The sequence below is a fragment of the Anguilla anguilla genome, chromosome 1 (assembly GCF_013347855.1).
Source record: "Anguilla anguilla isolate fAngAng1 chromosome 1, fAngAng1.pri, whole genome shotgun sequence".
Lineage (NCBI taxonomy): Eukaryota > Metazoa > Chordata > Actinopteri > Anguilliformes > Anguillidae > Anguilla > Anguilla anguilla.
In genome coordinates this window covers 72,355,225-72,494,101 of record NC_049201.1, presented here as the reverse complement: position 1 = coordinate 72,494,101, position 138,877 = coordinate 72,355,225, and the positions used below count along the sequence as shown (strand labels likewise).

The 138,877-nt window shown below is 47.7% G+C and overlaps 10 protein-coding genes across 25 annotated transcripts in view; 3 read left to right on the top strand and 7 right to left on the bottom strand.

The window, feature by feature from the left end:
- Nucleotides 1–1,825: 1,825 nt before the first annotated feature.
- tubb5 (tubulin, beta 5) lies at nucleotides 1,826–8,191 on the bottom strand. Its single transcript, XM_035392963.1, has 4 exons — nucleotides 8,012–8,191; nucleotides 5,291–5,399; nucleotides 4,866–4,976; nucleotides 1,826–4,573 (listed from the first exon to the last, which is right to left on the bottom strand). The coding sequence occupies exons 1-4, from the start codon at nucleotides 8,066–8,068 to the stop codon at nucleotides 3,516–3,518; spliced, it is 1,335 nt and encodes a 444-aa protein (XP_035248854.1). The 5' UTR covers nucleotides 8,069–8,191; the 3' UTR covers nucleotides 1,826–3,515.
- A 2,893-nt stretch (nucleotides 8,192–11,084) lies between these two features.
- flot1b (flotillin 1b) lies at nucleotides 11,085–23,348 on the top strand. 2 transcript variants are annotated; one of them, XM_035392975.1, is made up of 13 exons: nucleotides 11,085–11,209; nucleotides 12,445–12,506; nucleotides 12,898–12,973; nucleotides 13,134–13,224; nucleotides 13,828–13,971; nucleotides 14,090–14,209; nucleotides 14,386–14,481; nucleotides 19,062–19,214; nucleotides 19,835–20,016; nucleotides 20,395–20,440; nucleotides 20,731–20,868; nucleotides 21,543–21,707; nucleotides 22,103–23,348. In XM_035392975.1, the coding sequence occupies exons 2-13, from the start codon at nucleotides 12,464–12,466 to the stop codon at nucleotides 22,130–22,132; spliced, it is 1,284 nt and encodes a 427-aa protein (XP_035248866.1). In that variant the 5' UTR covers nucleotides 11,085–11,209; nucleotides 12,445–12,463; the 3' UTR covers nucleotides 22,133–23,348. The 2 variants fall into 2 exon arrangements, with proteins under 2 accessions (XP_035248866.1, XP_035248874.1); XM_035392983.1 differs by lacking the exon at nucleotides 11,085–11,209 and adding an exon at nucleotides 11,974–12,054.
- Nucleotides 23,349–26,796: 3,448 nt separating this feature from the next.
- Nucleotides 26,797–62,349, bottom strand: ddr1 (discoidin domain receptor tyrosine kinase 1). Of its 4 annotated transcripts, none has more exons than XM_035392772.1 (19): nucleotides 61,800–62,349; nucleotides 49,041–49,185; nucleotides 46,629–46,731; nucleotides 44,801–45,029; nucleotides 43,858–44,005; nucleotides 42,389–42,491; nucleotides 41,981–42,167; nucleotides 37,078–37,327; nucleotides 36,263–36,412; nucleotides 35,929–35,982; nucleotides 33,574–33,740; nucleotides 32,389–32,590; nucleotides 31,281–31,397; nucleotides 30,401–30,699; nucleotides 29,803–29,930; nucleotides 29,472–29,669; nucleotides 28,547–28,793; nucleotides 28,037–28,186; nucleotides 26,797–27,017 (listed from the first exon to the last, which is right to left on the bottom strand). In XM_035392772.1, exons 2-19 carry the CDS (start codon nucleotides 49,126–49,128, stop codon nucleotides 26,877–26,879), a joined length of 2,961 nt encoding a protein of 986 aa, XP_035248663.1. In that variant the 5' UTR covers nucleotides 49,129–49,185; nucleotides 61,800–62,349; the 3' UTR covers nucleotides 26,797–26,876. The 4 variants fall into 4 exon arrangements, with proteins under 4 accessions (XP_035248663.1, XP_035248653.1, XP_035248679.1 ...); XM_035392762.1 differs by lacking the exon at nucleotides 61,800–62,349 and adding an exon at nucleotides 60,514–60,942; XM_035392788.1 differs by lacking the exons at nucleotides 31,281–31,397; nucleotides 61,800–62,349 and adding an exon at nucleotides 60,514–60,942.
- Nucleotides 62,350–73,173: 10,824 nt separating this feature from the next.
- gnl1 (guanine nucleotide binding protein-like 1) lies at nucleotides 73,174–86,358 on the bottom strand. The gene is made up of 12 exons (XM_035392853.1): nucleotides 86,158–86,358; nucleotides 85,173–85,332; nucleotides 81,789–81,925; nucleotides 81,075–81,226; nucleotides 78,051–78,122; nucleotides 77,652–77,844; nucleotides 76,379–76,477; nucleotides 76,026–76,208; nucleotides 75,458–75,636; nucleotides 74,910–75,084; nucleotides 74,306–74,446; nucleotides 73,174–73,709 (listed from the first exon to the last, which is right to left on the bottom strand). The coding sequence occupies exons 1-12, from the start codon at nucleotides 86,228–86,230 to the stop codon at nucleotides 73,453–73,455; spliced, it is 1,821 nt and encodes a 606-aa protein (XP_035248744.1). The 5' UTR covers nucleotides 86,231–86,358; the 3' UTR covers nucleotides 73,174–73,452.
- A 3,898-nt stretch (nucleotides 86,359–90,256) lies between these two features.
- Nucleotides 90,257–105,910, bottom strand: znf384b (zinc finger protein 384 b). Of its 5 annotated transcripts, none has more exons than XM_035392800.1 (12): nucleotides 105,757–105,910; nucleotides 104,318–104,385; nucleotides 103,671–103,932; nucleotides 103,156–103,332; nucleotides 99,661–99,699; nucleotides 97,435–97,604; nucleotides 96,544–96,620; nucleotides 95,502–95,726; nucleotides 93,876–94,043; nucleotides 92,187–92,265; nucleotides 91,915–92,073; nucleotides 90,257–90,690 (listed from the first exon to the last, which is right to left on the bottom strand). In XM_035392800.1, the coding sequence occupies exons 2-12, from the start codon at nucleotides 104,381–104,383 to the stop codon at nucleotides 90,271–90,273; spliced, it is 1,842 nt and encodes a 613-aa protein (XP_035248691.1). In that variant the 5' UTR covers nucleotides 104,384–104,385; nucleotides 105,757–105,910; the 3' UTR covers nucleotides 90,257–90,270. The 5 variants fall into 5 exon arrangements, with proteins under 5 accessions (XP_035248691.1, XP_035248709.1, XP_035248700.1 ...); XM_035392818.1 differs by having other exon boundaries at nucleotides 103,210–103,332; XM_035392809.1 differs by lacking the exon at nucleotides 105,757–105,910 and adding an exon at nucleotides 104,629–104,776.
- Nucleotides 103,875–114,661, top strand: si:ch211-154o6.3 (uncharacterized protein LOC563854 homolog). Of its 5 annotated transcripts, none has more exons than XM_035392888.1 (13): nucleotides 103,875–104,003; nucleotides 107,967–108,082; nucleotides 108,649–108,815; nucleotides 109,191–109,314; nucleotides 110,000–110,121; nucleotides 110,773–110,859; nucleotides 111,216–111,305; nucleotides 111,557–111,645; nucleotides 111,750–111,981; nucleotides 112,451–112,573; nucleotides 112,696–112,861; nucleotides 113,388–113,473; nucleotides 114,353–114,661. In XM_035392888.1, the coding sequence occupies exons 2-13, from the start codon at nucleotides 108,069–108,071 to the stop codon at nucleotides 114,439–114,441; spliced, it is 1,389 nt and encodes a 462-aa protein (XP_035248779.1). In that variant the 5' UTR covers nucleotides 103,875–104,003; nucleotides 107,967–108,068; the 3' UTR covers nucleotides 114,442–114,661. The 5 variants fall into 5 exon arrangements, 4 of the variants coding, with proteins under 4 accessions (XP_035248779.1, XP_035248754.1, XP_035248763.1 ...); XR_004762509.1 differs by lacking the exon at nucleotides 103,875–104,003 and adding an exon at nucleotides 104,845–105,098 and having other exon boundaries at nucleotides 112,713–112,861; XM_035392863.1 differs by lacking the exon at nucleotides 103,875–104,003 and adding an exon at nucleotides 104,845–105,098.
- Nucleotides 114,662–114,792: 131 nt separating this feature from the next.
- pianp (PILR alpha associated neural protein) lies at nucleotides 114,793–118,947 on the top strand. Of its 3 annotated transcripts, none has more exons than XM_035393037.1 (6): nucleotides 114,793–115,110; nucleotides 115,556–115,609; nucleotides 115,760–116,169; nucleotides 116,388–116,466; nucleotides 117,408–117,551; nucleotides 118,295–118,947. In XM_035393037.1, the coding sequence occupies exons 2-6, from the start codon at nucleotides 115,599–115,601 to the stop codon at nucleotides 118,314–118,316; spliced, it is 666 nt and encodes a 221-aa protein (XP_035248928.1). In that variant the 5' UTR covers nucleotides 114,793–115,110; nucleotides 115,556–115,598; the 3' UTR covers nucleotides 118,317–118,947. The 3 variants fall into 3 exon arrangements, with proteins under 3 accessions (XP_035248928.1, XP_035248946.1, XP_035248938.1); XM_035393055.1 differs by lacking the exon at nucleotides 114,793–115,110 and adding an exon at nucleotides 115,167–115,289; XM_035393047.1 differs by lacking the exon at nucleotides 114,793–115,110 and adding an exon at nucleotides 115,297–115,382.
- Nucleotides 118,948–119,670: 723 nt separating this feature from the next.
- cops7a (COP9 constitutive photomorphogenic homolog subunit 7A) lies at nucleotides 119,671–126,588 on the bottom strand. Its single transcript, XM_035392994.1, has 8 exons — nucleotides 126,441–126,588; nucleotides 125,170–125,292; nucleotides 124,155–124,230; nucleotides 123,894–123,982; nucleotides 121,159–121,361; nucleotides 120,716–120,821; nucleotides 120,436–120,605; nucleotides 119,671–120,040 (listed from the first exon to the last, which is right to left on the bottom strand). The coding sequence occupies exons 2-8, from the start codon at nucleotides 125,290–125,292 to the stop codon at nucleotides 120,001–120,003; spliced, it is 807 nt and encodes a 268-aa protein (XP_035248885.1). The 5' UTR covers nucleotides 126,441–126,588; the 3' UTR covers nucleotides 119,671–120,000.
- A 1,613-nt stretch (nucleotides 126,589–128,201) lies between these two features.
- On the bottom strand, nucleotides 128,202–134,140 carry LOC118213823 (C-type lectin domain family 4 member E-like). The gene is made up of 6 exons (XM_035393008.1): nucleotides 133,569–134,140; nucleotides 132,610–132,705; nucleotides 130,780–130,932; nucleotides 130,411–130,562; nucleotides 129,587–129,708; nucleotides 128,202–129,270 (listed from the first exon to the last, which is right to left on the bottom strand). The coding sequence occupies exons 1-6, from the start codon at nucleotides 133,666–133,668 to the stop codon at nucleotides 129,108–129,110; spliced, it is 786 nt and encodes a 261-aa protein (XP_035248899.1). The 5' UTR covers nucleotides 133,669–134,140; the 3' UTR covers nucleotides 128,202–129,107.
- A 2,430-nt stretch (nucleotides 134,141–136,570) lies between these two features.
- LOC118213826 (CD209 antigen-like protein C) overlaps nucleotides 136,571–138,877 on the bottom strand; it is a 6,233-nt gene continuing 3,926 nt past the window's right edge. Inside the window, exons 5-7 of one of the 2 annotated variants that reach the window (XM_035393028.1) lie at nucleotides 138,365–138,486; nucleotides 137,861–138,048; nucleotides 136,571–136,876 (exon numbers count right to left, since the gene is read on the bottom strand). In XM_035393028.1, coding sequence (XP_035248919.1) covers nucleotides 137,886–138,048; nucleotides 138,365–138,486 — 285 coding nt within the window. In that variant the 3' untranslated portion in view covers nucleotides 136,571–136,876; nucleotides 137,861–137,885. Of the gene's footprint in view, nucleotides 138,049–138,364; nucleotides 138,487–138,877 lie in introns of both variants that reach the window. The other variant, XM_035393021.1, reaches the window with a different exon arrangement.

Genomic DNA, 138,877 nt, shown 5'->3' with positions numbered 1-138,877 from the left:
GAGAGATTTACGGAAAATAAGTAGGCTATGATATGGCTGACATTTAGCACCAGTGAGAGGGATGTTCATTTTACCTTGTATTATCAACTACATTGAAAAACATAAGGCGACAGAACACTGTAAAAAAGAATAATAATTTGGTTCTCTCTATTTTGTTCAGCTTTCAAGGTTCTGTGGATTACAGATTCTAAGCTCTGATGTCATGCCTTTTATGTTGGCACAGCAACCATGAATATGTTGTGTTAACTCAGATTGTACAGTACTGTTTACAAGTCCAGTAAAATATTTGTAGTTTTTGCCACACCTGATGCATTTTGTATAATATACAAATATTTCCAGGACCTACGACTCTTGATAGCTGAACAACACAAGAAGAGAATGAAACTTATTTATGGTTGCTGTGCCAAATTTAAAGACTTGTGACTGGAGCTTAGAATTTCTAATCCATAGAACATTGAACCTTGAAAGCTGAGCAAACTCAAAAGTGCTCTTCGGTTACTTAAGAATTTTTAATTGGGAACCAAAAACCTTTTTCAGTGAAGAATAAACCAGCACTTGTCTTTTGCATTATAATGACCTTGTGGTCTATGTTCCTTAATTAATATGCTAATCTTTCCTTTTTACATCATGAATTTTAATAAATAGTTCATAGTAAACTTAAAATAAGTAGTAAGCTTACACTCAAACAGAAGAACTTTCCATTACACTTTCCATACATGGGGACAGTATAATCACATACCAGCTTATTGTTCCCTACGTGAATCAAAATGATCGAATTATGTCACGTTGACTTTAACAGTTTCTGCTGACATGGAAGGCCAAAAGCATGCAGAGCACGCGACCGCTTTTTAATTGTGACGTGTAATCAGGAATCAGGAGGCTCTTGTTCACATTTTGTGTTACACGCGCCTCCCAAGAAAAAAACCGAGGTAAATAAAAACACTTTGTGTTATGTTCAATTGGATTACAGTAAATATTTTTAAATGGCGGGTCAAACTGTCACGGAGAGGAAGAACATGAGCACTGGGTGAGTACTGTATGTTTGGTCATAATGAAATTGTACCAGGGGTGGGTGTGGGGAGTTATGTGTACCCAGAGAGCACATCTGTGCAACATGTTGTGCTTTATTAAAAATGTCATTTATGTGTGTGTGCACACACATGTATTAAAAGCTAAAGAATACAGTGTAGTTATTAAGGTTTAATACCATATCAAGCAATAGTAATAGGAATGACACTAAAACTGATTTAACAATAATCTTTACATGTACATATTTTGCCCATCAATGCTCAAAGTTCAGTTAACAAATCAGCAATTAATTTTAATTATATATAATGCAGTTATTAATACTTTGTTATACATTTATTTTCATATTACCTTTTAAATATGTGCACGCACGCACACACGTACACATGGAATTCATAAACCTCATATAATTAACTTATATATCATAAATCACTTGGTTGTCATTTACTTAAGAAACATCAAAAACATGTATTTAAAAATGTATCTGCTTGTCCACAATAAATGCTAAAATGTTACGTTGATTAAAATGATTCATTAAAATAATTCATTTATAGAACAGTCGAGGAGTGTGCTTTCACTGATTTCTGGACTTCACCTCATCGCGTTCCCTCTGCCTGCGCTCGAGATCTTCTGCAATGCGAGGACTTACTTTCGAAAAACGGACCGCCTCCAGTAATGTCCCATCCAGTGTCGGTGCGCCATCTGCGACCAATCTGCAGCGCATAAGCACCCCAGCAGCGCAGAGGAGAGGACGCGGACAGCTTACGACAAACCGCGAACAAAATCACACCAGAGGATATTTCCGTTTTTATAAAAAGGCATTTTATTTTTCCCCAGAGGCCCTTTCCTGTTCAGTACGAAAGACGGTTTTCAGAAAGACAGGACAGGGAAAAAAAACAAACACAAATAGATGGAGAAAAAGTAGAGTTGAAGCTGCAGAACTTCAAACACAAATACGAGGAGAGAAAACATCCGAGCTTCCCCACATTTTTTGCTCAGTTATACGTAATATATAGCACGACTGCACTTGCAGTTGTTTTACTTCATTTCCGTTGATGAACGACCACATTTTCCTTCAATTTAATTTAACCAAAAATTATTCTGTGAATATAATTCACGTGAACCCTTAGTTGGAACATTCTTGTAACTGTTTAAGAAACCATTTTGATTTCTTAAAACATTCAGCCCCATACCCCTTTCCCAGGGGCATGGTGTGTACCCACCCTTGCCTCTCCGAGACGTTGGCTGGCGTTCGGTGGAGGTCTGCTTCAGGTAATACACACCACTCCAACCAAGTCGCCTTCTGGAAATTCTTCACAGTGTCTCACCCCAACCTATACTTATATGCATGTGGTCTTCAAAATGAATTTGATTACGTATCTTAAATTCTGCATTTCTAAACACTGTGCAGTGTGAATAGTTTAAAATGGCCTCCTCTCCGTGACTGTTTGGTCCCTCTCTCAGTGCAGCGTGCATTTATTGTACTGTGGGGAGCTGCAGGTCCACTTGAATGAATATTCTGCATTTACTCTCTCCATAAGAAATTCTGTGACCAGACATTCAATTGTTAGTCACTGAACTGATCTGGAAATGGAAGAGGCTCAGTTGAAATAAGTAATACAAATTTTAAAAAGTAAAGAAGTAAAATAAAATAAAAACACAGGGAAGATAAAAAAATAAATAGATAAACACCATGAAATGGATCAGACAGCTCTTATTCTTGGCACGTAAGACACCTTATCAGTCTCCAGCCCCTCCTCACACATCTTCCTCTGCTGACATTCACTCTCAATCCTTTCCTCCTTGACCTTACTTGTATTGTTCACTTGGGGTGTTCTGTGTCTTTGCGTTTCCTCGCTTTGTCCTCTCTGTTCAGGCAGACCTGACTTGACCATTCAAGAAACAGCAGTTTACCATCTTGGTTGTGCTGCAACATCACTGTGCTTATTATTGGTAGGCCAGCTTTGTTGCTATTGGTTGATTTTTTAAAACTGTTGTTTCTTTCTGTCTTTTTATTGGAAGGGACGAGGAATGAGGAGAGACCCAAAAACACAGATGCACGAAAGTAGATGTTTACTAGTTGTATTTGGTCATATTGAAGGTTTACGGTAAATTCCTTTCTTTTTCCTTCTCATCCACCATCCTTGCTTACATTCGTGTTATTTTTATTCTTTTTACTGCTGACACAATCCCACCATCTGCTCTTATTAGTTCATTTTTTTTTTGTTGCTGTTTTCTAATTTGACTCGCTTTGCAGCAGTTTCTAATCATCACTTGCTGGGTTGGGATTGGTGCCTCTCATCAATGTTTCGTGAATCCTGACAATGTCCTTCCATCCCTCCTCTGGTTGCTTGATCATTTAGGCCGCCATTGTTCTGTTCTCAAATTTCATTTTTGCTTAATTTTGCTTCACTATTTTCGGGCTTCGGTTTGCTTCAGTTTTGATCCCACCCTCCCCCCTCAAACCCCCCCCCATCTCTCGTTGCTTTTTACGCATCTTCTTCAGCCTCCTCCTCAAACTCTCCCTCTTCCTCGGCGGTGGCGTCCTGGTACTGCTGGTACTCGGACACCAGGTCGTTCATGTTGCTCTCGGCCTCGGTGAACTCCATCTCGTCCATGCCCTCGCCGGTGTACCAGTGCAGGAAGGCCTTGCGGCGGAACATGGCGGTGAACTGCTCTGAGATGCGCTTGAAGAGCTCCTGGATGGCCGTGCTGTTGCCGATGAAGGTGACGGCCATTTTGAGACCCCTGGGCGGGATGTCGCAGACGGCGGTCTTGACGTTGTTGGGGATCCACTCAACGAAGTAGCTGCTGTTCTTGTTCTGCACGTTCAACATCTGCTCATCAACCTCCTTCATGGACATTCTGCCGCGGAAGACCGCCGCCACCGTCAGGTAGCGCCCGTGGCGCGGGTCGCACGCCGCCATCATGTTCTTGGCATCGAACACTTGCTGGGTGAGCTCGGGCACCGTGAGGGCGCGGTACTGCTGGCTCCCCCTGCTGGTGAGTGGGGCGAAGCCGGGCATGAAGAAGTGCAGGCGGGGGAAGGGCACCATGTTGACGGCGAGCTTGCGCAGGTCGGCGTTGAGCTGCCCAGGGAAGCGCAGGCAGGTGGTGACGCCGCTCATGGTGGCGGACACCAGGTGGTTGAGGTCTCCGTAGGTGGGCGTGGTGAGCTTGAGCGTGCGGAAGCAGATGTCGTAAAGGGCCTCGTTGTCGATGCAGTAGGTCTCGTCCGTGTTCTCCACCAGCTGGTGGACGGACAGGGTGGCGTTGTAGGGCTCCACAACAGTGTCAGACACTTTGGGGGAGGGGACCACGCTGAAGGTGTTCATGATGCGGTCGGGGTACTCCTCCCGGATCTTGCTGATCAGCAGGGTGCCCATGCCGGAGCCGGTGCCCCCGCCCAGGGAGTGGGTGAGCTGGAAGCCCTGCAGGCAGTCGCAGCTCTCGGCCTCTTTGCGGACCACGTCCAGGACGGAATCGACCAGCTCGGCCCCTTCGGTGTAGTGGCCCTTTGCCCAGTTATTTCCAGCGCCACTCTGACCTGAGGGAGGGAAGGGGAGAAGCGGGGAGCAATGGGATGAGGAGACACATTAAACATGTCGATCAAAAACCAGAAAAAAGGTCCCTCAGCACGTTTAAGCCAGACCCCTTCTTCTCAAAAACATCCCAGCTGCATCTCTGCTGGCTCTGTCATATCTGTCGTATCCCATCCTGAATTGTTTCCCCAAACTGGCCTTCCCACATCATACCACGCAGCCTACACCCATCCAAACCACACCAACATCTTTCCACATTACTCCCCCCCCCCCCCCACATCCCCCACCACCACTCACCGAACACAAAGTTGTCTGGTCTGAAGATCTGTCCGAATGGCCCGGACCTGACAGAGTCCATGGTCCCGGGCTCCAGGTCCACCAGGATGGCTCTGGGCACGTATTTGCCTCCTCCATGAGAAACGGAGACAGAGGAAGACAAACACACCAGGTCAGTACTGCAGGGTACACGGCCCGCGCTATGTCACACCTCTCACACCCCCCTCACACCCCCCCAGGAAACATAAACCCAGAGCGAAAGGGGATACAACCAATCCGGTCGATGGTTTTTACCGGGATGGAGACGTGACAACCTATATGTCATTGAGGCCAATTTGTTACCTTGTGTTGCCTCATGATCTTTACCCACGTAATTCTACCACACTGTCATGTTCGGTGTCCTGTGGCAATAATGTGCTTCATTCCAACGAGTTGAAATGTGATACCTGTGGCTTCGTTATAGTAGACGCTGATTCTGTCCAGCTGCAGGTCGCTGTCTCCATGGTAGGTGCCTGTGGGGTCTATCCCGTGCTCATCGCTGATCACCTCCCAGAACTGAAACAAGAATGCGTGGGAAATCCAAATTGAGAAGCATTTTCTCAGAGCGAGAAAACGCAAACTACAACTCTGTATGTTTCACAACAAGAACAAAGTGATGTGACTGTCAACGGGTGTCAGTCGTGTTTTTAGAACGGATTAAAAACAGGCAGCAAAAACGGAAAAAAACATCGGTTCAGGAGTGACATAAAAGCGGAGACACGAGAGTGAGTTTTACGGAGCGTCATTCCTGATTTTGAATTTGCACAACTGAACACTGCGTTATCCACGCAGCACGTTTCATTGTGAGCTTGTATAAACGATGAGGGGGGGGGGGGGGAAACTGCATACAAAGAAGTCCCAGTTCTTCCCGGATGCATGTTCAAAAGTGAACTGTTCTTGCAGTCGGTGATATGACACTAAGCAAATTGTCTGGCATTTACAAAGGGGGAAAATGCAGGCCCATTTGAGGAATACCTATGTGGCTGTGGGCTAAATGCATTATGTGTGCATGAAGAAGCGCCCTTGTGTCGATACACAATCAGCCATTGTCTTGTCTTAAGTGTGCGAGAAAAACATTTTTGCATTAGTTGCCCCCAACGTTTTGTAGACTTTGTAATCATTGACACATGGTGGAATGGATGTTATTTCAAAATGCACAAGCATGTACCATGACAGTCTGGCCCTGAAAAGGATACCATCACACACCAGTGACTGGCAAATAACCACCCTGGACGGTAGTTCTTTGTGCCTGTAATTTTATGACTGGCAATATGTCAAGTTGAATCTGAAGCAAGTTTTAATTAGCCTACAGTTGTTCAGGAAATTTTCAACTACATGTAACAATGGACAGGGTGATTAGGCATTATCAAAGCAAGTCATGGCATACCATAAATTATGTTGCAATTAATAAGTTTGTGTACATTTGATAGCCGATTTTGAATCCATTCATTTTTGGTATCAGTTCTACTTTACATGCAAAAATGTGAATAATAAATGAAAATCTCCAATTTTGAATGGACTCATAAATTATTTATATTATCAAACGTACATTTTCGGGTTACAAACTCTAACCGTTTCGACCAGTCCCTGCCCCCAACCCCCCACCACCACCATATGTTATTTCTACATCTGTCATCTGTTGATCTTCTCCCTTTCTCCCTACCCTACACTCCCCCGAATAAATAGCTGCTCCATTCGTACAAGAATCTATCCTCTCCGTGCCTCAGCGTAGGCTACTACCCAACCCCCATCCCCGTTTTGTTACAGACCATCGATTAAGACGCTGGCTGTGCCATCGCTTCTTATTACATCAAAGATGACGGTGCCTTATAACCTGGGCTACAATCCTGTTGCTGTAAAGTAGTGCGTGCTCTTCTGCGTATCCCATTTCTTTATACACAAATGTAAGAGGATCCATCTACCCCGTTTCATGAATATTGTAGCCTATATTGTGAATGTACATTTTTGGTTGATTACAAAGATTCAATCTGTTTAATATTCGAACCATATCTTGAATTGTCCTAGTTTTCTTCGAGAAAGTCCGATATGTTAATACCCGTTTAATCCGCAAAAGCAAAACTAATGTATTCATCGAGAAATAAAAGAATGACTATGAAATGAGTAACATGAATCGCGAAACCTGATTTCATCACTATATACGTGGCTGAAGCGGATCCACGGCGTACGCTTTATTGAAAGGGGGAAAGGAGTCTTTCTTTGTCAATTACGCACGCCCCACCCTTCCCATGCCTCCTCCCCCTACCCCAACAGAACCCTCACTCAGCACTTCCATTGACCAGAATGAATCGATTTATTGATCCATTTTCATTTGCTCGTGCAAAAGACTTAAGTGGGAAAACTTTGAATACGTGACCGATAGATTTTCATCGGGTTTGAAGCATGCATGACACGTTGCGCACGCTAAAGCCATCTGGCAGAGTGGACACTTTTGTACAGCGGAGTCAGGGAGAGAGAGAGCGAGTGAAAGGGACTGAGATACGAGGAGGACAAATTAATGCCGACACTTTTATTCTACTATCATCAGCGTTAACACTGACTAAAAGGACAGAGAGGGGCGATGGTGATGCAGACCCACGCCCATTCCTGAAAATCAAGTCTAGGCAGAGGACCCGCTTTCCTCCCCAATAAACGAGATAACGGTCCTTAATTCTGAGCTCAATTACAAACCGGTTATATGTACGCAAAATACAATTCAAAAGAATAAAAAGCTTTTCGTTGCAGGCCTTGTCTTTGTGGGTAATATGAAGAAGGGAACCATGAAAATTACTTTTAACTCGTGCCCCGTTCATTTTTCAGACGATCCACAACCAATGGATGAAAAATGAAAGCCGTTTATTTAGTTTTGATTAGTAAATTCAAGAACAACGAGATGCGTGTCTTGATTTTATTTTATTTAACGATTTTTAAACTGGAAATATTAAAAATCATGGTTTCTTGGCTTCCTGTAAAGTAGGCATATAACATGAAAAGAAAACAGCTGAAATTTTAAACTGAAGCAAATCATTTTTCTTGTACATACACTTAATTAAGTGTTACTGTCAACCCACGTGCAATGCAATTAAACAATTTAACTATGACCGTTCTGATTGGTTCGAAATCATTCTTACCTTAGCACCGATTTGGTTACCACACTGGCCAGCCTGAATATGCACAATTTCCCTCATTCTCTCTGGTTGTGTGATACTCTATGTTAAAGAAAATTAAGGAATAACTGCGCCTCTGTATGAACTTCTGCCCCACAAAAAGCTCCAAGAATAAAAGCAGCTGCCGGACGCTTAGGTGGGACAAAGGCTTTATACGTAGGGACTGTGTCCAAAACGAGGCTGTGAATTATGATTGGTTGTTGTCGACAGAGAATCTAGGAGGTGGGCTGTCGATTGGTGCAGGAGCCAAGGCAAAGGGGTTTCTGAAACGAAAGGGTAAGGACCGGAAGTGGACAGGGAGTGCCGTCTGCTGAAGGACAGTGGAATTTGTAGTTTATTTCTGGTGACATAGAGCGCTGTTTTTTTGCACCATTCCACCCCTTCTTAATTTGCGCGTCTGTGCTGTCCGACCCTTATCAACTGTACAGATTACCTGCCGTCATAGCGCAATAAATGTACGAATATTAACAGCGCAACATTTTTCAAAAACACAGCCGTATGTCTAAAACAAGGTTAATTCATGTGATCTTCTATTTCTATTTGATCAATATTTTCTGGGTGGTGGTTCTTTTGAATTCTCAGAAAAGATGAGTCAGCGCGGCAGAATCGAGAGAAGGCAGTTATAAATAGACTATTTAGCCATTTGTTACGGTTAATAAAGGGGATAACTATCAGGGGATCAGTACAAACATTTTATTCTACCTGGCAACCCCTCTTGTCACCGGCTGACAGTGTGGTCCCCAGACTAAAGCTATTTTCTGTGTTACCTTATAATAATTATGTCTATTATGATTATTATTCTTGCTATTTTGCTTATTTATTTTTGTGTTGGTGTCATCTTGAAGATATAGGCATATATGTGTCTGTGTGTGTATGTGCACATGTTTGTATGTGTATGTGTACATTTATGTAGATCTGTGCAGTACCTCAGTACAGGCAACTAGAAATAAGTGGGTGGGGGATGCATGTATGGGTGGGTAGGCATAATTGTTTAAAAAACAAAAAAGTGGAAGATGGAATACATTTTCTTGCACTAACATTGAGTTTTGTATATGCTCTCTATTTATTTCAATAAAAATATTATTACGAAACAAGATAACCACCATCAACATACACATGTTCTGAATAACATAGCGTTATTTTACATTTCACATGTGACTTATCATGGAACCATACTTGGTAGACATCTATGAAGTTGTCCTTTTTCAGAAAGCATCATTTAATTTGCATTGCACATTTTGTTTGATCCAACATCTTTACAGAAAAGATAAAGCCCAGATGACTGCAGGCATAGGCCACTATTTTACATGTTCATTTCTTTATTTTGCAATGATCAATTTTGCTTAACTGAAGTCCATATTACCCATGTTATTTAGTCAGTAAAACACGCCTACTATATCTACACAGTAACCATTGAAAACACGAAACAGAAAGTTATCTTTCATTTTCAGCATGATCAAAGCATATGGCCTACAAATAAATATTATCAAAAACACAAGCTGGCTATACATTTGATGGGTTTTCATTACATTCAAGTAGCCTACAGAAACTATAGACAAGCCATTATTATTGAGAGATACAGGCCAATGGACATTGTTTATTGTCCATCTAAATATATGTTTCAGGTTGCTTTTATCAACTAATGACAGTGCTCCTATTTATGATGGTCATTTGGAGAAGCTTTGATTGGCAAGAGCATTAACAATCAACTGAAGGCATGGATGGAAATGTTTTTGTTTTATGTCTATGATTTAGCCTGTGTTTGGCTTTGTCTCATTATATCAGACCTATTTAACCTGATTCCACAAGGCTACACTGAAACGTTTCCGAGGCCGGTGGACTGTCGGGAATAATGAGCACTGCTGTCAGTTACAGTAGGCCCTACTGGCAATCGCGTACGGAGGTGCAAGGAAAAGCCAAGAAATATGGCTGCGGTAGAATATTTTGGCTGTTATTATAGTTATGGTGATGTCATTTTGGCGGTTAATACGGTTATGTACAGATTATTGTATTCCATTATTTCTTGCTTCTGTTATAATTGCACTGGAATTATAATATGATTGGTTACGGTCAGCGCCCTCCACCCTTGGGCTATATGGAAACACACACACACACACACACATACACACATGCACACACACATACACACACACACACGCACGCACGCACACACACACGCACACACACATACACACACACACACACCTCATGCATGCCCAAACACATGCACCCTTTTTTAATAAGCATCTCAGTGAACTTTGTCGAGCTCCTCGTATAGATACTATATATCTACATTCATAGAGATACCTAATAGAAGATAATTCAATAATATAGCAAGAAACTAGACTACAATTGGAAAAATGTAAAATTGACTGCTACTGCTAGCGATTCTGCTATACGTATTGTCCTACATTGTAAACTATTACATAAAATTACATAAAAAGAGGTAATATTTTTTTAAATTAAACTTATTAACTTAAACTGAACCCGTGTTCAGCAGTTGTCTACGATCATGAAAATGCACTTTTTTGTACGTCGCTTTGGATAAAAGCGTCTGCTAAATGAATGTAATGTAATGTAATGTAATATTAACACAATAATGGCTTGTTATCATTTGCTTTGTCATTGAATTCTTCACTATCATCCAGATGGTTAGTTTTAGTGGCCGTGTGTCCACCAATTAGAATCCTATTAATTCATCTCAGATTTTAATTTCATCAATTAAAAATTATTAACCTCTTTTCTGTTTGCAATATAGTACAGTATGAACATGAGAATTTTAATACTTTGTGGCATGCATAGCTATTTCTGACACAATGCGGTATATTAATATTATGATGATAAATAATCCATCTAAACATGAAAAGCACCCACTTAAAAAATGTGAACAGCTTGTTAAATTCTGGGATTAAAAAATGTGGTTAGAAGGAAAGCCATCGTACACAGGGGCCCCATGACCGAGTTTGGGAACCACTGACCAAAAGTACACTGGACTAGATCCACCTCTCCTCGCCGCCAGAGGGAGCCAGAGTGCTTAACGTGTTCTGTTGTGGGTGTGGGATGCGCTTTACAGACCCGAGCGGATTCAGGACCTTGCGAAACAGCTAACCACCAGTTAGCGGACAGGCGTCAACGTCTAATCACTCGTCCAGAGAAGGGTTGGTAAGTTGGCTCGTGACTGCTAGATATTTAGCCAGCTATATGAGAAAATTAATTTTAAAAAGTTCAGCTAGCCAGAAAATGTAACGTTATTGTTTTACCAAAACGTAAACCCTAAGGAATCGAAATATTGTGTAGTTTTATAGACTGTGCTAACTAACTACTTGTTACATTGCCGCGGAGCTATCTACATTATTCTTCACACCGAAGAAGCTTGATACCTTTTTCATTTCTAACGTTAAATTGGCTTTGGTAGTTCGCTACGAGCCAGGGGAGGTCACCGTCGTTGCTATTCCAGTTAAGCGCAGTCGAATTGGTAGCATGATCGTTACAACTGATCGTTACAGTTAGCTAGCAAATAGCAGCTAGTGAAGTGCGCGAAAGAAAATGTTAGCAGCTAGACCAGTTAGGTTACATAGCTGCTGTTATTTGCTAGCTATATACCAATAGCTTACAAATGATATCTACACTAACGTTAGGCTATGTATTCAAATTTCAATTCCATTCCCAAGTCACCGAGTTATGAAAAAAATTACATCGCTATGTGTAATAGCAACGAATATAGCATTCGTAAAGGAAGCTAGTCTAAGTATTCTGTTTTTGCAACTATTACTAGCGAAAACGAAAGTTGCAGTATGGTAGCAAGCGAAGCTAAGTCAGTGGCTAGTTAATAAGAAGGGTACGCGAAGTACGCCTTGGCCTAGTTGTCTGAGCGTTAACCGCAGAACAATCTCCGCTTCCCCACAATATGAAAGAGTGTATTTAATGTAGTGGGCTGATGTAAACAGGAAATTCGCTCTGAGATGTGGGGGAGGGGAAGGATTTATCGGAACGAGTGAAAAACGTAGGTAGGTCGCATGACCGACATATGACAAATCTAAATAGCTGCCGTTGTAAAATATGCTATTAAATTATCTGTACGGCTCTCTCGGTTAGCTATGCAAATGAACTAACAACGAAAATAAATGCAAAGTTCATCGTGCAGCAGTGGCCGTTTCCAGTTATCTTTACATATTCTGTTTGTATGAATTTTGCCACACAAAGCAATGTAATTATGGTGCTTCATATTTATCTTTTTAGCGTTATGAAAAAAGATGTGACGTCTACAGGACCATGTGTCATCAGGAAGAAAAAATAATAATTAACCGAATATCCACGTGATTCAGATTACATTGGCGTTTATTTTGTATGTTTCACATTGTACTAATTCACACTCACTTTCCTGTTTGCTCATGCAGTTCCTTGATCAGCCTCAGTATGTTTTACACTTGTGGCCCCAACGAGGCAATGGTGGTGTCCGGTATGTTACATTGTTATGTCATTGTGTTATTAATGCTCTGTGTGCATATTCATATTTAAACTATGTTAGATGTATGAATGCATGTTTAAGTACAAATAATGACTGGTTACTGGCTGTTAGGAAATTTCTCAATGCAGGATGTACAGATCTCTGCAGCAGCACTGATTGTGTAATGATTGGCATGCTCTGAGGAAACATTCCTCGGGGATTGCGATTGGCTGCTTTAGACTCTGCCCAGATCTGTGTAGAGCTGTTAATGATTGCTTCCCATTGGCCGTGCTGCTTGGTGAGGACAGACAGAGCTCGTGTGGGGTCAGCAGCAGCAGCAGCAGCAGCAGCAGCAGCAGTGTGTTGCCTAGCCTGTGTAACGGCCTGTCTGTGTCTCCGCCAGGCTTCTGCCGCTCACCCCCCGTGATGATCGCCGGAGGCCGGGTCTTCGTCCTCCCCTGTGTGCAGCAGATCCAGAGGTAGTCAGCTGACCTTTCTGCTGCCCGTGCCGTCCAATGACCACGCCCCTGCTCTGCTAGTACCTAATGAGTTCCGCCCCTCCCTTTCTGCTACTGTGTGAATTAAATTTGCTCTCTCTCTCTCTCTCTCTCTTTCTCTCTTTATCTCTCTCTGTCTCAGGATGACCCTGAACACCATGACACTGAACGTGAAGAGTGACAAAGTGTACACGCGTCACGGTGTTCCCATCTCTGTGACTGGCATCGCTCAGGTACTGGCCTTGGGAGTCCGTTACGTTTGCCTCCCACACGCTCTGTGCGTGCCGTGAGCGCCCTCTCCGTGCCTCTGACTTCACTGTTTCAATGGCCTTAGTCCGTTTCTACCCCAGTGTACTGTGCAGTACGTTAGTGTGTACTCTGTAGGGGATTAGTGTCCCTAGTCTACTGTGCTGTTCATTATTGTGTACCCCAGTGCACTGTGCAGTGGGTTAGTGTGTGGTTTATAGTGGATTAGTGTGTACCCTAGTCTACTGTGCTGTGGGTTGGTGTGTACCCCAGTGTACTTGTGTGTACTCTATAGGGGATTAGTTTGCACCCTAGTCTGCTATGCAGTGGGTTAGTGTGTACCCCAGTGTACTGTGCTGTGATGTTCGTGTGCGCTCTAAGGCACTGTCCAGAGGTTAGGGTACACTAGTGTGCTGTTTAGGGTGTATGCTAGTGTACTCTAAAGTGGATCAGTGTCCTAGTGCATTTTGCAGTAGGTCAGTGTGTACTCTGGCTACTGCACGGGGGTGAGTTTACACTAGTGTACTGCTTAAGTTGTATGTTAGTGTACTGTGCAGTGGGTGAGTGTGTGGCCCGTCTGTCCTCCGCAGGTGAAGATTCAGGGGCAGAATAAGGAGATGCTGGCCGCGGCCTGCCAGATGTTCATGGGCAAGACGGAGAGCGAGATCACCCATATCGCCCTGGAGACCCTGGAGGGCCACCAGAGGGCCATCATCGCTCACCTTACCGTCGAGGTGCAGTGGCGCCCCCTGCAGACGCAGATGCAGCTGCGCAGACGCAGTCTTCAGACGCTTCCAGCTGCAGTGGCCAGCTCTCACGCGCTGTCCCCCCCCTCTCTCTCTCCGGCTGCAGGAGATCTACCAGGACCGGAAGAAGTTCTCCGAGCAGGTCTTCAAGGTGGCCTCGTCTGACCTGGTCAACATGGGAATCAGCGTGGTCAGCTACACGCTGAAAGACGTTCACGATGACCAGGCATGCGTTCTTAATCTCTCCGTCTCAACGTGAATGTAATCCACGGGTTTGTGTGCGCATGTGTGCGTGTGGGTGTATGTGTGGAGAGGGTGTGGGTGTGTGTGCGTGTGCGCTCATGTGCGCGTGTGTGTATGTGGTCTCTCACTGTGCTCTCTCTCTCTCTCTCTCTCTCTCAGGACTACCTGCACTCTCTGGGAAAGGCCAGGACGGCCCAGGTGCAGCGGGACGCCAGGATTGGGGAGGCGCAGTACAAGAGGGACGCCGTCATCAGGGTGAGTCTGAGAACCGCCATCTTAAGTGTGCTAACGCTTTTCACACTGTGTGCTGCCTGGAGGAATGCCTGTGTTCAGCTGACTAAGGTTATTATTTTATCATTGGTGATTATGTAAGAATGGCATTCCTAGTCACCCTTTTTTGGGTCTTTTTTTAATTTCTTGGTTGTGCTTGGGGTTAGGTTATGAGTGTGGATGAAGTTGCTGAAGTACCTTCAGGAATGAAGAAAGCGTAGACCCTCCTTCCCTGTCTCCATCTTTCTCTGTGGATTTCTGTCTGACTGTAGCATCCTGTCAGTATTTATTACATTAACAAGCTCCCTGTACTCTCTTTCGCTCTAGTTGTCTTCTCTATTGTCTTTTGATCTGCTTCTCTCTCCCTCTATCACTCTCTGTCTCTCTCTCTCCCCCTCCCCCCTCTCTCCCCTGTTCTTCTCCATTAGCCTTACGTGAGGTTGCTTATCGTAATGTCAGGAACACTCTAATGTCCGCGTGGTCCTGCACACAAATGGGTAACCATGGCGACGAGCGCCGAATCTCTGAAGAAGACAGGAAGCTGTGTTTCCAGAGTTCATATTGATTAAATAATGTGCGTTTGTGTGGCTGCTATCTCTCTGGATGCCGCCTGCACAGTGTCTCTCTGTTCATCTTCCAGACAAAGGGCAGTTCTGCTGGGCACAATGAGCTGTGGTGGAGAAACATGAGGTTTTTTTTGGGGGGGGTTTTTTAAAGGAAGTGGTCTCTGCGCAGTGAACTTTTTCAGGTTCCTGTGTTTGTTGCAGTACAGAGCTGGCTGCTCTGATGATGAGTTTATGAGTGACTAGGCACTGCTTGCGGAAATCTGCGTTATTGTGTTTCTTTTTTATTTGTTGTTGAATGATTAACGTACATGTAGTTAGGGTATGAGTATAGGGCTTTGTTAGGAAAGGGCTTGAGTTGTTAGGTGTGTATGTCCCTGTGTGGGATGGGTTAGGGTTTGGGTACTGGGGTTTGTGAGTAGTTAGGTGTGTATGTCCCTGTGTGGGATGGGTTAGGGTTCGGGTATGGGGGTTTGTGAGTAGTTAGGTGTGTATGTCCCTGTGTGGGATGGGTTAGGGTTAGATTTAGCTTCCGGGTACAGGGGTTTGTGAGTAGTTAGGTGTATATGTCCCTGTGTGGGATGGGTTAGGGTTAGATTTAGGGTTCGGGTATGGGGGTTTGTGAGTGGTTAGGTGTGTATGTCCCTGTGTGGGATGGGTTAGGGTTAGATTTAGGGTTTGGGTATGGGGGTTTGTGAGTAGTTAGGTGTGTATGTCCCTGTGTGGGATGGGTTAGGGTTAGATTTAGCTTCCGGGTACAGGGGTTTGTGAGTAGTTAGGTGTGTATGTCCCTGTGTGGGATGGGTTAGGGTTAGATTTAGGGTTTGGGTACGGGGGTTTGTGAGTAGTTAGGTGTATATGTCCCTGTGTGGGATGGGTTAGGGTTAGATTTAGGGTTTGGGTACAGGGGTTTGTGAGTAGTTAGGTGTATATGTCCCTGTGTGGGATGGGTTAGGGTTAGATTTAGGGTTCGGGCATGGGGGTTTGTGAGTAGTTAGGTGTGTATGTCCCTGTGTGGGATGGGTTAGGGTTCGGGTATGGGGGTTTGTGAGTAGTTAGGTGTGTATGTCCCTGTGTGGGATGGGTTAGGGTTAGATTTAGCTTCCGGGTACAGGGGTTTGTGAGTAGTTAGGTGTATATGTCCCTGTGTGGGATGGGTTAGGGTTAGATTTAGGGTTAGGGTACAGGGGTTTGTGAGTAGTTAGGTGTGTATGTCCCTGTGTGGGATGGGTTAGGGTTAGATTTAGGGTTAGGGTACAGGGGTTTGTGAGTTGTTAGGTGTGTATGTCCCTGTGTGGGATGGGTTAGGGTTAGATTTAGGGTTAGGGTACAGGGGTTTGTGAGTAGTTAGGTGTGTATGTCCCTGTGTGGGATGGGTTAGGGTTAGATTTAGGGTTTGGGTACGGGGGTTTGTGAGTAGTTAGGTGTATATGTCCCTGTGTGGGATGGGTTAGGGTTAGATTTAGGGTTTGGGTACAGGGGTTTGTGAGTAGTTAGGTGTATATGTCCCTGTGTGGGATGGGTTAGGGTTAGATTTAGGGTTCGGGCATGGGGGTTTGTGAGTAGTTAGGTGTGTATGTCCCTGTGTGGGATGGGTTAGGGTTCGGGTATGGGGGTTTGTGAGTAGTTAGGTGTGTATGTCCCTGTGTGGGATGGGTTAGGGTTAGATTTAGGGTTTGGGTACGGGGGTTTGTGAGTAGTTAGGTGTATATGTCCCTGTGTGGGATGGGTTAGGGTTAGATTTAGGGTTAGGGTACAGGGGTTTGTGAGTAGTTAGGTGTGTATGTCCCTGTGTGGGATGGGTTAGGGTTAGATTTAGGGTTAGGGTACAGGGGTTTGTGAGTTGTTAGGTGTGTATGTCCCTGTGTGGGATGGGTTAGGGTTAGATTTAGGGTTAGGGTACAGGGGTTTGTGAGTTGTTAGGTGTGTATGTCCCTGTGTGGGATGGGTTAGGGTTAGATTTAGGGTTTGGGTACGGGGGTTTGTGAGTAGTTAGGTGTATATGTCCCTGTGTGGGATGGGTTAGGGTTAGATTTAGGGTTCGGGTACGGGGGTTTGTGAGTAGTTAGGTGTGTATGTCCCTGTGTGGGATGGGTTAGGGTTTGGGTACAGGGGTTTGTGAGTAGTTAGGTGTGTATGTCCCTGTGTGGGATGGGTTAGGGTTTGGGTACAGGGGTTTGTGAGTTGTTCGGTGTATATGTCCCTGTGTGGGATGGGTTAGGGTTAGATTTAGGGTTCGGGTATGGGGGTTTGTGAGTAGTTAGGTGTGCATGTCCCTGTGTGGGATGGGTTAGGGTTAGATTTAGGGTTTGGGTACGGGGGTTTGTGGGTTGTCAGGTGTGTATATGTCCCTGTTGGTGATGGTTCTCTGTGCATAGGTGGTCTACTGACTGCACGTGTAGTGCTTTTCTGGTGACTTTCAGTGATTCACACCCCGCCCACTTCTTCCACATTTCCGTAATGGCAGGCTCTGGCGTTTGGAAGCGTTATAAAAAGGGAATGTGCAGTTTCTAAAGGGTTAATGCGGCTGCCGTAACACCACGGGCGTGGCACTGGTAGCCTCCTGCACCAAACGCCATGGTTACGTGTGCAGTAAATGACTGAAGTGTATTGGCCTGTTTAACGCCTCCTGGGGTTCGAGCGCGATGCGCTTACGAAGGCTGTTCCTCGCGGTTTTGGCGAAACGGACTTCTGTGTCCGTGCGAAGCGGACGGGCGTGTGAACTTTTCCCAGGCTGTCCTCCCCGAGGGACAGTAATCCGCGTCAGCCAAGCTTCCCTTCTCCGTGCTGGGGTTGTGCTTTCCCGAGGATGGGGGGGGGGGGGGGGGGGACAATTCCGGTCCTGGAGTGCGGGTGTGTGTGTGTGTGTGTGTGTGTGTGTGTGTGTGTGTGGCTTTAACCCCTTTCCCTGCTAAATGAGCTAACTGGCTGTATAAACCAGCGCTGGCTCATTCGATTAGATCACAGTAAAGCCTTTCATATAGAGACACAAGAGCAGTCTTTGGCTGTCGTTCATGCACCTATCGAGAAACGTAGCCAAAATGTCATACGGCGTTAACGTTAGGGCTAATTCAGTCATTTGGGCCAGAAGTTTGGATGAAGGCCAGGAAGGGGGATACAGCCCTCATTGCCCACCTCTGCCATAGGAGCTACAGGCAGACGAAACTGCTGCTGTTTCATCATCAGATTGAAAGCGTGTCAGCACAGAGTTTTTCATGTGGAAGCCTGTCCCACGGGTTGGACGGTTTGTGATCTCCTTGCTTGATAAATAAGGCATGAGGGCATGAGGGCTTCACAGGGTGGGAGTGCTGATTCTCAGTCAGGTTTCCCCTGTTAGGATCCTAATGTGATAAATTATGTGATAAATCCATTATGTGATAAACTGCAGAACTGATCCTAGATCAGTTCTCCTGTTCTGAGGTGCAGGTGGACAGAGGCCCAGATTTTTTTTATCTGCTTCCCTCTTTTACTACCTCTCTCTTCTGACTATATAAAGTCTGCAAAAGCATGTGTTCACACTTGAGTATATGAATGCGCACACACACACACACACACACGCACAAACACACACGCACAAACACACAGACACACACACAGACGCATATACACACACACACACACACACACACAGACACACACACGCACACACACACACACACACACACACATACACACACACACACGCACACATATACACACACACACACGCACACAGACACACACACACACACACACACACACACACACAGACACACACAGACACACACACACACACACACACAGACACATATACACACACACACGCGCACGCACACACACACACACACACACACAGACACACACAGACACACAGACACATATACACACATACACACACACACACACACACACACACACACACACACACACACGGACAAACACACACAGAGACACATATACACACACACACGCACACACACACACACACGCCTGACTGCTGCTCTCTCTCCTCCCCCTGATCAGGAGGCCCAGGCCATGCAGGAGAAGGTCTCTGCGCAGTACGTGAACGAGATCGAGATGGCCAAAGCTCAGAGGGACTACGAGCTGAAGAAGTCCACCTACGACATCGAGGTCAACACCAAGAAGGCGGAGTCAGAGATGGCCTATCAGCTGCAGGTACTGCTGGAACATCCTTACAGTACTGCACAGCACTGCTGAGTGTCCATATATGCATGAGGTACTGTTACTCTCTCTGTGTGTCTATACGCTGTACCTGTTTTTTCTGTATGTGGGTAAGTTGTATTAAGTCTCCCTGTTATAACGTGTATAGCAGTCAAACAGTTCAAATCAATCTCTGCTGATGTAAGGTTTGCCTGTAATTGGAGTATCAACGTATTGTAGTATTGCGTGAGTGTGTGGAAACTGTGGCAGTGGGCGTATCCTGTGTGCGTGTGCACCCTGTGAACCCTCTCTCCCCCCCTCTCTCTCTCTCTTCCCCCCTCTCTCTCTCTCTCCCCCTCTCTCTCTCTCTCTCTCTCTCTCTCAATTCAATTCAATAAGCTTTATTGGCATGGTAAGGGTACACTTACATTGCCAAAGTATTCACTCACATGACAAACATAACAGACAGGCAATAACAATTTAGCTGCAATAAACAGAATAAATATAAAATCCAGACCACAGAAATAAAATTCTACACCTAGAAGATAACGCATACAAAATGTCAATGAACTATAATAACAATATAGCAATAACAATATAGCAGTAACAGTGAACTGTCTCTCTCTCGCCCCCAGGTGGCGAAGACGAAGCAGCGCATCGAGGAGGAGAAGATGCAGGTGCAGGTGGTGGAGCGCTCGCAGCAGATCATGCTGCAGGAGCAGGAGATCACGCGCCGGGAGAGGGAGCTGGAGGCCCGGGTCAAGAAGCCGGCCGAGGCCGAGAAGTACCGTCTGGAGAGGCTGGCCGAGGCCGAGCGGTGAGCCGCCAACCCGCCCCCAACCCGCCCCCGGCCCGCCCTCGACCCGCCCCCAACCCGCCCCCAACCCGCCGCCGCGTGGGCCAGCCGCGGCACGAGCCGCCAGTGCGGCCACGTAAACTAACCGCTGTGTGTGTGTCTCTCTCTCTCTCTCTCTCCATCTCTCTCTCCCCCTCTCCCCCTCTCTCTCTCTCTCTCTCTCTCTCTCCCTCTCTCTCTCCCCCTCTCCCCCTCTCTCTCTCTCTCTCTCTCTCTGTCTCTCTCTCTCTCTCTCTCTCTCCCCCTCTCCCCCTCTCTCTCTCTCTCTCCCCCCCTCTCTCTCTCTCTCTCTCTCTCTCTCTCTCTCTCTCTCTCTCTCTCTCTCTCTCGTCTCCACAGTCTGCAGCTCATCATGGAAGCAGAGGCTGAGGCCGAATCCATCAGAGTGAGTTACTCTCCCCTGTACCCTGCTCCCCCTCTACACTGACCACCCTCTCTTTGTGCATTGTAGTTTAATCTCATCATCGTCACTCCCTCTCTCTCTGTCTCGCCTTCTCTTTCTATCTGTCTTTCTCTCCTCTTTGTCTCCTTCTTACCTTCTCTGTCCCTCATAATTCTCGCTTTCTCTCACTCTCTTCCTCCCTCCCTCTTTGACTCTTTTACCTCCTTCCCCCTCTCTTCCTCCCCACCCATCCCTCCCTCCTTCTCTCACCCTCCTAATGTCCCCCCCCCCAGGTGAAGGGCGAGGCCGAGGCCTTTGCGGTGGAGGCTAAGGGGCGGGCGGATGCAGAGCAGATGTCTAAGAAGGCGGAGGCGTTCCATCAGTATAAGGACGGGGCCATGGTGGACATGCTGCTGGAGAAGCTGCCCCTGGTGAGGCCGGGCACCTGGGGGCTCTGGGGCGAGCGGAGCCAGCGCTGAGCATTATGGGAGGGAGAGTAGGCTCGCCTCCCCCCATGGAAAAGAGGGTGTGCTGCTTAAAGTCAAAGGTCATCGCATCACCAGGAAGTGGAGCAGGGTGACTATGGGATACGGGCTCTGTAGGACTAGTGACAGAGCCTTCTCTCTCTCTGCTGCCTCTCTGTGGAATGCTCTTCCAGTAAACATCAGGGAAGCAGAGAGTTGAAATTTTTAAATTCGTACTTAAGACCCACCTCTTCACTATAACTTCCCCTTAGCTCCACCAGTGCTTTGATTAGCATGCTAATGCTTTTACTTTATTCTGTACTCTCTCCGGTTTTACTGTCCTATGTGTCTGTTTTGCTTTCTGTACAGTTTTTTTTACCCTTTTCACTTTAAGTGCCCTTAGGCTTTGGAAAGGTGTTTTATAAATAAAATGCATTATTATTATTATTATTATTATTATTATTATTATTATCATCATCGTTATTATTAGTGTTACTGAGAGGGAGAGGAGTTGTGAACCTGAACGTGTTAATCACTGAGCGCAGCGCTGAAGAGGCGGGTTCCGTTAGGAGAGGAGGCCGTTGGCTGGCGGGCGCTCGATACCGTTATCTGACCCCGCAGTGCTGCCTCCCCTCCTCTAGATAGCGGAAGAGATCAGCAGGCCGCTCTGCGCCACTCAGAAGCTGACCATGGTGTCCAGCGGCGGCTCGGAGGTGGGCGCGGCCAAGCTGACCGGAGAGGTGCTGGAGATCATGACCCGGCTGCCCGCGGCCGTGGAGAAGCTCACCGGGGTCAACATCTCACAGGTCAGTGGGCTCCGCCCCCGCCGCTGAGGGGCTGCGTCGCTTCGATTCATCGCTGCGCCTCCTTTCAAATCGTTGTGACGCCGCGCTGTGTGATTACACAGCCACGTGCGAGTGGATCTAGCACTTTAACAGCGTAAGATACACGATTTAGAATGTTCTCAACTGAACATTCTGATGCTGATGTCACAATCACTTCTGGTGACTGGAAGCAGTGGAGTTCTAGAACACTGGCGTAGAATTTTGAAAAAACATTCCAAAAAAACCTACTCCTCAAAGGGTTAATAGCAGTATTAATAATTCTAACAATAGTATTAATGTTGTGTGGAGAAATATCTTATGAGCTGCTGCAGCTTGTTGTTTTGACTCTTGTTTCTTTTCTTCTTCTCCCTCTCCAGGTGACAGGTAGCTCAACCCGCATGGGCTGAGTAAGAGAAGGCTCCTCTGCGTAATCAGTCTGCAATCACCGGCCTCATGCCCGTTATCATTTCCTTAATGTAGTACACTTGTGATGTCATAGCAGCCACCTTCCACGACTCTGTCCGTCTTTCTGTGACCGCACCTCCTGTCAGTGTACGCGCTGGGACCACTCTTGGGGGGTGCTCTGCATCGTACTGTGTTTGGTTTTTGTGTGCCATTTTGAATTCTGCTTATTCACATATTCCTGCTTTTTTAAACCGTCCTGTTTGAAATATACGAGTAGCCACGTTGTGTTGTAGAACGCTGGTATATAGGCCAGCCATATCGGATCACTTATATACAGCCAAGCCTCAGTCTGTCATATCACTCAGTCTGCGCGCTCGCACACCTGGGCAGTTCCCTGCAGGTTCCGCAGGAACCTGGTTTCAGTTGCGGTCGTTTCATTCATAGTGAAATGCACGAATTAGAGCAAGAGAGATAACAAAAAAAACAGGGTAGCGAAGAGGTGGATTTGAAAGAAACTTGTTTTAGCCTGTTCTGGAAAGTAAAAAAAAAAAAAAAAAAAAAAGTGAAGTGAACTGGGGCCATGGGTGGAATCATATTCCCCATTTTGTTTCCATTTCCGACTTTCAGCCCAGCATTCCTGCAGCTCGTTTGCCTACTAAAACACCTGCAGGCACGCAGGGAAATTCAGTCCCAGTGGGACAGCGTCAGCTGTGAAAACAGCGGTGCATAATGGCGGTCTGTGAGGTGGGTGCGGGGCTCCGGGTTTTGGAAATTTCGAACCTCCTCCCTGAACGCATTTGTTGTCCTGAGGTTTCTGGGCAGGCCGTTCTGGGCCACACCGGTCCCTCAGGCTGAAGTGCAGCGGTGTGAGCGAGGGCCAGTGTAGAGCTGCAGCCAAACCTCCCCCCCTGACTTAACGCTTCAGTCCTGCGCTCAGTATGTCTCCAAGGGCAACGCTGATCACCTGACCAAAACTCGAGGCATTCCACGGATGACCCCACTGCTGATTTTCCCCCCTGTATCTGTGAGACTTCTGAATGAAACTAGGGTAGGTTGTGTTTTCGTCTGTTACGGCTGCTGTACAGTCAGATGAGGGAGAGGGCGGTGTCCTCTCGTCTTAGTGTTACACTGAGCCTGAGTTGCATTCTGGGACATTGCTGGTTTGGTGAGGGGACGGAAGGGCCGTTTTTAAAGTGAATCGAGCGCACACTTCCCTGTCCGCACGCGTCCCTGCACATTGCTGATCAAACTATTTTACGTGCGCTCAATGCATGCATTGTGTTTTTCTTGATTATTTTTCACGTTCTAGCAGCTAGTCTCATAAGTATCTCGTGCATGATATTTTATACAAACTAACATGGGAACAAAAAACGAAATGACAAAACCTCTTTACTTTAAATTCATTTTTTTTTTTTGCAAACCAATCTGGAGCTGAAAGTGCCTTCCTGTGCTGTTACGGAGAAATGTGTCAAATAGCTTTTAAATCCAGTTTCCAGAGCAAAAATGTTTTAATGGGAGTCATTTTACCTGGTTTACTACGCGTTTTAAATGTTTTATCTATGTTGTGATTTTGAACACCCTTTTTCAGCCAAATTAGATTTGTAAATGAGGTTATGTAATTACTGTAGGGAAGGATTTTAAATGTTTAAAATGTGAGAAGAGGTGGGCGGGGTTTGTGTTTAGAGAGGAGGTTGGTGGGGACAGTGGATAGGTGGGTGGGTGGGGTTTATGTTCAGAGAAGGTTGAGGACATTGGAAAGGAAGAGGTGGGCGGGGTTTGTGTTGAGAGAGGAGGTTGGTGGGGACAGTGGGAAGGTTTATGTTCAGAGAAGGTCGTGAGTGTTGCAAGCTTCATTGCTAGGAGCTGGTGTCGACAGGTCAGTCTCGTTCCCTTTGAACACGTTTAGTTGGGAAGGAATCCGTCTCTCACGCTGTGAATTGAATCCTTTAACACGCTCCCGCGTTCCGAGAACACGGAAGCCGGGGAACCTGGGAACTGGGGGGACTGCTCGCTGATTTCTCCTGCTGCCTTTAAGCGATGATCAGTTTGTGTTTATGGTGAGAGAGGCGGGACTTCCTGCCCGAGCCGTGGTACGTTATGATATGCATGTGTTAGAGCCAAGTGCCTTCCTTCTGCACCTCCCTTTGCCTGTCTTCCTGTATTACTGACCTGAATTTGCCTATGGATAGTTTACGTAGATCGCCTGTGCATATTTACCCTGTTCCCGTGTGTGTTGTTACTGTATGAATTGTTTACTGCTTCACATTTTGCCTGTCCCCAAGTACTCTTCATGGTTGGCAGAAGTGAAGACTACTGAAGAAAAGCCAATTCCACAAATATCACTGTTGTATAACATTGCAACACAAATTCCTGTGATGTCATTGTAACTGACTGGCCTGAGGGTGAGAATATGCAACTATGAAAAATGTGCACTAGGGGGCAGAGTGGATGGCATGTTGATTCCTGATGTAGTGCTTCTGTGTAAATGTGGCTTGCTTGCCTTGGATTGGCTGTTCCTATTGTAATGCTGGTCAGGCTGATTTATGTGCTGTTCCACTCTATTTAGGAACACGGCTGTTTCTTGTATTTAATGTAGTTCTGCCACACCTGAGTTCTTGAATGATTTGTAAGAAATGTTACTTGTATACCTATAAAACACTCCTTTTCACTTCTCAAATATTGTGTCCTGTTGTTTTTAACACGGTTGTGTGTGGGGACAGTTTCGTGAGAAACAGACTATACGTCAGGTGACATCATCGCATCACTTTATCTAAAAAGGTTACTTTATTAAAACATCTACAAAAATAATCAAAAAAACGAAATGAATCAGCAACAAGGCAGCAAGCGTTCTACAAAGGAACAAAAAAAGAAGACCCCAAATAACTGAAGACAATCCATATATTAGTGAACAATATTCTGTCGCTTTGAATATTTACACATCATTAGTTTTAAAAAACAAAGGATGACAACAGGAAGCATCTAATTATAAAAAATAAAGGTTTAGTTGAACTACAGTGTATCAAAAAAAAAAATAAAAGGTCAAAGAAGCACAGAACTCCGATCTCCGCCGATGTCGACAGGACCAGCGACCTGGTTCCCCAAAGGCGTGCGGTTGGTTGCCGCGGTTACAGTTACACCTGTAATCATCATTTGAGCTTATGAAAGGGTTCGGCCCGCCTTGGCCGGACAGCTCAGAGACGTGGCGGTTTGGTATTGCTGTGCCGTCGTTCCCGCGCGCTCCCAGGAGCGACGGAGTGAGACCGGTGAGAACTGTGACCGATAAAGTGCAGCTATAATCGTACGGATTCACACGCGGGGCGGCCTCTGAGCGTCCAGCCGGGCTGCGGGGCGCGAGGGGTTCGAGCATGCGTACCGAAACGCCAAAGCGCCCCGCTGTCGTCTGTGAAACAGGCGCTCCCCCCCGGCGAGGCCCTCCTCTTCTGCGCGTCCTCTGGGGCGGACTTCAGCTCGGGGCGGGGGGGGGTTAGCCGCCTGCCCCGTCCCCCCTTGTCAGACCGGCCCAAGCGCTTCTCTCGGGCAGCGCTCGGGTGCATTGTGGGTAAAAAAAAACGCACATTTTCTCTCCCTGGGTACGCGTGGGCAGCGCGCCCCCCCCCCCCCAGGTCACCGCTAACCGCCACCATCACAGGGGCAGCCACCGACAGGCCGGGCCACAGAGACACTGCAGAAAGGGCCGAACGGCCGTCAGTCTCTCCGTCACACAGAGAACATCAAACACACAGCTACAGTGAGAGCAGAACTACACCGCCACCGGCGTCCCCCCAACAGGACTATCACTTCCCCTCAGTAACAGCGCTACAGGTGAACCATCGTACAGTACATGACGCGACGCCACGTAAAAACAGCTCGTGAAACCGCGCTCGTCCGTGGAGTAAAGCACGCCGCACAGAGTACCGCCAAGAGATTCAGCTCGTTCTTTAAAAAAAAATAAAAAAATAAAAACACTTTTAAAGTATTTGAAGAGCCATTTATCATAGAAAAAGATATTTATTATCAGGTAAATGTTCACTTTCAAATGGGGCTATTCAAAAATATAACCGGAAATTTATGTAGATTTCCTATGAGTGTGTATTCCTATTAGTGTGTTACAATAGCCTACATGTACTTAGTTCAGTTTTTTTTTTCCTGAATTATCAGGTACTTTAATGTGGTAGTCAGACAGGCCATGTACAGTACATATTTACAGTGCAGCACTAAAGATTCACAGCCCTCTACGCGCTACTCAGATACTAGCTCAGCTGCAAACACCCGCCACCTGCTGTCTTGATTACAATCAAATGAAACGTTGGAAAAATAGGATTTCGGGAGGTGGGGGTTGGGGAGGCGGGGTCTGACTGTGAGCCGAGCCAGCGGTGCCTCAGCCCCGCCCTCCTGCCAACAAATACAAAATTTACAAGCTTCCCATTCTCTCATTTCCATCTGCCTACGCCTACGCCTACACCCACGCCTCCATCTTCAGCCCCGCGGTACACATTCACTCCGGCTGCTCCTATGAGTGGATTTACTCTCTCAAGCATCTCCCCAACTCTCCCTCTCTGTCTCTCTCCCTCCCTCCTTCCCTCTCTCTCACTCTCTCTCTCCCTCTCACACTCCCTCCCTCTCTCTCTCACTCTCTCTCGCTCCCTCTCCATCTCTCCCACTCTCTCCCTCTCTCTCTCTCCCTCTCTCCCTCCCTCTCTCTCTCTCTCTCTCAGGAGTGATGGGGGGGGAATCGCTCTCCTCTCTCTACACCATGTTCATGGCGTCCTCGGTGAGGAAGGAGTGGATGTGAGCGAAGGCGGGGCGGAGCTTGCAGTCCCGGTTCCAGCAGCTGAGCATCAGCTCGTACAGACCCTGGGGACACACGGCCGGCCGGGTCAGATACACCTGAGAGAGAGGGAGAGGGGGAGGGAGGGAGAGATAGGGAGGGAGGGAGAGGGGAGAGAGAAGAGAGAGGGAGGGAGAGAGGGAGAGAGAAGAGAGAGAGAGAGGGAGATAGGGAGGGAGGGAGGGAGAGAGAGAGAGAGGGAGTGAGAGCAGGGAGAGAGTGAGAGGGAGAGAAAGAGGGAGGGAGAGAGAGAGAAGGAGAGAGGAAGAGACAGAGAGAGAGAGGAGGGACAGGTTAGCAGGTTAGCACAATGCGCTACTTTAACACACTGCAGCACGCACACTTTAACAGGAGAAAGACAAAGGTCACAGAAGTACACGTTTCCAAAACATCTTTAAACACAAAAATGAAAAGACATTCTAAAAGCACATTCTATTGAGCCTTATTTAAATATCCCTCCCTCCAGGCAATAAAAAAAATGCAATCATATGAATCAACACTAAAATATGAAAATATACAGGTAATGAACAGGAAATGGAAAGCTAATAGAGTAACTTAAGGGAGTGTTTGGCCACCAGTTTTTTATTAAACTGGCCCCAGGATATACTTTCTGCCAGCCCATCTACAATGGCTCGCCTGTTTTGCCTCATGTTTCAAATTAACGGGCACACGTCAAGATCCAGGAATATGTGTTTGTGCACACTGCTGCCCCCTGCTGATGATGTCTTTCCATTCGCTCTTCCATGCTTGTTCACCTTAGCATAGTGAAAAGGCCAATTAAGCTACCCTTGGTCACTGAAGCGTCCTCCCCCAGTAGACCCCAGCAGACACCCTCCTCAAAGCTATAAAGTTATCCCGGTCTGTCCAGTATTTTTATGCATAGCCCGATGTATGCTGGGATGTTCTTTTCTTAACACACGAGCCACACTGGTGCAGTAACCCCCTGTTTTACACACTCCTGTCGTCCCTCATTCTCCCTGGTGTTGTATATATGGTGTTCCGTGTTCGCTGGCTGTGTGTGTGACCTCACGGTGACTGGCACACAGGACTGCGTGAGGTGGGCGGGGCGGGCGTCTACCTGCCGCCCGTGGTCCCTGAAGAACTCCCCCGCGTTGTCGATGACCTGCTCGTCGGTCAGCGTGGAGTACGGCTGCTCCTGGCACACGCTCAGCATCTCCCACAGGGTCACGCCGAACGCCCACACGTCGCTGGCCGTGGTGAACTTCCCCTGGAACGCGGGCACACGCCGGCCGTCCAATCAGAGGGAGCTAACTACAGCCCACTGTCTCTACTGAAGGGGCATCACAAAATCTCCAAGCCCACCACTCACTCAGGGAGCAAATACATTTTCCAGCGATACACTCCACATTCAAACTTTGCCACATGATTCAAAGGCTTGCTCACATTCATACTGAAATGTAGTTTACCTGCACGCGTCAGAACTCCTGCGTGTGCTCTCACGCAAGCAGTGTTTCGCCTGATTAGTGCGAATGTCTATGGGATGCGTTACATCAAGTTTTATATGTATGACGTGTGGAGAACAGCATACCCCCTTCTCCTTCCCTCTCTCTCCCTCCCTCTCTCTCACCATGAGTATACACTCCCAGGCCATCCAGCGAATGGGCAGCACCGCGCGGCCCTGGATCCTGTAGTAATCTCCAGCGTACAGGTTCCTGCTCATCCCGAAATCGGCGATCTTGATCTCCTGATCCCCGTCCCGCCCCCCGCCCACCAGGCAGTTCCGGGTGGCCAGGTCGCGGTGCACAAAGTTCAGGGAGGAGAGGAACTTCATCCCAGACGCGATCTGGCTGGCCATGGAGATAAGGGCGGGGTAACTGAGGGAGAGAGAGAGGGAGAGAGAGCGAACATTCAGGAGAAAGAAAAAACCAAGGCAAGAGTGAAGGGAAAGAGTGAGGGGTGATGAGAGAGAGGGAAGAAAGGGTATAGAGAGGGGAGGAATATAGAGGGAGGGAGGGGCATAGACAGAGGAAGGGTATAGCGAGAAAAAGAGAGAGTTAGAAGAATAAAGAGGGAAGGAAGACAATTTTTAAAAAATCGATTGATCAGAAAATTCCACACTACCATGTGCGTATGATGTATTGGCAGAAGAGGATTCTTAACTGAAAACCTTGAGACCTGAATACTATTGAGACTGCTGGACATTTAAGCAATTATTTTAGCCAGAATGTGGATAAATAATGCTTTGAACACAATAATGTGGGCAAGATTACAATACATTTAAACACTGTATATTTAATGATTGTTGTACAATTTATTCACGCACGCACACACAGGCAGTAACACATGCACACGTGCTCACACAGTCACAGTCACAGTCACACACACACACACACACACACAGTCACACACACACACTCAGTCACACACACACACACTCAGTCACACACACACACACACAGTCACACACACAGTCACTCAGTCACTCAGTCACACACACACACACACACACACACACACACACAGTCACACACACACACGCGCACAGTGGGCACCTGATGGTGGGGCTGCTGTGTGAGGGCCCGGCCTTGTCCAGCAGGACTCTCTGGGAGAGGTACTGGTTGAGGTCCCCGCTCTCCATGTACTCCGTCACCATGCACAGGGGGTCGCTGCTCACGCACACGCCCAGCAGCCGAATGATGTTGGGGTCCTTCAGGCGGGACAGGATCTTCACCTCCTTCAGGAAGTCATTTCTGACGGGACAGCCAGAGACCATGTGACCACGCGCAACTTCAGAACGAGGCCATGAATGCGGTGTCCCGCAGCCTCGCGTTCATCGTAAGGCTGCGGCTGAGACCGCAGGCGTGCAGCCGCGCGCAGACGTACCTGGCATTCTTTGAGGCATCGGGCCGCAGTATCTTCACGGCCACCAGCAGGGGGCGCCCCTTCCGCACGTTGAAGGGGAACTCCAGGTTGGGCAGGTCCTGGGGGTTCTCGATCTCGCACAAGTGCACCTTGTACAGAAGCAGCCGTACAGAACAGAAGAGACTGCACTGAACACAAGGGCCCCACACCACACACCCGCGATCCTGCAGCGCTTATAACGCAAACTCCAAGGACATTTTACAGGCCCCTATGGAAATTTATCAAGGAACACATTTATTAACACATTTATTGATCTTATAATGAACTTAAGTAAAAAATGAATGAGAATTTTTTATTGAAAATCCAGCACTCGCACAGTAAGTGGTTTATTGGTGGGTAATTCCGTGCTCTAGAGAATACTCGGGTAATGAGATTTAGAACTTTCTGGATGTCGTTTGTGCAGTTTTGGAAAACGCACGTAAACCCTACAAGATATAAAGCACCTAAAATAAAGTACTCCTGTGCAACATCCAAGCACTTTCACAACGCGGAATTCACCACGTTCAAAATCAAGCGGCTTTAGGCGAGAATGCTTGAAACTGTCCACTAGGCGGCGCACCTCTCCAAACTGCCCCTCGCCCAGCTTCTCCTTGAAGACGAGGAAGTGGCGGGGCAGCTCCGGGAGGGGGGGGCACTCTGCGGGGGCCGACAGGGCGGGGACGGCGTAGGTGTTGTTGCCGCTGACGCCCTGCAGGCTGATGATGTCGGCCTCGGCGTAGTGCGGCACGCTGGCGGGGCCCGACGCCAGCAGGAGGGGCGGGGGCACCGAGGGCAGCTGGGGGTAGGGCGGGGCCCCCGGGTAGGGGGGCGGCTCCTCCTGGGCGGGCGGGACCTTCTCGTCCAGGTCAAACCCACACGCTGGGGGTTAGGGGGGAGAGAAAGGGTTAATACCACATACACGCACACACGTGCATACACACACACATACACACACGCACACACGTACACAAACGCGCACGCACACACGCACACACGTGCATACACACACACACACACACGCGCGTACACAAACGCACACGCACGCACGCACACACACACACACACGTACGAACACGCACGCACATACACACACACATGTGCATACGCACGCACACACGTACACAAACGCACGCACGCACACACACACACACTCCACAAACACACACTCACACACAGAGCAGTATGCAGCACTGCAGCATGAAGCCATGTGAGGAGAAGAGAGAGAGAGAGAGAGAGCGAGGGATGGAGAGAAGGCAGAAGCGGTTACCATCACGCTGACAGTCGTGTCTAAAAACACATGCGGAGGCAGGGAGAGAGGGAAGGAGGGACGGCAGGAAGGAGTGGAGACTCAGTGAGACGCCGCAGTGCATGCTGGGGGAAATGGGCAGGCGTTACACACACACACAGGCCCTGCGCTGTGTGCAGCCCACACACACACACACACACACGCTAGCTCTTACCCTGCGGTGCTACATTGTGTGTCTTTTCCTGGGCACTGGTGCAGTTGTGCAGCCAGGTTGGGTCATGCCGCTGGTCAGACAGTAGCAGGTGATAGGCTGGGTTGTTTAACAGCAAGGCTGGGGAGGGGGACACATCACACAGTGCAGCACCACAACACACAACTGTTAACACGACGGGGGTGGTGGGGTGGGGGGGGGCACAGCACGGGCAATGTTAACACACAGCAGGCACTGAACACACAACAGCACAGGCACTTAACCTCAGTGGTGATGCTCGTCGTGGTTAAAGAGGCAGGCACACAACACAGGCAGCCATTACAGACACAACACAGCAGTGTCCTGTTCCTCATGCAAACTACCCCTCCTCTCTTCTCTCTCTCTCTCTCCCTCTTTCCCTTCGCTTACTTTATATCTCTCTGCCTCCTCCTTCCATCATCCTCTTTCAACCTCATCCCTCTTTCAATTCAATGCAATTCTGTCAGCTTTATTGGCACAACAAAATCAATACTTCCACTGTGAAAGCATTACGCTGTGAATGCCATAAAAAATAAAATAAGAGCAATGAATGATGTACCTACATATTATACCTGTCTCCTTCTCTCTTGTCCTCCCCCTCTCTCTGTCTCTTTCTCCTCCCTCCCTCTGTCGGTTTCTCCTCCCTGTCTCTCCCCCTCCTCCCTGTCTTTCCCTCTCCTCCCTCCCTCTTTCTCCTCCCCCTCTCTCCCTGTCTCTCCCTCTCCTCCCTCTCCTCCCTGTCTCTCCCCCTCCCTCCCTCCCTCTCCTCCCTGTGTCTCCCCCTCCCTCCCTCCCCCCCTCCCTCCCTCCCTCCCTCCCTCCCTCCCTCCCTCCCCCTCTCTCCCCCTCCTCCTCCTCCTCCTCGTACCCGTGCTGTCGCGGTCCTCGCGGGGGCGCAGCAGGGCGCTGGGCTCCTGGTACTCCCCCTCCCTCCCTCTCCTCCCTGTCTCTCCCCCTCCCTCCCTCCCTCTCCTCCCTGTCTCTCCTCCTCCTCCCTCTCCTCCCTGTCTCTCCCCCTCCCTCCCTCCCTCTCCTCCCTCCCTCTCCTCCCTCCCCTCCCCCTCCCCCTCTCTCCTCCTCCTCCTCCTCGTACCCGTGCTGTCGCGGTCCTCGCGGGGGCGCAGCAGGGCGCTGGGCTCCTGGTACTCCCCCTCGGCGTCCCGCTCCCGCTCCTCGGGGGAGGTGTGTATGCGCTGGTAGCGGCTGGAGTACGTGTGCGTGTTGTTGATCACCACGTTGTCGGAGGGGACCGACAGGTGGACGTGCATCTCGTCACTGGAGAGGCTGCCCTGGGCCTGGGACAGACAGACACACAGACACACAGACAGACGGACGGATGAGCAAACGGACATGACTGCATGCATGCTCACAGCGGGAGTGTTTACCCTAACAGAGCTCATGTGCTTATTAACAGGACACAACAGGACTTTAACACTGACAGTTACACACACACGCTGAGGGACTGAATACTCTATGACCTTTACACCTTTACACTTACAGAGCTCACACTGTCATTAAAGGGAAAGCCAGCAGGTGTTCACACTAACAGATTCAGAGACGCACCAAGCCTTTTTTACACCCACAGATCATTATTACTGTGCACACACCGCCTGGCCTATCACAGCAGGACGTTCAGGCGGACTTAATTAACACAGTGCACACGCAGCTTTGCAGGTCTCAACAGCAGAGAGCAACACAGGGAGGTAAGACAGACTAGGGCTGGGCGATATACCACAAGGATAATTATCGAATGCGAAACCGGTCATCGCCACTGTATTATGATGATTACCTTTCTTTTCGTATTTTTCTTTTTAATTATATCTGAAGCCGTAGTAAACAACCAAACTAATGAGGCTGTGCGAAATGCTTCCGGAAAAAATGTTATCTATCTCCGCTGTTATCTGTTGGGTGTAGATAAGACAGCCAACGAGCAGCAAGGTGGTACTGCTTCCATATGATCGTTTGATGTGCTTTTGTCAATTCCAAGAAAGCTCCAAGACCTTGCTGCTGATTGGCTGTCTTACAGCCTTTGAAGCGTGGTTGTTTACTACCATATAGGGTATAATTAAAAAGAAAAGGACTAAAAGAAAGGCAATACACCACACACTGGCAATGACCGTTACTCTATTCGATAATTATCATCGCAGTACACTGCTCAGGCCTAAAATAATACAGAACACGATAAGATAATACGCAACATTATCTGTTGTAGCCACCAGGGTGAGCACACAAACAGTTCCCACTTCTCGGTCTCTTCCTCTCCTCTCCTCTCCCTCACCTTGCCCAGAATTTTCTTCCAGTACTGCCTCCAAAGAATAACGGCGATGACAGCCAATAGCAAGAGGATGATGCCCACCAAGCAGCCAATCAGAATGGCTGTATTGCTGCTGTCGTCCTTGGCAACTGGTAACCCTGCTCTTGGGGTCATGGCTGCAAATTCCACACCTGGAAACCACACAAACATGGTCAGATAGAGCCCCTGCTGAGTCAGTGGATCAGTGAGTCACTCTGTGTGTCTGTGAGTCAGTGGATCAGTCAGTCACGCCATATCTCTGTCACTGAATTACTCTGTGATCAATTGATTCATATCGTGAGTCTGTGAGTCAGTGGATCAGTCTCACGGAGTCTGAGTCAATGAATCACTCAAGCCGCGTTTCCACCGCAGGAACTTTACCCCGGAACTAGGAACCTTTTGAGGAACTCAGTGCGTTTCCACCGCAGGAAGTAGGGTCTAAATTAAGTTCTGGGGACTTTATTTTACCCCCAAAAAAGTTCCTGCTCGGGGGGTAGTACTTTCCAAAAGTACCGGAACCTTTGGGGTGGGGCGCAAGCGCTGAAAATTTCTGATTGGTCGACTACTTGCAGTTGAAATCAAACTTGTATGTTATGCGGCGCAGTAGCCTACTTTTGGTTATAGCCTGCCAACGTCTTGGAATTATAACATGTGCTCTTCTGTTCTTTTCTTGCTTTAGTATTCATTTTATAAAATGCTAAGCATTCGTGCTGGGACATCATATTACTTACCAAAACATTCAAACGGTTTAATTTGGTTGCTGAATATTTTCTTCCAAATTTTCTTTGTTAGCCCGTTGTAATTGACTCAAAACGTTTGATACAGTTAAGTGAGGTATGCGGTAGTTCTGCGTAATTCACATTGGTGATACAGTAAAAGCAAACTGGAAATCACCTTCCGCACTTTTTGTCAGGGTAAAATAACAGGTTAATTCTAGTAATCGTCCCTTTTGCTTTTTCAGACTGCTGTAATTTTACTCTGCCATTCTTCAATTCCACAAAAAGACCAGGAAGACTATGGACTAATTTATGGTGCATGGTTCGCATCTGGAGGGCACACTTCGCTGCTCGGCTAGCAGTAACTTTGAAGGAAAGCAAACGGTGGCTGTACCACTGCTAATTTAAATTTTTACACAAATCCGAGTTTTCGTTCTCTTCTTGTCATTTTGCGATTAGCCTATATGGAATTGACGATGAGAAAGTAATCAATTCAACATCAAATTGTTTACAACGTGTGCATGTTTTCTGCTGTTGTTGCCAGTTATTTGTGGAATGTGAATGCATTCTGTCGCCTCGGATGTCAAGACATGAAAGTGAATGTTCGCATAAAAACATAATGAATGTGTTTGAGAGGATATATAAAACAGTTACAATCTGACTATTGGCCTGTTATATCCTATTTGTTGCATAACAACGGTCCAAGTTCAACTACCAACGACAGTTTTGCTTGACAACGGTAAAATATGCCCAAACAGCTGCGAGAATATTTCAATTTCAGGTGATTAAATCGAAAAAAATCAATAAATACAAAAGTAACCATATATAGTCATTGTTGGTAACCCGTTGTATATAAGTGGAATAAACCCCCCCGGGCTGTCCCGGTTATTAGAAAATAATGTAGGCTACTTCGGTGGTAGTATGGGGTTACAGAAGAAATTATAGGACAGATGGATCGACGACAACGTCGTTTTTTCATACGTCAGTGGGCTAATTTGCCTAATCTTCGCGGGACTTTAGACCGCGGTGGAAACGCAGACAACAATGGGCTGAAGGAACCTTTTAGTTCCTTGAAAAGTAGTTCCTGGGACTAAAAGTTCCGGGTACTTTTGGTGGAAACACGGCTTCAGTGTGTATTAGTGGATCCGTCAGTCATTCAGGGTGTCCGTGGGATGCCAGTGTATAAGTAGTGTCAGTAAGTCGACAGAGAAGACTGATAGCTAAGCAGATAGTGTGTATATCAAGTTTCTGACAGTGATTTAGCTGTCCATAAAACTTGAATGTCAGTTGTGTGAATTTTAAAAACTACCGGGCTTGCCAGAACATTCCAGAGACTAACCGCCCTTCAAATAAACCACACCGTTATATCTTCCATGCACTAAGAAAAACGAACATCATACTTCAGACAAAACAACCAGCCTAAAAACAAACCACATAACTGCCGTAACAGTACACCGGGTTACACTAGGTGGCGCTCTACCACACATTCGAACGTCATGCACCTGGAGCACGGGGTGGAGCAGTGCCATGCAGAGCTCGGCGAGCACGCTACGCTAATTTAACCTCATGCGGTTTAGGGAGCAGCGGCGGGCCACGCCCAGTCCTCGCTCGCCCCCTCTCTCACCTGACAGCGAGCTGTTGGCTGTGCTGTTGATCGCTGGGTAGGTAGTGGGGGGGTCTGGTGGAAGGAGGGAGGAGAGAAAAGAAAAGAGAGGGAGCGGAGGGCAGGGGGGAGGGGGAGAGGGGAGAGGGGAATGAGATGAGAGGATGAGAATGGAGGAGCGAGAGAGGATCGCAGAATGCGCGGATGACAGAAGAGGGGGATGATTAAAGAGAAGTCACAGAGAGGGAACACAATGCACGTCAAACGCTCTCCTGGAGGCGGGGGGGGGGAGGGGGGCACAGCTTTGTCATGCTCACAGAGCCCAGGGGGAGTGGGGGGGGTGGGGGAGACTCACCACTGTGGGCGCTGGTGTGTTTGGGAGAGGTGGCCGTGGGGGTGGGGGCAGGGGTGGTGGAGGCGTTGGTGGGCGGAGGCGAGGTGGTCGGGGGGGCGGGCGGCACCACGGGCGGCACCTCGCCCGTTTGAGGCGGCTCCTCGAACGGCTCTATGACCCCGAGAGAAAAAAAAGAAAAAGAAAAAAAAGAGAGCAGCAACGTTACTCCAAAATGGAGGACTAACACAATCAGACCCGCTTCCCTTACCAGCCGCCCGGCCGCCTCCATCAGTCACACGCTGCAGGTATTCACCACGACAGAAGCACACAGCGGCCCCCTTTACCACACACACAGGGCCACTGCTTACCCATAACCCCCCTCTGCGCGTACGCTGCTTACCCATAACACCCGTCTGCGCATACGCTGCTTACCCATAACACCCGTCTGCACGTACGCTGCTTACCCATAACCCCCCTCTGCGCATACGCTGCTTACCCATAACACCCGTCGGGTCAGATGACCACTCCCCGAGGGGAAAGAGCTGAGAGCAGCTCTCAGATCAGACCTGTGTTCATACAGGTATCAATAAACCCCACACTGCGCAGTCACACACACACACACACACACAGCCACGCACACACACACACACACACACAGCCACGCACACACACACACACACACACACACACAGACACACACACACACACACACACAGACACACACAGACACAGACACACACACAGACACACAGACACACACACACACACACACACAGACACACACAGACACAGACACACAGACACACACAGACACAGACACAGACACACACACACACCGGAGTAGAAGGAGATCTCGCTGATGAGCAGCCAGCGGTCGGCGAAGGCGAACTGGCAGCGCAGGATCTGGGCGGGGTGCCCCCCCAGGGGGAGGGAGACGGGGCGCGAGGAGGGGTCCTTCAGATCCGAGAGGGGCACCTGGAGAGTGAGGGGCGGGCTCGACCAGGGCGACAGCAGCCCCGCCTTGAACTGGCACACCACCTTACTGAAGACTCGCACGCCCTGGGAGTGCCTGTTATTACTGTGGACCTGAGAGAGAGAGAGAGAGACAATGAAAGAGGGTTACTATTACACAGACCCCCCCTCCCCCTCCATACACCCCCCTCTCTGTTTCCCTCTCACAGACACACAGAAGGAGACAGGGACTGAGAGAGCGGGGCACTGGACTGGTCCTTATCCTCTCCGCACACAAACACAAACCCACTTTGGCTTCAGTACTGCCCCACAACTGCCAGTTAGACTGAGTCAAACTAATCAAAGCCACACACTCACAACAGTGGGACAAACACAGCAGTCCCACAGCAAACAGAACAGCTATCAGGGCCCCAAACAAAGAGTGCTGTAACCGTGCCCTGCCCGAGACACAAAACAAAGCCGGATCCTGACCAATGACACACCCGGCGACCACGCCTCAGCCAATGAGAGAGGCGCAACACGGGAAAGTGAAGTTTCCCGAACGTGACATCCAGGCTGCCGTGAGACAGTAAAGGTAGGGGGAGTCAGAGACACACAGCTCACACCGCGAAACGTACTCAGAAACGAGGGCAATACGCTCCATTAAACTGACCGTATTTACGCACACGTTCCCCTCCATGACTAATGACGAAAGAGGAGCCAACAGACTCGCTCTGCGTGTGGGAGACCAAGCGGGAGATGACCCCCCACCCCCCCCACCAACTACCCCCCACCCCCTGCCCACAAGCACAGAGGGCAATAAACACAAACCAGAATGAAAGATTTATATGCCTTGCAGATATAAGAACCACGACCAAGGATTCATTAAGACGTTACTCAACCACTTCGCTGTTTGAGTTGTTATTTTCAGTGTTGACCGTTCATGTGCACTGGTTAAACTGTAATATACATTTGTTTTTGCCAACAGTTGCAATGTCAAACTGGCCAGTCCCTCGGTCACCTTCATATCAGGTAACCTGAGTTTGAGTATCCGTAAGACATTACAGTGATTTACTTCAAAAAGAGGGAACAAATTTAACAGATTTTAAAAACGAGCAAGAGAGATAATGGGACTGAGAGAAAGTGAGTAAACAAGGGGGGCAAGGACAAAGAGAGGGGGAGGACAGAGAAAAAGGAGAGAGAGGGAGAGAGATGGTGTGGGGGGGCAGAGAGCGAGGGAGAGGTTATTGCAGATCTGACAGAGAGAAAAATTACCTTTATTACTGGAACCCTGATGAGGGCTAGAGTGAATTTTGTGTGTGTGTGTGTGTGTGTGCGTGTGCGCGTGTGTATGCATGTTGTGTGGGGGGTTTCTGTATGCACGTTGTGTGTGCGTGTGTGTCTGTGTATGCATGTTATGTGTGTGTCTTTGTGTATGCATGTTGTGTGTGTTTGAGTGCATGTTTGTGTATGCATGTTATGTGTGTGTCTTTGTGTATGCATGTTGTGTGTTTGAGTGCATGTTTGTGTATGCATGTTGTGTGTGTGTCTTTGTGTATGCATGTTGTGTGTGTTTGAGTGCGTGTGTTTGTGTATGCATGTTGTGTGTGTTTGCGAATGTGTGTTTGTGTATGCATGTGGCGTGTGTTTGCGAATGTGTGTGTGTGTTTGTGTATGCATGTTGTGTGTGTTGAGTGCGTGTTTGTGTATGCATGTTGTGTGTGTTTGAGTGCGTGTGTTTGTGTATGCATGTTGTGTGTATGTGTGGGAGAGAGAGAGAGAGAAATGAAGGCAGAGAGAGCAGTTAAGTGGGCCTGGGAGAGGTAAGGAGAGGGGAAGGGTGGTAATAGCCACTGCAGATGGAGTGGAGTTAGTGATTAAACCCACCCTAACTGAAGGGTTTAAATCCGGGAGAAGCCGCACACGCTCAGTAAGCACCGCGCCGATACACGTTAACCCCTGAGACAGAGGGCTTCACCTGCCTGAGCTCAGTGAGGGAACAGGCCGAAATACCCCACATCCTCACTGAGGGCCACAGGCCTCCACAGGCCCCCTCAGAGCCGGGCCCTCACCTGCCTGAGCTCAGTGAGTGAACAGGCTGAAATACCCCACGTCCTCACTGAGAGCCACAGGCCTCCACAGGCCCCCACAGGCCCCCACAGGCCCCCTCAGGCCCCCTCAGAGCCGGGCCCTCACCTGCCTGAGCTCAGTGAGTGAACAGGCTGACATACCCCACGTCCTCACTGAGGGCCACAGGCCTCCACAGGCCTCCTCAGAGCCGGGCCCTCACCTGCCTGAGCTCAGTGAGTGAACAGGCTGACATACCCCACGTCCTCACTGAGAGCCACAGGCCTCCACAGAGCCGGGCCCTCACCTGCCTGAGCTCAGTGAGTGAACAGGCTGACATACCCCACGTCCTCACTGAGGGCCACAGGCCTCCACAGGCCTCCTCAGAGCCGGGCCCTCACCTGCCTGAGCTCAGTGAGTGAACAGGCCGAAATACCCCACATCCTCACTGAGAGCCACAGGCCTCCTCAGAGCCGGGCCCTGGCCTGGCGCGCGTTAGCGTGACGTCTGACGCGCTAGCCTCCCCAGACAACAACGCGCAACGGCTAACGCAACAGACGTGCGGCGCTGCGCCAGGCGCACGCCCGGAAAACACCTTCGAGAGTCAAACGGCTCTTCGGGTTAAGAAAGAAAAGCTTCTGGAGAAGAAAAGCAGGAGGTGGCCCAAGCTTGCATTCCAGCAATGCCAACAAAAATGCACTTTGGCCAACTTTTAACTTTCCCCTCTAAACACATCTGCACAAGAATAACAAAAAAAAAAACAGCACAACAACAGAGGAAACAATGTGACCGGGGAAGAGAACCTCCAACACAAAACGACCAAAAACACACAAACCCACCAGCGGGGGATGGAGCATGGCATCACACGAAAAAACAAACCGAACTGCCAAGCTACCAATTAGAAAGAAAACAAGCCCTGCCCCGTGCAATTTAGAGCCAGTTTACCCCCGTTAATCGGCATGGCGACGGCTGTCACGGGGGGGGGGGGCAGGAAGTAATTTTTCACGTCCGTGGTCAGGAGAGGACGAGCGGTCAGGGACGTAATTAAAACCTCTCTAAACGTTTCTCAAACGCACGCGCAGCGCAGAGGGGCGGTTTCCCTGAGGCCCCGCGCTGTCGCTGACGCTTCAGCCGCCTCGCTGTCCCGCCCAAACGAGGGGGTGCGCGCGCGTCCGCCAACACTCTGAGGAACGCGCGTGATGCTGTGCCTCCTCAGGCGTGTTTATCTCTGACCCCCCCAGACACAAGGCCACACGGACGGGTACGGCGCATACCCCCATTCCACACACGCAAACGCACACACACACACACACACGCACACACACACACACACACACACGCACACACACGCACACACAGGCACACACACACACACACACACACACACACACACGCACACACACGCACACACACGCACGCACGCAAACGCACACACACACACACACGCACGCACGCAAACGCACACACACACACACACACACACACACACAAACACACACCCGCAAACGCAAACGCACACACACACACGCCCAAACCTGCAGGCTCGCACGCACTAACATGCATCGCATACACGCGTGCACACGTCCCCCCAGACGCACACCCGTGCGTACTGCACACGCGAGCGTGCAGCGGTATCTGAGCGCTAGCACACTCACCTGCTGTTCGTACGCTAGTTCACCTTACGGGCGAATAAGTGCACTTCTGTTCACCGGTGAACAGACGCACTGAATTAAAACCCAAGCCGCCAACGCCCCCCCCCCCCCCCCCACAGGCTGGGGGGAGACCTGGACCCCAGCCCTCCGCACAGGCATTCCAGCTGCCTGCACGGCTTCACCACAAAAACAAAGACCTTTCCAATGCCCGCCACACCCCTACACACCTCCACACTGACCTACATACTGCCGCACACCACAGCAGCCCCCGGCTCACGTGTTCCTGTCTGTGTGTGTGTGCTGGCAGGCATGTGACCACAGCTCTCCCAAGCCTGACTAATGGGAGTCAAGTTTATACCTGCACCTGCCAGCAGCCCCCCCCCCCCCCCCCCCCCAACACTGAGAGACGCCGAGAAACGCACCGACACGCAGGTGAACTTAGCGATCGCAGCAAGACCGTGCAAAACACAGAGGGGAACGAGGAAAGGCACAGGACACACTGTGAAGCACAGGGGAACAGGGAATCACAGGGAAACAGTGTAACAGGGAAAGAGGGAAAGAGGGAATCACAGGGAAACAGTGTAACAGTGAAAAAGGGAATCACAGGGAATCACATAAAATATCTGGAATCACAGAGACACAGTGTAACAGGGAATCACAGGGAAATGCAGGGAATAAAAGGGAAACGGAATCACAGGAAAACAGTGTAACAGAAAAACAGGGAATCACAGTGTAACAGGGATGAGGGGAATCAGAGGGAAACACAGGGAATCACAGGAAAACAGAGTAACAGGGGAAAGGGAATCACAGGGAAACAGAGTAAAAGGGAAAAGGGAATCACAGGAAAACAATGTAACAGGGAAACAGGGAATCACAGGGAAACAGTATAACAGGGAAAAGGGAATCACAGGGAAACAGTATAATGGGGAAAAGGGCATCACAGGAAAACAGTGTGTAACAGGGATTCACAGGGAAAAAGGGAATCACAGGGAAACACATGGAATCACATGGAAACAAAGGGAATCTCAGGGAAACAGAACATATAGAAAAGCACAGCTTGCGCACTCACCTGCATGGTGTGGAAGGTGCGGGTCTTCTCGAAGTGGAACTCGATGTCCACGCTGCCCTGCCCCAGCGCCTCCCGGCTCCAGCCCAGGTAGTCGTACCCGGGCCACACCCGCAGCTCCTTGCTCTCGGTGAAGTCATCGCCTCCCAGGACCCCGTCGCACAGCTGTCCCAGACCCCCGAACTGCACCCTGCCGAACGCGGAACAGAGGGTCACCGCCCTTCCTCACACGCAAGCACACATCACTCACCCTAACGTCACAACACCAAGAACATCTTCCCCCCACGTGCTCTCTCCGCACAGTTCTACCCAAAAGCACAGAATAAATTAGCATTTAGCATTAACACAGTGTAAAACGGCCACAGAGGCGTGGCACGGCAGCCGAACGGGCACGGGAGGTGGGACAGGTACCCTGCTTCGGTGCTGCCATCGTAGGTGGAGTCGTTCAGGTAGATGGGGGCGCCGGACAGGTGCATGACGTGACCCACCGGGGCCGTGTAGGCCTTCAGCCCGTCTGAGAGCGAGAGAGAGAGAGAGAGAGAGAGAGAGAGACAGAGAGAGAGAGCGAGAGAGAGCGAGCGAGAGAGAGCGAGAGAGAGAGAGAGAGAGAGAGAGAGAGAGAGAGAGAGAGAGAGAGGGAGAGAGAGAGAGTGAGGGAGGGAGGGAGGGAGAGAGAGAGAGAGTGAGGGAGGGAGGGAGGGAGGGAGGGAGGGAGGGAGGGAGGGAGAGAGAGAGAGAGAGGGAGGGAGGGAGGGAGGGAGAGAGAGAGAGAGAGAGAGAGAGAGAGAGAGAGAGAGAGAGAGAGAGAGAGAGAGAGAGAGAGAGAGAGAGAGAGAGAGAGAGGGGGGGGGGGATGACGGGACGTCTTCTCCATTAGAAACGCGTGGGCACTGCCAAGTCCACGTGCATGTAAAGACTGCAGCTTGTGATTTGAGCGTTCCGGCTGACTTCTGAATCATACTCTTCCACATTAACAATGTCGAGGCCTGCTTGCATGCGCAGAATGCCCGGCGTGTTCAGTAATTCAAAAGTGTAAGAGATGTATAAAAAGCAGCTCAGCAGCTACACTGCCTGCTCCACACAGTCTGCGTCACTCGTGTTCATTCCTGCAGTCACAACACAGCGACCTGACCGTGCCCAGCCGAGTCTCTGGATTAGTAGCTTTCTTAATGAAACTTTACGCTTTAACAGGCAGGAAGGGCATCGCGCGTATCATTTATTTGGTAAGCTTGAAAGAAAGTAGCAGTTTTTTAACGGGGCCGTTCTAACAGTGTGAAACCCATTCAGCAGCGTTTTGATGCGTTCCGCGGCATCGGCGCAGACGGATCGCTAGGCTGAAGGCCTGAGCTGCGTCTCCACGCTGAAGAGCACCTGACCCCTCCCTCAGCCCCCTTATTTACGCTCACACGCCCAGCCCACAGTGCTTTGATCATCAAAGACGCACAGCACAGCGCGGTGCAGTACAGTACGAGCCGGACACCGCAGCCGCCTGACTCAGGGACAGGTGCATGCTGGGATACACCTGAGTGAAGGGGAAAGACACCCTCAGGGGAAACTGAGCCTTGGAGTGGCGCACTATCCACAGCTGTGTGTGTGTGTGTGTGTGTGCGTGTTCACAGGGAGTGAATCTCTCTCTCTCTCTCTCTCTTTCTCACACATACACACACGCTCACACACTCCACTCCCTCTCTCTCTCTCTATCTCTCTCTCTCTCTCTCTCTCACACACACACACACACACACATTCACTCGCTCACTCTCTCCCCTCTCTCCCTCCCTCTCTCGTCCTCCCTCCCTCTCTCTCTCTCACACACACACACACACACACACATTCACTCGCTCACTCTCTCCCCTCTCTCCCTCCCTCTCCCTCCCTCTCACCGTTCCACAGGCAGCCGTACAGCTCCACGCGGAGACAGACGCTCATGACCCGGTCGGCCAGCGGGTAGAAGCGGACCATGCGGGCCACGATGGGCGGGCCCAGGTCCTTCAGAACCACGTCGTACGTGTTCTCGTTCCCCGACACCACCTGCGTCGCACGGGAGGGACAGAGGTCACCTTTCGCACCGCAGTCCCGCTCGCCGAGCGCATTCCCCATGCACGCTGGGAATGAGGGCGGAGACACAGAGCATTGCACCAGAGAAAGACAGAGCAAAGACACAGAAGCTGCACATCAGCAGCAACAGAGTGGAGGACACAGACAGCGAGAGAGAGTTTGAAGGACAGACACAATGCGAGAACAGAGCAGACAGAAACCCCACCCTTAGCCCATTGAAGGAACGGGCCAATCAGCATGACTTGGAGAAGAGCAGAAGTAATGGGCTTAGCCCAGCTCATGGTGCCCTTTAAAAGCCTGAGAAGGACAGTGGAAATGCACAGGGGAGATGGAGCTCGGGCACACCCCTGGTCTAGAGTGACAAACGGCTAGTGCAAAACCAGCAGACGGAGAGATGGACAGGCAAGCAGATGGATGGACGGACGGACAGACAGACAGACAGACATACCGACAGATTGGCAGACAGACAGACAGACAGGCAGACAGGCAGTCAGACAGACATACGGACAGATTGGCAGGCAGACAGACAGACATATGGACAGAAAGACAGACAAACATACGGACAGATTGGCAGACAGACAGACAGACATACGGACAGATTGGCAGACAGACAGACAGGCAGGCAGGCAGACAGACAGACATACGGACAGATTGGCAGACAGACAGGCAGACGGACGGACAGACAGACAGACAGGCAGACAGACAGACATACGGACAGACAGACAGACAGGCAGACAGACAGATAGACAGACGGACATGCTGCGTTACCTCCTGGCCCCAGCGGTCTCTCCAGGTGAGCCACTGGCGTCCGTCGCGGGAATAATGGAGGCGGTAGCTGCGGGCGAACTCGCGGCCGTGCCCGTCGGCGTGGCGACCCTGCGTGCCCACCAGAGACAGGAAGTACAGCGAGCGCAGGTCGATCTGGAGGAACTCAGTGCCGTGGGGGAAGACCGAGCCCTTGGGGCACCACGCCCCATCACCCGCTCCGGTACTCAGCCTGAGAGAGAGAGAGAGAGAGAGAGAGAGAGAGAGAGAGAGAGAGAGAGAGAGAGAGAGAGAGAGAGAGAGAGAGAGAGAGAGAGAGAGAGAGAGAGAGAGAGAGAGAGAGAGAGAGAGAGAGAGAGAGAGAGAGAGAGAGAGTGAGAGAGAGAGAGAGAGAGAGAGAGAGAGGATGAGAGAGAGAGAGAGAGGGGGAGAGAGAGAGAGAGAGAGAGAGGGAGAGGATGAGAGAGAGAGAGAGAGAGAGAGAGAGAGAGAGAGAGGGAGAGGATGAGAGAGAGAGAGAGAGAGAGAGAGAGAGAGAGAGAGAGAGAGAGAGAGAGAGAGTGAGAGAGAGCGAGAGAGAGAGGGAGGATGAGAGAAAGTCTAAGAACAATGGGAGTTATGTAACTTGAGAACAGAAGCATGCTCCGTAACTCCTGAATCTAACAAACACAACACCACCTACTCACGCACAGCTCCACTCAGCTTAGCGTACGCATTCCCCCTATTGTTCTCCTCCCGAGTGGAAGTTCTGAATCATATTTTTAGGCTCTTTCAGTCGCTGCAACGTCCCCCCTCGGGTCAGGAGGGGGTAGACGCGTACTCTGAAAGGCATGTGGCCAGCGGCCGCGGTTTTATAGCGAACGGCGCTAGCAGGCTCCCTGCCAGCGGCGTCGCTAAGGCTAACCGCGCGCCGGCCGGCGGGGCTGCAGGGCAGCGTGGGAACGCACGCGTCCGCGTGACGGGCGGGGAGCACTTCCTGCCGATAAGCTGAGCTGGCGTTCGCCATCAGAGAGACTGCAGTCTGGACGCAGCACGCTGGACGAGCGTCTACGACAGCAGCTAGCGCCGGGGGGGCCGCGGACAAGGACCGCGGGGTGACATCATCAGGGTGACATCATCGGGGTGTCTCCCTGGCCCAGCGCGACCGACGCCGTGTCTGTGCCAGGAGTCTGGAGGCAGGGTGGCCCGCACCACCGCCCCCCACCCCCGCCCCCGCCAACCACCCCCCCCTCCCCCCCCTCCTCGTCCCATCCCCGCTCTCCCTCCATTCTCTGCTGTCACCGGGACGACCGCAATAGCAGCAGGCGTCTCTGTTCCCCCGTGACACCCGTCTCCTGCCAGGGCCCCCGCTGGCCCCTGCTGGCCCCCCCCCGGCCCCCCGCCAGGCCCCCGGCCTCTCGCTCCCCGGGGCCCCCGCGCAGACAGACAGGGCTGGGCTAATCAGCTCAGCACGGCCAAAACAAGGCACCGCCAACCGCCACTGCCAGCAGTACCGCCAACCGCCACCGCCCCTGCCAGCAGCCCCGCCGGCACGCTAACCTTCCGCTAACACCTGCCTGGGCTGCACAGCCGAGCCTCGTGAGTTTACCTAACCGTGTGGAAGGAGCACTAACGTCATTTCACTACTGCCACACGCTGACATTATTAACCCCGTACCGCGATCTAATTCATCTAACAGCGGCCTCTGTCCGATTACAGAGAGGCTTCACGGAGCGCTGGGGAGAGAGGAACCGAAGGGAGCTGCAGACACACTGACAGGTAGGCGGATGGACGGGCAGACGGACGGACGGATGCAGCGTGGGGGGGCGGGGGGGGGGAGGGGGGGCAGGACCTGCCGTGTTTGGCCTCGGTCGAGTCGGACCAGGCGCTGGAGGCGGTGATGGCCGAGTCCGGAATAGTGCCGTCTTCCATCCCCAGAGCGTAACGACACTGAGCTGGGGGGAGAGGGGGAGAGGGAGAGAGGAGAGAGGGAGAGAGGGAGAGGGGAGAGGGAGAACACATTAACACAGCGCAGACACAATGATTTCATCAACACAAACTCAGTGGCCGGTGTCCCGGAGTAACCTGAATCTCCACTCTCCTTCTGTCAGTATTGTTCCTGACGTTGCGTGAGAGAGACAAAAGAAAAGAGAACTGAAAATAAATCTGGCTCTCACCAAGGTTCTCTCTCTCTCGCCTTTTGGAAACGCGGCCAGAATCGCAACCTTTCCTTTCCAGAAACGAGATTTCTGCGCGTTTTATCAAGATTTGTTTTTGTTTTTAATGGTCAGCGATTCGTCAGAGAGGACACATTTACAGCTCAATAGGAGTCACCATCGTAAAAAAACGTATCTTCCTTATTGCTGTCTGCCCTTCATATTAAAGACCCATCTTCACTCTCACTCTCCTGCCTGCACAAGCCCAGCTCTACACTGCTCTCTGGAGGATGAGCAGTTCTGTCTATCCACACCTCGCGCCTTCCATTCCACACTCCGGGGGTTCGGGGGAAGGTTCGGGGGGGGGGGGGGGGGGGGGGGGGGGGGTGACGGGGAGGTGCCAGGACAGGGGAGGCCACTGCGCCTCGGCCAAATTCTCCCGGCAACACAGTGAGCAGGGGGGGAGGCGAGGATGAGTGGCACGATGATGATGAGGGGTCCCAGCAGATTCAGGCCCGGCTCAGATGTCGCGCATGAGATCAGACATTACCCAACGAGCGCATTAACGAGTCTTATCTCACGCTGGGCGGCCGGGGGGGGGGTGGGGGGGTGGGGTGGGGGTGAGGGGAGGGGGGGTCGCTCTCTCAGTTGCTGTCAGTGCGTCAGGGGGGAAGAATGTGTGGCTGGGAGACAAACCCTCTCCCCTCTCTCTCCTTCTCTCTGTCTCTCTATCCCTATCCCTCCTCTCTCTCTCTCTCTCTCTCTCATGGACAGGTGCCTGTTTCATTACATCATCACGCTGCTGCCAGCAAACCCCTCTCCCTGTCTCTGGAAGTGTTCCATATTTCCCTAAATCCTTTTCCCTGTCCTCCTCCTCCTCCCCCCCCTCCCTCTCTCTCCCTCTCTCTCTCTCTCTCTCACTCTCTTTCCCCCTCTATTTTGGAAAGTATGTGGTGCGTACAGTGTAGCCTGTGATCTGTGTACACAGAACAATTAATGATGAATCTGAGACCACGGCACTTGGGTTTCTTTGGTAGGTTTTGCCAACGGCAGCGTTAAGATGATGCGTTAAGTAATAAATCAGGGGTTTCCAAGTAATAAATCACGGTTTTTAAAGTTGTCTCTCTCTCTCTCTCTCTCTCTCTCTCTCTCTCTCTCACTCCCTCTAACTTTCTCTCTCTCTCTACCTCTCTCTAACCAAGGGAGATAGGCATCACCCCGAACCCGTCCTCCTCCCTGCTCTCAGTGAGTGCAGCCCTACGTAGCTGGCCGCGGCCCACAGCCCTGCCGCTCTGCCTGGTGTAATCAGGCCCTGCTGGCGCTCCGGATGGGGACAGTTTAAAGCTCTCCCCTGGTGCCGAGCTCAGTCCAGCCCGTCCCACGCCAGCGCGTGAAACACCTAGCCCTTAGCCCCAGCCCTCCCGGGATTGGCCATTTCACACACATTCTCCATTAAGAGGCCACGCCCCTCGGGATTACACGGTTATGACACCGATGCGCCATATTCTCCGAACCCCTGGAATCATATTGGCATAACGATCGCTGGCAGAAGCCCTGTTTTCGCACTGTGAAGAGGAGGTAGGGGAACTTAAGAGGGCACTTGGCCTGTGGTACTGGAACACTGAGGCTGGTTCGGATCAAACAAACACAAACCGACAGGACTGTTCTAGAATGTTTTTGTACATATTTCTGTTCAGCGAAAAGTTGGCAGTCACAGAACAGCTGTTGACAGCAACTGCGGGCTCCATTACGGCAAATGTTAAGACGAGACACACCTACTCAACAAACTCATGACTGGTGAAGTGAACAGTCATTTCATTTCTGTTATGTTCACTTAGCAACATTCAGTGTTTTTTTTTTCATATTTTGGGAAAACTCGAGAGCCTCCCCTCACAGTTCCCATCTGCTGGGCTCTAGGGCTGTGTGTGATACTGGGCATGCTCTAATGCCGATGCTAAGAGACTTGGCTGAAAGAGTCCATTTACCAGTGATGGGGCAAAAGAAGAGGGCTGTTCAGCAGATAAACGTGCCTTTCATTTATAATGACGTCAAACAAAATGTTTAAACGTTTTAAACGGGTTTCAAAAACCACCCCCGATCCCGCTCACCTGAGTTGAAGTGCCACTCATGGTCCTGTGCGGTTGCCCCGGCGATGAGGAGGGCAATGATCGGAAACAGGAGCTGCAGTATTGCCATGTCAGCACCAACACACCTGTTACCTGTCCGGTGACAGACTTCTCACTACAGACATACCTGCCGGAGGGGGAGGGGGAGGGGAGGGGGAGAAGGAAAAAGAGGGAGGAGTTAGGTGGTTAGCCGCCTCCGCGCACACGAGCCGTACGCCTGGAAAAGCCGTCAGTTAACACCGCGAGCAATGAGACAGCGAGGCGGGGACAGACACGCCAGCCAATAATCCAGACCCTGAAAGACCCCGCTGTCTCAGACACGATGAGTGAAGCGTAAAAATGAACACAGGCACCGTGTATAAACTCTTTCTCACACAGAGGGGGGGGGGGGGGTCTGGTGCAGGGGACCCACTGGAGCCGCACGGTAGAATAACACGGAGTAAGTGCTGGAAAAGAGCTGCACATTGTCCACACCAACGGCACTTGGCACTGGGAACAATAACCTTTGCACTCCGAAGTGGGCACAGTAGGCGGAGGAGTAGGAGTAGGAGGAGCAGGAGGAGCAGGAGGAGGAGGAGGAGGGGGAGGGGGGCCAAGTCTGTTTCCATGGCACCCTGGTTATAAAGAATGGGGTATAAAATGAGATAGAGAGAGAGAGGGAGAGAGAGAGGGAGAGCTGGACGGAGCTGTGCTGGAGCAGTGATCTGAGGCCCCCGGGCGAGGGCTGGAGACGACAGACAGACAAAGAAAGTGTCCCAGCAGCAGAGGGGCACGGGGGGGACGGGGGGGGGGGCGGCGCGGAGGTGACAGCTGGCGGGGCTGAGTGACAGCTCCTCGCTCTCCCCAGCGCTGCCCCTGCTGCACTGAACACACCCGACAGCTGACCTACAGCTGTACAGACACACAGCGCAGATACGGAGGGAGGGAGGGAGGGAGGGAGGGAGGGAGGGAGAGGAGGAGGTGGAGAGAGGGGCTGATGAAAGAGGGAGGAGAGAGGGGAACGGAGGGCACGAAAAGAGGGAATGGAACAAGACAGGTGACACGGGCAGCCTGAGCAGAGCGGTGCGGTGTATGCGGTAGTGTGCGGGAGTGTGTGTGTGTGAGAGAGAGCGTCTGTGTGCATGTGTGTGTGAGAGTGTGTCTTTGTGCATGTGTGTGTGAGAGAGTGTCTTTGTGCATGTGTGTGTGAGAGAGTGTCTGTGTGCATGTGGCGTGTGTTTATGTGTGTGTGTGTTTGTGTGGTGTCTGCACATTTGTGTGTATGGGGTGTGCACTTGTGTGCCCATGCGTGTGTGCGGTGTGTGGCCACGTGTGTGCGTATGGTGTGTGCATACATGTGTACATATGGTGTGTGGTGTGTGCGCAAGCGTGTGTGTGATGTGTGGGTGCACATGTGTATGTACAGTGTGTATGTGTGTGTGTGTGTGTGCGCGCGCATGCGTGTAGTGTGTGTGTGAGGTGTATGGTGTGTGTGTGTGTGTGAGGTGTATGGTGCATGTGTGTGTGTGTGTGTGAGGTGTGTGAGGTGTGTGGTGCGTGCAGTGTGTGTGTGAGGTGTGTGGTGCGTGTGGGTGCCTGTGTGTGTGTGGTTTGTGTGCACACAGCTGAGTGCTTCTGTCCGTGAGGCAGGGCAGTGTTTTCACACACAGCCAGTGCAGCTGTCCTGGAAGAGAGACAGGCGCTGGGAGACTGGCACACGGGGTACAAGTGTGTAACAGCACAGAACACCGGCCGCCTCTTCTGGGAAAACAACCACGGCTCCCAACCACAGAACAGCGCAGTGAGCCTAACGACCCTGCGCTGAAATATGAGGCTTTAATACAAACCGTATTAAAGCACTGCAGGGACACACAGAGCCAGAACTGGAACAAAGACCTAATGTAGACTGTCTACACTGACACCACCGGTTGAGTTACCATGGTGACCTTTCAAATCAAGTTCACAACTGACCCGAATCAATATCCATCACAATTCATTAACCGTTCAACGATGTCACGGCGGCTAAAACGTTTTTATTGAATAGAATACGAAAGGAAAGAGAAGAACGCGAGAAAGAATTACCTCTGTTTTTCATCATCTTCAGAGACAAAAAAACAACCGTGAGTAACTGCAAATATATTTAAACAAAAGTTGGAAGAGAGGCTTGGCTTCAAGCAGAGTCTCACGCAGAACGTGGAACGTCTCAAATCACCGCGGTTACGCACGCGGAAAAGCCGCCGCGTCTTATTTAACAGGAGGACGGCGCGCATCGTGGCTGACGTCTCCTCTGAAACAAGTCATCAGAATCATTCGCCGTTAAAAGCGGCCATTACTCCTCGGGGACAGCCGTGCTTTCATGGGCAACGGACGTCGCGTTTCGCCCCGAGCCAAACTACGTTACTCGTCTCCTTCACAGCGAGCGGCGCTGGCCGCCGAGCGGCGCTCAGAGGAGCCGTGCGCTAACCTAAACCTGGGAGGCGGCGCTCGCGCGAAGCCCCGGAACGCCTCGACGGCAAACAGTCACCGCCATCTTGGGGGAGGGGGGGGGGGGGTTTTCGGGAGGGTTTCAGTTTCCAGCAACTCGCTCTCGAAAAGTCTCCGGGTCCTCTTAAAAGGGTCGGTCGGCGCTTTCGAGCACTCCGGAGCCGCTTCCTGAGCTGGACAGGGCCCCGGCCCAGAACGAGAGCCTGAATCAGACCCTCCCCTCTCCTCCAGGATACTGACTCAGACCTCCAGTGCGCTCCGGGCCCAGTCCCCCTGCGCTGGCCGCAGCCTTCTGCACGTGTCCCCGGGCTCGGCCGCGCGCCTGGCAGTGCCAAAGAGCCGGTAATGCAGCGTGTCACTGCACCGACATCGTCAAGAGCGTCAGCCGCTTCCTTGGGATCTTACCCGTTGTGACGGGGGGGGGGGAGAGAATTAGATAATAGGTGGAAGAGTTAGTCAGTGTGCGAGAATGGGAAAAACAGTCTTTCCGGGAAGAGGTCAGTCTGAGTAAGAGGAGCGTGAGTCATTAAGACTTCCTCCCTCAATCCCAAATTCAAGTTCAAAAACATTTTAAGTGCCGCCATTTCCGGATGAAAGGACGCACAGGTTTATATTAGATATACCAGGACTTCAGAGGAAAATGATTAGGACAAAAAATACAACTTTCCAAAACTTTTTTACAGCTGAACTTCACTTTTACAAATCAAATGTGCTGTTTGGATCACCGTGTACGATTAGGTAGCCTTAAAAAAAAAAGGGTGCATTGGCAAATACCTCTGGACCCCATCTGTCCAATCAACTGCTCGCTTTGAAGACATGTTATGCTTTCAATACAATCAAAAATTAAAGGTGAAAAAGGTTAAATATATTTATACGAATGCCCACAATTAGCAGTCAAACTGGAACACGTACGTCCACCAAAGGCCCCCTGCATTAATCTGTGGCCTCTGAAGGAATGAAGTTTGCTGGGGCCTGCCGCAGCCAAGAACAGTGTAAAAATAACTTGTTCTGGGTGGTACGAGTGAGGTAACCTTCAGGATACAGGCTCACACAGTCCAGCTCCCATCAGCTCCGCCGTTCCTGAAGCTAAGGGGAGGTGTCTGAGAAAAACAGCGAGAGCGGCGCATCTCACAACACAGCCAACAGCCACTCGATTAGCAGGAACACGGAGAAACCTCCATCCACACGCTGCAGCTGTGCCGCTCCACGATAAATCACATTCAGCGGAACAAATTACACACTGGCACTGCAGAGACATTCACAAAGTAATAATGACGACTTTAAAAAAAAAAATTAAAAAAAAAAAGTTTTTTTTTAACAGTGATCATAATTTTTTAAAAATAAGAAACGGCAAAACAACAGTGATTATTCATAACTGGATAAAGCCACAGTATAAATACGCCCCTCTCAAAACCACACATTTCCGAGCGGGGGGACCCTGTGCCTCAGCCACAGACGGAACGAGGATGACAGAGCATTCCTCACGGGGCGGAGGCGAGGGGCGCGGGGGCAAATCCGGGAGAAGATTAACAGCAGCGGCCGGAAAGAGAGAAAAACACGTCGCGCCCACTAAAGAGGAAGAACGCAAGCGAAACAAAATGGAGGAGCGCCGCTCCTCCTCGCGTCGGGGTGGCACGCCGGAGCCGGAGACGGCGCCGGCTTACAGGAGCGTTCCACGGAGCGCAGCGTTTGGGGAGAACGGACGGAAGACGCCGTTTCCTGAGCTGAGAAACGGGCGGCGGGAGTCCCGTTCGAGTACGGCGAGCGCTCTCCCCCCGCCCCCGACAACTCCCGCAAATCATCGCTCCTTCCCTGGGCTCTGCGTCATCACGCCGCGTCGCCACGCATCACTTCCTCCCGGAAGAGCCACCACTCACAAGACCAAACGTCCAAACGGCACTCTCGCACGACGAACACAAAAAGGAGCGCAAGGGAGGCGGGCGCAGAAAAGAGCGCCTCCTACAGGCCGTCTTCCCCCGTTTCTTACGCGCGGGTCACGGGTGAAGACCGGAAAAGGGGGAACGCAGGAGCGTTGGGAGAAGGGCGTTTTGGGAGAACGCACCGGCGGTACCGCGCCCGTGGAGGGCGCAGGAACACGCCCCGTCCCCCGGGGCAGGATGGGAATTCTCCGCTCTCCCATGGCGTGCACGTCGCTCTTATTTCCCCCCTCTCAGGCTGTGGGATAGCTGCCCGTACTTGTTAAGGATCAGCCCCTGATCCGGGCCTCCCACAAAAAGCGCTCTCCTATTGTATGACTGCATGGCGGGGTACGACCGCAATCAAGCCTGTTTGGGGATGCAATTTCACCCTGCCCGAAACTCCAAATGAGAGTCTTTGTTTGGTCTCGTTGATTGTGATTGGCTCAGCCGCTTCGACGCTGGCAGGTGCCGACGGGGGCTCGGAGCGGCCGCTCGCCGGGCTTCAGAACACGCTCTGGGGTTAATTAGCCTACCGTGCTAGTGTGAGAGGGGAGAGAGAGGGGCGGGGGGGGGGGGCATGTGGCAGATCGGTGCTACTCTCACAAACACCAGCGAGAAAACGGTCAGCCGTTCGGCCGAGGTCTTCCCGCAAGAACCTGCCCTCCTCATCAGCACAGAGGGAGAGAGAGAGAGAGCGCTGGAGAGACTGACCGAGGTTTGGGCGTCAGAGAGAGAGGACTTGTTCACGAACAGAGAGACAGTGTAACCCAGAGACGGGGAAGAAAGTGAGAAACGGATCAGGTCTGGCTGAAATTTGTTCAGGCAGAAATCTTTTGCCTCAGTCAGCATTTTGACTGAGAAAGCAGAAACTTTCACTTTAGCGCGAGCGAGCGAAGAGACCTTCCAAATAGGGTGTATGACTAACCGCCCACAACGCCCGTTCGAACACGCACACTCACAGAGCCCATAAACCGCGCAGAACACGAGGCTGGTGTGGGCCTGCGCTCTGGGCTATCGCATGAGTCAGCCTCAACGAAACCCAACCTGACACCCAACACCCACCATCAGGGGACGGACTACAGGTCCGTTAGTACCTAAGGGCAGTACCTGATCCACAGACCCCTCCAACCCCTCCTCCTCCTCCTCCTCCTCCATTCCATAAAGCACAAAAAAACAAAAACCCTGCCGTTTAACGAGTACCACCCAAAGCCCTCTCTCTCCTGTTCCTGTTTCGCCCTGAGCCTTGGGAGGAAAGGGTGACGTCGCGCCCGAAATCTCACAAAACATGGATCCAGTTAAGACAGAATTCACTCAGAGTTTTTAAAAAAAAAAAGAAAGGAGGGAGAAGGGGAATTACGACCTTTGATGTCGGCGCTGTTTTTCTGAAATTCGCCGGAAGCCACAGGTAATTACTCGCGGGGGTACAACGTGTGCAGATGCAAGCTGCTGACGGTTCTGAACTCCAGGCGAGAGAAAAGGGGGGGGGGGGCATTGCTGTGTTTTCGCTCCAGCCTGCCTCGATTGTGTCAATGTTTTTCTCCCCCACCCACTATTGGGAAAGACTTAAGAGGAGAGATTACAGGCTCAAGTTTAGGCCCAAAGCCAGACCTGCCCTTTTCACGGTCAGCTGAACGGCACACACAGAAAAAATAGGCCTGAGCAGCACCTTGCACTCGCTTCAGTCTCACAAAGACCCAGAGAAGCCATATTGTGAGTATCCTCGTGAATTCAACAAACCAGGTACAGGTACTCTGTCCACAGTTCCACAGTCTTCCTCTGTAGTTTCCACTCCTGGCAGGTACAGAACCTGGCAGTTACCACGCAGCCAAAGAACCAAGCAGGAAGTAGGCTATGAGCTGCGCTCAAGGCTTTGAGTCTCCACAGTTGCGCATGTCCACATGACTCCAGAAAAGATTAAGTTTGTGCCGTACTGCTTGTAAATCACACCAACGATAGAACGCTCGATTCACTTTCTGCACACGTACGCCTGCATTTTTATGTTCCACTAAATTTTTGCTATTTTCCTTGCTAGACATTGTCTCGAGTTACTCATTTCGAGTATTAGACAGCGGGTCATTTGCTACTGCTACTACTAAGCACCAAGGCTAATTCTGTCCCATCATCTCCCTTGCTCTTAATACCATAATCATGATACTTCACCTCCGGTCACTCCCTTTTCCACGAAACAATTTACCGCCATTTTATCTATCAATAGAAATGAGTTTTCTGCAATTTGGGCTCTTCCGCACTGTTCACTGGGTTCACTATTACTCAAAGAACATACGACTGTCCGTATGAACAATAGATATGAGAGGAACTGCTGTGCAATGCATCTGTTGTTGTTGAAAATAAGCATTGTCCCCAGTTCCTTAAGGTTTTGTGTTGTAGGCAGCTAAACCACAATTCATATTTGAACTGATATGTTTGTGTCCTCAATACACTGCTATTCATAACAGTAATAACGTGGTACCACAGAGGCCTAAGCTACACATTGAAACACATTGTAAAAACTGTTTGCCTAGAAACAGGAATAGGCGGTTTCTGAAAGGTAAATACTTTCTGCAGGAACACAGCCATTATCAAACACAGCCATTACCAAACCATACATCTTACACCAAACTGCATGAAGGGTAATATTTACTGTGCTAACTGTCATAAAAGCTGTGATTTATGTTGACAGAATGAAACCCTGCAATATTGGTTCAAACCTCAGCCCAGTGCCTGACCACAAGCCCTCCAGCTCCACAATAGCCTACTCCACAGCAAAACACTTTAAAATGACCATCAAACCAACCGGGCCAAAAAAACACTGCTGAACCACCCTCTCATTGAACAAACATACAGGATAATTAGTATTAATGTGCAATTCACTCCATGGACCAGCTTATAAAGGACTTAACAGGCTAAATAATTTAGATTCCATCTTCTCTAACATTTTGCTTAAACTCTTCTCAGGAACCTTCAGGAAGCAGCCTCTGTATAACCAGCATTCCTTTGATCACTGAAGCCATCTTGGAGCAATACTGATCCACAAGTGTGCTAAAGGGTTTCACCAAGACCTCCTACTCCTAGGTTACTGGTGACACTGGGCCCGCGGTGTTGACCAAAGTCAATCAGTGAGTCAAGCGCATTAAATATAATAACGTGGCAGGGTATTAACTGCACAGTGTGTGGTCCAAGGGGGGAGTGGATACATCTTCAATTCCACCTTCATCATTCATAACAACATCAAAATTTTACTGCTTGTGTCCATGGCGACATTGTAGTATGACTCACGACATCGTAGTATCGTTCCTTGCAATTTAAAGGATAGTCTAATAGGGTTCTCAGACCAGTGTTCTTGACAGACAATTAATTCATGTTCAACCGTTTTTATTAGCCAGAATCATCCTTTTCATTGTCTATTCACTACAGTAATTTATCAGAGCCACTAGAGGAAGCTCTTGATAAGTCCTTATGCTTTTTTTTGGCATGCTCTCCCTGTTTACCTCAAGCACTGTGAATACTTGTCCTTTTTTAATCATTTGCAATTAAAACAAAACTGTGTAGTGCACAGACTTTTTAGGGCAGGTCCATGGGTTGGGCTGCAGGGCTATTAATGGATTCCTACCCAGGTAGGGTAGAAATCTCCAAGCGACATGACAGAAACCACACCAAGCTGGGCGATGGTGACAGTGCAGGAGGGCAAGAAGTTGCCTAGCAACAGCAGGGGCAGTTTGAAGACACACTGTCTGCTACTTTTGAAAATTTAATGCAATGAAAATCACAGACATCGGTACAGAAGGCAAAGAAGGCAAGCTGAAGAAAGGGAAGAGCTGTGGGAACAAAAGTGGCCTCGCAGACGGAGAGAAAGATGGAGTGGAATTGAAAGTAGAGGAGAGGAGATGAACAGAACCAGATAGAGAGAGAGGCAGACTGTCCGAATGATCAATTACAACTTCAAAGTTGAGCTGGGTGAAGGAAGCGAGAGAGGGAGAGAGGGAGGCACAGACAAAGTGGCACTGAGGAACAGAGATGGCCTCCTTTCAGAAGAAAGAGATCAAATGGGACTCACGGATGGCTCAGAATCAGATATGAAATGCACCAACTGCGCAAAAAAATAGAAGCATTTGAAATAGCAGCGTGTGACGTGTCACCCCTCCTTACACAATGAGTCCTTCTCCTGCCCTTACATCCCTGCTTCCTCTGTTTCCAATGCAGGAGTCACACTGACATTGCAGCGAAGAGAAATTGGATTGTTGTGCTCTGGAAGTCTAGACTCAGGGGGGAAATTAGTTTAGGAAGGAAAATAAACCACTTAGCAATAAAGACTTTTTTTTTTTCACCGTCTTAACTCAAAGGGTTTTCTGGAAGAAACGTCACCATTTATCCAGTCCACGAGACCATGTCTTTGATTGCATTCGCACGATGTCTAGCTGGAGCTTGAAGCTTATTTGCAGTTCTCTGGAAAGATTCAATTATTTGAACGCTGAATCTAAGTGCTTGGAAGTAGAGTGTGCTTCAGGGAACAGACAGAGATTGCGTGATGTGGACTGTACATTCAAATGAGTACGGCTACTGCTGCAATGTCAAAAAAACAAAAACAAAACAGCAATAAAGTAAAAATGAGAACTGTTGATACTTTCAGAAGTCAAACTTATATTGTTTGTATTGAAGCAATTGATATATTGCTGTTATTAAATAAAATCAAATAAAATGAAACATTCTAAATTCCTGGTAAATTACAATTGTTTAGTTATTTTGTATGATATGCCCAGTTTGAACGTTAAATACCCTGGTGTTCTGAATACACATAACATGAATATTAACGGGTGAATATTGGCATGAAAACTCATTTCCAGACGTGAAATATAAATGCACTGTTCACTGGAGGTGCATTTCTTAAATTACTTCTTGATTTTAACAAACCCTAAACTGTACGGCTGTAACCTGGTTCTTACCTGAAATATGCAGACTTGATATTCAGACAGTACTACTGATTGGTTTTTATGTAGACATGTTGCTCATCTCTTAGCTATGACTCACCCCCACTCCAGCAAACAGGGGCAAGGAAACCAGGGCTCAACATTATTACCAAGGAGCTCATGTGTTCCAAAAACAAAATTTCGGAGCACACTAATGCATCCCAGTTAGTGCTGCAGATGTGCTCCTACATAATTGTTCCAGTTAGCACGCATCAATTTTAGGGAGCAAACGCCCCTAAAATGGGAGCACTGCAGAAGCCTGGCAACACAGCCTCTTTTAAACCGTTAGCATCAGACGGCATACAGGCTAAAACAGGAGCACAGTGAGGAGGCGTGCCCTGCCAGGTCCCCCCTACACCCCTCTGGACCTCACTTTGCTGCCACTAAAAGGAGAGAATGGGGGTTTATGGCTCTTATCTGTTTACAAAACCTCAGTCAGCCTGTTTGCGTAGTCTGACCCTGCGATGCAAACTCCCCCACGTCCATCCCCAAGGACGGCACCATCTTGCCCGCCACCACAGCTCTTAACACTCAAGACCGATGTAGTTTTTCATCTAAAAGGATGAAGTTTAAGAAGTTTTACATTTTATCTGAAAAGATTAAACTGAAGTACTTTTTTTAAAATTTAAATAGGAAAGTTACGCAGCCGGGTTCATTAGCAGTTCCTCAAGTCGACGCTTGGAGAAGATCGGAGGTGCCTTTACCCGTTTGAAGGGGATTTTCTTTGAAAATCAGACTGCCAAAGCCATAATGAGTCATTTGCAGCCCTGTACGGTAAACACCATCCAGTGCGGCGTGCCCAAACAATCAGTGCACTGAGGCTACCTGAAGCCGCTTCCAGAACAGGAGGGCCAATAATCACTCTGTGGGCAAGGGTGCCGCTTAACAGCCTACCTGGATATCTAGCACTAAGTTTTCTGGCCCATTCATTTCCTAGACAACTGCACATCTTCACACCGATCTGTTTGTCATTGGAAGACTTCTGTGCCTGGCTTTGTGGAATCCCCACCAACATACAATTCTTCCAGTAGCGTTAAATGAATTATGGGCCTTCTGCTCACTTTTATGAAATGAAGATGTAGGTCCCACGTCTTTTCCTAAGGGTTACAATTTAGGATGGATGGATGATGGATGGATGGATGGATGGATGGATGGATGGATGGATGGATGGATGGATGGATGGATGGATGGATGGATGGATGGATGGATGGATGGATGGATGGATGGATGGATGGATGGATGGATGGATGGATGGATGGATGGATGGATGGATAGATAGACAGACATGCCAGATTTGCTGTTGGTCTCATGGCAGATTTTTTTAAATTACAAAAAAAAAATTGCACATTCCCTACAATAATATACCACATACACATTCTAAGAAATTGTTCTCACATTTTAATAAATAATTACCCTGCCTGCTTTGAGTAACTAGTGATACAGCGAAATGAGACATTATTCAGTCTTCAGAAGATACTGGTTTTTAATTCGTCTGATAGATTGCTTAAATAATCGTAGCCTAGTTAGCCTGATATAAACGGCTATAGTATTAAATATGAATATTATTTAGTATTTACCACAGTGATGCGATTGTCATATACCCACGTGGATACAAAACCCAATAATTTACATAACCAATCATAATAGCGTTGCCCACTAAGTAAAACTAAACATTTCGACGATACCGATTGTAATTGATAGGATACTGATTTAGCCTTATCGATATAATATTAGAGCCAGAGCCAGTTGCGTAAATATAATATCCGTCTCGGTCAGACAAACAAATAGTCGCAACGTTACACCTCACTGTGCGCTTTGCTTCCCGGGAGCCGTAGCTGCCGTCCAAGCCAACTTTCCCTTATACAGACCGAGACACTTTGACGCCAATCGAACGAGTGACAGACAGACAGACAGTAAATAGCAGCATGAACACCGACACATGGACAAATAAAAAATATCTTAACACATGGGCGATGTACAGCAACACGCCCATTACCGCAACATTGCTATACAGCGACAGGCAACAAAGTAAATGCGCGTGACATTTCGCACTCCAGCATATTGACTATTACAGTTGCTGTTTGAGGCGCACAGCAATTCGTTTCTTACCTAAGACACCGACAACTGAGAAGAACTCCTTTATCGACCCGCAAGTTCCAGCTCGTTTGCGTTGTGCCTTACTCCGAGTATATCGATTCAGCAACAAGTTAAATCCAAGTGAGTGCGAGATATGCTGTTCGTTCGACCTTTGTCAATCTCGCAAAACAATAAAACACGTTAAAACCTTAAAAATGCTTTGAGCACCCAAAACAGCACGCTGTGTCCTGTTTCGGACAGTCAATGAGCGCAGAGATTGTTTTTGGATAGGGGTTTGTGTGGAAGAAAAAACAAACTGCTAACTGACATACAGCTGGCTAGCTAGCTTGTAAAGTAAGCCACAGGTCTTTGGACGTCTTTATTTTTCAATCAGAGACCTGCTCTAACTGCGCACACGAGAGCACCGCTCTAAACCCCAGCTCCCCGCGAGGCTAGCAAACGCCACCAGGTGCTCATTTACATATCGGCAGTAATTCTGACCAATGACAAAGCGGAACTGTGTGTTTATTTGCATATTTCACCAGGCAACCCGCCAATCAAAACTGTGCCTGGGCGGAGCCCAATAATATCCAACAAGAGAATATGAAATTTAATGTGAGCCCCGAAGTTTGGTGGGTGGGGGGTTGAAATTGGAATGGTGAGATTTGGGAAAAGGAAATATAATACAGAGACAGGAAATAAGACGAATCACCTTGTTAACCCTTGACTGAGCAAAGGTGTCCCCCCTGCTCTGAGTTTGTATTTTTACTGCTAATCACTTGGTCACATGCAATAATAAAAATGATCACGTGTTATATATTTTTATAGCACCATTAAAGAATGATGAACTTTTTTGTCCAATCATAAATTTTCAGACAGCAATGATATCCACTTTAAAAAAAACTTCAGAGCAAAACATTATTATATGGTAGACTACAGTAACTATACACAGCCAAGAGCCGTAATGACTGTTATTTAAAAGCTCCTATTAAAACACAGTACTTTGTGCCCTAACTAGTTACCCAAAAAAATGGGATGGGAAAAGGAGGGGGAATAGGGTGCCTGAGAGAGGAAACAAGAGACGTAAAAGAGAAATTGAGCATATAAAAGTACAGATTAGAAAGGGGAGACGGAGATTAATGGTCACAGGCAGAAGATGAAAAGCAGGGCGTGTTAAAAGAGTTACACAGACCCAGGCACCAGCACAGAAAGGGAGACGAGGAGCACGGCGGGTGGGGGTGGTGGCTGGGTGTCAGAAAAGTGCCGGAGTAGGGAGAAATGGTGGGAAGAGCGCTCAACAGCAATGTGTTAATACTTGCCCGTCTCTCGGAGCGAGAGGGAAACTTCACTTCAGCTGGCGGGAGTCTGCAACAGAGAAGCAATGCCGGTGATTTGCAGAACGACGACGCGCCGCTCCTTGGACAAACAAAACCACCGGGTCACCGCTACACTACCTCAATGACTGCGCCTCCCACTCTTATCGGTGCGTCTCACAACAATCACAAAGCACCTCAGTGTTACGCCAGGCCAGTGTGAGAAAACGGGTCACGGTGACTGGGGACTCGCGTTGAGCTACACAGCACACAGTAACGTGATAAAGGCACGCAGACGTGCTACAGGAATGGAGCGTACCAGAAAACCGAGAGACAAACAGGAATTTACAGACGAGTGGTGCCGTTACAGACGTGTCCTCGTTTCCCTCCTCTCCCCCTCCCCTTTGCCTCTTTGTTCATGTGAATGGTGGGGCCTGAGTTGAATTTGGCTCCGCTTGTCCCGGCATATCATTAACATTCTATCGCCAGTTTCCAATTCACGCTTAATCCGAGCATGGCTAAATCTGTTACTTGCTGACTCCAGAAATTACAGTGGTTTTCCTTCCCCCAACTTTTAAATATGTGAGTGCTGACCGTTACTGTAGTGATCTGTGCATGTGTGCATCTCTTAAAGTGCTTACCAAGGATTTGTTTTGTAATCTTTAAGTTGTAACATTTTGGTAACCCGCATCATTAATACTTCTTTCCACTGTCAGCATGACCAATCAAAACAGCCTTACACCCTGTAATGGTCGGAATGTTTTGGCTATTGTCAAGGGACAAAGACAGGTGGATTTTGAAATTGAGTTTTTGAGGAATATTTGAGCTGCATGCATTTAAATCTCATAAACACCATTTTATTTTTTTCTTTTCTTTTACAACATATAGTGAAACCTTTAGTCATTTGAAGGATGTGATCAATATCCTCACTTTGTCTTTTGTTCTTACTTCCTTTCTCCTACTGGTGCAGCCTTGTGGGTTGCCAAGGCAACCACAAATCCCCCTCCAAACGTTACAATGACCTTTGAGCATTGTTTCATTATTTCCCCCCACTCTCTCCTTTTTTCTGAACCTTTGAAGATTCTCTTGCTTTTGTCATCATTTCTTTTCCTTTAGAAAATCTCAGTCTCTTTAGGAACTTGCCAGGTTTTTAAAATACTTTCCCCCCCTACTTTCACTGCCCCCCACCACCCCCCCCCCACCTCTCTCTCTCTCCTTCTCAGAGAAAAAGTTAGTGAAGTGTACAAGAGCAGGTCTGATCCTGTGTGGAATTCAGGGAGAGAAAGAGTCGGAGAGAGAAAGTTGGGGAAGTTCCACCTTGAGCGTTCAGCCAGTGGTCATGTTGATACAGTCAAAATTCTCTTCGAGAGAAGGAGCAAACGGTGGAATACTAAAGAGCCATGCAGAAACAATGCAATGGCTATTTCCTTATTAAAGGTTGAAATAACAGTTTTCATACTTTATCATCTGTTTCTTATTTTGTAAACAAACGGATATTTCTTATTTAATTGAGAAAACCATGACCGCCAATAACATATTTAAGTTGTTACAGGGCCTGGTGATGACAGTGATTCATGACCATGAACCAGCACAAACACTGAAGTCATGCATAATTGACCGAGTGGGCTGAAAGGCCTTTGACTGCTATGATTAAACTGACAAATCCCATCAGGACATTTAAATGCAAATGGGACACATTCATATATGAGGAAATAATAGACTACGCTTTACACAAATCAACGGCAGCCCCCCCCAAAAAAAAACAATGTGCCCCAGATCTGAAAAAAAAGACAACTGACAGGCACACCCAGATGACTCCACACACCCCCACGGACACACACTCTCCCCATCGCCCACCTCCTAAACCAACCCCCCCCCCACCCCCACCCCCCAGTAAGGGTAGACAGCTGTGGAGGGGCTACAGGATTCTGACAACACAGATCGGTTCCAGAATGCCAAGGCCCTCGGAATGTTGGGAACTGACACACACTGGCATTCCACGCATTCTCCCGACGAAGCACCTAATCTGTGCTGCTGTCCCTCTCTCTTTCCTCGCGTCTCTGAACGCTCGCATTTTCAACATTCTCAATGAGCTTCACTGGCGCGAGCACATCGAGCAACGCTCTTCCCAGCTCCCTCTCACTCCTTTCCCCAGTACTTAGCCTAACACTCCTGGCCCATTTTTAGACTTTCACATTGGGTATTTTTAGCAAGCAAGCCACAAGTAGTACAAGACAATTAATTAAAAAATAATATAATTAATTGAAAATTAAAACCATTATGTCTGCATGTTTGGCTAAATCATTTTAAACCTCATGGGGGAAATTGTTGGGTTCATTGGTCACAGCTTATCCACAAATTTCTTTTTTTTTTTGAATGTGCAAAAAAACACTATGTAGGCCATGCCTTACCATGCAATATTTAATAAACCTAATTTTACATATTTGGTATCAGTATAAAATAGCTATGGGCATTCAGTCCATTATATTGTGCTATGTGCTTTGTAGGCTGTCCTTTAGATATATTAAAAGATATACAAAACAATTAGCATAAGTCATTCACAAATCCAGAATGCAGGAAGTGCTCATTAACATAACTAATAGCTGGTAATGTGCTCATAAACTATAGAGGCCTAGCTCATCTGCAGGTCAATTTGTGAGATTAAGGAGGAGAGTGAGATTGACTTTGATCTGCAGGTTTACTGGTTTCAGTGTACAACTGTTGTTACAATTACGGTTGCAATGTGCATGAAATGCGATCAGAAATCAGTGAAGAATGAACGCAGTTAATTAATTTTTAATGAATTCAATTACGTTTCTTAACCCATAGCAAATAACAGAGCCTCCTCCGACCCTACAAATATTCCCTTTACACACAAAATACCAACCACATATCTCCAAAGCGCCTCAAATTCTTTGAAGGCTCTTAGAATTTGAAATCAGGCACTATTCTAATTTCACTCCAAAGACACTAATGTTTCTGAAACATTGGTTTCCTGTGCAACATCCGTTTGTAGACTTTCCCCAGTGTTGGATCACCAATGTTAGATCGTCAGTGTTGAATGACCAGTGTGGCTCGCCGGTGTTAAATCACCAGTGTTGGATGATCAGTGTTGGATGACCAGTGTTGGATCGTCAGTGTTGGATCACCAGTGTTGGATGATCAGTGTTGGATCGTCAGTGTTGGATCACCAGTGTTGGATGATCAGTGTTGGATCACCAGTGTGGATCGCCAGTGTTGGATCACCAGTGTTGGATGATCAGTGTTGGATCGTCAGTGTTGGACCACCAGTGTTGGATAACCAGTGTTGGATGACCAGTGTTGGAGGTCCAGTGTTGGATCACCATTGTTCGATGACCAATGTGGACCACCAGTGTTGGATGACCAGTGTTGCATCGTCAGTGTTGGATCACCATTGTTCGATGACCAGTGTTGGATCGTCAGTGTTGGATCACCAGTGTGGATTGCCGGTGTTAGATCACCAGTATTGAATTGCCAGTGTTGGATCACTAGTGTTGGATCACCAGTGTGGCTTGACCCAGGAGGAGAGAAGGGAAACACAGAGGGGCTGTCAGAGGAAGTGAGGCGGAGTGTGTCCGGGTCCTGGGACAGTCGGAAAAAGGGTGTGTGAGGGGGGGGGTGAAGGCATGTGTGTCAGCAGTGGGGGTCGGTTACGTGGGTGTCAGAGTCACAGTGAGTAACATGCCAGTCGGTGGTTCAGAAAGGGGTGCGTGGAATTCCTTAGGTTGCAGTGCAGGTGTCAGAGATCAGTGTGGGTGTTGGGAGTTTGAGTGGGATGGTGAGACCGGGGGAAGGGGGGGGGGGGGCGGGGTCTGAGAGCAGTCGGGATTGTCTGAGGGGTGCAGTTTGGGGTCCCGGGATCTCTTTGTAGACCTCCAAATGTAGGGTCAGTATGTGGGCAAAGGGTCTGGGGCAGGGGTCACCCAGAGGCAGTGCACTGTTTTGGGTCTCCAGCAGGTTGCTCAGTGAAATCCGCAGAGGCTAACTCCTTTCTCGCTCTTAGAAGAAACTCACTTTCCTTAAGCTTCCTTCCCTTAAATCTTCCCTCTCCACCCTTCCTGTAGCCTCTCTGAAGGACAGGGAAATGCCTGAACTCTGCAGTGTGTGTGGCGGTTGGCTTCTATCCTGCAGGCTCACTGGAGCTCTTTATGAACGTGCCTCTGGAGCCGTATATCACTCTGATAAGATATGAGCGATGAGGCTGAGGGGTTTCCCAGCATACCCTGTCTTTGACCTCCTTCAACTCCCACCCTCTCGAGATGTGGAAGAGGAGCAAAAGAGGGCCTCCAGGGCTTTTAGGGAGATAACACCTTGGCGACGGCTTGCGCCTCCCTGCCCCGCTCCTGCTGACACCCCCGGTGTTTATATCCGGGGAGGCCCTGGGCGGGACAGAGGAAGCTGACCCCTCGCGCACCGCGGCCCGTGCGTGTGTGCGTGTGTGTGTGTGTCAGGACCCTGCGGGACTTCTCTCAGCTGGGGCAGCGCGGACGTCCCCCTCTCCCGGGTGTCGGGTTTCCCCCGCCCCTCTGGCCCGCCGCGGAGAGGCCGCTGCTGGCTCCCGCGGCAGCTGGGCGCACCCCAACTGTCGCCCTGTCGAAACTGCCAATCGTGCTCCATTTTGTTTTCGTTTCCCATTTCCGCGAATGGAAATGCCTTCCTTTTTTCTCTCTCTTTCTTTCGCGATAACAATGGTATTTTTGTTTCCTCGTTTGCTGTCTCATTCATCGCGCTTCGACGGGCTCTCTGCAGTTGTCTGTAGTCCCTCCCTTCAGTTACTAAATTTTTTTTTAAATCTTTTTTTTTTGCATTCATGTCAAATTTATCAAGAAAATGGCTTCTCACCTTGTCGACTACATTGTTGTGCAGGTATATTAAAATAAAATCACAAATGAATCGAACCTCCCTTGAATATTTTAAAATAAAACTGAATTCCAGCACACCACTGTGACTTGATTCTCCTGCCGCCATGTCACGCTTCCATGGTAACCGGACCTTCATTTTTCAAGCTCTCTCTCTCTCTCTCATTTTCAGGTGGCAGTTTGTGCTGGGTCTCACAGTGGAGTGAGAGTGAATGGGGGGGAGGGGGAGGGGAATGGGGAGTGGGGGTGTGGGGGGTGCTCAGTCGAATGAGTGCCATTGCGACGCGGTGAGAGCCCATGCTAAAAATACATATTGACACACAGTCTCTAGCTCACAAACACAGCCACGGATAAACACACATGCTGACTCGGGGAGAAATCCAAAGCAGATCGCACGGTCACACACTGGACACAGAGCGACGGATACAGAGGTCCACCTTGATGCAGACTTGGACCTACTCGCGAACAAACGCCAACAGGTGTACGTGCTAGCGCTGCCTCAGGGGGAGAAACGAATGCTCAAGGGAACAAGAGCGCAAGATCCCAAAAAATCTCCAGACCTTCCTGAACACACGGGCCCATCTTAGCGCCCCCTACTGTTTTGCCAGTTGTATAGCACACCGGTGGTTTCATTGCCCTGTTATCATGTTTACTGCGTGTTGTAAAGGAGTGAAGCCACAGTTAATCAGCAACCCTCTGGAGTTTCACTGGCACTGACAATGGAGTTAATGGCAGGGCATTCTTAACCTGAACCGAATGCGGGTTTATGAGGCTGATATTGTGGGTGACCCCATTAACAGTAACAGAATCTTGTTAATCATTGATTGCTGTGAACAATCCAACCCTGCTGTAACAATCGGGAAAAGCATACAAATGAAACACTTTTGAATTTTATTTTTCTTTTCGTACAATGACAATACGAATGATAATTCTTTTTTTTTTTAACTGTGAAGAGATGAATAGATTATACAGGGAGCAAAGCAGAAACTAGCCTGCAGCAGACCGTGCTTTACCATAGAGCGAGCTACTCCGCAGAAGGCCCCTGAGAGTGATTCCTCAATTAATGTCAGCCGAAACTAAACAAGGCATTACACAACACAGATCCCTCTGTTTGTGTAGGCAAAAGCAGAGGCACAGATGGCTTTGATCTATGGTGAGCTCATTTGACTTTTTTTTAGAGAGTGGTCGCATGCCCAATACGGTCTTACTTAGCACCCATTACATTGGCCAAGGCTGTGGTGTTGAGCACAAAGCGAAACTGAACAAACACCACATCACGAACTCCCAGAATTCCCATCTAATCAAAGAATGAAAAGGACTTTGCAACGCAATCAATGTTTTGGTACCTCTCAGATGCCAAACATAATAGTGGACTGAGGTGCCAACTACTTAGGAAACAAATTAGTTCACATTATCCGTGCTGAATCAATTTAGTTTTATAGTTGGGGACACAAGTTTATTTGAAGGAATGAAAAAATTTGTAATAAAATTTAAAATCCCACTAGCATGAATTAGTCTGGAGATATTTAACAATGTGTAAAAAAAAAAAACCCTCCCGCCTTGTAATAATAAACAGAAAGCCTAAATTCTATCCTTATTGAAAAGGACATACATAAGAGCAAAAGTCACAGCTGTGCGAGTTCCGGAACATATTTCTGCATGGTTTACATTGCCTTTTGTTTGTAGGTTCTTAAAAACAGCGCAGTTTGAATAAATTGAACTGTGATGTCTGCCGGTCCTTGTGCTCTCAAAGATTCACACGCCCAGCAAAAAGCTGAAAATGTTTATGACAAAAGTAATAGTTTCTTGGTTCATTCATTTTCAGGCCCTCAAATGAAAATTTGTTGCCGACGGCGATGAGGGGGTTGAGACTGCGGAGAGCGAGAGGCGTCGAAGACGTCTTACATCATGTGAGAAGAGCTTCCTCCTCGTCCGGCACTCAAAAACCTCAAACCACAGACTTCACTGGCACGACCAGTGCTTGACAACAGCAATTAATTAGCCAAATTTATGAACATTCAGATTCCAGTAAATATAAATATTCAACTATAATTGCAAACATATTGGTAGCAGCTTCATAATATGAAATCTCACTGCATTTGACTTGCAGTTGTCACTGAAACATGATTATTGATGATTATTATTAAACTCAGGCAAAAGCACATGAGACAAAATTGCATCTTGATGTAATGTGAACAATCCTAAAATGAATTTCTAAGAGAAAGACATCAGTCCCTGATGTAGTACAGTGTATACAATGTGAGGTATGCATATGCAGAAGAATCAAATCCATATGTTCCTACCATACACAAATCTTTCAACACAATTTCGAGAAAATATAATTCCAGTTTCTCCTCTAAATTATGCTTTGAAAACTGAAATCAAAGTCATTTTATGATTAACAAACGATGATGTCAAAACAGCACGATGACTGCAAACCACTGGTGTAATTAATATACTGCCGCTTCTTTTTAACCCTCTGAAGAGAGGTTTTTTTGGAATGTTTTTTTTCCAAACTCTAAGTCAGTGTTCCAGAACCACTGTGCTTTCAAGTACCAGTGGTGATCGCTTCGTCAGCATTAGAACATTCAGTTACGAACATTCTAATCGCATATCTGTGAACCTTAAATGCTAAATAGTTCTGCAACCGTTACCAGCTAGATTTTGTAATGCAGATTACAGTAAACAACAGCCACCAAGAAGTCCATCTTCAGAGTCACAAACATCTGCAATATGGCAACACACAGATTTTCAAGGAAGGACAAGAGAGGTCCAGCATTCTGATGTCGTTGCATTGATTTTATTGCAGAGAAACGGACAGCCCAGTTTACTCTGGTGTATTTAGGAATGAAACCTGGAATGCCACACACAGCACCATACTCCATACGATCCACACTCCAACCCCACACTGAACCTGTAGCATGTCACTACAGAGCAAAGTACTTCAATTCAATCTGAACACTAACACCGGGTAGCACTTTAGTACCATTTGTAGCACAGAGCACTCTGTTACACTTCGTTACAATTTAGTGTAATACGGCGCCGTCGTGTTGCATTGCAGTGAAATGTATCAGGCACTGCAGAACTCATTCCCACAGCACTGCAGAATTTCACACTGCAACTGCGCCTTTGCATAATATAGTACTGCATATACAACTGTAGTAGTGTACGGTGCAATTCTAATGCCCTGTGCAGTAGTTATAACACTACATTACAACCTCGCTAGTACGGGACTATGAGCGTCCCACCACCGCAAATTCCAGTTTAGCCCTCCTGCCCCACCACAACCCTCCCACGCCCCCTCCCCCCCCCCCCCCCCCCCAATCCAAAAAACCCCTGGAAATGTTATACTGTATCTTACTGAAGCAGCTTCCTGCAAAACTACAGACCTTTGGCATCTCAGCTGAGGGGATACTGATCATTAACTGACTGAAAAGCAATGACTTATTTCTAACATCAACGTCAAAGGGGGAAAAAAAGAACAAAATGCAGAGGGTACATAGGGTACAAAGTAAAAAGGAAGAAAACACTGAGGGAATATATCATGTAGTTTTCCAAGTTAGAGGCACATTGCAATGGAGTGAAATATATAAGTTCTTTTTTTTTCTTCATTTTTTCTTTTTTAAGAGCGTAACAATGTCCACTTTAAAGGTATGCCGTTGATGAGATAAGAGGAGAGGGGAAAGCTATATGTGTGCATGTGGGTGTGTGTGTGTGTGCGTAAGTGTGTGTGTATGTGTGCATGTATGTGAGAGTGTGCGTGTTTGTATGTATGCACGCGTGTGTGCATGCGTGTATGTGAACATGTGCATGTATGTGCACGTGCCTGTATTTGCACGTTTGTATTTGTGCATGTTTGTATGTGTGCATGTGTGTGTATATGTGCATGTGTTTGTATGTGTGCATGTGCGTGTATGTGTGCATGTGTGTGTATATGTGCATGTGTTTGTATGTGTGCATGTGCGTGTATGTGTGCATGTGTTTGTATGTGTGCATGTGCGTGTATATGTGCATGTGTTTGTATGTGTGTATGTGTGCATGTGCGTGTATGTGTGCATGTGTGTGCATGTGTTTGTATGTGTGCATGTGTTTGTATGTGTTTGTATGTGTGCATGTGTTTGTATGTGTGCCTGTGCGTGTATGTGTGCATGTGTTTGTATGTGTGCATGTGCGTGTATGTGTGCATGTGCGTGTATGTGTGCATGTGCGTGTATGTGTGCATGTGCGTGTATGTGTGCATGTGTTTGTATGTGTGCATGTGCGTGTATGTGTGCATGTGCGTGTATGTGTGCATGTGCGTGTATGTGTGCATGTGCGTGTATGTGTGCATGTGTTTGTATGTTTGCCTGCGCGTGTATGTGTGCATGTGCGTGTATGTGTGCATGTGCGTGTATGTGTGCATGTGCGTGTATGTGTGCATGTGTTTGTATGTGTGCCTGTGCGTGTATGTGTGCATGTGTTTGTATGTGTGCATGTGCGTGTATGTGTGCATGTGCGTGTATGTGTGCATGTGCGTGTATGTGTGCATGTGTTTGTATGTGTGCATGTGCGTGTATGTGTGCATGTGCGTGTATGTGTGCATGTGCGTGTATGTGTGCATGTGTTTGTATGTGTGCATGTGCGTGTATGTGTGCCTGTGCGTGTATGTGTGCATGTGCGTGTATGTGTGCATGTGCGTGTATGTGTGCCTGTGTTTGTATGTGTGCATGTGCGTGTATGTGTGCATGTGCGTGTATGTGTGCCTGTGCGTGTATGTGTGCATGTGTTTGTATGTGTGCATGTGCGTGTATGTGTGCATGTGCGTGTATGTGTGCCTGTGCGTGTATGTGTGCATGTGCGTGTATGTGTGCATGTGCGTGTGTGTGCCTGTGCGTGTATGTGTGCATGTGCGTGTATGTGTGCCTGTGCGTGTATGTGTGCATGTGTTTGTATGTGTGCATGTGCGTGTATGTGTGCATGTGCGTGTATGTGTGCCTGTGCGTGTATGTGTGCATGTGCGTGTATGTGTGCATGTGCGTGTGTGTGCCTGTGCGTGTATGTGTGCATGTGCGTGTATGTGTGCATGTGCGTGTATGTGTGCATGTGCGTGTGTGTGCCTGTGCGTGTATGTGTGCATGTGCGTGTGTGTGCCTGTGCGTGTATGTGTGCATGTGCGTGTATGTGTGCATGTGCGTGTATGTGTGCATGTGCGTGTGTGTGCCTGTGCGTGTATGTGTGCATGTGCGTGTGTGTGCCTGTGCGTGTATGTGTGCATGTGCGTGTATGTGTGCATGTGCGTGTATGTGTGCATGTGCGTGTGTGTGCCTGTGCGTGTATGTGTGCATGTGCGTGTGTGTGCCTGTGCGTGTATGTGTGCATGTGCGTGTATGTGTGCATGTGCGTGTATGTGTGCATGTGCGTGTGTGTGCCTGTGCGTGTATGTGTGCATGTGCGTGTATGTGTGCATGTGCGTGTATGTGTGCATGTGCGTGTGTGTGCCTGTGCGTGTATGTGTGCATGTGCGTGTGTGTGCCTGTGCGTGTATGTGTGCATGTGCGTGTATGTGTGCATGTGCGTGTATGTGTGCATGTGCGTGTGTGTGCCTGTGCGTGTATGTGTGCATGTGCGTGTATGTGTGCATGTGCGTGTGTGTGCCTGTGCGTGTATGTGTGCATGTGCGTGTGTGTGCCTGTGCGTGTATGTGTGCATGTGCGTGTATGTGTGCATGTGCGTGTATGTGTGCATGTGTTTGTATGTGTGCATGTGCGTGTATGTGTGCATGTGTTTGTATGTGTGCATGTGCGTGTATGTGTGCCTGTGTGTGTATGTGTGCATGTGTGTGTATGTGTGCATGTGCGTGTATGTGTGCATGTGCGTGTATGTGTGCATGTGCGTGTATGTGTGCATGTGCGTGTGTGTGTGCATGTGCGTGTATGTGTGCATGTGCGTGTATGTGTGCATGTGTTTGTATGTGTGCATGTGCGTGTATGTGTGCATGTGTTTGTATGTGTGCATGTGCGTGTATGTGTGCATGTGTTTGTATGTGTGCATGTGCGTGTATGTGTGCATGTGTTTGTATGTGTGCATGTGCGTGTATGTATGCATGTGTTTGTATGTGTGCATGTGCGTGTATGTGTGCATGTGTTTGTATGTGTGCCTGTGCGTGTATGTGTGCATGTGCGTGTATGTGTGCCTGTGCGTGTATGTGTGCATGTGTGTGTATGTGTGCATGTGCGTGTATGTGTGCATGTGCGTGTATGTGTGCATGTGCGTGTATGTGTGCATGTGCGTGTGTGTGTGCATGTGCGTGTATGTGTGCATGTGCGTGTATGTGTGCATGTGTTTGTATGTGTGCATGTGCGTGTATGTGTGCATGTGTTTGTATGTGTGCATGTGCGTGTATGTGTGCATGTGTTTGTATGTGTGCATGTGCGTGTATGTGTGCATGTGTTTGTATGTGTGCATGTGCGTGTATGTATGCATGTGTTTGTATGTGTGCATGTGCGTGTATGTGTGCATGTGTTTGTATGTGTGCCTGTGCGTGTATGTGTGCATGTGCGTGTATGTGTGCCTGTGCGTGTATGTGTGCATGTGCGAAAGTAGCGCTGCAGATGAGAAGAGTGAGAGGAAAGAGGCGTGTTGCAAAGCGAGAGAGGAGTGAACAGATGAAAAGCCTGAAACAAAGTGGGGGAATGAACAGAGCCAGAAGGAGCAGGTGATGTGAAGGGAGAAAGGAATGACTACAGCGGAGGAGGAAGAGGAGGAGGAAGAGGAGTCAGCGCAGCGTGGCACATGCTGCCTCAGTCGCACTCGTCCTCCCCCAGAACACTGAACATGTTGACCGTCAGGTTGGTCTTGGGCCGGTCCCTTCTCCCCTGCCGGTCGAGGCCCTCGTCTTCGTCGTCATCGTCCTCGTCGTCGTCCGCGTCGCGGTCCCTCTCCTCCTCCGGCTCCGAGCTGGACTCGCCGTCCTCCTCGTCGCGGTCCCCCGCCCCCTCCTCCCGCCTCCCCTGCAGGGCGATGATCTCGCCCAGGTTCGGGTGAGCCTCCCACTTGTCTGCGGTGGGACGGAGCGGGGGACGCGGGGTTTAGCAACACCCAGCCAGATTTACCGCGACCCAGTCAATACACCACAAATCACACACACGGCACGGGGCGTGAAGGTCGCTGTTATGAACTATCCCATTAGTGGAGAGTAAACAAAAGGAAACATAACTCTGCACACAGCGCACCAGCACCTCGCCATAACTCACTGCTAGTTTTCATTATCTTCTGCTTATCATCACATCACCTGACCAGCACTCATGTCGTCCATTTCTGTGAGTCGCTCTGGATAAGAATGTCGGCGAAGTGATTGTAATGCGACGCAAGGTAATGGCATTTAGCTCAGTTTTCTGAACCACAGTAACGCAATGGTAGTGTAACCTCCCCCATGCTACTTTTCCCCTCCCACCCAGGGTTTGGCCGCTCCCACCCAGGTTGTGAGCCCTCCCACCGAGGCTGTGACCCCTCCCACCATGCTGCGACCCCTCCCATCCAGGCTGTGACCCCTCCCATCCATGCAGTGACCCCTCCCACTAAGCCCCTTTCCCCAGCCCTTTCTCCCTCAGTGTGAACAGTGCCGTGCGGTCCTGGTGGACGGGCTGTTCTGACCTCTCTGGGAAGAGTACCCCGGCGGCCTCAGACACAGACAGAGCCTGCCGTCGATGGCCAGCCGCAGCAGGCTGTTGGCCGCTCGGTAGACGTCGTTTCTGGCTGCCTTGGCGGTCTTGTAGCCCCTCCTCTCCGCCCAGGCTGAAAGGTTGAGAGAGAGAGAGAGAGAAAGAGAATGAGAGAGAGAGAGAGAGCACAGCTGTGCTAATGCACAGAGCAGTCTGGCTGCAGGGCTAAGTAATCCCGGTCCACCAATTACCCGGGCTAAATGAGCGAACCGCCCATACGCACCAACACCTGCTCACTCAAAGACCGAATCAGAAATATGATAAAATGTTTCATACAGGGACAGAAGAACTGCCTTGGGCTGTCATTCATGCGCTTATCAAGAAATGTAGCCAAAACGTCAGGTGGCGTGAATGTTGGGGCTAATTAAGTACTGAAGGCCAGAAAGTGGCACGAGGGGCCACCTCTGCCCTATGACCTCCATGGACTGTGCTGACAACACTGTGACAGGAAGGAGACATTTTGCAAACTTGTAAAATGTGAAACTGGGTTTTGCTGTTGACGGGTCGGGGGTTCAAGCAGTGCGCGGGACGGCTACCTTCACACACGTCCCAGGCCGTCCACTTCTCGGGCCTCTCCTCCCCCAGAGGTCTCTCCTCCAGATCGGGGTGCTTCAGTTTGAGGAGAGCCTGGAAGGGAATCCTCTCGCACAGGTACCCCACCGAGCTGTAGGGCTCCTGCAGCTGAGCAACTGGGTATATGCCAGCCAGGATCTGAGCCGAGAGGGAGAGGGAGAGGGGTGGCAGAGAGAGAGACAGGGACAGGGAAAGAGGAAGAAAAAGAGGGAGAGAGAAAGAGAGAGAAGGGTAAGGAGAGATAGAGACAGAGAGGGAGAGGGAGTGAGGCAGAGGGAGAAAGAGAGAGAGGAGACTGACTTTCAGACCCAAAATATCTCAGAGGCCATTAGAGCTTGGCTTTATTCCAGAATGTTCTCTCCTGCTATGGGCTGCCAGAGAGTGGAAAAGCTCCCGGTGTGCGTGCGAACTTCCCCGAGCCTGACCGACAGGCACCGCCCACGTCACCATGAGGGCCAATCAGAGGCAGAAACAAAGCCAGGGCGGCAGAGGGTGCCAAGCCAGCGGGTACCTGCAGCTGCCTGTCCACGCGGGAAGGGAAGATCAGGCCCGGGCAGTCGCAGAGCTTGACCGTGGGGGTGAGGTAGTAGGTCTGGAAGTACTTTGTGTGGCCTGGGGTTCGAGACACGCTCACCACCTTCCGGCCCACCAGGCTGTTCAGCACCGACGACTTCCCCACGTTGGTGAACCCTGGGGAGGGGGGGAGGGAGGGGGGGGGATGGGGGGAGAGTCACCCAGCACCAAAACACAGCGCCCTGTGAATCTTCAGCACTGATGTAAGGACCGAGTTAAGAGATTTGCCCCGGACCGAGGTGGGATTTGAACCCGTGCCTCTCACTCGTCCAAAGGTTTAACAGGGAAACGCGTTACCAGCCAGCTAAAGGCGAAATCGCCCCCAGCCAAAGGCAACGTCGTGACTTTTTTTTATTCAAGGGTTGCATCGCCCCAGAGTGTTGCCATGGTAACCTTCACTTTACCGCACCTGTACTGTGCCTCACACACAAACGTTTTAAACATTCGAAACTGCCAGGGTGCGGGAGCAAACTGCACCGCGAGCAAAGCTGAAGCACCGCTCTCACCGACGCAGCCCAGCGTCAGGACCCCGTCCCTGTACAGCTCCTGGGAGGGGCTGGCCATCTCCATGGCGATGTCGCTGTGGTGCTCCATCAGCACGGACTCCGCCCCCTCCTCGGCCTGCTCTCCGTCCGGGCCCCCGTCGTCGGCGTCCCTCTGGATCTTCTGCTCCCAGCTGCTCAGGTCCACTGTGAGGGCAGAGAGCGGCGGGCGTGAGCGGGGGCCGGGGGGGGGGGGGGGGACGCAGCCAGCCTGGCGCAGCCGCGTTTCCCTTTTTCTCTTCCTGTGGCGGTTTCTCTCTTTTTCGCCGAGGCGGGCGGTTTCGTGTCTCGGCCGAGCGGAGACGCTGACGGCTTACCTCTCCCGCCCGTGATCTCCTGACACGCCCTCAGGATGTGCGTGGGACCGCCGGCCCCGCCCCACCCCACCTTCCTCCTCATCCTCTTCTTCTGAAGCACTGGAGACCGACAGACAGACAGACAGACAGACAGACGGACAGGGAGAACACACAGTTAAGGCCGAACGGAGCTCATAAACAGTGATACATCACACCAGGCCAGCGGAAACCTCCACTGTCCACTGGCAGCGGCTGCACTGTGGGCTCCCCCCTCCAGCACGTAAACGAGCCCACATTTCTGCTGAAGTAAAACGCTGTATTGGAATATCACAGCTCACAGGGGGAAGGTGCAATCCCCTCCCTCCTGACCGACCGACACCATTCCGCTCCGGGTCACGGATCAACCCCATTCCAGGATGACTGCCGGGAATGGGAACGCAGGATTCCGTTCCCATCGGCCGCTCCGGCTCAACGTGCTAATTAGCCACGCGAGCCGTAAGCCGTCTTTAACAGACTCCACATGGGAGAATAACAATAACGTTAGCAATTCCCTATATGGAACGCGCCTACGAATGATATTAAACAATAAATACTCTAATTGAGAACAACAGGACATCTGGAGAGGCTCGCTAGCGCGCCCTCAGAAAGTGGCTGGTGCCAACGTCGACAAGAGCACCTGCATGGAAAAAGAGCTTCTGTTTGCAAAGCCGTGATGAATGCTGCTAGTTGCTCTAGTTTGGCCGGATTCTCGAACATACCTGCAGCCCCTATTTACATTTACATTCATCTGCCTTGTGCGCTTAAAGGTGCAGAACGCGAACGCAAACTCCCAGGGTGCAGGGCTAATGCGGACTCTGTGATTGGTGGCTTGTTCTCTGCAGCTGGAGCCAAACGCCGCACAGCTGGCCGCCGCACGCTGTCTGGTGTTATCAGCGGGCTGTCCGTGAAATCCCCCAACACATAAATCATGCCTCTGTCGCACTCGAACGTGCTCGCATGCACGCACGCTCGCACGCACACCCACGCACGCATGCACGCGCACACACACACACATTCATGCAAGCAAACACACACGCACACCCACGCACGCACGCACGCACGCGCACACCCGCGCACACCCGCGCACGCGCACACACACCCACACTCGCACACATGCATATAGAGGTGACTCATATACATACAAATATGCATGCAAATGCACACAGATGTACACATCTGCCTAAAAACACGGACGTGCATACACACAAACACACACACACACACACACACACACGCACACGCTGGCTGGGCTCACAGGTGCTGTAGGGCTGTCCCGGGTGCGAGGTGAAGCACACGCAGTGCAGGTGGGGGAACAGGGAGCTCAGGTAGTGGGTCCAGGCCAGCACCAGGGGGGGGGGACACAGGTCCACTTTGTTCAGGACCACAATCACCTGCTTCTGCAGCTCGCCAGTAATGTAATGGTACAGGGCCGGGGGAAACTGGAGCACCTGGCAAGGGAGAGATGGCATTTAATCCACAGCAATCAAGATCACACTTGCCCCTCTAGCACCACCTGGTGGACATTCGGGGCATTTCAGGACTGAATAGGCCAGAGCGACTTATTAGTACTGATTTACTGCACATCCCCACAGCTATTAATCAAAATAACGACGCCCATTATCACATAACATAACAGGAAGGAACAATACTCAACAGGATGTCTGATGTCCACGATGAGCAGAATAACATCTGACATCTCCAGCACCCTCCAAAGCTGTCGCCAAGTCTGAGAGGAAAGAGAGGAGAGGCGGGTGAAAGAGGGCGTGAGCCACACACACAGTCCATCGCTTCGCCTGGGCCCATCTCACCGCATTATCACTGCCACTGCAAGGCAACAGAAATACTTTAATACCTCAACGAGCTGTCTGCAGTGGGCACGCTTCCCCAGAGGCACTGCGATCAGGTCAGTTGCAAGCAAAGCTTATCCATTTTCTCATAGTTAATAGGAAATATTACCCGTTCAATAAATCAATTTCAATCTTATAAAGCTCTCCTCATTACATTACATTACATTACAGGCATTTGGCAGACGCTCTTATCCAGAGCGACGTACAACAAAGTGTATAACCACAACCAGGAACAAGTATGACGAAAACCCTAGAGAGAAGTACCGGTCCAAGTGCAGGGAACAACCGCATAGTTCAACTTGGACCCTGTAGGTTAATCTGATTAACACTAACACAAACGAGAACAGCAACAACGCAGTCTATGCAAAAATACAAGCAGCAGTTAAGACAGGTGCATTAACTAAGTCACCCACCTCACGCCAAGGAGCCCCAGGATGCAGAAGCAAACAGCTGAACACAAAGCGAGGAACCGTTGACACGGTTACACACACGTTTCAGGAAAGCACAATCAAAAACAAAATTCTTCACTTTTTAAAAGCAGCTTTTATAACCGAATAACATTTTTAATGGAATTATTCATTACGCTATGGTTATGTGATATTGATATTACAGTTTATAATTGTGGATTAGATTACATAATAGCGTACATTATTAATAAGCCATTACAGCCAAATTACATTTGCATAAAGATTATGATGCCTTTATATTATTAAAATCATTGTTCAAAAATTACATATTGTATCATATAATGGACTGCATTATTAATAAGCTATTACAATTCAATTTTATTGTGGATATATATTTTAAACAAAAAGGAGGGTGTCCCTAGGCAGAGCCTTTACGGCAGAAAGTAATCACAGGATATAAGCACCTCCTTAAGGAACGTATGATCAACGAAGTGCCGATCATTTACATTTCCTTTGGTCCCTAGTGGTAGTGTTCACTGTGCGAACTAAACTGTGTTCTTGGCTAGACATAGCTGTACAAAATAAGTATTGTACCTTACTGAACCTGTGTTTAGCAGTTGTCTATGACCATGGAATGCACTTTTTGTACGTCGCTTTGGATAAAAGCGTCTGCCAAATAAATGTAATGTAATGTCCCTCATCAGAGTGATCAGTTCGGGGCTGAAAGCAGTGTCTACCCCATCCATAATTAACAGGGGGGACCCTATAGGAGGATGAACCTACGCAACTGTGCAGGGCAACTACGCCTGACAATGATGTCAAACCGCCCAATTATGGGCCGAGTAAGAATATTAGCACCAATTAATTAAGGGTCCAGAAGGGTCCATGTTAATAGCAAATTTAATCTATACAGGAAGCAGAACAAACTGTATTAACCACAGCTAAAATAACCATGTAAACAGGCAGAGAAAGCAACACAGATGCAAGCATTAAAAATAATCACCAATAAGCAGGTTGACAAAAACGGCACCTGTCATTCACTTCCTTGAAAAGGAAACAACGGAATAAATCTGGTACACCGTATGACAGCGCCAAGGCTATTTTAAATGCTAAATATTTTTAAATGACATCGCAAACAAAAAAGGTGTGCGAATGATTTAGAGATGAGAGATTCAAAGATGGCCACCGGCGTGCCGCAGGCAAACAGGAGGTGACAACCGCGGTGTTAAAATAGAACCCTGGCCTTCTCACGCCGGCGCCATGACAACCCAATCAGACGCAGGCCAGAGCCATCAGTCAGAACCCCGCCAGGCTGTGACAGGCAGGGCCTGGAGTGGCACGCGTGGTCACATGACCTCCCTCCTGGTGCGGACACCACCAGCAGCAGCTCAGAGCTCATTCGCCGCAAGGCTGTTTTACCTGGGGAGCCCGGGTTTGGATGCCACTTATTAAATTAAAGGGTTTAAATTTAATCCGTTAAAACAGAAAGCACATGCTACTCCGCTACTGAATACTATCGATAAGATCACTTGAGGAACTAGTTAGGTCGCCTGGATGAATTTGCAAAAAATACCCAGGTAACACGTCTGTGCTGAAACCAGAAGCACAACCACAACCACAAACCAGAAGCACAACCTATTCACACACTTTCATGAACAATCAAGACAGAAAAGACAGCGCAGGAAATGTCTGGATGGAGCATATTCAAATGTCATGACTAATACCAGACTTGGAGTCTGTTGAGCGTATCCTGTTAGCAGTTATTGCGCCAGCACTAAGATCACACTTAGTTCTTTATGCAATGTGCAATTACCTATGTGACATAAAACCAGGGGTTCCCCAACACTGGTCCTGGGCCCCCCCTTATAATGCTAGTGTTCAATCCAACCAGAACAGCCATTTTTCAAGTATAACCAGATGTGAACTAATCGGACACGTTCACTGTCTAATGAGGAATGATACATTCATGAGGCCACGTTACATCAAGATCAGACAGCCATGTTGCAAGAGGGTGAGTATTTCATATAGCTAAATGCAAAAGTACTGAGACAGTAACAGTTTTTTTTTTTGTTTTGGCTTTGTACTCTGCAATTCCTACACTGATCACCCGACACGGATGTAAATACCATAAAATATTAAAGCTGACAGTCTGCACTTTAACCTCATCTCCATTGTTTCATTTCAAATCCAATGTGCTGGACTACAGAGCCAAAACAAAGTCCAGTCCTCTTGCATTTGACTGTATGTGCTGCGTTCATCTGGAGCCTGTTCTTCAGAACCCCCCTGATCTAAATGCAGCACCCGGGGGTCTTATCCGGATCCTGCCCTTTCTGAGAGCAGGCCGGTGATTGGCCGCCGCCCCGCAGGCCGGTGATTGGCCGCCGCCCCCCCGTCTACGCTCCGATAGCCCGTCGTCTCTCTCACCTCCAGGTTGTGTTCGAAGTGGCTGAGGGTTTCGGGCGGGTTGCGGGAGTGCAGCGCCTCCAGGTACTCCCTGAACGACTTCTCCTCCTTCCGAAAGAGCTCCTCTCGCTGCATCCCGTAGTTCCACGGTGGTCGCTTGGGGAAATCCAGCCCTGCGAGGAGTCACAAAAACAAAAAATCGATTCAATCAGACGGTGGAAGAGGAAGGTTGCCCTTCGAACACAGCACTTCACAATCTCACACTTCAAGCGCGCCTGCTATTCAGGCACTTTTCTATTCCCTTCAATCCACCAAATTCAAGAACAAGACCTGAATTCTTAAGCAGGCGGAGTCACAAGTGTCGCCCACTATCAGCAGCACACAATAGAAATGGCCTCAATAGCCCCACAAGAAAGGCACGGTGCTCCAGGATCTGCTCTTTCAACCTCGATTCAAACAGAAGATATTTTTTTTTTAGCAGAATGTGGGTTCTGATTTAAGATTGGTTTCAAATGGCAAAGGACAGACTTGAAGCACTTCTGAGCAATCGCTCAACAAAAAAATCGAAGCACTTTACAGTGCCGCTGTAAAAAAAATGTGTTACTGTTGATTTAATTTTTTCTCTCAGTTTGAGGACCTGCGCAGGTTTTCGAGGAGTGTGGGAACCCTAAGAAATCACACGGGCAAAAAAAAAGAACAGATCACAGAGGTGCTGTGAAGACAGATCTCACAGACCTTTTTCGGGAGGGTAGATGTCATTGATGTCAACTTCCATGATGGACTCTGCCACAGGCTGCAGAATTTTTTCCCTCGCTATCTTCTTCCTTTTCTCCACCTCCTCCTTGCTCTCCTTCTCAAAGTGCAGGCGGTACCTGTGGACACAGACAGAAAAGAGCAGGTATATTAAATGAATATGAAGTCTGATCACCATGACAACTTTAATACGAGGACTGGTATTCACCAAGGTCCAGTCTGTGGAACCTGTCCAGTTTACAAGCCTTTATGAAAAAAAGAACTCTGCACTGTCATGTATCCAACAGACCTGTGTCACATAATTATCTAAAATACTTTAGTACCTCTAAAATTCCAAAAACTAAGTGACAATTAAACTAAGCACATAATCTCACCAAAATGCAGAACATATTTCTTCTTTCATGTGATTATGTAGATTTCACATGGCTTTGTATGATTAGTAACATTTTGTCAAAAATTCTATCAGTAATCTGTATATATATATATATATATATATACAGGCAGCTACACATCATGTATATGCTTATACACCATGTCATACAACAGTTCTTGTTCACAAATATATTTTAACAATATTTTAACACATGTAATTTACATGTAAACTGCTACCTTTCTGACCCAATATAAACCCCTATTCCCCAATCCACTGAGTTTCCTTGGCTTAATCTGGATGACAGAACATGACGTATCTCCAGCTATAAGGCTGTATGGCACCCCTGTTCTCTCTCTCACTCTCACTTATTTATAAGCTGATTCATAGAAAAGTCTACCTCATCAGCAATATTTCATATTTTAATGGGACTTCAGCTTATTTCTTTAAATCCTACTTTTTTCAACAAAAAAAAAAAAAATCTAAATCATAAAAGTTTTACTCAGGCCTTAATTTGGAATCAGACCAGAATAAAAACTCAAAACCATGCTCAGCATACACTTGTGTGCAATTAAAATCTCCATCCAGCTGCGCTCGGTGTGCTTCCCAAAGCAATCACAGCCCTGTCACTGCGTGCTGTGGGTCTCTGAGAAATACTCAGCTCTGATTTATATGAGCCAAAGCACGCTATCCATCATCACTATTCAAACCGTGGATTTTTAATGTTAACATTAACCGCAAAAACATGGGAAAAGACAAAATATACAAACTGATTTCTTCAAAACTGCCCAAAGACGCTATGCTCTCTTACAACCTTTTTTTTTTTTTTTTTTTACTCCTTTGCAGTTTAGATGGGACCTGGTAAAATACATGCCAAATAGAATAAGGTTGTTTTTATAAAACCCTTTTAAGACACTTGACTTCAGCATTTTAATTCGTTTTTATTTAACTGAATCTTGTTATTTCTTTAGCCTGTTCTGTTTTCTTCGGTTGAACTACTCACATCGTCAATAACGAATCCCTGGGAACAAAGATTTTAAATCTATGTTAATTTCCGTCTCCCAGCACACACCTCCTGAACCATGCAAACTAGAACTATGCAAATCCAGATAAAGGAAATCAGAGTCCCAAATGGTACGCTTGCAAACGAGAGCTTCATCTGGATATGAAGTTTTATGGCTTACTGTCTAATTTAATAGCGGACAAAGGGAGAATATAAAATTGCAAATACAATTAATGTATTTTTAAGCATCAACTCTTCCTCCCTTAAATGCAAAAGTAATTTGACAGCCGTTTGTCCTCTGTACTAATCTAATTTGTATTTTCGAATCAAACAATGAATATGCGGCTAAATGTCTGCATTTACTTAGTGTTTTTTTTATTTTTTAAACAGACATTAAACTATATGACAACAATGCCAGTCAAGTCCCCCAATTTCAAGTCAGCATAAGTTTTGGTGACAAAGTAAGTTCTGACAAATTTAATGACTTGCAAGCTCAGTATTTTTTTGCATACCGCATACACTTGAAGACTGCATTGAGTCTGTGACTCATAGACATTGCTAGGCCTGCAATGATCCTTTGACATGCTCAGACAAGCTTTTACTGCTGCCTCTTTCAGGTGCAGTGTGTTTGCTGGAGTTTCTGACTTTCCCTTTGAGCGACTGAAAAAGGACGTTCAATGGGGCTTCAATCTGGTGACTGACTGGGCCACCTCAATCACTTCCACCTTTTCTTCCTGATAAGCCCCCTGTTTAAGTTTTATGTATGCTTTGCATCGTTGTCGTGCTGCATGATGAATGTCCGTCAAACGAGCGTGGTGGAATTTCTCTGAATTGTGGTGAGCAATATGTTTCTGCACATTTCACCCGTCATTCTGTCGCTGCCATCACTGATTGCATCATCAATATAGACCTCTGACCCAGTTCCAGATGCAGCCGTACAGGCCCAAGCCATCGCTCAGCCTGCATCCTGCTTTACAGATGAAGTAGCATGCCGACTGTCCAGAGCAGTCCCTCTCTGTCCAAACCTTTACCTTTCCACCACTTTGCTAAAGGTTTATCTTCATCTCGTCTGTCCATAAGAATTGTTCACAAAACTCATCAGGGTCATCTTTGTATTTTTTTTGCAAATTCCAATCTTGCATTTGTGTTCTTTGTGCTGATGTGAGGTTTACATCTGAGCAGTGTCCTGAGATACTCACCCCCTATGTACGGAACTCATTAGCAATGACTCAAGCTGAAAATTTAGGATTTTTCCCCCTCAGCTCTTATAATCATCCTGTCCTGTCACTTTCTGACATCTTCCGCAGGTGACCTGATGGCAATTCCTCAGGACTCCGGAACTTTCTTTCTTCTTCAGGACATTCCATACTGGCGACTTTGGAATACACAAACATTCTGAAAGAACTTCAATTGATTTTTTGTTCTCTTCCATCCTTACAATAACTTTCTTGGCTGTCATACTCAGTTCTTTGGCCTTCATCTTGCCTTGTATCTTTTAGCTTATAAAGTAGACTCTAAAAGCACATCCATAGGACATAACACATGCCCTGACACTCACAGCTTTCCATTTATAAATAATTAAGAGTAATGTGGTAAACCAGTGAAATTTGAAACAGCTGATGGTCATTTGTCACCAATACTTAGGCTGACTTGGAATAGGGTGATTGGGCTAATTGAATGGTGTTGTCCTAATACAGTTCAATGTCTGTTTAAAAAATAAATAAATAAATAAAAACATAAAATAAATCCAGACATTGTGAATTTTGCCTCACAGTCCTTGTTTGATTTGTAATACAAATTTAATTTGGTTAGTACAGAGGTTGGTTAGTATTGCCACAATACTTTTGAATTTTTAATATATATATATAAAATAAGCTGTTAAAAATATGTATACACACTTAGTATTACTTAGTATATCGTCCACCCTGAGCTATGACTCTGAATCCACATGATGAATTAAGCGTGAATAAACACACACAATAAACTCACTCACTTGTTAGGGTCATATCTCCCTTCTCTGTTGAAGGGTTGCTGGTTGATCCTCCTCACATCTGTAGTCTCACTGTCCGATGTGTCTGATTGTCTGTCTCGGTCCCTCTCTGTCCCTCGTTCCGCACTCGCATTGCGGCTGTTCGGTCCTGACCCAGTGTCCCCTGGAGATGCGGTGAGGTGGATGAGAGTATAACTCAGACATTAAGCGTAAACACTTGACACACTGAAATACAGTACAGTGTGTATATTCAGTAAGTCCGCTGGCACCACGGGTCAGGTGAAAAGCACACTCTCTCTCGCTGACCGTGTCCTAACAGCGCTCACTGTCAAGCAGAGTGCCGTCCTGAAATTGCCCCTGGTTTACTGCGCGCGTGACCGTTTTGTAACTTTTTTTGGCCCAAGAACCATAACACGCTAAGATTCCAAGTTTTCCAAATATTTACAATAGCGGACATGGTTCTTTAGTTAAGTCCAGTTTAAACGTGTTTTTTTTTAACAGCATGTCCCATCAGCTTGCAAACGTTGCGAGATACTGCACATGATTGAGCAGTTCAATGATGGAGTGATTAGCTAGCTAGCGAATGTTAGCAAGTTCAAAAAGCAAGTATTCCGCTAGCGGAATTCGTGTTAACTACAGCTAATGTTAACTTGTCAACGTTCGTTCCTTGTTTCGTTCTTAAGCATTCCCAATATGCTGCATTCCGATGTTAAACTAAAATGAACTGAAATGCAGGAGAAAAAAACACCTAGCAGCAAATTGCTGGAGCTGTACTGCATACAAATAAGAGGTTACTGTTAGCTGTGGCTATTAAATTAAACAGCCTGCTGTAGTTTCATTTTTGCAATTTTAATGACCGGGCACATGACATTCCTAAGGGAGCTTCTCTGCCAGTTTATCACTGCACTGAAATTCATGCTTGTTTCAGCGAAATCATAGCACCAATTACGTCGTCCCGTTTTCAGGAAGTAAATGTATTGATATATACCTCGTTTTCTCTCCCGCTTCACTTGAAGCTGTTTCTTCTTCTGTTTGTTGCTGAAAGGCTTTTTCCTTGGCATGTTTCTAGACAAGGTTAAATTACTACAAGGGAGTTTTAGCAAGTTTTCTCCTCTAGTATTTACATTCGTGAAGTTTCTCGACTCATACTTTTCAGCGACGCCATGACTGTTGCTGGCATGTACAGACGCTACCAGTGCCACTGTTATCGTTTTGTTTAAATGGATGGGAACAAGAGTAATGTGTTTTCATATGGGTTTATTGTGAGTTATTTTCGTGCATATTATTTCTTTCATGTGATTTTTTCTCTCAAATTTGCCTTGGTATTTCAAACAACCAGAAACGACTACCCCTTCAACACCAGAAAATGGTACAGACGGTACTGCGACAAACACCAGTTTAGTGGCAATGGTATTTTCTGAGGCATAGCGGATGGTGTGAACGTTGGAAAACGTTAATCAGACTGCAGTCACATAGAAATCGGCAATCTTCAATGAAACAGTGTATTCCATTTTCAGATTAATGCGTGGTAATATTAAAGTCCAAGAACGTTCCATACTGTAGTTCTTAAACTCCACGTATAAACCTTTTGCTGTCACTCGTCTTGTAGAACGTTTACTGCATGAGAACTGGAATAACAATTTACATGTTGGCACTGAAATTCATTATGCATTATGTTGGAGGGAACCAACAGGCAAGCAACATGATTTATTTTAAAGGACAAGTGGCTCAGATTTGTGTTTGCAAAGGGCATTTATACGAAGTACAAAATCGTCAGTTTTGCAGAAAGTTCCATCAATGGCGTGTCGTGTTTAAGACCACTAATAGTCAGCAATTGTGATACGCAAATATGCAAGGGAAATACTATACCAACGAACTGAATGACGTTCGATATGATCCCTACCCGGATAACTTGGACAAACCCGAAACAAGCTTAGCTCAACTGAGTGCTCCAGTTATTTTATTTTTGAATTACCCAGTGAAGTTACTTTTTATGGATCCTTAGGCCTGTGTTCCTTGACTGTGCACGTTGGCCCGTTATTAGAGAGACTTAAGCTTTTCTGTAATAATTTTTTTTTGGCTCCTGTGTTTGATGTCTTTTGCAACATTTATCAGAAATAATATGTAGCATGGTTATGATCACATTAAAAAGTTATGTTTGATGCAGTGTTCCATTAGTTCTACCACAAAAGAAACCTACCCCCAAAAAGAAAAAAAGACGCCAGTGAGCTAGAGTTTTGGCTTGTCTTTCCGGAATCTGACTGCACATAACTTCGGAAAATAAGCAGGGGAAACAACTACGAAAAAGCCAAAGCCAACTTCCCCATCGCACTCCACGCACTCACTGAAGCTCCTGCTTCAAGGCTGAATCACAGCACAGGACTCAATCGACTTCGGTGTGACTGCCTTCCAAGCTTCCTGCTTAATGGAGGTCTGTGTTCAGTCCTGGCCAGGCTTCGTGTGCAGTACGTTGCGTTGCCAGGGTAACAAAACTACATCCTAGAGCCCTCAAGCCACAGTCCCTCTGGTATTAACTCTGGAGGTTGAGAGACAGGAGCCAATTAAACTCTGGAGACCCTCACCCACCAACTGCCATCCCCCGTGGCTGAAAATTGCCTGTAGGATTCACCTTGCCATTGGCTTCTGTGGCCCCTCGCCCGGTCCTCATAGCTTTCAGCTTGTGACACCATTCAGCGAATTACAATACATTACTCCATTTCGTGCGTGGATATATATTCTGACAGTGATGTTTGCCATGTGGAGGAACAGGCCTTGGATGTGTGGGCATGTTGTTTTTGAGCTCATTATTAGATGCTAGGTTCTATAAACAAACAAAAAGCGATAAAGTCTCAGAAACCAGCAAGATTAAAGCCGTCTGTGTACTGGAGTAAAAATATGCGGGTAGAATGATAATAATGAGAAATTAATCAAAGCAAATAAAATAAAATTCACATTAATGGTGTTGCCATGGTTACAGCTCTTCAAATGTATACAGTACTGATGTGTTAATAACTACTTCTTGCTCCAGTGGAGCAGCATGTCAGTCTAATTGCAACGGAGGAACCCATTTCATCCCTGTTTTGTAAATAGCCTCCAACCCAATAATGATGTCATCAGCTAAGTGTGGCGGTATGCCAAATGATTTTAAAATGCTGACAGGTCTATTTATGGGCCGGCTACTGAAAGAGAGGTACTGAGGGTGTTTACACCAAATTTGACTGCCATATGATGTTTACAGTATGAATAGCCCAATACCAAATGGATGTCAGAAATCTAGGATCATGTGACCTACAGCGATGGTCTTAATTTCCATGTTCACTGGTGAAATAAATCCAATGAACTGCTGGTGTTTAAATGCCATTCTGAAACATTTAAACAAATGTGCATGTTCCCGTTTTATTCTCCTCAAAGCCTTCGAATAGTCTGCGCCCTGGTGACTCATGTTGGCCAAGAGTTTATGTGACCCCATGATTGCCACTAGAACTAACATTTCAAAACAGGCCAAATTCAAACAAATTCACCTGACGAATCGTTTCCCATCAATGCTGTCACTTGAGCGAGTGTCAGTGATTACTACATCCTACATCACTTTTTGTACGTCGCTTGGATAAAAGCGTCTGCCAAATAAAATGTAATGTAATGATTACATAATGCAGATGGTTTTAACACACACTCGAAAAGATCCTCCCACATTTTAATGACTTGACATGAGGTAGCCATATTGGTGAAATCAAAGCACACCAGCCATTGAACTGGCCAGACACCTTAGAGTGCAGCAGTATCGTTATGACCTTGTGGAGAAGACCAAGAATGCAAAGATGCCAGAGGCTAACACAAGGTCAATTTGTGTGACTTTTATTGTCTTTTAAGGGGAAACACAGTCGCTTCAGATGTGTAAGTCTATACATCATGGAGTATCAGTTTCATAATAACTTTAGTTGAGTAGTAGAAGTAGCAATAATAAGAACTTGTAATCCATGTTATTCTTTTGTCACAAAATGAAATACTACAAGGATTACACATAACAAGAACCAGTCGATCACAACCTCGTCCCCACGACAAAAAAAGGGTCGTGCAAGGATCTGTGACTGGTGTCAAGATACATGTCAGTGATACCTCTTATGTATGAATTATTATAATATATTTTAAACACATTTATATATATATTTATATATTTAAAAATTTGTTTTTTTTTATATCAGAAACAGAAACCTCCTTCCCTTTTTTCTCGATTAAAATGTTTTTTTTTTTTTTCTTTTTTGCCGTAATATTTTACAAGAGAGATTACAGAAACGGTTCCAACTGATGAGGGAAACAACCAAACGGATAACAGCCGTGGACATAAGGAAACTACATCTGTAGGAAAGTATACAAAATTCCGTCCACACAGAGCCTGAAAGCCATTATTATCAAATCACCGTTATCGCTATAGCCGCCTTTGTGAGCATACCTTTACAGGGAAGAGCAACGAGATATAAAATGACAAATAATAATTAAAAAAAAACAAAACTAAAGGAGTCTCTTTCTCCTCTTCACTCACTTTCATTTCTCTCCTCATCCATTCCGTCGGTTCCTGTCAATCACGCAATCAGCCCTTCCCACAGCCGTCAACACCCTTGCGCATCCATCGATAGAAAAAAAAGAAATTAAAACTAGGAATAATGAAATGATAAGTACGAAACTAGTAGAAAAATCCACTCTCCCAAATTCTCTCAATCATTTTACATTGCTCCTGTCCGGCCTACTCTCTCCCCCCTCCACAACCCCCACGTGCACTTTGTGCATTCGCTTTTTCCTCCTGTCCACTGTGGGAGGGGGGGGCGGGGCGGGGGGAAAGCCATCCACCTTCCAAATCGCCAGTATTCTACCCGCCCAATTCCAATATTCTAATGTCTCCTCCAGAGCCTCCTACACTCTCCGCTCCTCTCATTCTCCGGCCTGTATTTGGGATAAAACGTTGCATCCGCTCTCTTCTTTCTTGCCTTCTCCCGCTGTACAATGTTTGTATTTGCCCCCCCTCCCCCCCAGGTTACCCCAGACACTGCCTGGCCCCACCCCCCCCCCCCGGGCTCCGCCCCCGCCCCCCCCCCCCCCCCCAGCTCTACGAGTTGAGGTGCTCCACCTGGATGGCCGAGGTGGAGACGGTGAGGCAGAGATCCTTGTGGGCGGCCAGGTCCGCCACGCTGACCGGCTTGTACTGGATGTCCCCGGCCGACACCGTCTTGTACTGGTGCAGGTCGAAGGTGCAGGGCACGCCCTCCGCCTGCGGGTAGCTGCCGGGGTTGCCGTGGCCGCCTTGGTTCTGGCCCTGGCCGCCGCCCCCTCCCGAGCCGCCCCCGGTTCCGGTCCCCCTGCCCTCCCCTCTCTCCCCGCGGCCCTGCCCCCCTCCCCCGCCCCCCTGGCCCTGGCTCTGCTGCTGCTGCTGCTGCTGCTGCTGCTGCTGCTGCTGGGCGGCCGCCACGGTGGCAGCGGTCAGCGGGTCCGGGTTGTGTTTCCTCATGTGCTTCATCAGGTACGTCTCCTGCAAGGCAAAGGACGGGCCAGTTAATGCCGTGCAGACAGACGGACTGAGGGTACGCTCGTATAACCAGTCATTAATGTGCAGTGGACGGTAACTGACATCTTTATTTGTGCTGTGTGGCACGTCGCAAAACCAGCGCGCCCCTGTTCCAGGGCATCGATGGAGCACCTCGGTGATTCACGGTCTTGGCTGATCTGCGCGCTGAAATTCGATACTGCGTCCATGATTAGAATACACAGGGCCTGTTGCTGCCTGTGAAAGGCAGTACATCTAGATTCACAAGCAAAGGTCCAGCTTTTGCTAAAAACCATAAAACTCAGAACTTAAGGTGTCACCACAGATCCTGTGCATCACACCACCTGAGACAGTATCTTACACATTGATGTGCAATAAAACCTTTTTTTTTTTTTTTTAAAGCCATGGCAGATGGCCATTAGTTAAGGCAGGGGTGTCAGCCTACAGCCCTGAAGGGCAATTAAGCACTTAAAAGTGGCCATCCTTCATATCTGATACCTTTTCATGATGGCATTTTTGTAGCAATGTCAATTCAATGCGTTTGAGTTCTGAAATTTGCTCCTCTATTATGCTACTGTCCACTGGTGTGACAATCCCTTTAAGTAAGCTGACGCACAGACAGAAACTTGCACTCTGAATGTGAAAGAGGGAGCAATTTAAAAAGCATCTTTAATATTAGCTTTGATATGGTACTCAATATTATCAGATGACATTGTTGGCTGTCTCTAGTCTTTCAATGTGCATTCAATGTGCTCCTAGTTTCGAGTAGAACTTTAGTATTTGAAGAGTAACTCTTGTGACCACCAGTTACCACAGATGTCACCATATCCACCAAAACTGATTGTCTGAAGACCCCATACACCTGGTTTCCACATTTCTAAACTGGCTGCTGAATGGAAGGAATTAGCAGAGACCTGCAGACCCTGCAGCCCTCCAGGGCTGGAGTTTATGGGGGGAAACACCTGGCAGCTCACTTTCCAGAGAGGAAAATAACCACACAGCTGGAACCCAGGCTCCTCCCACACCCATAAAAGTGGGTGGGTCTCCCTGACTGACAGGCAGGTGAGAAACCCAGGCTCCTCCCACACCCATGAAAGTGGGCGGGTCTCCCTGACTGATAGGCAGTTGGGTGAGGAATCCAAGCTCCTCCTACAACCCATAAAAGTGGGCGGGTCGCCCCAGTTGGCAGACGGGCGGGCGGGGACGTACCGAGGTGTACGACCGATTGCACAGGCCACAGGAGTAGAGCTTGGCGTGTTTGACGGTGTGGGTGGACAGGTGCACCTCCAGGCTGGCCGAGTCCGTGTAACCGCGGTTACAGTTTTGGCACTTGAAAGGCTTGTCCTTATTGTGCTGCCGCCGGTGAGACTGAGGGTACAGACATTACGATAATCGTCACCAACGAGGATCCAAACAAACATTAACACTTCAGTTACTGCAGGAAACAGTACGACGCCAGGTTAGGCTCTGGGATACGTTACCTGCAGGTTGGATAGCTGGGTGAATGCTTTCTCGCAGCCAGGATGCACACACTTGTATGGCCGGTCACCAGTATGGATCCTAACAGAAGAAGAAACTACAATTATAACAGCCTTTTCTCAAATATATTACCCTGCACCCACTTTAGCCCACAAACAGGAACTGCAGGAATTGTAGTCCATTAAAAAGACGTACTAAAATCATCTCAGCGACCTTTTAGGTATGCAAATACGCAGTCAATTCCCATTAAATCAGCGCATTATTGTATAATCTTGCCGAAAAAGCCATTTCCCCAAGCCAATGTATGAGCACAAAGTGTCATTACAGCTAAACTGTGCCATCTTGCACAGGTCACTTCCTGCCAGGGGCAGCGCTGTCGCCGTGAGCAGTCAGGGGGGATCATAAAAAGGGCGGAAGGAGAAGTGTGGGGAGGGACACAAGTCGATACTAACCCAAGCACCGCAGGCGGTACCTCACCATTAAAAAACTAAACGCTGAGCAAGTAACGGCAGGCAAAGCAACGGCCCAACCCACAAGCAGACACAGGGACAGCCAACCGTGGCCGCTTTGGACGTTCACAGCAGAATACCATTAGCGTGTTTGTCCTCATAACTGAAAAAGTCGAGCCTCCAGGCTATAATGCACATTAAGTGTTTACGGCCCACCCTTGTCAACAATATGTTGTCCAACTTTTATACTTTTTAATTGTCTTTCCTTATACATGTTGTCACACTGGTACCTTGCTGAAACCGTAAGTTGTATTACTTTTGAAGACGCCAATCAAGAGGGGCAAATGTGGACCGATTAGAACCAGATAAGGCAACAGGAAAATGAAACCAGGACGAGCGTGCGCTCTCAGCTCGGCTGGCTAATTTGCAGTCTGCCCCTGTGCTGCCACTTTCGCAGCATTCTTCTTCAGGAAGGAAATGGACCAAAAATATATAAGAGTGCTAACACAGGAAAATGCAGGTTGTGAAACCATGGCATTCCCTCTTGTTATCGTGTAATTGGAGATATTTGCGAGGGTTTTTTTTTTTCACCTATTATTAGTGTACGAGAGGGATAAGCACTCTCTGGGAATTACACTGGTTGAATGGGTGAAGATATGGAGATACGCGACTCTGGTCAGAGAATCACAGGAAAGGAACTCGAATTTAAAGGCATTAATTATTGTTGTGTGCATTTGTGGTGTTCATGTATTCATTAACGCACAAGCAGTAACAGTAAAAGGCAAATAATTACTTCCTCTCCGGCTTGCAACACACACTGAACTGTATTAGATCTGGTAATGCTCCTGTTCAATAATGGCATTGCTCCAGTGTACTAGAACGCAACTGCTCCAGTGTTAAAAAACTCCATAGCTCCAGTGTACTAGAACTCAATTGCTCCAGTGTTCTAGAACTCCATTGCTCCAGTGTTCTAGAACTCCATTGCTCCAGTGTTCTAGAACTCCATTGTTCCAGTGTTCTAGAACTACATTGCTCCAGTGTTCTAGAACTCCATTGCTCCAGTGTTCTAGAACTACATTGTTCCAGTGTTCTAGAACTACATTGCTCCAGTGTTCTAGAACTCCATTGCTCCAGTGTTCTATTGATTTCAATCACCAGCAGTGACTGTTACATCAACATTAGAATGTTCAGTTAAGAACATTCTAACGCTGATGTAGCTTGCCTGGCGCTCTCTGCACTTGCCTGTTGTGCTGCTGTAAGTGACTGAGCTGCCGGAAGGTTTTCTGGCAGTAGGAGCAGGTGTAGGGCTTGGCCCCGCTGTGGATGCGGATGTGCTGCGCCAGGTAGCTGGAGTTGGCGAACGATTTGGAGCAGTGCGGGCATTTGTGCGGTTTGGCCTCCGTGTGGTTCCTGTTGGAGGGACGGAGGGGCGGGGAAATGGGAAAGAAAGAAAGGGATATCGGTCATACAGCAGGCAGTCTTTCTTTCTCTCTCTCTCTCCCACTCTCTCAATGCTTTCCCAATGTCTACAAGAGTCTATTTTACAGCACTGCAGGGGTTATTCTTCTCTGGCTGTCTCCTTAAAAAAATATATATTTTACAAACCTAAACTGATAAAAACACCAAAAAAAGGCCAAGCTGATGGGGGTAAAGGAGGAGGGGGGTGGTGTTCAGCAGAAGGGGGGGATAGGCGGACTGGGCATGCGCTTCACAGGGTTTAGATCACTGCACAGGACCGCACAGCAAGCTGGGAGTCACTTGGTCTGAATGAAGGCCAGAGGGAGAAAGACAGAGGGATGGACAGAGATGGAGGGAGAAGAGAAGGGAGGTGAAGCCATACGGGGAACAGCGGATGCAAAGGGGGAGAGGGGGGCGGGGGGGTGCAGGGGTAGAGGCGGCAAACAAACATTCCTGCTGTGTCTCAGTGGGGTTATTCCTTCTTCCCCCACCCTTCTGCCTGTCTACCAGCCTGTGTCAGTGCGCGTGCTCGTGTGTGTGTGCGCGCGTGTGTACGAGACGCGTCTGAGTGCGGGTGTGTGTCAGCGCGAGAGAGAGGGAGTGAGAAGAAGGGGGGGAGAGTGACGGACAGAAGAACAGACAGAAAGCCAAACACAGAGGAGACGGGCAGGACCTCAAGCAAAGAGAGCGAGAGACAGACAGATAGACAGACAGATGGACAGACAGATGGACAGACAGAAGAGGGGTACCACTGCATCCATGCATGCAACGACCATCCACAACCACCAGACGCAACGCACACAAGCACAGACACGCAGCTTCCTCGACTCACAAAAGCCAGAGTTAAGTCAAAGGCATGCATTCCAAATATGCATTTTAAGCACTTTTGACATTAACTAAAAATAAAATAAAATCTGTAAAATCATATGTAAATTAAAATGCATTTTTCAAATTCAATTTTCATTTAAGTAACTGAAAACAAATTCAAATGCATTTCATGTACGAATACAGCCCAACATTGGCCCCAGTTACACACACACACACACACACGCACACACACGCACACACACGCACACACACGCACACACACGCACACACACGCACACACACACACACACACACACACACACACACACACACACACACGCACGCGCGCTCTACGAGGCCACTCCCGCTCGCCGACGCATTCCAGGAAAACCAAACACGGACACCCCACGCCAAAAACCACCACACGCAGCACAGAGCCAGCACACCGCCACGCCCCCCCCCTGCCCCGCCCGCCGCCCCGCCCCCCCACGCACGCACGCGCGCCATCCACAGGGGGCGCGCCTCACCGCCACACAGCGCGCTCCGCACGCACACACTCCACCAGACAGCGCCAGCGCCAGGCGCCGGAAGGAAGCGCAGTACCGTGTGTGCTGCTGTAAGTGACTGAGCTGCCTGAATGATTTCTGGCAGTAGGAGCAGGTGTAGGGCTTGGCCCCGCTGTGGATGCGGATGTGCTGCGCCAGGTAGCTGGAGTTGGCGAACGATTTGGAGCAGTGCGGGCACTTGTGCGGTTTGGCCTCTGTGTGCGACTTGGAGTGGATCTGCATGTCTGACTTACTGAAGAAGGTCACCGCGCACATCCGGCACCTACAGGCGGAGAGACACACAGACAGGAGGGGGGGGGGGGGGGGGGAGGGAGGGCGGGGCGGGGCGGGGGGCGCAGGCGTGGAGACGGGGAGAGAGAGAGGAGCGGGAGCGGGAGAGGGAGAGAGCGATGTGAGGACAGGAGGTAGAGAGAAGTCGAGGAGGAAGGGAGCGAGGAAGTGGGAAAAGAAGCGAACGGTGGAGGAGAGAGGGAAGGTAGAAAAAGACGAGGTGTGCGTGTTCAGAAATGGGGCGGGGGGGGGGGGGGGGAGACGAAAAGAAGACCCAGGTTGGGGAGGGAAGGCAGGGGTTGGGGGTACGCAAAATCAAAGAAACAAATGACAAAAAAAAAATAGTAGATAGTATATATGTTTACAAGGGGAGAAAGGAGTGGAGCGTGAGAAACGGGGGTGACAGAGACAATGAGAGGGACAGAGAAAGAGAGAGAGAGAGAGAGAGAGAGAGAGGGTTGTATAGAGTGCCGTGTCCACCGTGCGCAGCAGTGTGTGTGTGCGTGTGTGTGTGTGTGTGTGGCTGTGAAGCAGCAGGTGTGTGTCCAAAAACACAGCAGCACAGAGGACAGTGCTCATGCCACCACTGTTCCTGCCTCCTGTCCCATTAGCCTGTGACCGCATGCAACTGTGCGCGTTAGCCCTGTCCGCTCAACACGCGGCCGTGTGTAGCCACAGCGCCAGAATGCTAACGGAAACACACGCCGTCATAAAGGGAAACAGTGCTACAGGTGTGCAGGCACGGGCCATATTGAGGGTGTGTAGAGGCCCACAGCAAGTGCTCCTCAAACCGCCTTTTCCGCTCTTACCTGTAAGACTTGTTCCCATCTTTGCCGCCGTGGTCGTCCTCGTCGTTGGAGAGGTCGTAAGGATCAGTGCTGTGGTGCTATAAAATAAAAAAAAAGCCAACAAATAACCATGCGATCAACCACTAAGAGGCACAGGGTCAACGCACTGAGGAAACAATGCTTCAGGTGTAATGCTTCTTATCAGACACTAATTCAATACTAAATATATTTATGTCTCATGTGGATATATATATTAAATGTAGACCAGAAAGTTGATTTTGACACACCCAATGTTTTGGCTCTGATGGATATATTCTAGATTTGTCCATCTCGTGATGGCCCGCTTTTCTGGCACTGACACTTCTTTAATCCTCTTGTCGACAGACAAGAGCAACAGACACTAAATGCAAATCCCACGCCTAGAATCGACTGTCAGTGGAGCAGCAAACAGTCCAAATACTTTTGCTCCCAAAAAAGTGTGGGGGGGGGGGGGCAACATACTGTAAAAATGGCCGTGATTTCTACACTGGCCACCCGATATGAATGTAAATACCTGCAAAGCAAAGCTGACAGTCTGCACTTTAACCTCATGCCATGGCTTTCACTTCAGTTCCAGTGTACTGGAGTACAGTGCCAAAACAACTAAAACTGTGTCACTGTCCAAATGCTTACAGAGTACACTGTGATATACCCGCAGTATGCATTTAAATATGGCATTATGAGAAAATATTTAATGACAGACTAGTTAACTAGCTGGAGGCACATGCCAGTTGCAGCTTATTTTACTTTATCAAACAAGCGGACAACTGAGTGAATACTTTAGTCCAGTATGTGTAGTTTGTGGCTAAAGCCGTACTATGCTACGCTAGCCGAGACTCCGGCACAACGGGGGTCGGACAGCGAATGCAGTACCTGCCCCCCAGAGGCCAGGTGCGCCAGAATCAACGCGTCACTTCCTGTCGGGAGAGGATGGCCGGCGGAGGCAGGGCCCGCCCGCGGCAATGCCGACTTCTTTTTCCTGCCCCGCTTTGAGGGCGTTGGCATGACGACCGCTGGAGAAATGGTGACGTCTTCTTTCTTGTCTGCAGGGGCGGGGGCGGTAGAAAGGGGGAGGTGAAGGGGGAAGAGAGAGAAGCATCCCAGTTAAGACATTAGCACTTTCATCCGTCCCATCTATATCGCCCCTGATTAGGCTTAGAGGATTTCTGCGCTTCTTCCTGCAATAGGTCTTCCTTTTAAAGCGTGCCAAACGAATGCGAATTCATCCATCGAGAACAGGTCAAGGGACTTGCCAAAAGCAACAAGACAAAAAAAAAACCTGGAAGCCTGGTATGGGCACTGGGACGTGTGTCTGCGCAGAACGTGTCCCTTTAAAGGACGCCTGCTCGTACAGGAAGCTCTCACGCGGCTCAGTCAGTAGAAGCACTTGGGTCTGGTGTGAAATTCACTCCACACCAGCGCTGACTGAGAGGAACAGCATGTGATTGGCTGCAGTGCAACCCGCAGGGAGGGGGGGGGGGGGGGACGGTCTCAACTGACAGACTGGGTGGCATCTGCACCAGCTGCGCGGAAGTGCGCTCCTCCTGTGCAGTCAGCTGCTGGACTGTGGAATTACGGAAACGGCAGCTAACACGCTCTTTGGAGGAAGAGGAGGAGGCGGAGGCACGCTAGCCTGTGGCCTCCCAAAATCGCCAACAGGAAGACATCAATGCAGCGATGAAAGGAGTCTATGAAAACAGCTGGGCATTCCGCAATGGGGAAGGGGGTGGGGGGGGGGGCAGGGGGGAACCAGGCTGACAAATGGGCTCAAGTGACACGATCAGTGAGCGTCCCTCTCAAAACAGACGCCGAGGCTGACCCGTGCCATCAACTGTGCTCATTCCGGAACGTTCATCTGCACACGCGACACAAGTCACATTCAGATTCCCCACCAGGCTCCCATTCCCGGGACGTAAAACGGTTTTGTGTCCTTTTTATACGACGCGGGCGCAATTCTCTGCAGCCCAATGAAGGAAACGCCACAAACGACTCTTTGTTAATTAGAGAAAAGAGAAGCCTGGCAGACACAGCTGCCAAAATTCTCAAAAAACCCCTACCCATAATCCCCTCCAGCTGCTAGGGATTTCATCGGTGAAGCAACCATTACTGCAATGAGGTGCTCTAAGCTAGTTCAGCCACGTCCTCCCTCCTTATGGCACAGCCATGTGGTGGTCGGCCCCTTGGGTAACATCACATCTTTCGCTCGCGAGCACGAACGTCGGCGAAGCAAAGACGCTCCTCGTGCACAAGGACCCCCTTTGACGGCAAGAGGCCGTCCTGCACCATGCTAGTAATAATTCTGATTAACGACGGGCTACGTTTATATAAGCACCCTCCTCAATTCGCCTTACGGTGACGGGGGACTCATCTCAACCATCGCCGCGCTACGCGGGCAAAAAGGTGCTCACTGTACCACGCGCGCACCGACCACAGAACCGCATCGTAAACACCAGGCACGTCCGACGCGCCCGCCGCCGGCGCTTCCCGCTGGCGTGAGCCCCTGACGAACGCAGCGCGGCTGTTCCGGTGGCCGCAATCCAACAGCGCCCGACCACACGCTCGCACGGCGCATATCCAGCAAAGCCACAAATACAAAAATTTAACCGTAAGCCATTGTGCAGCTCCACCGTATAACAGAAAATCAATTTTTCCCTTACACTTCAAAATAAATAAAAATCCCCAAAAATTCCAGCTAGCCCGCAAGCTAGTTTATTGTATAACAGAGGTGTGCTCTGCTCGTTGGTTACTGCTAACAAATGTACAGTATATAAACATTACTGCTAACTAGCATACTATGCAGTAGTAATACACAGTAATTTCTGCCCATCTCCCCTGACCCCCCTGTTCCGTGCGTGAACTTCATATTAAGGGCAGAGATGAGAAATCAAAACTGCGTGAAATATGTATTCTCCATGAGCGAGCGACAGGCACTGCTGGAGACTACCAAGGCGTGCTGTCTGTCCGTCCGCTGTTAATGTTAGGCTGTGGTGTGTAGATGTGTTGGGCCGTCTAGTGTTGGTGTTAGGCTGCGGCGTGTTGCAGTGTTGGGCTTTCTAGTGTTGGTGTTAGGCTGCGGCGTGTGGCTGTGTTGGTACTTACTGTGACTGTACAGGTAGTGAGAGGAAGGGCCGCCTGCCTCTGGCAGAAACGGAGAGAAGAGAAGAAACTCAGCACACTGAGCTCACTCCCTCTGCCCCAGGAGAGCTCAGTCTCTCCCAAACTGCCCCAGCAGAGCTCAGTCTCTCTCTCAAACTGCCCCAGCAGAGCTCAGTCTCTCTCCCACTGCCCCAGCAGAGCTCATCTCCCAAACTGCCCCAGGAGAGAACAGTCTCTCTCCCACACTGCCCCAGCAGAGAACAGTCTCTCTCAAACTGCCCCAGCAGAGCTCAGTCTCTCCCCCACTGCCCCAGCAGAGCTCAGTCTCTCTCAAACTGCCCCAGCAGAGCTCAGTCTCTCTCCCACTGCCCCAGCAGAGAATAGTCTCTCCCAAACTGCCCCAGCAGAGCTCAGTCTCTCTCCAACTGCCCCAGCAGAGAACAGTCTCTCTCAAACTGCCCCAGCAGAGCTCAGTCTCTCCCAAACTGCCCCAGCAGAGCTCAGTCTCTCTCAAACTGCCCCAGCAGAGCTCAGTCTTTCCCAAACTGCCCCAGCAGAGCTCAGTCTCTCTCCAACTGCCCCAGCAGAGAACAGTCTCTCTCAAACTGCCCCAGCAGAGCTCAGTCTCTCCCAAACTGCCCCAGCAGAGCTCAGTCTCTCTCAAACTGCCCCAGCAGAGCTCAGTCTTTCCCAAACTGCCCCAGCAGAGCTCAGTCTCTCTCTCAAACTGCCCCAGCAGAGCTCAGTCTCTCCCAAACTGCCCCAGCAGAGCGCAGTCTCTCCCAAACTGCCCCAGCAGAGCTCAGTCTCTCTCAAACTGCCCCAGCAGAGCTCAGTCTGTCTCCCACTGCCCCAGCAGAGCTCAGTCTCTCCCCCACACTGCCCCAGTAGAGCTCAGTCTCTCCCAAACTGCCCCAGCAGAGCTCAGTCTCTCCCAAACTGCCCCAGCAGAGCTCAGTCTCTCTCAAACTGCCCCAGCAGAGCTCAGTCTCTCTCAAACTGCCCCAGCAGAGCTCAGTCTCTCCCAAACTGCCCCAGCAGAGCTCAGTCTCTCCCAAACTGCCCCAGCAGAGCTCAGTCTCTCCCAAACTGCCCCAGCAGAGCTCAGTCTCTCTCAAACTGCCCCAGCAGAGCTCAGTCTCTCTCCCACTGCCCCAGCAGAGCTCAGTCTCTCTCTCAAACTGCCCCAGCAGAGCTCAGTCTCTCTCAAACTGCCCCAGCAGAGCTCAGTCTCTCTCAAACTGCCCCAGGAGAGCTCAGTCTCTCTCTTAAACTGCCCCAGCAGAGCTCAGTCTCTCTCAAACTGCCCCAGCAGAGAACAGTCTCTCCCAAACTGCCCCAGCAGAGCTCAGTCTCTCTCCAACTGCCCCAGCAGAGCTCAGTCTCTCTCAAACTGCCCCAGCAGAGCTCAGTCTCTCTCTCAAACTGCCCCAGCAGAGCTCAGTCTCTCTCAAACTGCCCCAGCAGAGCTCAGTCTCTCTCAAACTGCCCCAGCAGAGCTCAGTCTCTCTCAAACTGCCCCAGCAGAGCACAGTCTCTCTCCAACTGCCCCAGCAGAGCTCAGTCTCTCCCAAACTGCCCCAGCAGAGCTCAGTCTCTCTCCAACTGCCCCAGCAGAGCTCAGTCTCTCCCAAACTGCCCCAGCAGAGCTCAGTCTCTCCCAAACTGCCCCAGCAGAGAACAGTCTCTCTCAAACTGCCCCAGCAGAGCTCAGTCTCTCCCAAACTGCCCCAGCAGAGCTCAGTCTCTCTCAAACTGCCCCAGCAGAGCTCAGTCTATCCCAAACTGCCCCAGCAGAGCACAGTCTCTCTCTCAAACTGCCCCAGCAGAGAACAGTCTCTCTCTCAAACTGCCCCAGCAGAGCTCAGTCTCTCCCAAACTGCCCCAGCAGAGCTCAGTCTCTCTCTCAAACTGCCCCAGCAGAGCACAGTCTCTCTCAAACTGCCCCAGCAGAGCTCAGTCTCTCCCACTGCCCCAGGAGAGCTCAGTCTTCCTCAAACTGCCCCAGCAGAGCTCAGTCTCTCTCCCAAACTGCCCCAGCAGAGCTCAGTCTCTCTCAAACTGCCCCAGCAGAGCTCAGTCTCTCTCAAACTGCCCCAGCAGAGCTCAGTCTCTCCCAAACTGCCCCAGCAGAGCACAGTCTCTCTCTCTCAAACTGCCCCAGCAGAGAACAGTCTCTCCCAAACTGCCCCAGCAGAGCTCAGTTTCTCCCACTGACACAGCCGTAAAGCAGGGCAGTGCCAGCGCCCGGCGATCGGCATCAGCAGCAAAGGCCAAACTGGCGCCCGCAGTTCAGCGATTTTAGCATTCTGCCAGCCTATAGAGTGGGCATCGTGCCAGCGAACAGCGGATACAGCGTTTTGCCAGTGTGAAAGCGTTAGCTGACCGCGCCGGCGCCGTGGAAGGTTAGCGCGCGCGGGCCGGCCGGAAACGGAGCTGGCGCTTGCAGAAGTTAGCTGTGGTGTTAGCGTGAGCCGCTCTGTACTGTCAGGTCCATATAAGGGGTTTTTTTTTTTAAACTTTGGTCCGTGTCGTGCCCCTGCAGACAGCGTTAGTGTTAGGCTGCAGGACTCTCAGCACCAGTATTAGTGAGCTGCAAGTAGCCAGTGTGCAACACTACACCGCAAAGCCAGGGTATCTGCAATTTAAATTCTTTTTTTTTTTTTTTTTTTTTTACACAGTTTCACTACTTGCTGGATTACGTTTAGCGCTTGCATTTTTCAGACATCCTCCAGACCCTTCGGAACATTCTGCCGAAACGTTCTGATCGCGTCAATACGGTGTAATTTAATTCTGGAGCCGCCGACAGGGAAGTGAGAAAATTAATTTGGAAAGCCCAAACCGCGGGTCTCCTTAATGACCCCTCCCCTCCCGTGTGAGGAGTCAGGAGGGTGAAGCGACGCCCAGCTCGGCGTGGGAGGCAGCTCCCTACGGAGCGGCTCGCGTGGACCCCGCCAAACAATCGAGAAAAACGATTTACATCTCGGTTCAGAATACAAATCGATGGGAGATTTACTTCTGCAGCGGCAGACTGCGGTCGCTCTGCTGGCGGTGGAAATGCAGAGCAAATAGAAGTGCTTCAGCAGCCTTTGCGAGGATATTTCCACATTTTTAAATATAAAATCTAAATGATAGAGCACCGCTTTATCATTATTCTGCGTGCCGTCAGAAGGCCGGGGGATGATTTTTTAAAAATAAATAAATAATGAAAAATGCAAGCCTAAACACTTAAAACTCTAAACTCTTAAAAGTGCATAAACAGGAACAAGACAGTCAGAATTTATAAGCCCCCTCATCCGGCGCCATAGCGACATAGCTCAGGAGGTAAGACCGATTGTCTGGCAGTCGGAGGGTTGCCGGTTCAAACCCCGACCTGGGCGTGTCGAAGTGTCCTTGAGCAAGACACCTAACCCCTAACCCCTAACTGCTCTGGCGAATGAGAGGCATCAATTGTAAAGCGCTTTGGAAAAAAGCGCTATATAAATGCAGTCCATTTACCATTCATCCTCCTATCAGACCAATCTCCGGAGGGCTCCCAGTAGTGCCCTTTACCTGGGTTGGGGGCGTGCAGGGTGGACACGATCATGGTGGTGGTAGGGTGCCCGGAGACGAAGGACTGTGAGGAGGAGGGCGGAGAGACCAGCGTGCCCTGGGGGGTGGTGATGACCAGGCCCGCTGGAGGGAAGGAGAGAGAGAGAGGGGATAGGGGGCGGTGAGTGACCCATGCACATTCACTGTGATGTCACACTGTGAGGTCACATGGCACTACAGAAACTAGTATAAAACAGCATCAGCCAGAACGGCTCCACAGTGACCAGTTAGTGACCCACAGGTGTACAGGGAGGAAGAGACAAACAGATAAAAGATAGGGAAACAGCATAGCACCAATGCACACGCGCATGCCCACACACACACACGTATGTACACAAACACAAACACGCACACAAACACAAACGCAACCATGCGCTCAATCACTCACACACACAAACAAACGCACACAAACACGCACACACCTGCTGTCATGATGCCGGTGGAGGGCACAGGCACGACGGTGATGTTCTGGGACGTGTGCGGTGGGTGCAGATGCCCTCCGCTCCCCAGCGACCCGCCCCCTCCCCCCTCCTGCTTGGGTGCCCGCCCTGCCGCTTCCATGGCGACGGAGCCGGGCACAGTCAGCACGGCGGTGGGATAGTGGGAGGAGGAGTGGGGGAAGGAGGGGTTCTTGTCCGGGCCCAGCTGCTCCTTCATTTTGTTCAGAAACATGGCGTTCTCAATCTGGGTGATGGACAGGGGTGAAAAAGACAGGGACGGAGAGTACAGAAGATCAGAGGAGAAGAAAACAAAGGGTAAGGCCAAGGGAGTGTGAGTGTGTGTGTGTGTGGGGGGGGGCAGGGGGGCAGGAAGAGAGAAGTTAACTGAAAAATTATTTTGATTATGCTCGAATATTTTGAGGTTTAGAAAAACATAACTATATACATGTTTACATGTTTACTATATACAACTACTTAAAAACTTCTAGTGATGTGGGTTACGATAATCATAAAAATTCTCAGAGGAATTCATTTTTCAGTCAACAATTTTATTTATGAAATAAATGTTCATAATTATTTACAGCCGTTTCATACTGGGTATATGCCATATCTTATCATCATACCCTTACCTGTCCTTGCACTGTTGGAACGGGAGACCAGAAGTATGAGGAGTTAAAATGGGAATCTTCCATCATTCCTGCAATAAACAAGCAACCACTTCAGCACCCCAGACTCCTTAAGAACTACTTTCATGTTCTTATTCGTGGGAGGGGAACTGAAGTGCTTTCATGTACAACAGGGCAGACTACACGTGCTTGCACCACCGCAACATTAAGCACTTCATTCACGTGCACCCGCACGCAAGCATTTCCACAGTATAGAACCCAGCAAATGTATGGCTTCAGTATCACACTCGGGGACACACGATTGGGCGACTTACAGTAGGCTGCTCACGCTCCTCGTGGGCACACTCAGGAGTGCCGCATGTAAACGAATCTCGCTGTCTGCTTCTCTCTCTCGACTGTACACGCCCAGTAATAGGCCAAACGAATGATCCAGCCCGCGAGTTCAGTGTATTAGGGTGGGGGGACTACCGAAACCAGTATGTATCGCCACTTCCTATACAAACAATGTCATTAGACTAGCCTTTTCTCAGTGATACCACAGTAACCAAGCAAATATGCATTTTTTGCATTACTGAATTTTTTTGCATCATTTGCTGTTCGTGTTCGGCCTCACGCTTGCGACTTGCATTTAGCAAAAAAAAATAAAAAATGAATGCATCCGGTTAAGTTGGTGTTCAAGGGTGCTCATTTGTACATAACTACACACACACAATCAGGGCATACTAGACGGAACGTAAAATGCCATTGCCATCAAATTTTTCACCTACTACTATCACGTATGCAGGTAATTCCCGCTTCTGCCAAACCACTCGCAAACTGACAGATAACAAACTAAGCTAATCTTATTAAGTTCCACAGCACTAATGTTTTGACCAGTTAGCCAAAATCAACTGGCTAGCCATATTAACTAACTAACGAGGTATAATTATTCGGTAGGTAATTTGCTAGCCATGTAATCCGACTAAAATATATCAGTGATATGGTATGTACACTGCAACGCATATTTGTGGACAATTTCTAATAACGTTAAATTATCGTTAAGCGAACATTTTTGCCAGGAGCTATATTAAAATTATACATTAAAATATTTTATTTATTTACAATCCTCGACAACCCGAGAAAGAGGCTCCATTTCTTATAGCTAGACAGCTACATAGATGGCAATAATCGACCATTTAAAACACAAAAGACGTCAGCTTGAAAGCAATATTATCTCTGCCTCTCTCGCGTCCCTCGTCTGAGAAAATAAAAAAGAGAAAAAAAAACCTCGAGGATAAAAAAAACGCGAACAGAGAAAAAAACTGTCGACGACGAAGCCCCAGCGCGAGGCAGCCTCACACAGACTTCCGGCTGTCGAGACAGAGAAGAGAAGCGGCTCGTGCGACTCACCCAAATTAATTATCAGAAAAAAATAAGAATTAGCGGGGAAATCGGTAAATTACCGGTGCTGAAAACTCTCTCTCCCTCCCCGGGGCTTCCTCGGGCCGGGACAGTTCGGAAACTCCGTCCAAATCCGCCCGAACCCACAAATTCACCGAGTTTTTTTCTCCTTCGAATTTTTCTATTTTTTTCTCCTCTTGCAGGGCTACCCAACTAGTCTGTGCCACACTTCCGGTGAATAAGGTCAAAAAACAAAGACCGTCTGAGTACTGGTGATGTAATTTCCGGCGAGTGAGGTCAAACGTCTTGTATGGAAAGGGGGAAGATGGAGGAAAGGCAGAGGATGAAATTATACAGTTTACCTCTGTACATTCGTTAAATATTAGTTTAATCTGTTTTAAAGTTCTAATTGACGATACAGCCTTTAAAATCCTAATAAGAAGAACACGTATGACTGGAAGGAAAGTTAACCGTCAATAGCGTAACATAATGGCAAATTAAGAGAAAATCTCCATTTTGCTGTTTCAGATAGAAGACTGTTTTCAGAGGGACTGTTCAGCGACCGCTAGAGGGGGCGAAATGTACAAGAATATGAAATGCAGTCCGTTTAAGTTGCAGACGTGTTTATTTGAAAACATTATTATCGGAACGGTCGATTTTTGTACACTACAGGCTGACTAAGTATCGATTTTACAACTTTTCGGTTAAAGGAGTGTTTTGTTTATATGTTGCAAAAAGCGGACTGAGTGAGTGAAATAAACGAGTGTTGACACGGTTCTCTTGTCACTCCACAAGGCGTCGCTTGACGAATATGTTACAATGCGCACAGAGAATGAATAGAGTAAACAACATTGTGCGTGTGCATGGCAGTCCCTGTATTGCAAACATGGAGTCACTTCCAGTATACGAGGTCACATAATGTAGTCCACTTCCGGCCTGTGAGGTCGTACTGTATTTGTATTTGCCGATGACACGTAGGCTATTAAAATAGCAATCAGGCTAACGGCAAAATGAGTGAGTGAGAGCTGACGACATAATAAAACATAAATTTAAGAATCTGGCTGAACATTGTGCTGAAAGAAAATGATAGTGTACTCGTAGGCAATCATATATGTCTCTAGAGACGTACATCTGAAAGAAACAAATTAACAATAGCTGGAGAGCTGTTAACGTTAGGACCAGGGATAGCTAAACAGATGGGGGAGGTGAGGAAACTACACAAGAAGTTGAGACAGATTGAAAATCTGGAGATCAAACCCACCCTCACCCCAGAGGAGAGAGTCAAGGTACAAAACGCTAATACCGTTTTATTAATAACAGCCACATTCCTTACGGTGTCAACTGAGCAACAGAGCTAACGTACTTGCTGTTATGACCTCCTGCTCTCTTAGGACTGTATACAGTATTGCAGTAAATCGTACTATGACGTAATAGTACCGGGTAATTAAATTGTCACAGACACTTTGAAATGTCTCCACCAAGAATCAAGTTAATATTGTACGATTTGCTATTTTAAGGCAATATAATATCCGTCGTCAACAGCACAGCACAGTGTGAGTATTTTTACTAAGCGGGATTTTATCACCAGAAAAACGAAAACAAATGAGGTAAGACGGTGATATAGCGAAAACCATTTAGTCATTTGAATTGGAGCTATTGAATTGGGAATACTGGTCTGTGGTGTCCATAGTGTCCAAAATCCTCAGTGTGTTGATATTACACTTGATCCTTCAGAATCCTAGATGAATCGGGTGACCTGACAATGGACAGTCAATGAGAAGAAGAACGGGGTTAATTACATTGTAATTCAGTCAGTTTTGGAAATTAATCAAAATTCAATTCATTAATTGAGAACCATTTGTTAATGGCCATTTTAAATTCATGAATTGGCTGAATTGAAATGGACCTCAACCCTAATGAGAAGGGAGTCAGCTTAATATATCTTGTCTTGCTCATCTTCAGCTGCTAAACTGGAATGATGATTAGTTGAACTAAGTTAATTATGTATCTTTATACCACACACACATACACACAGAGTGAAGTAATCATAACACTAGTGAGTGTCATTCTGCCATATTTAATTATCTGAAAGATAACCTGAAAAATACAGTCACAGGTTTGACCCACTAATGTAGATAAGTTCCAGTGATCGCTATTGCAAGGGTTATTGCGGCGTCGCAAAAAAACTGCGATCAACATTTTGCGTAGTAGCAGGAAATATCAAACAAGAGCTATTCAAGGGGGACACTAACAGCCCCCCGCTTTTCCCCAGATATCCAAGAAGGAGGAGCTTCGTGCCAGATTGGCTGAGCTGCTGCTGCAGCATTCTGCCCCCCAGCAAACCCAAGGCATTGTGGGGGACGATAAGGAGAAAATGAAAAGACGAGTGTAAGAATGAGGGATGGGTGGAAAGAGTGTGATTCTTTTTTTTTTTTTTTTGTTAACAAAAAAGGAGTTCTCCAGGCCCGGCACACGAGCTGTGATCTTTGAAAATTGCATTAAGCGTGCTCCGATCAGATCTTCGGCACGTTTCTTTTCCACATACAGGAAGGAAGAACACGCTGTTAGAGTAATATTTTCGGTGTCGCACAAAGACACTCCAGTCACCATGTAAGGTATTAAAAACAACATGGTTTGATTGTAGCTGCTTTTTAAATTAACGGTGGCTCTTGGCACCTATGTTTCATTGTAAAGCTATATAAAATGAGATGCTTCTACGTGAAACACGTGTACATGTGTGTTCACTTACAGTTTGTATATGTATATGTCATGTAATAAATGAGTGATAAATAAGCCGTACGCTGGATGAGGAGCATGAGGTGGCCAGTCCAAGATCACTAAATTGACGCTGTTACCTTAAATGACCCCTGCGTAGTAGCTTTTGAACCTGTGTACAGTACGAGGCCCAAAACTTCACACGACTCTTGTGTGCATTTTTTCTCTCCCCCGCTCAGGAGTAGAAGAGGCAGCTCAGACGGCCTCGTGTCCCAGGCCGCTGCCCCCAAGGTGCCGAAAGCGGCACCCCAGGAGGAGGGCGGGGAGGAGCAGGCGGACGCACCGGAGGGTGCGGTGCACGGCGGCCCTGCCAGTGTGCGGTCCCCCGCGGTCGGGTCTCAAGAAGGTGCCGTATCCCAACCGCCATTTCAGCATCCAAATCCACAACTGTAACTCGTACGGCTACAGCATGAGCTGTATGATAAATACACACACATATATATATATATGTCCTTGGATTTATATAGCACTTTTCCGAACGCTCAAAGTGCTTTACGGTGAAGGGGAAACTCACCTCACCCACCACCAATGTGTAGCACCCACCTGGGTGACGCACGGCAGCCATTTTGCAGCCAGAAATCTCACCACACATCAGCGAAGGTGGAGAGGGAGAGAACATTTCTTCTTAGCGTAACGGTCGAAAGTGTCAGAGAGTGCACGGACTGTCCGCCAAGGGAAAGTTACTGTTACTGTTAACGCTCTCTCCCCGCGTCCCTCCCAGACGCGCGGTTTGCGACGCTCAAGGTGGCGTGGGAGAAGGCGGGCTTTCGGCTGAGGCCGCTGGAGGGCCACAGCGACATTGTGACGTGCGTCCTCGCCGTGGACAACCTGGTGGTGTCTGGCAGGTAGGTAACCGTGTCGACGATCTCGGCGCTACGTCTTCCTGTTTTAGAGCGAGGGCTCCCAGACTTGCCTGCCGAAGGCCCCGTTTATCTCGCGCCTCATTACATTACATTACAGGCATTTAGCAGACGCTCTTATCCAGAGCGACTTACCCAACTTTTTACATAGCATTTTACATTGTATCCATTTATACAGCTGGATATATACTGAAGCAATGCAGGTTAAGTACCTTGCTCAAGGGTACAATGGCAGTGTCCTTACCCGGGAATCGAACCGACGACCTTTCGGTTACAAGCCCAGTTCCTTACCCACTGTGCCACACTCCGTCCTACTCCGCCTACTTCGCCTCTTATTCGATTCGCCTCGTTAGAAGCAGCATCGGGGACTTGGAACGCGGAAGATTTGAGATTTCGCTCCGAGAGCTTTTCGAGGAACGGTGAAAACCTCCGGCGAATCAAAGCCGCGGCTGTACGAGCTGAGCCCGCCTCGTTAACGCGCGCGCGTGCGTGTGTGAGCGACGCGCTGGGCCAGCTGCACTGCGCTTTGATGGAAATACGCTCCCCCAGGCCCAATAACCCGGGACGCAGATTTTAGCGGGGGTTTTATGTTTGCCTTATGGCTGGTCGGTACTGAATCTAATCTCTCTCTCTCTCTCTCTCTTTCTCCCTCCCTCTCCCCCCCCTTCAGCCGCGACACCACGATAAAGGTATGGCACGTTCCCACGGCAACCGAGCAGCGCAACCTTGGGGGGCACAGCAGGGGAGTCACCTCGCTGTCCTCGCCGCCCCCCGAGTACTGCAGGAGATTGGGTGAGGCGCGGCGTCCCTGAGTGACACATTTATACACGCCGTCTGCTAAAAGCACGACGCGCTTCTCTCACCGCCACACCTCGGCCCGCCGCTTCTGTCAGCCACACCCTTATGGAAATGAAGTATACTGCAATATAGGCTAAAAGCATGGTAGTGGGCTTTTAGGAAAATATAATGGCATGTTTGTTTAACAGCATCACGTTTTTCTAAAAATGTCTGAAAGAGTTGCAACATCTTAATCTGATCTTGACGATGTGGTTCGTGTCTGTAAGGCTTGTTATAGGGTGATTCAAAGCCAATGTTAGACATTATAATGACATCATTTGTAATTCGCGTGCATGTTGGTCACGTATATTATTACTAGGCGGAATGTTCTTTCACGCTGGGACGTTGAGGACGCTCGAGTATTGCCGTTAAGCTTTGATCACGTAGCCGCACGCACGCGGCCTGTTTTCAGACATCAGAACCGCGCGTCTGACCTTTCGTCGGAGTAATTTAAAAAAAAAAAAAAAAACAACGGGCGGCGTTTTCTCGGTTTTGCCGCGGCCGGTTTCTGGCCCATCGAGCTCGGCGCCACGTTCGCTGGCCCGTGTAAATGCCAGCGCTCCTCCTCTCCTCCTCCTCCTCCTCCTCCTCCTCCCCCCTCTGCAGCTCGGCTCCTGTCCCTGGGCGAGAGAGAGCGCTTCGTTCTCAGCGGCTCGGAGGACTGCTGCGTCAAAGTCTGGGCCCTCAGCACGGGTCAGTTCGCCGCTCGCCGCTCGCCGCTCGCCGCTCTTTTCCCCTCGGTCTGCGCTCCGCTCCGGCACGCTGGGGGGGGGCGGAGAGCAGGGGCGCGGGCGCTGATCCGTCTCAATTCAGCAGATTAATTGAAATTCGGTTAATTTGAACATTTCCGTAGAAGGCAATGGGATTTTATTCCTTTATTCATTCATTGAATTTCAGTTAATTTCCCGAATTGAAATGGAATTGAGCCCCAGCCTTAATAGAAAATTAGTAGCGCTTAAAAATTAAAAAAATTCTCATTCATGAATGATTGTTATAGAAATGTAGCTTTATTACTGCGTGAGGAAAACGCCTTGCCCTGTTCTTTTAAGGGAGCTGCGTCAAGTCCATCTACACGTTCAACCCAGTGTCGGCTCTGACGTTTATATCAGAGGGAGACGGGCACATCGTCACAGGCTCAGGTCAGACCACTGGGCGTGCGCGCGTGTGTGTGTGTGTTTGTCTGTGTCTGTCTGTATATGTGTGTGTGTGTGTTTGTGTGTGTACATGTGTGTGTCTCTGGAAAGGGCCAGTATTGGTACAGTGGAGGCAGAGACAGAATATTGACTCTGTTGGTTCCTTATGCTCCACAGAAAGTCACTGATCGAGTGTCCATGTAATGGAATGTCACTCTCTCTCTCTCTCTCTCTCTGCTCTCTCTCTGCTCTCTCAGATGGGGGTAAAGTTGAAGTGTGGAGCTGGGATTCCATGGAATGCTGTCAGTCAGTCAAAGCACATCAGGACCGTGTGACATCGCTGCAGGTTGGTCCCTGCGTGCGTGAGCTGGACTCATACAGATTCTGCTGGATTCTCTATTGAGGCGCTCAGCCTCAGCCAATCATCTTGCGTACTCTACTCGCTCACAGTGTCAAGGGCCACTCCTCTTCAGCGGCTCTGCAGACGGGGCCATCTCTGTGTGGCAGACGCTTCACTCTGACCCTGCCCCCCTGAAGCAACTCCATCACTGGAGCTCCTCCGTGACTGGCTGCGAGCCGCAGAATGGTTCCGCCTTCAGCCGCCTGGCTCTCAGTCCCCGTGGAGACAAAGTGTTCCTGGCCAATGGGAAAGCCAGCCTGAAAATTCTGGACTGGAGGACAGGTGTGAGGAACTGCAACTCCCAAGATACTAAGCGCTTGGGACAGCAAATCTTTGCAGGAAGGGAAATGCAATCAGTAAAATGTAGTTTTCAGCCTTCAACCTAATGGGATTATCGCAGAGTGCATTGTGGGAGCACAACACAGAGAAGCAAAGGCAATAAATGAAATTGAATTATAATTACTCTGAATTTCCACAGTTATGAGGAAATAGAAGTGTATTAAACAAAAAGATGCAATCAGGATGAGAGTGACAGAATTGGAACACTGGAGTACAAACGAGCAACTGAAATCAAAGTACAAGAATTATCCAACCACAACAAACTGCATTAGACAACAGCAATAAATGGTAGCTCATACACTCTCATAGACTCTATGGTAAAAACAGTAATAGACTGAGAAAGAATGAAAACCGGCCTTGAGTAAGCACCGCCCTCTCCGTTTCACTCTCTTATTTTACCATCTCCTCATAGGCTCTGTGTCCAGGCTGGCCAATCACAGCAGCGTCGCCGGGGTGACGGACTGTGTCAGTCAGACAGCGGGGATTCTGATTGCCTCCTGCTTTGACCTTGCCACGGGGGAGAGTTCCCTGAACTGTGAGTGTCTGAGCCGTGGTGACGAGTTGCCTTATCAGTCTGCGGGCGGCACAGTAAGTGCTCTCGGATTCCCAGCGTCCGCCTCTCCTGATGTCCTCATTCGCCCTCTTCTCTCTCCCAAGTGTTCTCTCTCCCTCAGTGCAAGTACCTGGTCTCCCTCACCTGTCCGGAATCTCCCAGAAGCCTTTGCTTCACCGCGTGGCTCACGGCCAGCGGGGATCATCGTTGGGTCACGGGGGGCAGGGTGCTTACAGTTTGGGAGCAGCTCCCAAGTAAGAAAAAGCAGAGGTGAGAGACCCAGCAGGCTGTGACTCACACCGCTGACATGCTATGCCAGCCTCTCCATTCACGAAATAAACTCGCTTCGATGACACCAGCAGTGTTATCACATGACCCCATGCTAATAATGGTAATTGCTCTGCTAATGCCAGGGGAATGAGGACGATGACTGTGATAGCGTGTGGAACCGAACCCCTGCCTCTCCTTGAATATCATATCTGAGTGCGCTTCAGGACAGCATTCTTTGGACAAAAATTCTGTCAAGAACAGCACCTTATTTACAAATACTTGCATATACAAGGCAAGGAAGGTGGCAGTCAAGTGAATTGAGATGAACGTGCCAGACTTGATTATTAAATTAGGTCCCTTTTCTATTGCATTACTAAGGAAGGGACGAGTAGGTGCACAAGCAAGTGTTTTTACAATTGGAGTGGGACTGATCGAATTACATGGCGACTCCCCTCACAGTTCAGTCACTGCAGTGCTGCTCTTTGAAAGTAAGGGTTGTTTGGTGACAGTGTCATGTTCATCTCAGTGGTGATGTCACAGTGAGGAGAGACAGCCGATTGGACGTCCCTCCAGTGGAATCTGATGGAGACACAGACGAGGAAGAAAGTGACGGTGAGGCTCGAGAGATCCAGATCTCCTATGAGTCCTGATGTGAAACATACAGGCTTTTTCATGTGGTCACGTGTCCACAGCCAGTCCATCCCATGTTTATGTCTGTCCTTCTTTTACAGAGTATATGTGCTCAAAAATATTTGTAAATGTTTATTATTTTTCTATCTATATTTATAATATTTGTAGCATTATTTTATTTGTTGTGTCTCTTATCTCCTGTCATTTCATTATACAATTGTGCTTGCAGATAAATTCTAGCGAATGCATGCTTTTGTCACACAAATAGAGTACTCTCTGGGCACCACTGTGTTTTTCTTTTGTCTTACCTTGCATATTTTACTTCCGTATATTCTGCTGGCACAGTGAGAATGTTTCTACCACAGCACATATCCTGTCTCAGTGTATGTTTGGGCTGCGTAGGGTGGACACCAGACTGATCACAGTCTAATTGTTGCTCTTGTAATTAATGACATACCTCTAAACATATATATTTATATGTTGTTGGTAGCTAAACCACAATTGTATGTTTTAATTGATGTATCAAATTTAATGTTCTGGTTTCCTTCAGGAACAATCTTTTAAGGCTTTGAGATACACACACACACACACAGACACATTTGTGGCTCACACACACATTTATCAGTAACTGACACTTATCACGTCAATGACATCATCATTGCTCATCATGTATGCTTCGATATTAACAGCTTTGCGGGTTGTGAAAATGCAATGTCTCAAGTTCATACCAGTCAGTATCAATTTCAGAAATGTCCTGGTTTTTATATAGAGTAGAAAAGGTGTGTGTTGTAATTCTAATTTCTAATAATCATTACCTGAGTAACTGAATAGACTTTAAGGTGAGCTTCCTATTTCCCACAGATTATTCTGAGGAAGACTACATGTCCCAGTATGCATCTGAAACAGGAGGGGAGCCCAGTTCTTCATGGCTCCGGTGTGCTCTACAATGATAGACAGTTCACTCAGCTGCCTGAATGAGAGTACAGCACTGTAGACTGACAACAAGGAGGGAGGAAGGGAGGGAGGGAGGGAAAGCGATAGAGAGAGGGGGAGTGAAGTGTGACAGATTGAGAAGAGGGGGAGAAGCAGAAGGTGGGGAAGATTGACAGATTGTTTTCTGTATAACTGTTGTTCATAAATACTGTTTGAAATAAACTTGCCAAATTGTGATCCACTGACTCAGTGTTTATCATTTGTCTGTCTGTGAATATCTGCTTCTCCATCTGTTTCTGTTATACTCAACCTGTCTGTGCTGTAAATTAATGCACATTGATTCTCTGCCTCTCTCTCTCTCTCTCTTTCTCTCTCACATTCTGCTCCTCTAAAAATAATTGAATCATTCTCACCCCTCCCTCAAATTTAGAATATTAATAAGCCCCTCTCTACTTCCTTCTATTTCTGTCTTCAAATCCATTTCCTTCTTTCTCTCTTTCTCTGTCCATTTAATTGAACCCGTTAAAAAGCATAATTAGCATTTAAATCTCTCCAACACTGTCTCCCCCCCTCCCTCTCTCTACATGTCTCTGTCGCTAAGGCAACCAATGCTTTTTCCCACTCCCTCTCTACATCTCCCCTCTCGCTCTGTCTCTATCCCTCACTCCCTTCTTCTGCAGCGAGAGGTAGGCATGTTAACTGCTATCGTTCCGCGCGCGTGTGTGTGTGTGCGTGCGTGCGCATGCTTAAAGTGTCCGTGTGTGTGGCAGCCTTCAGCCCTATGATCAATGCTTGTCTGGAAGTGAGGGGGTCTTTGTGGGAAGGCTGTCTTGCGTGTGTGCTCGTTTCAAGCCGATGCATACAGGTGTGTGCCTGTCTGAGCAGTGTGTGTGTGCCAGAGCATGTGCAGTAAATTCAGCACTCATGTCGAGGCAGTCTGGACCTTATTCCCTGCTCTGTGAGTTCTCTCCTTGTGTGTGTGTGTGTACGTGCGTGTGTGTTTGTGTGTGTTCCTTCAATATGGTTCTCTGTCAGGGTCTGTTTGCATCTCTAGTAGCGGTCAGTTTCAAGAGTAAAAAAAAAAAAAAAAAAAAAAAAAGACTTCTCTTCCCTCTTTCTTTCTCTTTCAAGAAAGATGAGCGTAGGAGCAGGGGTGCTGTGAACAGCTGAAGCGATGGAGAGATGGTAAGACAGAGGGCAAGAGGGCTGGACAGACAGACACACTGACTGGCTGACCGCCCTGGAGGTGGAACGGCACGCGGCGCGGCGCGGCGCGGCGCGGGTCAGTCAGTGTGCGCTCCGGGCTGCTTTAACCCCTCTCTCTCTCTGCCTTAGCTCCATCTCTCCTGTTACCCGACTGGCCGCCCTGTGCTGCCTGCTGGCTGCCGCGACGACCCGTCCCGTGTCATGTGACGGGGGCCGCGGGAAGGCGGACGGAGGAGAGAGCGAAAGTGATCGGGCGGGAGAGCTGCAGATCGACACGCTCTCGCCACAGCTGTCAGTCACGACCCAGGCCACGCCCACCCCGCTCTGGGCGGTCGTTTGGGGGCCCACGCACCCCATTGAGGACGAGACCCCTCATTTCCTGCCGGGCCAGGAAATGGACCTCCAACACCCGACCACGGAGTCCTGGCAACTTCTCCAGAACCCGCCGACCACCAAAACCCAGCAACTCTTACTGGGAGAGAGAAAAAAAGAGGGGGAAGAAGATGAAGAAGGAGAAGCTGACAGCGAGAGAGAGGAAGGTAGGTTGATATTTCTGTTACGAGGCATCTGGGAAATGAAGTCTCAGCATAACGAAATTGATTTTTCTATTTACGATGAGGCCAGTTAAAAAATTACACCCAAACTGTGGAAATGTACAAGGACATTTAGTTTAATTGCCACTCACGGAACACACTGCACACTGTAATTCTGCTAGACGTGGCGCATTTCCACAAACCTCTCCCTCTCTATCTTTCAGTTGATCCACAGTTCTACGTCACAGTCACCATCTCCTCTCTGTTGATTCTGACAGCTGTCATCATAACTGCAAAACTCTGGTAAGAGTTATGTGTGCGTGTGTTTCTTCACCTTATAAGGCAGGCTCAGGTTCACTCTCAGATGGTGAATAAATTATGCCTCTTGCTCAGAGCCAGTGTGTATGTTAAGTGTGTTAAGTCCCTCACCACCAGTGTACATGTAATGTGTTAACACTCTCAGTGCCAATGTGTATATTTAGTGTTATCCCTCTCAGTGCCAGTGTGTACAGTAAGTGTGTTAATGTTCTCAGTGCCAGTGTGCCAGTGTGTATTTTTAGTGTGTTATCCCTTTCAGTGCTAGTGTGTATGTTAAGTGTATTAAGCCTCTCAGTACCAGTGTGTATAGTAAGTGTGTTAACTCTCTTAGTGCCTTATAATTTATAGCGTGCATAAAGTTTGTTAGCCATCTCAACGCCGGTGTGCAAAATGTGTGTGCCAGTGCGTATGATAAGTGTGTTAAGTCTCTCAGTGCCAGTGTGCATAATGTGTGTGCCAGTGTATATTCTAAGTGTGTTAATCCTCTCAGTGCCAGTGTGCATACTGTGTGTGCCAGTGTGTATATTAACTGCGTTAACCCTCTCTGTACCAGTGTGTATGCTAAGTGTGTTAATCTTCTCAGTGCCTGTGTGTATGCTAAGTGTGTTAACCTTTCAAATTAAGCGTGTTATGCCAGTTCTCATTGGCTGTGTGTATGTGTAACTCACATGGTGCATTATAAACTATTACATTCGCTGAAATGCTGATAGAGATCTGCACTTTGTGTGCAGTACGGTGTTGGCTCCCTCTCAATGTCAGTGTGTACAATCCAGCACTGACCTCCACTCACGCTGCGAGCGTACGCCTGCGACAGTATCTCCCTCCGTCCCTCTCTCTCTCTCTCTCTCTCTCTCTCTCCCCCACCCCTGTGCCAGCTTGCCGTCTGCACTTTATTAACCGCTGTTTTTCTGGCTCTTCCCCCCCAGTTACGATCGCAGCTGCTCGCGGCACCCGCCCCCCCTCTCCCGCGGGGCGGCGCCCCCCCTGTCCCTCTCCCTCCCGCGCTCCCTGGCTCCCGAGGACAGCAGGCAGGTGCTGCACAGCACCCCTTCCTTCACAGACAGGGAGAGGTGAGAGCCTCCGCGGCGGGCCCTTTTTCGCTGGAGTCTCCACGCTGTGCACGGTGGTCCCTCCCCCATCAGCCGCACAGCTTGGGCTCGGTCGTCTTCCTCCTCCCCCCCCCCCCGAGTTTGTCTTTTCAATCTGCCCGTCACATCTCAGCTCTAGATCCGTTTCAACGCCTCCTCCGCGCGTCGCGCGCGTCCGCATGAAATAACTCAGCCCGGGTTCGGTTCTGGTGCTGACGGAAATGTGCCCGGAAATGTGCAAATGCACTGCATGCGGGAATGCCTCTCTGTGACCTAACGGGGGGGGGGGGGGGGGTTTGAGGCTCTAAATCAGGGCCGCCCAACCCTGTTCCTGGAGATCTATCGTCCTGTAGGTTTTCACTCCGACCCTAACAAAGCATGCCTCGTTCAATGGCTAGAGATTGCGTTGAGCTGCTAATTAGTAGAATCGGGTGTGTCAAATTAGGGTTTGAAATGAAAACCTGTAGGACAGTATGTCTCCAGGAACAGGGCTGTGCAGCCCTGCTCTAAATGCAAGTGGTCTTATGGAAGCCGTAGGTCTGTCCTCTTTTTTATTTGTTCTGCTCTCTGTCGTTTCCTTTTTTCCCCACACGAGCACTTGTCTCCGAAGAAATTTAATTACAAGCACTGTTTTTCAGTCACATGAAGCAATCAACGAATTACCTGCTTTAATTTTCTCTCTCTCTCTCTCTTTCTCTTTCTCTTTCTCTCCCATCCCCCTAAAGAATACCTGTGGTGAATCTCTAAAGACGACTGTTCTTGATTGATTTCTGCTGGATATGGACATGTCTTGGTGTTACAAGGTGTAACTGTCTATGTTATTTCCCCAACTGTGAATCATAGGGCCAGGGTTCACTCAGTTAATCCTTTAATGATCTGGAGTTAAACTAAAGACACCTCTTTTCCTCATGCCGTCGCTGGTACCACCTTCATTACTTCTGATATTTTTACAGGTATATTTATATAGGTAGATTTATATAGGCATTTCCATGTACTTTTGGACTATACTGTTAGGATACTCTGTATATTCTGCCTCACATTCTGTACTGCAGTTCACCAGCTCAACGGCACATTCAACAGACTGATCCTGGATCTTCAGTGCTTCCTGCCGGTCTCTTTAAGACGGCAAGCATTGCTTCCACTGCAGTACGGCGGTTGAGCTGCTCGCGCTGTGAAACGTGCCTGACCATACCTCTGAAGTCGAGTCATTCCCACCCGCAAAGGGTTAAAGCGATCATAGCCTTCCCGAGACCATTTCGTTGCGCGTTGCCGCTGTGCTATCATGTGTGATTAGTGGTATTAACAACGTAATGTGTTGCGTTCAAATGAAACTGTGGTACAGTGTACGCAGAAAACCCAATAAAAAAAAAAATCAACCGAAGAAGCTTTATGTCCCGAATTTATGGTGGTGGGGTGAAAACCACACGCGACACGCACACACTCACCGCCCACACAGGCACGCGGGCGCACACACACACACACACACACACACAGAGGTGTGTGCAGCTGTGAAGTTCACAGTTTCCATCTGTCTGGAACACAGAAGCTGTGAAACACAGGCTGAATCACAGCCACTGAAATTAATGCTGCTATTTCTGGAGAGGAAGAGAGAGGGGGGGAAAATCGGGGGTTAAAATCCAAAAGCGTCCTCCTTCTCTCTCACTCTCCCTTTCTCATCCTCACTAGAAGCTAGGGGACTTAATCAGTCCCATTAACGCCAGGATAGAATTTTTTTTGATTATTAAAAAAATAAATAAAGCAGAGAGATTGGAACTCCAGAAAGAGACTTCATGCACATGAAGATGCAAGAGAGTAAATGAGAGAGAGAGAGAGAGAGAGAGGCAACAGACTGCAGCTGAGATGCGCAGAGGATTTGGCCAGAGATATGAAAGCAATAAGAACGTGATTATGTGCGAGGATGCCAGTTCCACCGGCCGTGAGAACCAGGGGCTAAGTTTTTTAAGTTGGCTCTCAGGCACCGTGTACTACAGCCCTGAACTCACATCCAATACATATTTAATGAGTTCATTTCGGACACGCCAGACATTCGGGGAGCAAGGGAGAGAGCACCGGGAGGGCAGCAAATGAGAGGCGGTAAATCTGCGCGTGGAACAAGATACGATTTATTGTGGACATATTGCATTTTGATTTACTACACAACCTTACATTCAAAAAAAAAAAAAACAGAAATGAAAACAGCGAGAGCCGACGCCGCCGCGCTAGGCGCCGCGTCTGCGTCTCCCCCGGCGACCGGGCGGCCTCGGCCCCCTGCACACACAACATGCCGTCTCACACACCGTCCGTCAGCCCGTCCCATTATATATGTACACCCGTCCGTCCGTCCGTCCGTCAGTCTGTCTGTCTGCGCGTCTCCCTGTGGGCGAGTCTTAATCTGTCAAACGCGACTCCTCCATACACGCGGCGTCCCTCTCTAGTTTGACTTGGACCAGATTTTCCCGCTTCCCCGAAGTCTGCAACGGAGAGAGAAAAGGCAGTGAGGCACAGCCGACTGGAGCAGGAAAGAGGGAGCACTGCTGTTAAATGACTTATATCAGTCATCGCTGTGATTTATGGTGATGGGGGGGGGACTTAGCCGGGCACTGTACAGACTTGGTGAAAATTAAAAGAACGCTGCGGAAAGGCAAACTGAGCACAAGCGCTATTGCGCAATTCCCACGGCTGGTTTCAGAAAGAGAAATTATGATCAGTGATTGCTGTTTGAACAGGCCACAGTTGCAGGGATTCCTGCCTGCCTAGAGGTTTTTTCACATTTTTTGCACCCTGCATAAATTTGTTTTTTCATTTTGCACCTGATCTTCGTTCCGACTGGAATGAACGGTTTTAGTAATTCCGTGGATCTGCTCACCCTTTGACCTTGGAGCTCTTCTTGCCCGGTTGCCGTGGTTCCTGTGAAGAAGCGGGGTCTCGTGGCTCAGCTGGCTGGTCCGCATCCTGATTGGAGGCAGCCCCAGCGGGGGCGGGGCCAGACGAAGGGGATGCAGAGCTAGCCTTGAGGGTCTTTTGCAAGTTTGAGACCTAAGAACGAGAACAGGGGCAGAAAGTGAGAATAAGATTTGAGAGAGAGAGAGAGAGAGAGAGAGAGAAACAGACACCAATGCCAAGAGACACAGCTCTCAGAGGCTGACCTCTGTCTCCACTTGCACTTTGACCTTCAGCTGGCTCTCTCTGTACTGATTGGCTCTGGATACCTGCTCCTCAATCCCACACAGGACTGCCTCACACCCTGAGCACCTGAGAGAGAAAGAGAGGGAGAGAGGGAGGGAGGAAGGAACAGAGACGGAGGGAGAGGAAGGGAGACAGAGAGAGGGAGAGAGAAAGAGAGAGGGAGAGGGAGAGAGAGAGCGGGGGAAACAGAAACAGAGATGGAAGGAGAGAGGGAGAGAGAAAGAGAGGGAGAAACAGAGACAAAGGCAGAGAGAAAGAGAGGGAGGGAGAGGGACAGAGAGAGCGAGACAGAAATAAACAGAGAGATGAGCTGAATGCAGAGCTGCTTTTAAACGCTGGAGTGTAATGGCGCAGCGTGCAGCGGGAGCCTGGCGAGGGCAGCGCAGGGGGCAGGTGTAATTACCACTCCTGGAGGGTGTTGGCGATGTTGGGCAGCTCGTTGGGGCCCAGGTCTCTGCCCACGCTGCAGTCCACCTCCACCTGCTGGTTGCGCTGGTCCAGCTTGCCCTGGATGATGTCACAGTACACGGCCTCGATCAGCAGGTCCTCCAGCTCCCGCACGTTCTTCAGCTCCAGCTGCTGCAGCAGCAGAGAGTAGGGCAGGCACTGCCAGAGGGGAGGGAGCGGTCACACACACGGGTACACACTGACAGACATGCTCTGCATATACATACACACGCGCACACACACACACACACGGGTACACACTGACAGACATGCTCTGCATATACATACACACGCACACACACACACACACACGGGTACACACTGACAGACATGCTCTGCATATACATACACACGCACACACACACACACACACAAGTACATACTGACAGACACGCACTACTTTTACACAATCGCACACACATGCACACACACATATGCACGTACACAGATACACACATACACTCGCATACATGCAGATACATACAGAAAACACATACAGAGGCATGCCCACACACCATTATCTATACATACACACACACACACACACACACAGTACAGGCCAACCTGTGGCTTAACAAAAAAACATTTCAGGTAAAGAATAATGCATATTTATTGAATAACAAACCAAACTATAGAACTTTCTTTTTTTTCATTTTCAGCCGACAACATAAAAAATTAGCTTTACTTAAAAAATAATCTTAGACATGACTTTCCTCAAAATAGCCTCCTTTGGCTTTAATTACAATTAAACAAATTTATAGAAGACTATCAAATCATTTTGCAAAGTGGGAGGTGGAGGGGTGGGAGGGAGGTGGAGGGGTGATTCAATTAAGTCAAGTCTTATATACCTTAAACTCACAGTTAGCCTAATATCACTGGCCTGTAGTGTAAGCAAAATAGTTACTAATGTTGCAAGAAATGTGGGAAAGAAAAAGGAGTAGAGTTTAGATGTGCGGAGCCAAGTAAACATATTGTGGCAAGAAGGTTATTCCCAGAGAAAAACAGCAAAGAAGAACATTTTCAGGAGCTGTGTTCAGTAAGCGCTCAGAAGGGTCCAGCTGATGGGCAGTAATGTTAACAGGAGAAGACCAGGAAGATCAAGAGGCAGAAGATAAATATCTTATGTCATCTAGCAAAAGGTTTCTTTTGATAAAATAAAACTGCACTACTGCAACTACAGGAAGAACTCAAAGTAACTAGACAGAAAAATTATCTTATAAAATGGCTTTCCTTAAAATAGCCTCAATTGGCTTTAATTACAATTAAAAAAATATTTGAAATTAGGCCACCAGTGTTTTTTTTTTTATTTTTTAAATTAAGGTAGAAAAAATTCAGGTAATTTCTGTGAATTCTTCTCTACCTTCATTTTTGTTGAAAAACCACCCTAATACTTTCGGCCTATACTGTACACACACCTCTACACATTCTCTCTCTCTCTTAAACACACACACACATAATTTTCCATGTCACCTGGATTTTACGGTTACACACAGACACACACACACACACACACCACACACACATAACAATGCTCCTGTGAGCCGTACTGCCAGTGTAAATAAATTATTAACGCAGAACAATAACAACCGGCTACCAAGAATCAGCTACTGCGACAAACATTTAAACAAACCACTCGGTTCTAACCCAAAAGCAAAAACACAGTGGCCTGGGTTTGAAAAACACCTTTGAGTGACTCATAGATTTCACAACGAAATGCAAGTAAAAGTAGACAAAGTTAAAGCACGGGACGAGTGTTGATTGAATCCAGGCCAGCGTCAGCAAAAGACACCAACGTCATTCGGTTTAAAAATAAAACATCTCAGAGGGCACTACATTCCTACAGTATTTATTGACTGTAGCATGCACTCCCCGGTACTGTCACACATACAGCACGTGCTCCCCCTGAGAAGGTGGCTGTCGGGACAGTGAGGACTGAGTGAAAATACGTTTAGGTTTTAAATCCAGCTGTTTTAACAGCCAACACCCTCATTTAATGCTCGCCACTCTGAATACCAAATACAAGTGCACCGACAGTTAAAACGTCTCGTTTATCCAGCATATGAAATACATCTACTTGATTTAATTTGCAAATTATTAGCAAAGACATCAATTACCAATTTAATCGCAGAATTTGTTGAGGCAAAGCAACCTGTTGGATCAACCATTATCAACATGGACAACACAACCAGATTAAAATCAATTAAGTCACCAAAAAAAAAAATGTACGTCTAACCTGTAGAAAAAGGTTCAGTAACAAATCACAAATGTTACAGGCATGGACCTGTTACAGTCACAAACGAAATGAATAAAGGAAAATACCAAACCACAGCTATTTAAGACCTAAGTTCAAAAAACAAGACAGCTGAATATTCCAGAAAAGTCAGGGATGAAAATGTAAAAATGCCAGATGAGATTGTAAAGCAAAAACAGCAGACCCCGCGAAACACACCAAACACCAAGAAACACCAGGGCCAGATGCAAGCTTCAGATTCCCTAGAGGGCAACCGTGGATATCAACCCCCCCTAGATACCAACCCCCCGAATGTCCTCTGCAAGAGACATTAACTGGCTGATCTTAAACACCCAGAAACTAAAATTGTTAACGAAGTAAAGAAATGATATTGCCTGTCTCTCACAGAGGACAATACGACAACCAGATATGCGACAGTGCCAACAAAATGGCTTTATTACCTTCAGATTGGAGGCCAGGCTGATTATCGACAGGTGGCGAAGTTTGTTCTTCTGCGCGGGGGTTAATTCCGGCAGAGATGCCGCTCTTTCTGGGGGACAAAGAGAGAGAGCGGGAGACGGAGGAGGTGAGAGAGCGCGAGGCCACCGAGGGCGGGGCACGTGCGATGGGTGAGGGGACGGAGTGGCAGAGGCAACGCTGCGTTAGCAACGAAGGCTCACACGTGTGAAAGCAGTTTAGATTTAGCTGTTGAGATTCATCACCTTTGTAGTCACAGTAGGTTCCGTAGGCAAAGAGATTGAGCAGCTGGTACACCGGCGCATGTGGACCCGTCTCCAGCTAAGAGGAAGAGAACAAGACGGGATTCACCTCGGTGTGTAAATCCACCTGCTGTGCGCACAGGCACACGAGCAAACACAGTACAAACCAGATCCATCGTGTCTGCGGAGAACGCTAGATTAAAAATTGACCGGAAAAAAAAAAACTTGAAAGTATTTTATTAGGCAAACGATTTAAGTGAATTTATAAAACGTTCTTCTGTATTCTACTTTTATTCAATAATTAACCGCTGCTTTTTAAAAATAATTAAGGAAAGGGTAACATGAATATTAAACATGTTTGTTCGTGACTTCAGTGGGGGTAGGATGAGCCCCATGGCCTTAACATCAGTAAATTCTGAGTCTGGATTCTGTCATTTGCTGACTATGACATGGAGAGTCTGTGATGCAGACAGCTGCCATCTCCTCTGATTGGCTCACAGGTGAGTCCATCAGAATGGGCCTTGGTAGCCGGACGTAACCCAATGGTCCGGATGTGACCTTTTTAAAATATCCTGCGTAATCAAATTAATTATTTTTTAAATACTTATATATAATCAAAGGAAACAATACATTTTTTTTACAGAAAGAAACTAATTCATGAATTAATATTATATTAATAATATTGCCGTAAATACGCATCTTCATCTAGTGGTTTAATGAGCACTTCAACCACAAAGAAAAAACGTTGATTGTACAGCGTTTTTTTAATGCTTCGATCTGTTTGACAGGGGACATCTGTGAATACAAGCTTTGCAGGACCCCTGGAGAATATACAACATAATCCGCATTAAAACTCATTGCTCAGGGTCAGCTGTTGTATATTTAGGCGCTTGATTAGACAGTTGCTCAATTTTCCATTTTCATACACAAATCTGCCACAGGTGCAATCTACTGATAGCCCATATGCAGACTCTATCTGCCCGTCACAAACACGGGCCTGTTGGGTGTGGCTGCTTACCTCTCTGACGTTCGGAAGCTCCAGGATGTCTGAGAAAACGTAGAGGCCGGGGGTCTCCAGCAGGGCACTAACTGCCTGAGCCAGAGCCGAGCCTGAGAGAGAGAGGAGCTGCTCTACCTCCATCTGAGAGAGAGAGAGGGTGGGAGAGAGGGAGAGAGAGAGAGAGAGAGAATGTGAACACCTCAGCATGAAATCAAGACAATGACAACAGTTGCCCTCATCTTAAAGGTAACTGACCAGGGTAAAGATTGGTAATGAATACATGCACATGATCCAATCAGATGCATCAGTACACTTCAAGTATTATGGCAAAGTGGACTTTAAATAAAATCATCTAAATTTCCCTATACAAGTTTAGTCATACAAAAAGTGTCAAGGTGAATAACCAGTTAGCTTCTGGCACGAATACTACCTATTAAGCACTGACTATTTTCAATTTGTTGAATAGTGAATTTACTGGATGTATGACTACAGCAGGTACTAAGTTATACCGAGTCATACAGTAATAGTTTGCAGATATTGTGTTGAACGGGCGTAAAAAAATAACGCGTTGAAACACCAGTACTGATCAGCATTTTCAATTCCCCAAGTCTTTAAGAACGACGTGATACTGCTACAATTTGATGTCACTGCACAACCGGCCTCGACACTTCGTCGACACAGCAAAGCTAGCTACCAAGCGAGCTAGCTGTGTAGCTAACCAATATATTTCTATATATGCGGGGTGTATGAGTAGTGTTGATTTTCAGATAAATGAGCAGTTCCAGACACTGTGTCGTTTTCAAGTGCAGTTAATTCCTACCGTGGCTGATATCTGTAAAGTCTTCATAAGTTAGGTGGCGAAAAAACAACGCAGTTATCAGTGTCTAGTTAGCCAAGTCAACTATTCGACCGCTAACGTTAAGTTAGATCGTTTGTTCGTATATGTTATTTGCATGAGCTAGTTCATGATTAATTTGGCAGTAAGCGGTAGCACTAATCAGAGAAATAATATAAAGATGAGCAGCGACATAAAACATTTTGTAAGATAGTGAAATATACAATTATATTAGACCATTTTGTCTCCGTGACGTTAAATGCCACGGCACTGCCGGCTTATCGTTGTCAGTAAACAGCGAGGCTTCTACGGGAAAGCAGTAGGCCTCAACTAATGTATAGCCGTTTACTTTCATATTATTACATGGACAGGACAGAAAGACAGCACACAGTACTTAAATACACGGACCCTTTTGCGTATGAGTAACTAACAAGAACATGTAGGTATGTATTACCTTGTTTCGTTGAATTCTGTTGTTCGTATTCCCAGAATTAGCCTAGCCAGTTCCGTCAAAGCTATGCACGTTTTCGCGACAACAATGCTACGCTACAGATCATTGGATGAAATATAAAAGTAGGCGGGAGCTGGGTTGTGATTGACAAGACAAGATATTTGCACTCTGTGCAGTGCCATCCCGCGGTAGAAAAAATAACGTAGTAAGTTGTTGCGCCGTAGATATGCTTGCTCTGTGTTGCGCTGATTGATTTACTATATTAACAAGTTAAAAACACTTTAGTGTACAACTCACGTAAGTGGTTATTTTTTAAATTATTTTATTTAAAAAGTTTATTTGACCGGATAATAAAACATTCAAGCTTAAAATCCGATGCACTATGAGATATAGTTGAACAGCTCATTTTCATCCCCAGTCCCGATGAAATATATTCTGTTAATTCTTTATTTAACAAGTTGACCCCAGTTATTTTAAGTATCCCCCTTTCAAGGTAGACCTGACCAAGAAGGCAGTAGATACAAAACATAAGATAATGACGCAGGAAGTATATAAAATATAACCTAATCGTCACTTTTCAACGGTATTCTAAAAATCTTTTTTATTAAAATGTGTAACAAAATATGAAATCCACAGTGCCCTCAAGGTCAACAAGATATAGGGTCACATTGTCTGCGCTGAAATTTGTTGTATATTTACATTTTTTTACTACAGAAGATGGCGCACTTTGAAGGTATGAAATTAAAAAATTGAGGAGCACGATGTTTAAATGCACTGTTTGCTAGCAGAGTGGAGGGATTAAAAAAGGCGACAGTTTAAAGCAACTAAGATGATGATTAGCCTACTATTTTTGCACAGGAGAGCAAACTATATTGATATAAATATGATATAAATAATATAAATAAGGAGTGAGTGTAATACCAGTGCATCAATCTGTGTATGGTTAGTTAGTGGTGTCCAGCCCAAATTCTGGTATCAATAACATTTATGAGCCAGAAACTTAAAGTTTATAATTAAATGTAGTTGGTATGTAAAATGCATAATGTTGTATAGCCTGCATTCCTTCACTTCACATTTGTCATGGAAATGAATTATGTTTTCTTGCTTTTAGCTTCAAATGGAAAGTTTGATAAATTTAGGTTGAGATTAAGTTAAACATTTTATGACCAAGCACCAATGTGTACATGGATTTTATGAAAGAGATTTCTATCAGAATAAAGATAAATGCGCATTTTCTGCAGCCCATGTTTTCTTGTGTGTAATTCATGGCCATGCATACTCCACATCCAGTCACCTGGTAAGATATCATTAAAAAAACATTGTATATTATGTTACCTGAATTACATAATCTCAGTCATATAAAATATGCTCTGTGATTGCATTTGCACAATGTGGATACTGGAACAAGAGCCTGATCTCTAATAGCTTGTTATCCTTATAATTATGTTGTATAATGCATTTAGGGGGAAAAATTGGCAATTTATTGGATTGCACAAAACTCATTATGATTGGTCTCTGTTTGCTTTATCAAAGCCAGTGATCTTGTTGTGCATTCAGAACAGCTACAGTGAAACAGTGGATTTAAACGGAATTGCAGGCAACCAACTGTGAACAGGAAAGTGGAGCCTTCATAATACATTACCGCTTTAATTGGTTTGTTCTCAGCATCTCTCAGTGGTAGTTATCTGGATGTTAAAAACTAAATTATGAATGAAGAAAGTCAGAAAAAGCTATGCGGGCAGAGCTGTGTGGGACACCTGCAAGTCACATTAAATCAGATTTATTACTGTTGACAAATGTGCAATAGCTTAAATCACAAAGATCATTTTCAAATTATTGCTGAATCCTCACGGAAGATCCTGTGTTCACCATGTTAAATCCTAAGGCAGGCCAATGATCACAGAAGCACAGCATTGATTGGGATCTATGGCACGATTTTCACTGCTGCAGTGGAGGTACTCCAAAGAAATTCCCGGTGGAAGCTTGCTTAATGTATTGTACTCATACAAAACCGTGAATTTAATTCTGGGGACACAAGGAATTCCTTTCCAGGGCCAATAGCTTTAATGTAGGGTCATTATTTTGCCTATATTAAAACACCATCCTATGAATAAAAGTTGTCTATAATTCCATTAGTCAATACTCATGAAATTACACATTTATTGAGCACCAACTTCTGGAATAATGACACAAATTAATTCTCCTGACTTTCTGGTTAATTTGATTGATTGATCTGTGAACATTTGGAATGCGTTTCAAGGTCATACAAGGCACTAAATGGTACTGTAGTCCAGCTTCCCTAAGGTGGAAATGAATAACTGGATTATTTATTTAAAAAGTTTATTCATTTTAGAATTTAAAATGAGAATTTTATTATTTATCAGCAAATTGTCCCATTTACTTTTTTCCCCTCTAATTTGGAAAAGCCACATGTCTTCTGATTAATTTAGCATTGTGTCACCATACGAAAACATGGAAAATACTGAATATTCTTAACTGTCCTGGAACTCTTCATGTATCTATCCAACCTATCTCTCATCACTGTGTATCAATGTGTATCAGATCTTTAAATGAAATTTGGACATTGGGCACTAGCATCCTTTGTTTTTTCTGTAGATCACGTTTATTCATAAACTCATGGTTGCTGTTGTAAAATCCAGTTAAATCCATTCAGTTGGTCTCCAGGGCCTCCATCTCGCAGATGCGGTTGTAGACGGAACTGCACGACACGTCAAACCACGATCTGGAACGTGAGTTCAGGACGGCGCAGTCTTGACCATGGATACCGGCAGCAGGGTTATTATCAGGCTCGGAGTCCCACTCATCCCAGTATCTAGAGGGGAGAGAGATTGTGATGAATATATTGTGAGAGGATGGATATTACATTGCTCTGTTTATGGTTCTCTTTATGCAGTCTTATGCTGAGAGAATGTTAGTTATATACCTGTTATATACCAATCTTATTTGTATTTAGTGATTGTATTCTTTTGGTTTTTGAATAGGTACGTTTTGCAAATATAAAAATACATTTATCATTGGTCTTATCATTGGTCTTAAACAAACTGCATTACAGTCCCATTAAGTCCAAACAGTAGCTGGAAATGAAAAAAAAAAACAACAAAAAAAACCGGATATTGCGCTGCACGTACGTCTTATTGACCATCGTGTTGTCTACCCATTTCCACACCCCCTCTGTCTCCGTGTCTGACAGGCCGATCCAGAAGTGGTAGTCAAATCCGCCGATTCTCCGTGCCTCTTTATCCATAGCTTCCTGCATGAGAAACACAGCCACGGTTACAGCGAGGTGAACGGAAGTCAGCAACCCACGCTCCTCTTGGCAGAGGTCAAAGTGTTCTGATTCCCTGGCATGTTATGAATGTTTGTGGATCGGTGCAGTTGAAGACGGACTATCCAGAACTAGCACAGCAATGCTGACAGCGGTGGAAGTGCCTGTTACCTGCTGGAACGTTGTACCACAAATAGTAACTCTTAACATTAAAAGTTCTGTCACCTTTTCGTTGATGCCCAAACATCATTTGAAAAGCCATTGAGAGGTGCGTTCAAGAACAGTACAGTGATCTACAGGAGGACTGGAAACTCTTATTAACCAACACAGGATGGAAAGAGCGTAAATGCTGACAGTCTATTTTGACCATGACAGGGGTCTCCAATCTTGTCCGAAGAGGGCAATATTGGAGACCCCTGTCATGGTCAAAATAGACTCAGCATTTATGCTTTTGTTCTAGGGCAGCAACAGTGAACACACCTGGTCTATAACAATATTTATAAGTATTTATATAAGTCAATTTCCTTGCATGTGTAAACATACTTGGCAAATAAAGACGATTCTGATTCTGATTCTGATTTTGATATTTGTGGTCCTACTTCAAGAGAGATATAGGGCAGATGTAATTCCAGTTGTGCTCGTCTGGTCAGTACATAGAATATGGCTGATGGAATGTGGGAGCCTCACGTGCTGCGTGTGGCTGTGTAGGATGGTAAGATGGCTGCCCATGGCCTCACAGCTTTTTTTGCTTTCTTGCCAGTCCTGCTTGTCAGGGCTGAAATAGTAACACCTTCCCTCAGACTGCAGCCATGAGTCCGGACACGGCGTGCACTGTCTCACTGCATGGCGAGAGATGAAAAGGAGGGAGGCCAGCAGGAGGGGGGGGGGGGGGGGGGGGGGGGGGGGGGATAAAAACAGGGACATACAGAGAGAAAGGAGAGAGGAATCATGGGTAAACAAGAAATACGCTTCTTGTTGCTACGCTGTGCAATTTTGGTTATGAATATAGAAAAATAACTGGCGCAGTCCTGGTGGAAAGAGATGATGCTGGTTCACCTTTGGCCCCATGTTGCGTGCAGTTCTTTGCCAGTTCATTGTAGTCCTGGCAGAGCAGGGAGTAGTGACTCTGCAGCGTGTCATACCTGCGAAGACTGGGCTTGGTATTGCCCGCTACAACCTGTGAACAGCTGCTGCTGGAGCCATTATACACTGAGAGAGAGAGAGAAATAGAGAGAGAAATATATTTTTAAATCTTTTTTTTTTCCTCTCTGAGTTGCTGTTGTTAATGCCCCTGTATTTTTGAACAGAAATTCTCTTGCCATGCAAATAAAGCGTGTTTAAATTTAACATGCAATATAGGGAAATGTGAGAGGGGGGAGATATCTGCATTATTAACGTATTATATACTGTATATATAATTCCCCACTTCCTCAATTTATTGTGGAAGTGGGGAATTCTATGCCACCTTTGAAGCTTTGTTTATGCTCTCTTGGTTTATTCTGAATTAAGGAGGGTAGAGATGGGTTGGCTTTATATGTTCACAGGCCTTAACACTCCAGTCGTGCTAATAAGACAGCCTGCTAATTGTTCCCTGATCAGCCCGAACACTTCAGACACTCACACTTCAGACCGTCGGCCGCCGGCAAAATCCCAGCATGCCTCTGCGGCTGACCGAGCCCGCTAAAGCCACCCAGGCCCTCTGCCCTTGGTTTCCGCTCACTGTAAACGCAAGTGTTTGCCCCGAGTAGCGCAGGTGGGCGCCCAGCGGTTGTGTTTCCTGGTGCGATGAGCGTCTGTGGAAGTGCGGGAGGCTATGCCGCCTGCGTTGTGATGCGTGACGAACGTGCATCACGCCGGTCAGGCAGTTGAGGCAGGCCAATTATTTGGCTCAGGAGAAACGTCCTGTTAGCTTTATTGTTCATACTCTGGTATAAGTGCAGTTCCCGCTCTGCCGCTGATTCGCTTTCCTCGCGTTTATAAATGCAGAGACTATTTTGTGCATTGCGTGTAGTGTTTTACTGCATTTTACCAGTCCGGTGGGAATAGAAAATACACGTAGCAGCAATTTCATGCTCTTCATCTTTGCCTTTTTTGGTGTATTAAAGGGGTCAGTGGGGATTTGTGGGATATCACAGTGGCCTGGGACAAGGGCTTAATTCTGCACTTGCAGAAATACTGAGAGAGAGAGAGTGCCTATGGGCCACTGTGGCCATAACAGACACTTATCCAGCAATGTTCCAGCCTTTCAGCTGTGACTTGGGTTTTGTCATTGTAACTGTACTGCTGGCGAAAACCAGCCTTTTCTGACGATAAGAGGTCCTAGAAGCTAGAAGCAAATATTACTTCTTTTCTGGGCACTATATATATATATATATATATATATATATATATATATCAACCCAGGAGCAGATTATATACCAAAAACTGAGAGAGTTGGGGGTTAATAAATCACAGCTTTCACAAGAGATAAAGAGAGGACATATTTCACAATCATGAAATGTTTGGTATTGCACAACCCATTTCACTCCTGCCCCTTAATCCATGCCGAAGAGAGTGAGAGAGAAGAACGGCAGGACAGACAGACAGAGAGACAGTGTTTACTCCGAGAGAACAGACTGTTGAATGCACCGCCGCATGCCCACCTGTATTATTTATGCTGCCAGGCTCTATGATTTTAATGATATGTGAAAGAAAATGTTTTGGGAAGATTATTTTAGAGAAAGAGCAAGAGAGAGAGAGAGAGCACCTCACCTATTTCATTAGTCATTGATTTGTTTTTGTGGACAAGCAAGCAAGCATACGCATGCAGTTTAAAAAAAAAAAAAAATTTTTAGCGTCTGTTAAAATATTTTGGTGGTGCCGCAAGGAATTTTTAAAATGACTCACGGAGAACACCGAGAGCGATGTTGGCGCTGATGGAAACCAACAGGGCGCTGAGAAGAAGGACGGGCTGTCTCCTCACGCAGTCCATCCCCCGGACGCCTGCCGGGTCACATTAACAGTCACATCCTCACGCAGTCCACCCCCCGGACGCCTGCCGGGTCACATTCACAGTCACATCCTCACCCAGTCCACCCCCCGGACGCCTGCCGGGTCACATTCACAGTCACATCCTCACGCAGTCCACCCCCGGACGCCTGCCGGGTCACATTCACAGTCACATCCTCACGCAGTCCACCTCCCGGACGCCTGCCGGGTCACATTCACAGTCACATCCTCACGCAGTCCACCCCCCGGAGGCCTGCCGGGTCACATTCACAGTCACATCCTCACGCAGTCCACCCCCCGGACGCCTGCCGGGTCACATTCACAGTCACATCCTCGCGCCGGAGCCGCGGCCACCGGCGCCTCAAACATCTATACGTCCAAAAGGCGCTCTGATTGGTCGATCCGCTAACTGAATAACGCGCTGATCCTTCGACTAGCCCAGTGGCACAGTGACGCTGTGTCAAGGCTGACTCTCTGATGCGCAGATAAGCTGACAGGCTGTCAAACTGACACACTGACCACTACATTATGCTGACTGGCAGTGACACAGATCTTTGAGGTTACACCAGTTCTGAACACGAGAACATAAAGTTTATATTTCTTTACTGTTCTGTGGTGATTAGGTATCCATAGCCAATTACTCATGCAGGTCACTGAGTTGTATACTGTGCTCGTACTAACAAACCGATGTCACGAGTAACTTTCTGTCAGCCTCACTCTCTGACCTTCTCAGACTGACAGAGAGAGAGCGGTAATATATTCTGGCATCGCAATAGCAATTTTAATTGAATGCTCACACAGCCAAACACGTCAAATGCTTCTCTGTCAGAGGACTCGAACGTTGCTCGGAAAATTACCTTGTCTCTCCTCTGTTTTGTAGAGAATTGGCTTGTTTCCTCCAGAAGAAATGTCCTCAGTGAACTCCTGTAGACTGGTGTAGTTTTCCTCATCTTCCATGGCACTTTTTTCTTGAATGTCACTTTTTTACCTCAGCAAACTTGAATGCCTGTGTGCTATGAAATACTTGCTTAATATCTTCAGCTGATTTGAGCTAATTACTTATTTTTACTCCAGGAAAACAGTTTCAGTGGAAACGTTATAGAAAAAGTAGTGATAGAATAATCAAACGTAGGCAGTACAAAAGTTCATGAGAATATTCACCATCAGATTACGTTTCAATTACTTTTTTCCAAACATCGCGTTACACCCTTTTCTTTTGGATTCTTAAAAATGGTTTCCTTCAAATTAATTTTTTCTTTTAGCTGTATCTTTGTTTTTCTAGGTCTTTGCGGTTGTTTCTGTTTTCTTCCAGACTTTCACTGGCAGTACTGTATGTCTCGTTTCTGCTCTGAGTTTTGAATCCCATTTCCCCCCCCCTTGCTCTCTCTCTCTCCCGCTCTCTATCTCACTCTCTCACTGTGTATGTGTGTGTGTGTGTGTGTGTTTATGTGTGTCTGGAGGGTAAGGGAGGAGGGGGTGTTGGAGAGAGAGAGCGAGAGAGAGAGAGATTGGTGGGTTGGGGAGAAGGCCAGGAAGTAATAGAGAAAAACAGGCAGATCACCTCATGTCACTTTAAGAGGGAACTGCTTTTGGAATCACCCCAAGAGGAATGAAGCAGGGAGGAACAGACAGGAAATATCAACAACAGAACCAGCGCTGAGTAACACCAAAACTCCTGCATTGGCCAATCTCTAGGCCGCCCAGCGCCAGAACTCCAGCATCCACGACTCGATCCTTTGCAACCCCTCCCTTCTGTCACTTTATTTATTCACAGTTCAAAGTTAAAAAATCACAGTACCATTGATTGTGAAAACTCTGTACAAAGAGCACTGCTTCTGTGACGCTGTGTTTTTACCTCTCTGTCACGAAAATTTCTCTCTCTCCCCCAAATTCAGTTTAAGGGTGTTCTTATTGGTGGAAGAGATTTAATTCATTCAGATATTTCAGGTATGTACATAAATAAAAATTTTTTTTTTTTTGCAGATTATGTTTCTTAAAAGAAATGAGAGTGATGCTGTTTCACTGCCTTCTTTATCTAGAAATGTTAAGAGGGTGAACAGGGTTAACCCTGGAAGCTGTGCTGTAGAATATGTATTTGGTGCGAATGGTATACAGCACATATGCATCCCTGCAGCAGGGATACGCACACAACACTTACATTTTTCATAATGTGTCTACAGATTTATTTCTTGGATTAATCACATTAAATTGGAATAGTCTTTCATGTTTTTACAAAATGCATTTTTCAAAAGAAAAATTAAGATTCAGCGTTATTTCCCAGTATATTAATAAAATATATAAACTGCACAATTGAACTCAGTCAGGAAAGATAAATCTGTTTTAATAGCACAGACACAACCATAACAGCTATTACATTTTGCAGGCTTCTCCACTTCCTTTGGCAACTGAAATTATTTACTTTCTAGCATCCATGGTCTGACTCATAACCTTACGATTCTATGAGCCTGGCTAGATTGACATTCTAATGCAAGTCCTCACCTTCCGGGGATATATTTTGCTAATTTATTGGTGTTCAGGTACTTATTCTACTGAAATATGGTGTGGTGTTGGTGGGGCTCTTGTGGGAAACAGTGATCCAGTTGGAGGTTGTGCTTGGAGACAAATTGGCCGTCGGCCCGTGACACAACAATGGCTAGAACTTGCTAGAACAATCAGATTGCAGGAACGCAATCTCACAAACACAAACTTTCCTCTCCAAACATCGGAGTTGGAATTTGGGGTAAATAGTACTTATTTACTTACTCACTCGTTTACCTCACTCATTCAGTGGAAATTCTTACCTTATTCAAGACCTCGGATGACCATTTCCTGCTCTACGCTCTCTCTGTGACTCCATCTCTTTCACAACTCAAAGGGGTTAAATTGGGAAAATGGACAGATGAGAACCTTATGGTAGTGTGTCTGAAATGCTTTTCTTGGATTAGATACTTGGGTTTAGAAAATGGATGGATTAATGGATGGATGCTTGTATTTGTTGACAGTTGCTGCAATGGTGAGAGAAAACAGCTGTGATAAAAAAAACTGACAAGGCATTTCTTTATTTCGGTGTCCTCTTCTTTATGGTATGTGATAAGACTGTATATACTAAAAAGATTTAAATAAATAAATAAATAAATAAATAAATAATTAAAAAAAAAAGATCTGGACAGAAACCTTCCAGGATGTGTTGCAACCCCAAACACAAGATTTCATCATTTGGAATATTTTATTCACTAACTTAAAATTTGTTCATTTCAAATCCACTGATTGAGTCACTTTCTGGCTCAAATGCTCTCTCCAAAATCGATTATGGGAATTACAAATGAAGATTTCCCAGCACTGAGTCAGACTCTGTTAAATACCTCTTTCTTTTTTTTTCTTTCTTTTTTTTTAAGGAAAATTGTTTCAGGGCCAAAAGCAACCTTTACTTTGTAAAACTGATGAAAGACCTTATAAGCAGAGTTATTTGGAGTAAACTTAAGTGTCCCGGTATTAAAATCTTTTCTCTGTTTAACTATGCTCTCTCTCCAGCTGCATATAAAAAAACTTCAGCTGTGCAAATATTATTCTGACAACATGCACTGACCCCTGCTGCTGTACAATTGGGGAACAGTCTCCAACGGTGTTTGGTTTAGATTCAAAAATGGTATGATGTGGAGCGTCATTACCTTTTTTTCACTTGTCACAAGCATTGCCAATACAGTGCTGCTGTGAATTTTCTTTTAAAAGAGGCATGGATAGCTCATCCCCTTTTTTGTGTTGTTTGCTTTATTCAGATGAAGGGAAAGTAGAGTGACCAGTGGAGAAGAGATTCAGAATCTAGCAAAAAACATAAATCAAAATCACCCATTGAGCATGGTTCTTTGCATATGGTTTTGAAAGAATCAGTATTTATTTGGTTCCAGACATTAAAGAACAACAGTAAGAATTACAATATATATACAATATATATTAACACATTTATTACATACACCTCCAACTCTACTTAATGTTGACAACTTGGCAATTTCAACCGGTTAACTGGACCAAAATGCACATTATAAAAAATACCAATACACTATGCAATTATATACAGTATATGATGACATTGTGTTGACAGGAACACGGACCTCCATCTCCCAGTCAGTCAGCCTCTCAGCTCCTGTAGAATCCTTTCACTTGAGGGCTGGAACAGATAAAGAAAGAGGAAGTGAGAGCGAGGGATTAAACAGTGTGAAAAAGGAAGAGAGAGGATTTTATGTTGCAACAGTTAGCCATCTGTACTCTGTCTCTTCTGCATAATATAAAGTTGTCAGCCATCCAGGACCTCGCAACCAAACTGCAGCATACAAAGAAAAGCGTTTTAAAAAAATTCAATTACAGATGCGGAAGTGAAAGGGAAGGATGAAGATTAAGAATGGTAACTTATGAAAGGGGAGTGGGGAAACGAATAGGGGGATTAAGAGAGGCATGTAAAAAAAAAAAAGATTAACCGGAATATATTTGTGGATGTGGATAGACATGTCAGAACACAGCCACACTTTTTAATTCTGGGGACACAAGGAATTCCTTTCCAGGGCCAATAGCTTTAATGTAGGGTCATTATTTTGCCTATATTAAAACACCATCCTATGAATAAAAGTTGTCTATAATTCCATTAGTCAATACTCATGAAATTACACATTTATTGAGCACCAACTTCTGGAATAATGACACAAATTAATTCTCCTGACTTTCTGGTTAATTTGATTGATTGATCTGTGAACATTTGGAATGCGTTTCAAGGTCATACAAGGCACTAAATGGTACTGTAGTCCAGCTTCCCTAAGGTGGAAATGAATAACTGGATTATTTATTTAAAAAGTTTATTCATTTTAGAATTTAAAATGAGAATTTTATTATTTATCAGCAAATTGTCCCATTTACTTTTTTCCCCTCTAATTTGGAAAAGTCACATGTCTTCTGATTAATTTAGCATTGTGTCACCATACGAAAACATGGAAAATACTGAATATTCTTAACTGTCCTGGAACTTTTCATGTATCTATCCAACCTATCTCTCATCACTGTGTATCAATGTGTATCAGATCTTTAAATGAAATTTGGACATTGGGCACTAGCATCCTTTGTTTTTTCTGTTGATCACGTTTATTCATAAACTCATGGTTACTGTTGTAAAATCCAGTTAAATCCATTCAGTTGGTCTCCAGGGCCTCCATCTCGCAGATGTGGTTGTAGACTAAACTGCACGGCACGTCAAACCACGATCTGGAACGTGAGTTCAGGACGGCGCAGTCTTGACCAGGGATACCGGCAGAAGGGTTATTATCAGGCTCGGAGTCCCACTCATCCCAGTATCTAGAGGGGAGAGAGATTGTGATGAATATATTGTGAGAGGATGGATATTACATTGCTCTGTTTATGGTTCTCTTTATGCAGTCTTATGCTGAGAGAATGTTAGTTATATACCTGTTATATACCAATCTTATTTGTATTTAGTGATTGTATTCTTTTGGTTTTTGAATAGGTATGTTTTGCAAATATAAAAATACATTTATCATTGGTCTTATCATTGGTCTTAAACAAACTGCATTACAGTCCCATTAAGTCCAAACAGTAGCTGGAAATGAAAAAAAAAAACAACAAAAAAAAACGGATATTGCGCTGCACGTACGTCTTATTGACCATCGTGTTGTCTACCCATTTCCACACCCTCTGTGTCTCCGTGTCTGACAGGCCGATCCAGAAGTGGTAGTCAAATCCGCCGATTCTCCGTGCCTCTTTCTCCATAGCTTCCTGCATGAGAAACACAGCCACGGTTACAGCGAGGTGAACGGAAGTCAGCAACCCACGCTCCTCTTGGCAGAGGTCAAAGTGTTCTGATTCCCTGGCATGTTATGAATGTTTGTGGATCGGTGCAGTTGAAGACGGACTATCCAGAACTAGCACAGCAATGCTGACAGCGGTGGAAGTGCCTGTTACCTGCTGGAACGTTGTACCACAAATAGTAACTCTTAACATTAAAAGTTCTGTCACCTTTCCGTTGATGCCCAAACATCATTTGAAAAGCCATTGAGAGGTGCGTTCAAGAACAGTACAGTGATCTACAGGAGGACTGGAAACTCTTATTAACCAACACAGGATGGAAAGAGCGTAAATGCTGACAGTCTATTTTGACCATGACAGG

Coding starts and splice junctions, on each gene's coding strand:
- tubb5 (XM_035392963.1), bottom strand. CDS start 8,068: ATGAGGGAAATTGTGCATATTCAGGCTGGCCAGTGTGGTAACCAAATC. Junction 5,400..8,011: donor GTAACCAAATCGGTGCTAAG/GTAAGAATGATT, acceptor TTCTTGTTTCAG/TTCTGGGAGGTGATCAGCGA. Junction 4,574..4,865: donor ACCAGACAACTTTGTGTTCG/GTGAGTGGTGGT, acceptor TCCCTCCCTCAG/GTCAGAGTGGCGCTGGAAAT.
- flot1b (XM_035392975.1), top strand. CDS start 12,464: ATGTTTTACACTTGTGGCCCCAACGAGGCAATGGTGGTGTCCG. Junction 12,974..13,133: donor TGTGTGCAGCAGATCCAGAG/GTAGTCAGCTGA, acceptor TCTCTGTCTCAG/GATGACCCTGAACACCATGA. Junction 13,972..14,089: donor TCGCTCACCTTACCGTCGAG/GTGCAGTGGCGC, acceptor CTCCGGCTGCAG/GAGATCTACCAGGACCGGAA.
- ddr1 (XM_035392772.1), bottom strand. CDS start 49,128: ATGGCAATACTGCAGCTCCTGTTTCCGATCATTGCCCTCCTCATCGCC. Junction 42,168..42,388: donor GATGGCAGCACCGAAGCAGG/GTACCTGTCCCA, acceptor CGCGTTCGGCAG/GGTGCAGTTCGGGGGTCTGG. Junction 28,187..28,546: donor CCTGGGAGTGTATACTCATG/GTGAGAGAGAGG, acceptor CCCGCGTTCCAG/GGGAAGTTCACCACGGCCAG.
- gnl1 (XM_035392853.1), bottom strand. CDS start 86,230: ATGCCAAGGAAAAAGCCTTTCAGCAACAAACAGAAGAAGAAACAGCTT. Junction 78,123..81,074: donor ACTTCGAACACAACCTGGAG/GTGAGAGAGACG, acceptor CTTTCCTCTCAG/ACTTGGCGACAGCTTTGGAG. Junction 75,085..75,457: donor GCGTGGACAGGCAGCTGCAG/GTACCCGCTGGC, acceptor CTCTCGGCTCAG/ATCCTGGCTGGCATATACCC.
- znf384b (XM_035392800.1), bottom strand. CDS start 104,383: ATGATGGAAGATTCCCATTTTAACTCCTCATACTTCTGGTCTCCCGTT. Junction 103,333..103,670: donor CACCGGCATCATGACAGCAG/GTGTGTGCGTGT, acceptor CCTTCCCTCCAG/CGGGCCTGGTCATCACCACC. Junction 90,691..91,914: donor GCAATCGGTCGTACACCTCG/GTACGTCCCCGC, acceptor TTTGCCTTGCAG/GAGACGTACCTGATGAAGCA.
- si:ch211-154o6.3 (XM_035392863.1), top strand. CDS start 104,967: ATGCATCCGGTTAAGTTGGTGTTCAAGGGTGCTCATTTGTACATAACT. Junction 108,816..109,190: donor CGCGGTCGGGTCTCAAGAAG/GTGCCGTATCCC, acceptor CGTCCCTCCCAG/ACGCGCGGTTTGCGACGCTC. Junction 111,306..111,556: donor GCACATCGTCACAGGCTCAG/GTCAGACCACTG, acceptor CTGCTCTCTCAG/ATGGGGGTAAAGTTGAAGTG.
- pianp (XM_035393037.1), top strand. Junction 116,467..117,407: donor ATCATAACTGCAAAACTCTG/GTAAGAGTTATG, acceptor CTTCCCCCCCAG/TTACGATCGCAGCTGCTCGC. Junction 117,552..118,294: donor TCCTTCACAGACAGGGAGAG/GTGAGAGCCTCC, acceptor ATCCCCCTAAAG/AATACCTGTGGTGAATCTCT.
- cops7a (XM_035392994.1), bottom strand. CDS start 125,292: ATGGAGGTAGAGCAGCTCCTCTCTCTCTCAGGCTCGGCTCTGGCTCAG. Junction 121,362..123,893: donor GCCTGGCCTCCAATCTGAAG/GTAATAAAGCCA, acceptor CCCCTCTGGCAG/TGCCTGCCCTACTCTCTGCT. Junction 120,606..120,715: donor AAGTGCAAGTGGAGACAGAG/GTCAGCCTCTGA, acceptor TCTCGTTCTTAG/GTCTCAAACTTGCAAAAGAC.
- LOC118213823 (XM_035393008.1), bottom strand. CDS start 133,668: ATGGAAGATGAGGAAAACTACACCAGTCTACAGGAGTTCACTGAGGAC. Junction 129,709..130,410: donor TACACAGCCACACGCAGCAC/GTGAGGCTCCCA, acceptor TTTCTCATGCAG/GAAGCTATGGATAAAGAGGC. Junction 129,271..129,586: donor AACACGATGGTCAATAAGAC/GTACGTGCAGCG, acceptor TCTCCCCTCTAG/ATACTGGGATGAGTGGGACT.